The sequence below is a fragment of the Zosterops lateralis genome (assembly GCF_965231275.1).
Source record: "Zosterops lateralis genome assembly, chromosome: 1".
Classification (NCBI taxonomy): domain Eukaryota; kingdom Metazoa; phylum Chordata; class Aves; order Passeriformes; family Zosteropidae; genus Zosterops; species Zosterops lateralis.
The window spans coordinates 46,983,282-47,105,177 of NC_139762.1; the positions used below are offsets into that span (position 1 = coordinate 46,983,282).

The 121,896-nt window shown below is 37.7% G+C and overlaps 1 protein-coding gene across 1 annotated transcript; it reads left to right on the plus strand.

The window, feature by feature from the left end:
• Positions 1 to 38,240: 38,240 nt before the first annotated feature.
• Positions 38,241 to 121,314, plus strand: LARS2 (leucyl-tRNA synthetase 2, mitochondrial). Its single transcript, XM_083871515.1, has 21 exons — positions 38,241 to 38,317; positions 41,134 to 41,384; positions 43,217 to 43,345; positions 52,693 to 52,784; positions 54,602 to 54,662; positions 62,300 to 62,389; positions 66,495 to 66,638; positions 78,255 to 78,362; positions 79,891 to 80,050; positions 83,139 to 83,243; positions 85,903 to 86,018; positions 86,970 to 87,253; positions 90,356 to 90,454; positions 93,278 to 93,415; positions 101,508 to 101,611; positions 102,774 to 102,956; positions 105,544 to 105,713; positions 106,687 to 106,764; positions 108,780 to 108,891; positions 115,449 to 115,576; positions 120,947 to 121,314. The coding sequence occupies exons 2-21, from the start codon at positions 41,151 to 41,153 to the stop codon at positions 121,127 to 121,129; spliced, it is 2,718 nt and encodes a 905-aa protein (XP_083727641.1). The 5' UTR covers positions 38,241 to 38,317; positions 41,134 to 41,150; the 3' UTR covers positions 121,130 to 121,314.
• The last annotated feature ends 582 nt before the right edge of the window (positions 121,315 to 121,896 follow it).

Here is a 121,896-nt window from a genome sequence, read left to right on the forward strand (position 1 = left end):
TGGCCCTCTATATTCTGTCCCCAACATGACCTTGTGAAAGACTGTATCAGAATAGGTCCTGGAGGGAATCCTAATCCTTTGAGCAACCTGTCTGGTAACTGAGAAGAACAGGATGCTTCCTTCTGCCATTTCTTCCTTCATCTTCAACCTATGATGGCAAACATCTGGGAATATGTCCTGCATTTTGCTTTATACAAGCAAGAATAGCTAAGTGCAGAACAGGTAAATTAGAAAGGACCACTGGACCACTTAGTCCAACCCTCTGCTCTAATCTGGGTCATCTAGAGCAGATTGTTCAGGGCCATGTCTGGTCAGGTCTTGAATGTCTCTGAGGATAGAGATTCCACAGCCTCTCTAGGCAACCTGTACCAGTCTTTGACCATCTGTACTTAGATTGAATTTCCTTTATTTCAACATGTGCATATTGCCTCTTGTCCTTTAACTGGGTAGCACTGAGCTACAACTTAGTGGATGTCACTGCAGCACCTAGCACAAGGACAACTAGTTTTGAGGGTGCCTGTGGGTGCCCCTGTAGCCCAAAAAACCTCCACAGAGAAATAGCAGCAACAGTCATGTGGGATTTCTCTCCCCAGCCATTCCCAGAGGGTTCCAGTGCTTTTTGATTAAATTGAATAAATAATTCATTTGACACCATAGACATTGCTCAAGATGAGCTCAGTGCTGATGGAGTGGGAACTAGGGGCATCACCACACAGGAGCAGTGTAACTCTTCTTGGGTGCTGAAGTTCCTTCTGTGCAGCCAGAGGGTAGGCAGAGAGAGAAAGACGAAGTGAGCCTGAGGCACTGGAGTAACAATACATCCCTGTGTGGGGCAGGGATGCTGGACACTTGCACCCCACTTTGGGAGCTGGACGCTCTGCAGAGTGTGGAGGGGCAGGCTTAGTATTCTTTTCTCCCCATCCTTTGCCTGAAGTTTGCCATAAAGGTGAAATGGAGGCTCATTTGTCAGGAAAGAATGAAATGATCCCTTAAGGTTGCCAAAGCACTCAGAGACCCTTTGGGAAGAAAAGTGCTACGTAAATAGAAGCTGATTCCTGCAGGTTATTAATAGATGTATCTGCAAAAGTAATGTGAAAACTACAAAGGAAAGATCATTCTGAATTAAATTACCATAATTTTTTTCATTGCTGTCTCTTTTCAGGAGACCTGGATTATACTGCTGACAATGACAGGTTTGAAAAAGAGACAGGGTTTGTGTGGGCCAGAGGTGGGAACGGAGAAGGAGACTAATTATATCTTTTTTTAACCTTTGTATGCAGCTGGGCAGGATAAAAATGAATTATGCAACCAGCAGCTAAGCCGTTATCCCAGTGGAGGCTGCAAAATGGTTCCCAGGTCATCTGGAAACATGATCTAACCTGTCCCATTTCTTCTGGATCTAACCACTTTACAAATCATTAAATAAAATTGGTATTTTCGGCATGCTTCACCTAAACCTTGTGTAATTATACTATGGACAAACTCAAACAGATTAATCTTACCTGCTTTTACCTCAACAATGCAGAGGGTGAAGACTAAGCACTGATGTGGTCTGAGAGCTAGAAGTAGCACTCCTCAGTGTACCTTTGGAACCTGAATTTAACAGGCTAAAGATGATGGCACTACTTTTACAGTCACTCAGATGTATAATTTGAAGACTTTTGTGTGGCATTTATTGCAGTTTTAATGTATGTTTTGATGTGAAGCTTTGTTCAAAAGTGAGAAATGGAAGGGAAGGTGTAGAGGAGCCTTTAATGCCTGTATTGACTCAGCAAAGTAGCAGGTGTCTGACCAATCTTTCTTTGCAGGCAGAAATTATGGAGAAATTGAGGGATATGTTCCCATGAAATAAGAACTCTTTTCTCGCTGCTCCTTGACTTTTCTGCCCAAAATTTAATTCAAACTACAATTTAACCTAACTGGTCTATTTCTGATATGCTGTAGATATACCACTTTAAAGGGGGTCTGGCATGAATTGGAGTATATCCCAAGCAAAGAATTTGATCCTCCAGTCTTGAATTTTTGCAAACTCTATTCACACCATTTTGAAATATCAAAACACAGAGTCTGTGTCCCACAAGAAATTAAAACTATGTGAAACAAAGGGCTTGTTATGAGAGAGCTTTTTATGTTGCTCTGCAACACTTAAGCCTTATCAGACTTGAACTCTGGAGGCTGAATGAAGTGTCTTTGAGAATCTGAACCCAAATTTTGCTAAATTTTGTATCAATTTTCCTAGTTCTAATTTGGTCCAGTATAGTATTTATTAAGAGTGATCCAGGACACTAAAAGGCTTTAAAACTTGCAGCTTGAGCCATTTACCTAATTCAAGAATTTTGTCTACTTCTTTTTATTTACACTGTTTTTTTCCTCAAGGAAATAGCAACAATTACAGCTGTGTTTTGAAAAGACAGTAAGGAATATGATGCATTTGTTTATTATTGACTTGCAGAAAAGGGCAATATATCACTGGAATAGCTGTGCCTGATGGTGTATAAAAGACTCTGATAGCTTAAATCTTTCTGTGGATAACTTGATACCTCAAAGATGAGTTCATGCCATTTCTTTGTCTTAAGTAGTGTAAAAACCTAAAAATTTAAGTGGAAATAATGTACTGAATAAGTTACAAGAGAAATTCTGTTCCTGGAAGCTCACATTTTACTGAACTGAGATTTTCACCCATTCTTCCCTTATATAGTCTATGGCCTTTTTGGTATTTGCAGTCAAGACTCTGGGACTCTGCAATTATTTAAACTCTTAAATGCTGGGTAACCTACTGCCACCTGAGTGACTGAATGCATCCTCACCAAACTGCAAATAATGACCCAATGAAGCAGTAGCCTGCGCCAGTATCTGTAACAAAGGCCAAGTCAGGTTTTGTACATGATCCTAGTACAGCAGATCTGTTGATAATTTGGATAGTGTCTAACACCAATGCTTGTGTTAAGAATTTCTCAGTCCTAATATCACCATTTCTTCTCCAGAGGTATCTGTCATTGACTTGTCATCCACTTGCTGACATGGCCCTCAGAAGACAGTCTTTTCTGGAGCCCTCATCAGTATACACAAGCATCAATCACAGTGGAGAACAGTCTCCAGCACCCCTGTCTCCTGGATTTGGGCTCTAGCTCACACAGTGTGTGTCTTCCTAGCATGTACAGTGAGATGAATATGAATGGAACTCCTGAGCTTGTGAAGATCCAGCAGGTTAAAGACCTATAGTTTATTCGTCAGGCCAAGCAAGTGAATATAATCCAGTGCTGCACCCTTTTAGGACACTTCATGAGAAGTGAGGTCATCATTTTAGTTCCTGTTTTCTAAACCTTCTATTAGGCTGTTCTTGCTTCAAAATCAACTTTGCAATGTTCTGCTGGATGTGGAACCAGTAAGGCTGAAGGGATGGGAGGGCCTGGTAATGCAACTGCCTCCTCATGACATGAAGGGACTTGCAGGTATGTGTTGCACATCTGTGGCCTCTAATACATTAATTCCCAGGCAAAGAGAGAACCCATGCAATAAACACTTATCACAAACATAATCACCACTGCCCAAAAGGAGCAAACTTTCTGTAAGAGGAAGGAATCCATTTAGGAATCAGCATCACATCTTGAATGCCATGGAAAGTTATCAGCAATCCTGCCCCAGCAGAAAAGACTTGTGATGGTTTGCATTATCTATGAAGAAGCAGATGATAGCAGCAAAGCAGGTTTAGGGCAGAAATCACCGAAAGCATTTTGAGGAACTAAGGAATTGGAATTGCATTTGGCATTCAAGAAAGAAAGAAAGAAAGCAGCTGTTGCCTCACATGAATTTATTTAATTTCTTCAGGGTCTTTTGGGTAAAAGTTTACTGTTGGCTCTATCAAAGCAGCACTCATGGTGCTGTCCATTTGCCATATGCAGGCAGATGCTTATATGTCCCAGAAGTATCATCTCTATTCTAGATGAAAAAAATGATCCTCAAATAGACAAAAATTAGCAAAATGCATGTATTTCACATGATTTCAGCAGGAAGTTACACTGGAAGGAAATCACTGCGTGCTCCTTCCAGCACAGGTGCCATCTCTAAAACCGGCTCATTTATCCCCAAGCCTGGTGTTTTATTTGCCAGCCTGTCTTGAAGGGATGGTTTAGAATGCACATGGTCATGAGGCCTTGACTCCAGCTGCAAATAGCACTATGGAGGAGGGGAAGGCCATGTAGGTAGAGCTGGATGTTCATGTGGGGAAGGGGAGGAATGTCTTTGCAGCCTTGCCAACAGCCACCTGGAGATGTAGGGGCTGCTTGCAGACCAGCGCCACTTCTGCCAGCGCCTGGAATGCTTGTCATGGCTGACAGACAGTGGGTGCTCATTGGTTTGTCAGCAGTGCTTTTTTTTTTTTCCTGAATGGGAGGCACAATCCTGACTTTCTTCTAAAACCAAAAAACCTTTTCTTCTAAAACAAACAAAAAAAAATATAACTCCATTTTGCCATTCCAAATTAAGACAGAGGAAGCCATACATAGTCTACATGCACACATCTACCCTTTGAGGAGACAGACATTTTCCTTTCTGGGCACCAGCAGAGGCTTTGCACTCCAACCATCTTCCATGGCATTTTTAATTAAAGTTGTAACTTATCTCAAGGAAGAATCCAGAAAATATCTGGATCTTTCTTCCTTTTGTCAATCTTCTCCCCTAGGCAAGGAGATAATGAACTAGGCACTTCAAAATAGTGCTCACCGTGAGCTAATTTATTTTGTTATATTATTGAGCTTGAGGGTTGGTACAGACTGCAGATTTCTCCCAGAAATGACAAAATATTTTGAGCTGACTGATTTGAGACCTCAGTGACTTTCTGAGGTCTACCCACTTGAAGCTTTGTTCCTGCTGGAGAAACAAGTACAGTGAGTCACTGGGAAGGGCACTGCAGTAATGGATTGCATTAGGGGCACACACAGAGAGACATGAGGTCTCCCATGGGAGATGTGTTGGTCCATAAGATGACAGGAGTCACAGCACTGCAGCTGGCATGTGTGTTTTAGCAAGGCTCCTAGGGGCAGGAAGCCCCACCAACAAGCACCCTGTGCACATGGAGCAGTGCTGCTGCATTTCTCTCAGCCCAGTGTCAGAGCAGCTGCTGTGCCCAGCTCCAATGAAGCCAACCTGGACATGCAGTACAGGGGATCACAAAGGTAGGTGAAGGCTGTGCAGCTGGGGAGATACCTGAGCCTTCAACAGAGAAGGGGGAACACATGGCATGAGGACTGATACTTCCAGAGCAGTGAATATGAAATAGAGATAATCTCTTGTAAAGTGAAGATTGTGGCCTCATCGGAGATCTGTTTGCTTGAAATTATTCTTACAGATGAGCTAAGTAGAAATCTGTTTTGTTAGGAAACTCATCTAAAGTTTAGCTCCACTCATCTCACTTTTAGCTCCAGATTTACAGACAGCAGGGAACCTTTCTACTAATTGGAGTCTAGCATCAGTTGAGGCTAGCAGAATCTTTATACAAAACCTTCCAAGGGAAGAAAATCTTTTCAAGGAAGGCCTGTGCCATTTTTACCAACCTTTTTTTTGTTTATTACTTGAAAGAATGTGAAAGGCAAAGGGTGAGACTAAACAGCAGGTATCGGATCAATTCACTTCCATTATTTAGACTTAGGCATTTGTGAAGCTGAAACTTCAAGTAAAGCTCATAAGGAGATGGAATCAAAGACATAAAAACACCTGTAGGAATCTCAAGAACAAAGTGGTTTTGTGAAGTGTATTTTTGGTTTTGGAATATGGGAAGAGTTTGTGAAACCTAAGACAGTCTTTACCAAACTACTATTGATGTCCAACCTCCTAATGAATTCATTTCCATTCTCTGGTATTTTTATTTAGACCCTTTCCTAAACTTTACTCCCTTTCTTCAGAGGAGGAAATAAATTCCTATCTGGTGGACACATCTGCTTATATCAGAACCAGACACAAAGAGATAATCTAATTCTTTATTTAAATTTATGTGATCTAATGCCTATATTTGTGCATTTCTTGATGGACTTACCTAGATTTTCCTACATTGTGATTTTCCTGTGGTATATTTATATCAGATTATCTTGTTGTCTATTTATATCACCCTGTAGAGTTTCCATTAACACCACCAAACATTCAACCTTGAGCAGTTACAGTAACTGAACAGGACCTGGAAAGGAAATCTCTCTATTTATAGTTTAGTAAATCAGAAACCTACATGGCAACACTTGTTGTAATTCAACAATGAATTTTTAATAATGCAAACAGAAACCAGACAAATCCAATCTAAAATAACATTGATTTTAGTTGAAGGGAAAATACGTAAAGATGAGGAAATCAATGAAAACCTGTCTGTTCACTGTAGATAGACCTTATCTTTGAGAAAAAAACACCCATATCAAAAATTGTATGACATTCTTTTTCTGAGTGGAGTATCATACTAATTATTGTCTTTTTTATTCAGTAGTGGCGGTGTTAATGCAAGTTCTCTGTCTGTTTTCATAGTTCAGCAGCTTCATTAATAGATCACTACAAATGTTCCAGCTTTGACTCAGAGATGTTTTCCAAACAGAGTCATTACTGTTGGGTTCCAAGGTGCTGTCAGCTGTACAGTGAGCTCCCACTCTTCATCTTGTGCCTGTATCTGCCCATGGCTCTGGGCAGTTGTTGTTTCTTGGTTCCAGCAGTGCTGCCTGAGAATGGCATTGTTTCTGCTCATGGCTGTCTGGAGACTCAGAGCTGCTCAGCACCTGGAAGTACCTGCTTATTTGCCTGTTCCCTACTCTGCTTTGTCAGCTCTCTTTAATCTGCTTCTGGCTGTTGGTCCATATTCATCCTTAAGAGCAAGATGACCCCACCAAATTTTTTTCTGAAGCAGGTGAGGGAGCATTCACAAGGTCCCTTCCTCTGGCAGAGCTGAAGCAGAGGCAACCAATGCAAATGGAGTGACAGGTAGCTGAAATGGTACAGCTGTTTGCAAAGTTAATTTCTGTGTGTATAGATATGCATACCTATATATGTACATTTTATGATCTGATTGTTTCTCCTTCAGAAGAAAAATGGCTCACAGTCTGCAGGGAGCAGGCTCACCTTGGCTATCTACTAAAGGGGCTGTTTCTGCCACATTCAGTGAAAAAACATGTCCCTTTCTTTAAAGAGAAGCTCTTTGAAGCCAGTCCAACATGACTTTGCAGAAGGTTAAGAAGCTTATTCTGTTTCTTTAACCCAAGACAAAGACTTCCCTAAATGAGTCACCCCACACCCCAGTGTTGTTCTTATGTCTGAAGATGTCTGAAGAATAAAAGAGGACTGAGTTTTTATTTTTAACATACCCATCTCCTTTGGCTGTGCTGTGAGTTGAAAAACCTTCATTTGTGATTTCAATGCTGTAGGGTAACTAGTTTCCTAAAATTCTCCAAAGGCAAGAGATTTGCAGTCATACCTTATTACATGTCTATAACTAAACTTGCATGACCCAGAAATGTTTGCCAATATTTAAGGGGATTTGCTGAACATCGAATGGATCTCTCTTGCCATTTAATGATGATTTTTTGCACCCCAGATACTGCTTTTTATCTTGGTTGTTGTAATAAGACATCTCTTCCCAAGTTCACCTGTTCTGTAGTATGTATATGCACTTATTTACTGATTATTATTGATTACTGAATTAATAAATTGCTAAGTTGGATGGATTCAGTAATAACTCATCATTGTACCATCAGATTAAGTCCTGCTTTTCTTTTCGTACTCCATTCTAAGAGTACTTGGTATACTTATTTTTGGCAGTACACTGAAATCTAAGTCAGTGTTACTTAATTTATAGCATATCCTTGATATATGCTGGTCCATTAAACAAAGGAATGTGTTCATAACCTCTTCTCTAGACGAATTATAGCACTATTTGAGTGTCTACATTTGAAACATTCTTTTGCTGTAGCCCACGTAGGACATTCAGTTCCTCTGATCACACTCCCATGTGGGATCTGGGTAGCTCTGCTGCAATGATAAATCCTGTGCTTGCTTTATGGAATAAGATTGATTTTGAACTTTAACAAATGCAAGGTGAAAATTTTCTCCTGTGTTTACAATCCTTATCTTTGGCTTGCAAACCAAGAAATGCTGCAAGCGGGAAAATCTGCTGCATTCCAAAGGTATTACTGTCAAGAACCCATATACGTAAAACACAGACAATTGAGTAACCAAGGACATCTTTTTGTAACTCACATAACTCCAAATTATTTCAAGTGTCTTTATTTTTCTATTATTAGGAGCTTGACTTGTGTAAAATATTGTGAGACGAAAATATTCTTTCTACCGAATAACTATAGAATGTATATAACTACTTTAAAAATCTTATTATTTTTATTAAAATGTATAATAGCCATAACTATATATTGAGACATGTAAGTTCTTATCATATATATAAAGAAACTTAATTTTTGCTAGCAGATGGGGTATTTAATTCTATTTCCATTCCTTTCTCAACAAACAGACATTTTCTCATTCAGTGTAGGCAAGTTGCATTGGTGTGCTTGTCAGACTTTCGCTTTCTCAAAGGTATTTAGGCAATTCTGTCAAAGGGAATTTGTTATCTAAAATATCACAAATGATATAGGCATAAACTCCTCACAAAAAAACCCCAGGATGAAGCATCTTTCAATTCCACTAAATTTGGTGGCATTTCCCCATGTACAAATTGCGTAATTTGCACTAATACCTATTTTCATAGTTGGTCAAGAAAACCTTGGGAGGGAGGAAAAAAGAAAGCAGGGGTGAGGAAAAGCAGAGAATGAGAGCAAAGAGTCCTGTAATTGCATAGAAAAGGGAAGTCAATTCTTTGAGGACTAGAAAAAGCTGAAGAAGGAATAGGAAGGATCCCCAGACGTGGTAAAGAAAAGTTCTTACAAGACTAAAAACGAAATTTCAAATGTTAGCAATTACTTTCAAGGTGTTATCAGCCATCGCTGGTGTGTTGTCATGGGGAGAAAAAGGTATTGCAGCATCAAAGGAAACAAGGAATCTAATGAAGAAAGAAATTAAAGGAGTAATTTGCATCTATTTGTTGGAACAATCTTCAGAGGCACTTTTGTTAATTAGAAGGTTTGAGCTGCACGTATTAGAGTACTGAGAGGCTGGTGGAAGTCTCCAGACATGTTTCAAGGCATCAATTTTTATGGTCATGGAACTTTCTATAGCATCACAATTTATCAGCAAATTGAGTTATTTTTCCTTCATCACTTGAAATTTGACACTCAGAAGGGAAAATGACCAGCTGCTTGCAGGAGCCTGTTTCTCTGAGCAAACATAATACTTAAAAGCTCAATTTTTCTTCCAGAACTTTTGCTACTTCCTCTATCCACTGGGGTGTGACTATGAGTGTCCCTAGTCTTAACTGTGACTGATTGTTCTTCTTGTGTTGTGGGTTTTATTAATTTCTTATTATAGTTTCGTGAGTGTTTAGAGGTCTAGATATCTGTTCTGAAAAAAGTAAATAAATAAAATATGCATAAAGGGAGAAAGAGACTAATTCCCTCCTCCACTAACATTAATGAAGACAGAACAGCAATCAAATTTAGCATACTTTCTGGTAGAGTTCAATGCTTCAGATATTAGTCAAGTGGAATTTTTTTTATCATTAGCATCTAAAATTTCAAATTACCAAAGTTGAGTTCCTAAATCCATATATATTTTATGAATCAAGAAAAAGTCTTGATTTATCTAGACTTCTTTACATATAACAGATTTGAATAAAACAGAATTTGTTATTCTATAGACGTTTTTAACCATAGACATAGAACTTTTCATCCTTTATACAGGAACTCCCTCAGTCCAAATGCTTTTTCCTTCCTTTCTACCTCTCTCTTACTTCCTTCATCTGGGGCTTTCTCTGGGCCCCACATTCTCCATTCCCTGGCTGTGTCAGAATACACCATGTCCCTGCCCCTTTCCTGTGCACCCAGCTCTGTACCTTTGGTGGATAATTGCCTGCAACAATTTCACCCAAAAACAATTGCTTCCCATCCAGTCTTATATCCTTGCTGGAGTCAAATTGATTCAGAGCCTAAAATTATCCCTGAGGTCAAATCCACTGATATAAATACAGGGGACTTAACTCTGTCTTTTCCTTGCAAACACGATTTTTTAAAATTTCAATCTTATATATGTTTTCAAAACATATTATCATTGAAAAGTATGAAAGCAAAAGCTCATTCATTCCCTTTGAGTAATACCTATTCTTTGCATCCAGCAGCTGTTACAAATATAAAAATCTTTTTTTTAAATCAAAACAAACACACTGCTTTCACAGCTTACTTGCTTTTCCCCTCATTACTGATCTTTTGCTGTAACCGTGGATCTATATTTAATGACGTGTTTTGTGTGTACTAAACTTTGTATTGCTGAAAAAGCACTGACCAAACTTGCCTGAAAGCCTCAGATGAAGATTACTTAAAAGAATGTGGCTGAAACAAAGAGGTGTTTCTACCATTCCATAAATAAATCCTCCTAAGTGTAAATTGTGACCGTTCCTCTCTCCATCTGAACAATTCAGATTTTTCAGAAATATGCTTTTATGTAAGATTAGAGAGCTGTCTCCATGACATGATGCTCTGCTTCTCTTCACCATTAGTTGGGCGTTAGTTGTTCTGGCTGTAAATAGACAGGCACAGATGGTACCACGACTCTCCGAGCCTCCACACATCTTGCACTGCAAGGATTTTTGTTATTCTTGCTATGTCTCTAGCAGCTCCTACTCTTTCCTAACAGTTTGTTGAGAAGAAAAATGGAAGGCTAGAGAACAATCAGTTCCTTTCCTCTCTAGGATTGCTGAAGTCTTTAGACAGGACAGCAGCATTCATTTTTACTTTTTGTCTTTGCTAGAGGAACCCAGCCATGGGCTCATCAATGAGGGAAAATTTCTCCCATCTTCTTTAGGTGAAGTCGGTCATTACCAAGACAGCTGAGATGCCTGAGACAGACTAGATGCCCCAAAAGCCTTAAATTGTGAAACTCAAGTGGTACATCCTCCCTCAGTTCCCTACAGCTCTGATCACCACAGTTAAAGCACCATGACAGATAGAAGAGAAGCTGGTATCTTGAAAGACTGCCTCAGTGCACAGGAATAGCATTTGCGGGAAAACAAGCTGGAACAATTAGCAACGCTGAATTGGGAGAGAGCATGGATAAGAAGGATGTGACAGATGCATATTCCCTGCTCCTCGTGTCTGCTAAGGAGAAGGTAAAATGGGTGCTGCTCATTAGCCTTTCACGTAACAGAAGAACAAAATGTTAAGTTAAAGGCAACAAATTTGAAATCTGATAAAAGGAGGTCGGTTTTATTAAAAGTACAGTTAACCTGATACAATGACCATTGAAACCAAGAACTTAGTGAAGCTACAATTAGGATCAGATGTTTCTATATATTAATAAAATATCAATTTAATATTTTCTCTGTCTCATCTCATGTAAGGTTATAATTTTCTCTGTCTCTAGAGAGGACAATTTACTAACAAAAAGGTAAGAAGTAGTCTTCCTTTCTATGAGCAGGTAAATCTATTTGTTTACTACTTGGTTTTTCATCATCTTCTTCTACAGTCTTGGGGAATGGAAGAATCGGTGACACAGTAAGGGGTGGACCGTTCACCTGCTCCTTGACCAGCAGTTCCTGCATTTTCACCTATGAAGCTACTAACAAGAAGAAAACTGATAAAGGTTAGTCAGTGTGTTCATGAATGGCTCATTTCACCCTGGGGCTATTTTTTGTTTAAATCTGTGTAATATTTTTTGGGGGGCTAAGATTTTTCAGATATACTAATGCCACTGGAGTAGGTAGAGGAGTAACAACTTTAGATGGAGAGCAAATCGTTCTTTTTCCACCCTCCTTCCTCCAAAGAAAGACACTGAAATAGCAGCAATGCAGCTGTGAGCTTGGTGTGATGAAATACAGACCCAGTCCACTGGGTTTCATGGCCAGGGGATGGTTTACTCCCTCTTCATCCACCTCTTTGATATGACTGCAAACTCATCCACTCATCCACTCTGCAATGGTACAGCTTATCTTTATCCAGGTACTGTGGCAAGACAAAAAAGCCCTCCTTTCACAGGCAGGCACACCCCTGTACACCAGCTATGGTCTCTGGCTGGTCCCCAGAGACCTATGGGCAGTGTCAGGGCCTGGACCACCACACACAGGGCTCCTCTTACCTGCTGCTCTGCCCTGCTCAGGGGAGTTTATTTACAACTGTATTTATCACCCCATCAAAGCCCTATCTTTATCAAGATGACAATATCCTCCTACAGGGACAGGCTTGCAGGAGAGGAAAGTGTGATGAAAATATTGAGAGAAGGAACATCATGGCTCACCTCTTTTTAATGAAAGGATTTTCTGAGAACAGTCCATCAAAATGGCTAGACACCTAAGTGATAGATGAGTTTCTGAGAATTTCAGTGTTTCAACAAGAAAAAGCAAGAAGCACCTTAATATTGAATAGAAACTGTGACTGTCATATAGAAATAAATCCATGACAATCTGCAGAGGAAGCAGTTGAAGGCATAAAAAGCCTGATGAGATTATAAATATCATCTATTGCGTTACACCATGCTCACAAAATTTGTGTTTCCTCAGCTACTCAGCACAGACTGCTATCAGCTCACCCATTATCTGTTGTAGACTTTTGCAATCTCTTGGCTCCCCCACAAATGAGACAATTTGGATTCTGACATGTAGAAATAGGAGGTGTCTCATAGCGGATGCCAATGTAAGTGGCAAATCTGGGTGAAATCCTGACTGTGTGAATGGCTCAGGATATGCCAGCATGTGATGGAAAAGACAAGTAGAGTTGCAGTTCTTTGAAAATGTGAAGACAAATAAATATATAATTAACTTGATAGAGTCATCAAGTGGAGATGACTTTGGAGTCTGTGGAGCAGTTTTTTCTGTAGTTGGCTTGTTCAGGCTTTTCTGTGTTCTTTATCCTGGAGACCGTGCAGACATTCACAGAGAAGTTTACAGACTTCCAGAATGCAGGATATGGCCAATTCATCCATGCCTGGTGCCTTCCAATGAAAAACATCTCATCTGCCTTCCTATAACATGTGCTCTAACTGAACACATGTGATTAGAATCCATACAGAACTGCAAAGGGAAATTTATGGGCACCAGCATCAAGTGTCACCTAAAATCAACGCTCACAGATCTGTGAGACACTCATGTGCCCTCTTGCTTGGTTGTCTGTCTCACCAGCATGCCTGAGCTTGCTGTTCAGAGTTGGAGAAAAAGCCCGGCATCTGTCATACAGCACGGCAACAGGGTGAGCCCCTAAGGAGGTTTGCTTTGGAGGCTTCTATGGGGGTCATTAATAATATTCCAAATTTTTTTTTCTGATTTCTGTCAACTGAACACCATGTTCTGAAGATGAATAAAGCAGTTAGAGCCAGGTCCACGTCTGCCACTTAAACCCTAATGGTTTGGCACTGAAGAGAGCTGCTTGCAGGAGTTGCTAGGTAACTGTAACCTGCTCACAGTTTATGTGAGCCAGCGAGACACTTCTGATGATGTCATGATTCAGATTTGTATTTCATCTCTTAAAAGAGTTTTCTCTCCGTTTCTACACAAACAGGTGTGTGGTGAAGTTCTTCAGTGAGGCAGAATTTTGCTGGCCTAGCATGTTTATGCAGCTCAATTTCACTCTTGCAAACTCCACAATAAAGCAATATTGACCATGGCTTCTCAAAGTGGGATTTCAAGGGAGAACTTATAGCTGTTCAGACCTCTTTTATCTTCTAGACACTAATTCAGTGGAAATACACATATCTTCATTGGCTACTCTTCAGCCTGCACGTGAACAAAATGATGTCTTATTTTCTGCTATTAGTAACATATAACAGGAGTTTTGTGATTATGCTTTTCAAGAACACAAAAATCCAAATATTATGTGCCAGATATAGACTAAAGCTGGGAGTTATGGTCCTCCTATACTATATGCCTAACTTTAATATTTATTACAAGAAGTCTACTTATGGCAATATGTGACTTTACAAGTGTGTGTAGCACATCACACACAAGGCAGATGGGAAAACCTTCTCCACGAAGGTTTGAACGTGTTGTGGTGAGTATAGGGTTGATGAACAGGAAATCCCAGAACTGTGGGAGATCTAACAAGCCAGGACTTGAGAGACTTCAGCCCTAAACCTGGGCTGAAAAAAGACTGCAAAGTGTGTGTGCTTCCTTGTTCCTAAATCAAGAGAGGATGCTCTCCTACAGCATGGTGGGTCTGAAGGCTTGTTAGTGGCTCTTGGCCCATATGGGAAGTCAGGGTATGAAGACTAATCATGTGTGTGTGTGTTTGATACCCACTGGGGCTCTGCAGACGCATTTCTCCTAGTTTCTTCCATCAGCCTGTCAGTGAGAAACCTCTCAGTTTCTCCCTGAAACACATCCTTCACGTAGAGATCCTCTGGGTTTGGAGAGTGTTCTGTAACCTCTGAACAGGCCAGTTTGCCAGGAGCATCAAACTGAAGCAGTAGCTGGTGCAAAGAGAAATCAAACCCTTTTTTTCCTGTCCTTTGCTTGTAACACTCATGCATCCTCTGTGAGCCACTGCCTTCATGCCTGACACTCCTAACTAGCTATTGGTTTTTCTTTCCCTGTTTGCCTGTCTGATTTGATCTTCTTTCTCTTTATTTCTGTCTCTTGCTGTCATTCTCCTCATGTGTGCTGCTCTTCCCCTTGTGTGCGAATCCCTAATCAGTGCAGAGCTCGGGTCCTAGGCGTGTGCTGTGCCAGGCTGCTGCAGCAATTAGCTAACATTTGGAGAGTGCTATGTCTCCAGCATGCTATTTTAAGATGCACAGTCTTGATCACATATACAGGTCTACCTGGCAGAAAAGGAACTGAGACAGAGCATACAGCTGACATTCCCTTGGCTCTGGATGAGTGCCAGTGTTAAATGTACTGTTTAGCATAGAGAAGACCATTTCTGCAGAGAGAGGTGTAGCAGGCACTCATTAGGACAGGCAGAGTCCAGCAAGAAGGATGATATATCTCACTGTCAGCAAGTGCTTTGGTTATCTTCACCTATCCAGGGTGATCAAACAAGAACCTCCTCTTGCACAGATGAACCACAGGAACCTATTTTTTGTGTCACTTCCACAGAAATAATTTGGATTATTTGCATAAATTTGGATTTTTCTCCCCTGCTTCATAGTGTGATACCTCTCCCAAAATATAATACATTTACTGTCATGGCAAAAGAGCAGAGCAGATCAGATCTGCCAGTCCTCTAGTAATCATCCTGTTCTGCCTGCAATTTTAACTAGATGAAAGCATTAAGTAAATGGGAACGATTAAAATTGTTGATCCCATTGGGAGACTTTTCTTTTCATGTATATTTTACATACTGAGACACTCTGCCAGATCTAATTTACGACCAAGAGTCTATGAAAAACTAAGTGACTGAGACTCCTCATTCTTCACATTTTCATTTTGTTTTCTGCTTGATTCCCTGTGTATTCTGATGTTCAAACCAGAGATCAACACACACTTCACAAAGCTTCCTGGTATTTTATAGAGAGTACCCAAGGTTTTTGTACAGCTGTCCAGCAATGGCAGAGCAGAGGACTCCAGAGTTTAACAGAATGATCAAATATATAACTTGAGCCACGTCAGTTTGCATATCATTAAAACTTGGAACTAAAGATTTGTTGATTTTCAGAAGTGAAGTAAATGAAGACCAGTGTAAGAAGTGAATCAAAATAAGGATTTAAGTATATCCTTCTCTTAATTACCCAACATAATCCTGTCATTAATAAGTGGCTTAAGTGCCAGGTAAAAGGAGGTCAATTACCTAGAAAACTGGCAATTATCTATTGAGTTGTCTAAAAAAACAGCACTTTCCAGTAACACAGTGTAATATTTATGAGTTATGACTAGCAGTGGTACTTTCTCAAGGCAGATGATCAGACTATACATAAAATAAAGCAGACAGCAGCACTTTAAGAAGGTGTCATTAAAGTCCATCTTTAAAATCTCACAACTTTCCTATGCAATCACTTTGGGGAATGAAGTTTTTCATTGCTTCGTTCCTTCCTGAAGATGATTCCTTTTAGATGCTCATAATCATTCATATCTACATATCTACATTTGAAGAACACGTTATATAAGCATACTGTTTGGTATGATTAAGTGGGGTATCTGCTGATGAAAAAGTATGGTGATACAGGATAAGGGGCGGATTTAAGAGGGTAGTTGTAACTCAACAAATGTTGCAGGCCAACAATAAAGGCTTCACTGTATGAGTTGATGATGGCAACCTGAGACACCCATAGGGGGAAAACGTTTTTTGTTGAAGACCATTTTTTAAGCTATTCTGTTTTGCATAATCTGATTTTTCTAAACAAGAGACATGTTAAAAATGTTCATTAAAATACCACAGAAATTATAAGCAGTGTTTGAGCATCTTTTCTTGGGATTAAGGTTTTGAAATATTTCTCCCATGGTTTGTATTCTGTTCTCATCTCATTGTTCAGAGACAGCTTGCAGAAACAGTTATAATTTATTATGCCCTAAATAAAACACCTCACCCAGACGAAGACATATTAACATCAGCTTGGCTTAATAGTTCAGTTTGTGTTGCATTGTGACAGTTAGTTACATATTTGTTTTTTAGGAAAAACCATGGCTTCCCTGGCCCATCAGGCATGATTTTCAGCATTTCTGTGGCAGCTGTCTCCCAGTGCTGAGGACTCGAGAGAGATCCCCTTGGACATGGGGCAGTTCAGCCCTGTTCTGTTCATTTATAATAAGGAGACTGGAAGCATGATAAAAGGTGTTTCTCCCCAGCCTACATGGATACTTTACACTTCCAGAAAAATGATTCTGTGTGATTACAACAAAAGTAGGTGCCCTTTATCCCAGCTCCAAAAGTTGTTCAAGCCTTGTTTATTCAATAGCAAAGCTTTTCCAAGCAAAGCTTTCCCAAAGGGGTAGCTGTCCCCCAGCATAAATCCCTCCAGGGAGCTGAAGTGCAACAACTTGCAGGACAACTTGGAGGTCCCCCTGAAGATGCCAGCAGCCACTGCACAGGGCTAGGGCTTGCACTCCCAAGCACAGTCCACAAAGACAGTGTGGGCATGCCATGCTGCTGCCACTGCTTCTCCAGGCAAGTGCCACGGCTGAAATTGTCTACAGCCTCTGAGAAAAATGATCATGAGCTGCCTTTTATTTTTATACCCTGAACTCCCATATATACACTGATAAGGGAACAGCTGCCTCTAATCTCTCTTCTAAATCCTGAGCTTGGTATGGCAACCTCTTGGGCATCATGGATGCTATCCTTAACTCCCCAATGAGACACAAATACCAGCTATTACCCTTATGGCAACTATGTGTGGCATTAGTGGTAGGTCTTTTTTTTTGCTGCCTGTCTAATGTTCTCAGTAGCAGCTGGGTCACAGGAGTCAGAGAAAAACTCTGCAGTCACTTCTCTTGCTAAAGGCTGAGATTCACTGACCAGCAGCATGCAAGGACTTGTTGGGGGCTGCTTTGACATTAAAGGTTTCATTTCCAGAGATTGTCACACGATGACTCAAACTGCCAGGGAAATTTAAGCAGAGATGATTAATGCATAGTAAGGTAACCTGTGGACTAGCTGAGCTGCTATTCCTCCAGAAAGGCTGCCTTGTAATAAGTCATTTAGATAAGAGCAGCAAGACACTCTGGTCTTGGAAGTGCCATGTTTTGAGTTCACCATGGCCATAAGAAATGTAAAGGGGGGCTTTCTTGGCAGGATAGGCAAAATGCAGCTTTCTCACTATGGATGAGACTCAGCAAAGACTGCAGCAGAGAGGCTGTGAGAAGCTGCTCTGCTCTGTAGATCTGGTTCTGCAGAGAAAATTGTCCCCATACACATCACCCTCTTGGTATCATCTTCCTTTTGGAAAGTAAAGAAGGAACCTGCATCTCAAATGATTGTAAAAATGTAAAAACAGATCTATCATGTTTTTTTCTTCTATCTATTAGAGAAAAGCTAAACACAGGTGAAAGAATCTTCCATCTTCCCAGAGATTGGTAGGTAAGTATCAAAAGGCATTCTCTCTTCTTTTAGCTAACTTTTGTTAAAAGTGATTGCAAGATTCCAAAATCTCGCCCACCGCATCCTTCTGTGTGGGTCAATGGAGGCAATACTGAGTAAACTCAAACTCCTTTGATTGAATCAATGAAGAGAGATGGGGAAATGTATAGAGCAAGTGAGGTACAAGAAACTGGGAAGAGGTAATTTTCTTTTTTGGTCATGAAGAGGAGTTTTATAAAGGGCTGTGCAATTGGTGCTTGTAGCCAGACAAGATTTAATATGTATTCTTTCTGATGGTGATGGTCAGAAGAGATCTTTTTCCATATATGCAATACAGAAGTCTTGGAAGAAATATTTTGGCTAAAATTACTGGAGTAGTACTAAAGCTGCAAGCTGGCAGCATGTCTTCAGAGCTGGTGGTTTGTTGACTTAATATTCCTCTTCAGGAAAGCCTGTGTGCTGAACAAGACCAGGCATTCTTTGTGTTCCTGGCTATGGACTGTGTTTGCTGAGACACGGAGGGGTCATTCTCATGAGTCCCCTTGCCTACCCTTCACCCCACAGAAAATACAGTATGTTAAAACGTGAGATATCTAAGTGATAGGAAACATCAAGAAGAGAGATTCGTGCTTAAAAAATTAACTCCTCTCCTGACTTCAATTCACTGGCCTTTTAGTCTGAGTTTACACCTAGTCTACTGCTGGTGTTCAGCAGTTCATTTGAAGTTGGTTCTTTTATATAAACAAATATGTGCACAGATATATGCAGGGGGACATTTACAAACATTTGCAATTCACTGTAGTGACAGAGGATATAATTCAAATAGCATGAGAGATGTTGAAATTATTTTGCAGAGAAAAACTTCAGCCTCATACAATTCCTACACATGGCCTCAGTTGTTGTTTAGTAACTCACAATATGAACCCTTTTAAGTAGTTACAAAGAAGCTATTTATCTCATTTATCAGACTAGGTAACATAAATTAAAGTAGCTTCCATCCCATGCATAAGCAGGGCACCAGTCCATTCCTGGTAGCATAACCTTGAGATGCCTAGTTTTCCTCAGGGCCATGCTCCAGTGATTCATCCACAGTGTTCAGTCCTCCCTTCTCTCCCAGAGTCATTAGCCATTCTGCTCTATTGTAGGCACAAAGGAACTTTCCACCCACTTACACTAAACCTAAAAAAAGCCAACAGAGCCTTTGGGCCATGTATTTTCCGTGCTCAATATACTGATTTGTATAAACATGTATTAGTTTTATCTCCTCTGCCAGCAGATTGTGCTGCTGAAAGATTTTAATATTTATTGTGCTCGTACTGGGAGTGGTTCTGCTCAACTCTGTTATCCCAAACATGTCTTGCTTTCCAGGATGGGAAAGGATACAGAGGACAGCACCTAAGGAATAAATGTCACAGGCCCCTTCCACTAAATGAAGGCTGGATTAAAAGGGAAAATGCCCAACCTGCTGAAATGGAGACAGGAAAAGAAATGAAGTTTTCCTTCCATCATCCTGTGCTGAGTTCTGTAAGGGAAGGGATCTCAGTGTCTGCTGGCAGAATTCTGGGGCTTCTGTCTCATCTTGACCTTCCCTTTATTATGCAGATTATTTTTCTTTAGATTTAAACAGTGAGCAAAGGTGGGAAGGGTAAATGAAGAGGAAAAAAAGAAGAGAAGCAAAAAAAAAAGTTTTATTATTCTTGCTCCTGGGCTTTGTCTATTGTTCTTGAATCAAATATTTAAGATTAAGTCTTAATCTTGGAATAAAGTCTCTTTAGAGATATGAAGAATATCTTCCTCAGACATAACTTAATAATTTCCCCCTTTCTATTATATTAGTAAATCCCCCCACATACATTCCTCTGAAAAGCAGATCACTCTGAAATACATCACCTGGGCTAATACTTCATTTTCAACTGCACTGGCCATGCTTGGGTACTCTTGGTTTCCACTCTTCACAAGTTTATAGTTATCCAGGTATATTAAAACATAAATGAAAAAGCCTTTTACATTAGCATTGTAGTCCTAATCTTTTAGGACAGTCAAAGTTCGGTTTTATTTACCTCCTTCTCTCTTTTTTCCTCAACTTGTTTACACCATTCTTTTTCTACAATATACTTGCATAGCAAAGACTAATCTAAAAGGGTTCTTCATCAAGCATAGCCTTTCATTATAGGCATGTGTCCAGTTAAAGCTGTGGTGTCCCTCCAGTTAATTGCCCTTCTCTGAAAGCTTGGAGCTACTTTGCTCAGCTTCAACAAGGATAAAGTTGACAGGAGGCCCTTCAAGACCCTGTTCTTCTGCTGGCTTGCAAGGTAGTTCTCAGCTATTATTCTTCTAAGAAGTAAAAGCTTTTATTTTGTCTCATTATTATAGTCATTCGAGAAGGAAAAGAAACCAGAGGGCGTCTGTGCCAGCAAAGAAACATCTCTCTGATTAGTAAGCAAGTTGTTCATTAATTTCCATTTTGAAACAATGTTTTCACTTCCCAATTTTGCTTCTGTCAGCTACAACTAAGTTGAGAAAGATTGAGCTGTTTATATGCAACTTAAGATGGATGCCCAAGACATTGCTTTCTTAAATAATTGCTTTGTATTGCTGACTGATTTTCTACTGAACAGGCACAGTTATTCGAAGCTGCGATAATCACACTTTGTCTTCTGATCAGTTCCAGGAAATTTGTCTCATGAGGATTAGACATGCTGCCATCTGCAATACAGACATTTCTATCAGTGGATATGGCCAGGAAAACCTACTGTTTGTGAGTAATTTCTTTCAAAAATAAGTACTGTCTCTTAAAAGTGAAATGGGAGAGTGACATGTAGCTCTAAAACTAATCTTCTAGTTACTAGCAGAAAATAACCCACATCAGTGACTATCTGTAAGACAAATAGCATGAGCATGAAGAGGGATGCTATTCCACTCCCAGCCCAAATACAACTTTTGAACTTCTCTTCCATTACAGTGCTCAGACCATTGGCTGGGATCATTGGCTGCCGATTCTCAAGTGCCTCCTTGAGGGTCTCCAGCCAAAGGTTCCAGCTCCATTCACCTGTGGTGGAGTGTGAACCTCCCCTTTGTTCACATGGCAGAGAGAACCTGCAATTGCAAGGGGTCAGGAAATGGCAAGGACACTCAATCTACTAAGATGGGAAGGGCAAGCTAGCATGGGTCAGATTAATGGTCAGGATCAGACAGTTTCCTTATCCCACAGGAACAACCTGGGCAGGCACTGAAGCTGTCACACGTGCCCCTGAATGAGCCACAGACCTTCTATGACAAACTGCTAACCAAGGGAGTAAACCAGAGATTATAATCAGTAAAGTAATATATGTCAGCTCTTCTTGTTTCTCTCTTAGTACTAGGGGGTTTTGTGCCACCAAGAGACAAATAAACTGACATCAACTCCTTAATATACTTGCTCTAATGACAGGGCTTTTGTCACTCCTAGCTGCACCCATGCTTTAGCTTCAGACAGGGTTGTTACCTTTGTAAATACTGCTTGGGCAGTAATGCATTAGGCACAAATATAAGTGCCAATTATCATCCTTTCCCACAAACCCACAAAGCAAGAAGAATTTTGTCCCCTCTATCAGAACCAGACCACAAAAAGATCACTGTTTCAGTGCTGGCACAACTGAGAGGACCAGAGCCCTGTGGCCAGGAGGCTAGGGGCAGAACTAGGGCAGAAACCTCTTATAAAGGCAATAAAAAGTTCAACTACTTATAGTTTGTGGAAACGGTAAGCAAATGGTCTGCCACTTAACCCCCTACTTCTACTGTTTTATTAAATAATTAAGTCTTAGTGTGACAAAAGAATGAAAGCCTTTTTTTGCAGAAATGCCCAGAATCTGGCTGGTCTGAGGGAAACAACCAGAGAGGTCTTTTAAGGCTCTTGTTTGATTTTAAGGCAGGGCCAACCTTTTCTCTAAAAATTATGGCTTTCTAATGGGGCACCACTTAACATCCAGCAATTTGTACTTCTAGATCAGAGAAATAATAAGTACTGGCACTGAAAACAGAGAAAATATCTTCCCATGCCCATACATCTCCCTGTCCCATTGGCAAAAGCTCAAGGGCAGTCCATTGTCCACCCTCAGTCAGAGTGACATTTCTGGAGTCTTGTGCTACACCAAGTCCACGGAAGAAAAACGATCCTCTTATTGTCTTAGCTAATGGGAGAACACAATGTAAAGCACTCCCCTGCTTTCTGACAGCAGGACAGGTATGGGCTGACACAATTTCCATTGCCCAGATTGTCATTCTTACACAGACACATCTGCTAGAGCCAGTCTTCACACCAGGACTCAGAGCAAGCTCAGGGGATTCTGCTGAGCAGAGGCCACATTTAAGGGGCACTGTCCTGCAGTGATATGAGATCAACAGGAACTTATCAGGAGAATGTAATCTGGAGGGCACATGATGCAGTACAGGAAAGAGTTGGGAGAAATTTGTGGCAAATTAGCAGAAGAAAACAATGTTTTATTTTCAAAAATAACTTCTTCACAAAGAAATTATCTAATCAAAGAAAGTGGTAAGAAATACTGGCCTCTTGAACCCAGCAATTACTCTGGGAGAGGAGAGAAACACTCTGCATTGGCTGAACCTATTCTTCATCCCCCTAAAACACAGAGCTCTGGGGCAGTGCTTCCATAAATATTTCCCTGTACAGCTTTCTATGCAGCCTGCAGGTTGAGGCCAGTTGTGTGACCATTCCTGTCCCTAATGGCCTGATTCACTACAGGGTATTCACTACAGCCCATGTAAATCAATAAGAAATATTCTCATGGGGAAAATGAGGTCCTGAAAAAGGCTCTGAATACAGCAGATAAATCATCAGTAGTGTTGGCATTGCATAAAGGGCAGGGTGAATAATAATAGCAACAAAGAACTCCCACCATCCTTAAAATGTGGCAGAGGTTAGGCTTTGCCACCAAGACAGTTGTTCAGGAGAAATTTAAATATTTTGAAGGAAAGCTCAGGAGGGCAATCATGCAGGGATCATGCAGGGAGCTACTAAAAGGCTCTGTTTCAGCTGCAGCCCTGGGTGCTGGGCTCCAGTTGAGGATGCTGCCACAGAGCATGGCCTCTTCAGCACTTCACTCATCTCCATGCATACACATCCTGTAGTTCACCACCCTGTTGCATGCGACCCAATCCACACTGGTGGGCTGTGAAAACCGAAGCCTTCTCTTCAGCAGCTTGTAAAAAGGTGTCTCCAGCAATCTGCACTCTGGCCAGCTCTTGCTCCCCTCTCTGGCAGCCACCTTGGCCATTTTCAGCTACAGTGAGTGACTACTTTTCCTATGAAATTTCAAGCCTGGTGCTGGAAGCTCCCACCATCCAACCTCACCCTCCACACTCGTGTTGCAGCATGTTGCCAGAACTTCCTTTGCAGACCCATGTTCCAACTGGCCTCTGTATTCCCAGCAAATTCTCCCTGTATCCCTCTAGGGAAGCCAGACAGGAATATATTACCACAGCCATCTTCACTGTGCAATGGCTTTTTGGAGTCTGGACAGACTGCAATATTCTCAAACGTCCTTGAATTATTTTTTAATTTCTTCAACAATTAATTCTTGGTCTGTATCCTGATTCACTGAGTGCTGTACATCTCTTAAGTCATGCATGCTAATGATCATCTCCTCTGGATTTTATAGCTAGTAGCAGTGAAACATGAAAGCCCAATATTGCCTGTTATACTGAGGCCACAGTCAGATATTAAAAGCAAAAAAACCCCTTCAAGATGACATCTGTTGTAGCCAAAGTTCATGTATTCCTTCATGAAAATTCAACTACATAAAAAAAAAGACTTTGCAATAGATGGAGGATGATTCACGCTTAAATATACAGCTGAAAGCCACTCAAAATTCTCTTTTCTCTACTTCCTGCTGTTTTGTGAGTCCAGTGAAAGAAGAACTATGATCAGTGATAATAAATCTCCATTTTCTCACCTTGCCCTTCAGCATTTCATCAGAGATAACAGTGAAATCTGGTGCTCTTTTGACATCACACAAATAGCATTCCGTGGCTCTCTTCTCTCTCCAGCCTGCTTTATCTTTCACTGCTCAGCAAATCTTCACACAAAACTAATGTTTAGCTGCAAAAAAGAAGAATATGGAGGATATGCATGAACAGAGAAAGTAGCAACACTGCTGCTGAATGGGCCTTTTTGGAGAAATTTGCCCTGTTACAGTGGTTAGTTAACAGCTGCTTCCCAGCTGAGATTTATCAGCTAAAGACAAGGTGATACAACATTTAGCAAAAGCCGTAGAAAGCTGTGAAAACTGGAGGGTTTCTTTCTGGCCGTACATTGGAAGTGCACGAGCTTAGGCATTTACATCCGAGAAAAGGATGCCTGGGTGTGTATGAGCAGCAGACTTGCTCCCTGCAGCTCCCACTGGGAACAATCTCCCTGCAGTGAAGGGATGATGCTAGTGAGTGCCAACTAGTAGAAGAAAGCAAAGCAGAAGGCCTGAGGCAAGTGCCCAGATTGATGTCTAGCACAGTCTCCTGTATCACAGAGCTGCAGAAGTAGGTTAGAAACTTGAGAGAGAAACTGTAGCATTTTTATCGAAAGTAGCAAGTGCTTACTGGGACAGTCGCTGACTTACAGCTGCTGTCTACCCATTTCTCTTCAAATGAAAGAGAACCATGGGACACTTCAGTCACTTCAGTCCCATGGTTACTTTGGCTAACATCCAAAGCCAATCTGTCTCCTGTTCCACCTATGCAATGCCTCAGGCTGAGGTGGAAGCTAAAAAGATATTTAGGTCATAGGAGAGAGGGTTGAGTGCTAGTGAAGTCATTGCTATTTTCCTTTTTGAAGAGTGAGGTGGGACCATCCTTACATGGACTCATGTCTTCATTAGGTGTTTCTTGGAATTTGCTGTAATTCAGATTTAAGTAATTGTAGTTTTGTGGGGGAAGATTAGCCTCCTAAGACACCAACACACCTCCAAAGCAGCCATGACTGGATTCAGTATGAGTTGGTGGCATATGACAGCAGATTGTAGGAATGAGATGGGGAGTTATCACATTCATGCAGTTATCCTGTAGAAACCATGGAAGAAACATATGGGGCTGGGATCCCAGAGACAGGAGAGCCAATGGAGAGAAGAAGGAAGACATAAAAGACATTGCCCAGAATAATCTAGGACTAAGTTCTGTTTTGTGCAACACAAACATCTTGTTTACATTGCAGTTGAAATGGGAGGTTTTGTCCGCTGGATGCAAAGAGGCACTACCAAATACACAGGTTTTTATTCTAATCATTATGCCATTCAGCTTTCATGTGCCCATGAGTTTAACAGCATGGTGTGATCCTCAGGGAGGAGGTGTGATGGGGGTTCCACAAGGCTCCAGCCCAGGAATACGGTGGTGAGGGAAGCCATGCCAAATATACCACACCAAGCATGGGAAGCAGAATGTCAACCAGAAACCATGAAAACTACTTTGAAGTTAAGTCCAGGGGGGGTTTTGTGCCTTTCTTTCGTGTCACAGAATCTTCTGTCTTCTGAGGTTTTTATGACTGCTCTGATAATTGAATGATTCTCAGTGGAAATAAAAATGTTATTTACAATTTTTTTCCCCAAAAAAAGTGACAATTAACTGCCAGATTTTCTTCCACATCATACACTGCAGTCACAACTGCCAGAGCACTGATTAAAACCAAAGGTCACCCCTGCAGATACATGAGGAAAATCACTCCAGGTTTCTCGCAAATTGCAATTTCGCAAGCTGGCAACCCACCAAAGCACCCCAGCTCAGGTCTGGCCAATAAAAGCACAGAAGCAGCTTTTTCATGTGTTTCTCTACTAAAGTTTGGTGTTAATGGAACAGAACATTCCAATAACCTTTTAAAAGGTTGGACTAACTCAATTCTTTGGGTTGGAGAGAGCCAAGCTGCATTAATCTGGTTATTGGGTAATAAGTAATAAATGAAAGGAGTAACATAGAAGTGAGAGACGTGGTGGTTTAAGGTGTTTTCATGTAGCAGTTGGTAAGCAAAGACAGAGGAATGGAAAGATGGGAGGTTTAGCTTGCTGACAGGGGACAGACACACGCAAAGTTGTCCCTCCCTTTCATGACCAGTCCCTGAGCCAGACTGCACCTGCGCAGCTCCAGTACTATCATCCTGGGATGAGAGGGATATGTGGGGATGAATAATTCAGCTGCAAATCAGCTCTCCAACTGCACTGCACTTTTTTTTCCCTGGGTTGCTATTTTTAATTTAGATACTCCCACGTGTGTGTTTGGTGGATTAGAGGCATATGAGAAATAGAAGAAGGTGGCTGACGCAGGCAGGTAGCAGAGCCTGGGGGTGGCAGGGGTTGAACCAACGCTGGCCTATAGCAGGTCCAATGCCTCCTTTCTGCTGAGGGCAGCATGGGCCTTAGCACCTCTGAGCCCTACTTACTGTGGTGAGAGCTGGATCATTGCTTGCTTGGATTTATACCCCTGTGTTGGCAATCACAAAGAAACAATGCAGGTGCCTGTTCAGTTATAGCCAGAGCTGGATGTCAGGGTATCTGGGTTCAGTTCTAAGGTAGGATACTTATCTCCTTTCCTCAAATCTTGTAAATCCTCCCTCTTGTAGTTCCAGACTTGTTAGTGGAGAATTGTTACCACTGTTTCCTTTGGTTTCCCTCACTTTCCTCTAGGAGAGAAACCATCGCTGCTTGTTTATAGCTACAGAAGATAACTCAGGTCGGAGTCTCTCCTGCTATAAGGTGTCATCTTCCTATTGTATTTTTTAATCACAAATATCAAAAGGAGAGTGTCATCAAAATGGTTTAAAAGGAAGTAGAAAAGTTTTACTGCAGCAGCTCAATGAGGAAATGAGAGACTGCAGGATAAAATGGGGTGGAAAAAGCTGCCTATTTGGGCAAAAAACTATTGTTACAAACCCATCTTTGTGAGAATCCAGATTTCTGGAAGAGATTGGCTGGCATTTTGATTCGTTCACTAGTTCCCACAGAGAATAAAAACAAAAATCAATCCATAAAGAAAATCCTGTCATATCTGAGAATCTTTACTTTTCCCCTTTCTGTGCATACAGTATCCAGTCCATTATTAATAATAACTGCTTTTACAAAGTCTAGAGTGCTTTGGCAAATCCTAGCCTGGTAAAGGCATTCATGTCTTCCTGTAGACTCAGGGAAACTGATGTTTAGAGTAGTTCACTCCTTGTTAGGTTATACAGAGTCTCAACTCTTCAGCTGTAAATCACTGGATGTGGGGAACTTCTTAAGAATGAGACAAGAGGGGCATACTTGAAAACCAAAAATTAATTAACTATTGTGAGATCATTCCATAGAATACTGCCAGGGTTGTGGAAAGTGCCCATGCTTTCAAGGCATGAATGCATGGTGCTACCCCTTCTCAGTATCTAAATAAAGGTCTAATTTATAAAATGTCCTTTACTTCTTACTTGATTATTGACCTTTGAGATCAAGAAAATCTGTAATATTGCTTAATTACTCAACTCTTTGTCAGCAAAATCAGATTTTGGGGGCAAACAACAAAACAGAAAGTGTAGCGATGTAGTAGTGATGAAGAAGCCAACATCCTTCACAAGAGAAATTTCATAACTAATGGTTCACAAAGCCTGGTCAGTTTTAACCATGTGATATCCAGGAGAGTGGGACACAAAGAATTCTCAGTTACACTCTGTTCAGAGTAGATAATTAGCCAAACAGCTAAATGTCTAATAAGCTCCATTTATCACACCTTTGGCCTCCTGACTTCTGGGAAAACAAGCACCACCAAGGACACACCACATGGTGGCTTCTCGCACTAACATTTTACAAAGAGTATGTACAATTTTCAAACACTAAACAGCACACCAGACAAAGGTTTCTCTTTCCTTCCTAAAACATGAATTTAATCTTTAAAAACTACACTTGCCTGCAGACTCCAAACAGCAAGTCTATGAGCATTGAAACAGAATCTGGCTTGAGATTTGGAACCCTTGGAGGCCTTAAGGCAGGAATGAATTGCTTTATATCATTAGAAAGTCAAGACTGTCTACTTCTCCAGGGCATATAAAACATTCTGTTTGCAGCTGGTACTTCACAAGACACTGAGCCATAGCACTGCCCCCGTGCCTTTCACATAGGTACTATAGACCATTTTAGTTTTTAATTATTATCAAAAACTTAATTATTATGCAAACAATGGGCTGGTTTTAATCCAGATACAGCAAAACACTCTAATAAAGAACAGGCACTAAATATCCTGGACAGGCCATAAGAAATCTTAACATTATATTCATGTAAAAGCAGTGCTATTGTGGGCTGGCGATCCTAGTTGTCAAGATATCTTTTAATCTTAACTCCTCTAGTGGGCTTTTGCATGTTAAAGAGTAGAAAACAATATTTAAATTAACATAAGGTTAGCAGTGTAAGTATTTGGTTTGCAAAACATATGTAAAAACTGCAAACATTACATGCTCTGCTTAGACTTGGGAATGTTAACAAGAAAAAAATACATTCAAAAAACCTTTAGAAGTAAGAATCAAAAGTAGGAATCTCACTGTATGAGTAATAGACAGAGTACCTGAATGGTCTTTTGGTATTTTGTTCACTTAATGCAAAGAAAAAAACAAACGTCTGTGCTTCTCATGTAGGACACAATGACAGGAAACACAAACAGGTGACCACAGCATCCTTTGGGGTCGGCATAACTAGAAGTGAAATTTTCCTTGCATTCCAGAATAAAACTTGGCATGGCTGAGTTTATTTATGGCAATGGAATCTTTAATGAGCCATATTCTCCAAAGATACACTCTCAACTGTTAAAAGAAAAGTGGCTCTTATTTAAAAAGTCTTATATTGTTGAAATAGAACTACTTAACATTTAAAATATATTTTCTAATTTTAGCTGTATCATACAAATCTCAAAAATCTTCTATTAAGAAGCAATACACTCTCCATTTTCTTATTCAGGTTTTATGACATCTTCTCCTATAATTTCAACTACAAAGAGAAAATGAGTGACAGGTTTCATAACATCAAATCCTGAAAAGGAGGTGTTAATTGGTACTTAAGAATTGCAGTCCAGAGCATTCAAAAGTCCTATTCATTATCTAATAATTTAGAAGCAAGAGGATTTCTATCTAGTACCAATGGATTTGAATAGCATATGGATCACAGCTACCAACCAAGATCATTCTATATAATGGACATAATATCTGTGTAGTTGACATGGCATTAAATATATCTGTTGATAGTCACATAATAAATTAATAAAAATTATTTAAAAATAAAAAAATGAAAAAGTTAAATCATAGTAGATGATCATTAGGAAAGATCAAGATCAGCAGACATCAAACAGCATCCACAATGCTTTACCAATCCTGTTTTGCTTCCTTTCCAAAGGAAATTAAATTAAAAATTCCTTTAACTTGAATCCAAGAAGCAAATAGTGCTAATGAAGAATATAAGATATCTGCAATTGCATGAGACAGCAGGGGACCATAATAACATCCTAACTCTCCCAGGTGTAATACATGCAATATCTTAAAGCAGCAACACTCTGCAGGACTGTGAGCAAGCAGTCCCCATGTGCATCATCCCTGACATAGTGGTTTACTGGGTCCAGTATCTAGTTACTCTTGTGCTGGCTGTGTTTGGGCTCCTCCAGCTCAATAGCCTTCACCATTCCTAGATCAGCAGCCAGGTTGGGACAGAACATTGCACTCAATGTTTCATGAAATTTCTCATGCTCACTTCTAATGTATTGTTGGCTTTTCTGCCTGTCCATGGCAAGGACATGTGCCTGTCCTGTCTTCTGCATCATGAGAAGCACCAGATTGGTAAAGGAACAAAAAATATTAATTTTAAAGTGCCAAGATGTCCTGCAGCTTTCACATCTTCACAACAGTCCATGATGGCCAGAGGGCACAAGTGAGTGAGGTTACCAAAGCTACCTTTGTGGGAGGCCAGCTCCCTTCTTGGTCTCTTTCTGTAGTCAATGGAAAGAGCAGGGTCTGGCTTAGGTACACCGTGTTGCCACTGGATGAACTTATTTCCTTTGTGTAAGGCCTTCCTCAGCTAAAACAGACCCAGGTGAGAACTGTCCCCAGCCTCATGCCCAGAGTGGACTCCACAGAGCCCAAGGTGGATTCTCTCACATGGCTCCTCACTGGCCTGGGACAGAGACACACACACGATTTTGCTACCTTAGGTATAAAAAGGGCATAGTGTCCTAGCACAAGAAAACAGTTTATACCCTGAAGCACTACCTACTTTACCACCCTGACTACAAGGAGATACCATGGTTCGATTGTAAAAAAATGGTAATAAAGAACAGCATTGAGTCACCACCCATAACCATCATTCCCAGGCTTAGCTTATTCTTCAGTAAACAAGTGATTTTCTTTCATCAATAAAGTATGAATCAAGGTATATCCTGTGCTGAAATTGCATGTCCTTTGCTTGAATTTTCTTTTTGGAACAGGAAGGCACGGAACATCCCCTCCTGCCTGTCTCTAGCAAGTCATTTCAATGGGAGTAAGGAACGCTGAGTGAGCTTATCCGGTACATCTGGTATGCCTGCAAGCCATGCTGGCAGTTTTTGCTGAAAAATGTGCAGAAGAACCTTCCCCCTGTTGGAATGTAAATCTTCATTTTTATAAAAGCATAATGAGTTTTGAAGGGATAGAAGAAAGTGATTTACAAAATGCCAAGTTTGCGTTACATATCTATGAGACATTCAGGATTCCCACTGTACTGCAGGATGGATACCATGGCTGTATCTGCCTTACTTTGTGATTACAAGCTAAATCCTAGCAAGCAAGGCTCCTGTTTAAATGTTATTTCCCAATGTAATTTACAATTTTTCCAGGGGCCACCTCCATTACCAAACGTGGACCAGGCCATGGCTTTCCACAGAGATTGTGCTGTTAATGGGCTGAATTTTGTCCTAAAACTTACTAAAGTTATTGGAGGGAGGAAGCTGTTTCCACTCTTCTAGAAGGTTGTTAGATTACCTTTGTCACCCAATAATGAGAACCTGCTCTTACTATCCAGTCTAAATGTGATATGGTTACTTGCAATTTTTTATTCTTTTCCTTAAATAGGAAAAAGAATATCTTCTCTGTTGCTGGTACTAAGCTAACCAATATATTCTTAGAAAGAATTCAGTATCTTACCACAGCCTTTAATATTTAGACTAAGCAGTACTTCATGCCATGTCTCATATGATATGCTTTATGCTACCTCTGCACTTGTTGTAAATTAATCTTTTTCAGAGAAACGTGGCAGCAGTTGTGTTGCAGATGTGCATTCACCCATGCCTTCTACAATGAAGCTTTCACTTTCTGCTGGAAATACCTTGTCTGATGTATGCTATGGCCACAAACACCTTCTTGATGGGCTCATCCCATGGTCGATTCACAGTCACTCTGTGATCATCTCTGACACCCAGAGTTCTCTCCACCTGAGTCATCTCTTGTCTCCCTTAGAGAAATTCCTTGTTAAGCTTGAAGTGCACACCCTGAAATTCTGTTCTAATCAAACATCTCTTCCACTTATCTGTCAGAGTCAGAAAGGTTTTAATAAATGATAAGTCTTACATGTTAGTTATGCCCCTTCATCTTCAGATTTCAAGAGCTCTCTGACTTCATATGCTAAGGTACTTAATGAAAATATTACCAGCACTGGTCCTAAAATTGACCCTTGAGGAACTCACAGTAACTTGTTTCTTGACTCACTTTTCTTTCTCTTCCTTTGCCTTTTCCCGTTGATCAGTTCTTCCCCACCTTTCATGCCATCACATCTCCTTTTGCTTCATTAGTATTTTCCCACATAGGAGTGTTTCAACTACTTTGCTAAGGTACAAATGAGATTTACCACATTTTTTTTATTTTGGAAAATCCATTATCCATTTAAGGGATATCAGGTCATTCTGGCACCATGTCCCCCTTTTTTAACCCAGACTCCTTCCATCTTGTTTGATGCTTAACTAGAAAGAATAATTTAGTCATTCTTTCTTCTTTGGTAATTTTACCATGTGTAGAATTACAGAAGAAGCTTGAGGGAGATCACATCCACTTCCATCTGGGGCATGTTGATAAGCATATAGATAGAAAACACAAGTATACATATGTGTGTGTACATGTGAGTTATCTGTTACATAGACATATGGGCAACAAGTACACATACATGTAAATATTTCCAAGCTGCACAAGGCTTTTTAAGGAAATACTACAATTTTCATTTGCCCATACAATAAGGATTAATTAATACTTATTAATTTTAAGACTTGCAGATATTTTCCTCCTTTTCAGCTTCTCCTTCTGGAGCCAGGTGACAGGCACAGAGACAAGCCCAGTGTGCAGGATGGTTTTACCCAGCACTCAAACTATTTCCTGCTGATATCATTATAAAGTTCAAGTGCAATCTAGTTGTTGGATAATTGCAATGATGAAGTTTGTCCATTAGTGCAAAAAGCTGTTTTAACAATCACAATGAAGAGAAAATGTCCATTTGCCGTCTATTTTAAATATGAGGGCCTGGTTCTTAATGAAAGAAAGGTCAACACATGGCAAGTGCTTAATTAACAAGTGCCTGTCTTGTTATTCCTTCTTGTCTAACATAGAAGCACACACTTTTGTAATACAAAAATTTATTGTGAGAGGAGGTGGAGGAAGAGATGTGCAGCGCTTCTCCATAAGGTGGCTGTCCAGATGGATGGTCTGCTCCCCAACACCTGTAGAGGATATGTACCACAACGACGTGACAGCCTTTGCTAAGGGCTTCAACCAGCTGGAATTACCTTCTTCTTGGCATGCAACTGACTTACCATCTGAAATGACACACTTCAAGAAAGACAGAAAAATGAAAAGCCAGGTTTCCAAAACTTGCATTCCTAGCTGTAATAAGGAGACATAATATTCCCAGATGCCCCTGAGTTGTAGATAGTTTAATGGCAATATGGTGTCATTGTGACCAGAGTTCACCAGCTCGTAAGGATTGAGCTCTTACTTCCTGTAAATGACTGTAAATTTAAAGTTTTAAACAGTCTTACAAAAAAAAAGTATTTTGAGATAAAAAGCAAGAAATGTGTAGCTTTGAATGCTGCAAAGGGGTAGTTTTGCTCGCCACTGTGTATAACTAGTTCCAACCAACAGCAAAATTGTGCTAGTGCATTAGGAGATGGCCAAGGTGAAAATACAGTACCAATTACTTTGTTTGAAAACTGAGCTGTTGATGAAAGGCAAAAAAGTAAAGGTGCATTGATTCTGATAACTTCTCCCCACCCACATGCACACACCTACTCACACACTTTTAGTCTGAATCAGTAAGAAGCTGCTGACTGTCACTGGTCTAACGCCTTCGCGTGGAACGTGGAGGATGTGCGTTTTGGGTTAAATGCACCCTTCTGTAAATAACACAATACAAGCTCTGCATAAACTCCCCTCAGAATAAGGCTCACCTAGGTCTTAAAAATTACTCAGCCCCATGTCCCAGCTCCAGGCTTAGGGTACCAACATCAGCCTGCTAAAACAATGCAAATATGATTCCACTGAGTCTGGATCTTGCATATTTTCAAAATTCTTCCATAACATTCAGTGTTTTAATGAGTGGCACGGGGACAGGCACAGATATTTTCCAACCAGACAGGGCCATCCTGTTCACCAAGCACTGGATGAAGCAGGCAGGTTTTTGATTTCTTATACAGACGATCTCTTCTTCCACTGATGCTTGAGTACTTCTTCATTTTGACAAACCAAGGAATGACAAATCTTGTGTTGGTTTGGATTACAAGAATCTCCTCTGTCATCAAGGCCAGTCCCCAGCTAAAGTGGGCATCAAACAGTAATACCTGTAATACAAATAATATCTGTCATGAGTTACCAAAACTCATAATTTAAAGGCTAAGCTCCACCCCTAGTAATGTGACCAGTTTTGCCCAAATTGATTCCTTTCTATCCCAAAAGTCAAACTCTGCTTCTTCTACCTCTTTCAAGCATTCTTCTTCCACTACCACAATACTTAGTGTTTTTAAAATAAAATCCACTGCAAAAGTGATGCTTCTACTGATCTTTTTGGTCTCACTCAGAATTATTTCTTTTGAGATCTGGGCTCAGATAGTTGATAGGGTTTGAAAGGATTTTTCCTAAATTTAGTCTATGAATTAACTTGCTTTTTTATATTCTCAAGTGCTATTCTTCACATCCCTGCAATCCAATCACCTGCATTTTTTATCTGACCTTGTGTTTTAAAGGAAAACCACTAAATATGTGGATATGTAAACAACAGCAAAATGAAACTCAGTAGCAGAAGCCACATTCAAGGAGTTGGATAGAAGAAAAAATACCCAAACAAATTCTTTAATTACATGAAATGGGGCTGGGACATGAAGTTGGTGATAAAAAATATTTTGTATTCCAAATGCTGAGGTTTATTCTTCTTTTTGTAGGATGCTGAAAAAAAAAATACTAGTCATGTTGTTGATGTAGGAGCAAAAAAAACAATGCCAGGAAGGACTAACATCAATTCTGGTAACTATCGGCCAAAGCAAAATTATACTTGTACGGAAATCTGGGAACCATATCTATTTAAGTGACAGACAACTGGAGCACTTCTGCACATTTCCCATACAGGAACTAATGAATTACCTAATTACCCAATCAACTCCAGGCTTTATGTGGACAAACAAAAATGCCAACAAACACATTAGTGCAAAGTCCAAAATAAGAAATCAAGGGACTATCAGCCTGATAGAAAATAGTTTATTAAAGCAAATACAGATATTTCTATATCATTAATTTCCCATAATGAAATGATTCTGAGAAAACAGACCAGGTTAGGAAGCAAAACTCCAGGTGGGCAAAGTGGGGATCACAGGAGAGTGGGTTAGGTACCCTGTTTGGAAAAGTCTGAGCCATTTTAGGGCTTGTGTCCCAGCTTGCTCTCCGCACTCTACGTGAGTTCCAGCTCAATAAGGTGAGTAGATGGTGTCTCCAACCTTTGCCTGGGCTATCAAGGTATTGTTGGGTTTCATTTTCATTCATATGGTGTGCTGTGTAGCTCACAGCTCCAATTCATGATTGCTACAGGATTCTGCTCAGGAACCAGAGAGGTTCCCACTTTCAAAGGGAAGGGACATGATGTGGAGCAGCTGGCCGTCCTTGCTTGCAAATGAAAACCTCTTCACTTCATGTGTCTAGTGTTCTTCACCTCAACTGGGGAAAACACCATAGAGCTCAGAGTGAGAAAAAGTAGCAAAATAACAAGAGGATTATTTTATGTTGTCTTGAAAACATTTTGAAAGTCCAAATACTGCCTCAAATTTAGAATTACATTTTTTAAAATACATTTAAATCTCTGGACTGTTGAAGTATCTAACATTAAACATATTGACCTATATTTCTCATGCTTTGCCATCAAGATTATAGCTGATTGAGTAGTTAGACCTTTGTCTTATCTTTTTAATCTGTTCATTTCACTAAAACATTGCTTTCTAATCCTGACAATCTACCTATGTATTTGATCTGCTAGAAGCTGAGGATAATCTGTTTAGATTAATACTAAATTAATCACAATCTTAAATGCTTCCTAGAAAGTTAGATGTATACTATAACAAAAATAGACCTCCCACACCTATGGAGCATTCACTTAGGTTTGGGCCCATGTGGAGCCTCTAGCTCTTCTTTGTTTACCATATTAACCAACAACCCAAAATGGATTTGGTTGAATTCAAATCTATCCTGGGATTGTGATGAAATGGCAAGTGTTGTACCAAGTCTTGGGTACAGGCGCCATTTTGCAGATGCTATTTAGAAAAATAAACTGAAGAAAAATAAAACCCGAAATCATATAATACTCTTATTTTCTTCTGGAAGGACTTTACTGATATGACTTTTATTAGCTGCTAACAAAAACAAGTCAAGCAGGTTTGACACAAGTTTGAATTGTGTGTTACTTAGAACGTGTAAAAAGTGATTTCTGTCAAGATAGTACTGGAAATTTCATCTATGAATATACTGAAATTTTGTATCACTTTCTGTTGATTTTATTGAAGCTTATTGTGAAATCTGGATTCTACTAGGCAGGAAGGCAGCCAATATCAAATTAAGCTAGACAAGATAATTTCATTTTCTGTTTACAGAAAATCTTTTAAGTGAGAAAAACCAAGACCAACCAGAAACATTCTGAGAAGGAAAGAAGACCAAAGGTATTCTGCATAGTATGATAATCCATGAAGGCAAAAACCAATCCAGACATACACTGATATTTGGGCTTATTTATGGTAGGAGTTACTTATCTATTAAGCACTGACTGTTTGGCAGCACCATTTCAAAAACACTGCCAAGACCCCATGTCAACAGTACCTAGAAATGGCAATGAATAATTGTCCCAGGGTGTTAAGAGGACAGTCAAAAGCACACCAAAGCTCCAAAATCTTATACTGGCTTTTTTTCTGTGGTCTCACCCAGTCTGCTAACCTCTCTGAGATAATTTTCATCTGTTCACTCAGACACGAATCAGGAGAGTGCAGGGGTTAAGTGTGAGGAGAAATCATCCTGTAAGTTGAAAACATGTCCCAGCTAGTCATCAGCTCTCATTTATCCTGGGGAAAGGACTCAGCCAGGGACTGCACTACCTGTCCCCATGGACAACAAAATGCTTCATCCTCCCTCAGTCCAGGAACTCACATAAGGAGAAATTTGGGATGGAAGGCCGGTGAAAGCCAAATCACCATCACTTGCTGACAGGGGGATCAACTGGGAAACAGAATAAAATTATGCACAGAGTCGTTGGGAACTCCACTAGTTTATCAGCAGGGTAACCATCAGAGCTGCTCTCTGTTCATTTTCATGGTGAAAAGGTTATAATTTAAGCACACTTGACAGGTACACACAACCAAGTGGAAAGCTTTTATTCAGTAAATACTTATTTTTAGTCACATAAGAAGGTTGACTTTACTGTAGGCATTGCACTGCATAAACAGAACGTGTCTGTTTAAACTGTGTTGGAGACACAGCAAAAGGTCTAAAAATGAAAAGAACCAACAGTTGTCAGCAGCAAAATGGCACAAACACAGGGTTAAAAAAAAATAAAATAAAAATTTTGTTCCTTGGAGGGTACTACAAGTTACTTGCAGTAATTAAAACCAACTCTGAACTCCACAGTCTTGACAAGAGGGTGAGATGTTGCTTTCTCGGTGGAGGTATAATTAATTATGCTGTGTTAAATTGCCTTTATTGATTTGTGCCATGTTGTCTGGGATGACCCCATTGGAGCAGGGAGGTTAGACCAGATGACAGCCAGGTGCACTAGAGCTGAGCTCATTCCAACACATGGAATTTCAGGACAAGAAAGAGAACTGCGGTGCCTTTCCTGCTGCCATTTTGTGATCCTGTGATTCCATGACTTTAGCTTTTTACTCTGACTAGTCAAAAAGACATCACAAAAAAAAAAAAAAATCCCCAAACTATTGCCTTTGTTTCAGAATCTAATGAAAAAACCCAAATAAACAAAACAAAAACACAAAAAAAAAAAAAACCAAAAAACAAACAACAAAAAAAAAACACAGAAGGCAGGAAAAATTATTGAAATTACTAAAATCTAGCTCTGACCTATACAGTCACTTTACGGGGCATCTGTATATGCTGTGGAGGGGAGCAAAACTAATCATACAGAAAATGTCAGCTTGGAGGGGACCACAGTTGGTCATCTGGTCCAACCTCCTCACTCAAGGAGGATCATCCCAGAGCACACGGCACAGGATTGTGTCCAGACGGTTCCGAATATCTCATATTCTCAAATAAGGGACACTCCACAGCCTCTCTGGGCAATCTGTGCCAGTGCACGGTCACTGCACAGCAAAGTTGTTCTTCCTCATGGCCAGCTGGAACTCTCTGTGCATCGGTTTCTGCCTGCATCAGTTGTCTTATGTCCTACTGCTTGGCACCACCGAGAAGAGGCTGGAAATATCCTCTCGGCATTCCTGCTTTAGATATTCATAAACATTAATGAGGGCCCCTCTCTCGGTCTCTTCTCGCGGCCGAACATGCCCTGTGCAACTTACACAGAGTTCAGCCGCGGTTAATCAATTTTTTTATTCTTATTAATTTATTGTTTTTACTGTATAACCTTTCCCCGTTACACTGGGGAGAGGCGGAAGCTGTTCCCGCTCCCGCCCCGCCGGGCGGTGCCAGGGGCGGGGGCTCCGACACCGACAGGCCAAGATGGCGGCGCCCGCGGCGCGGCGGGGCAGCTGAGGGAGGGAGCGCGCAGGTAACGGCCCCCCCGCCCCGCCCCACGCCCCCCGCCCGCCGGGGCCGCCGCTGCTCCCGCCGCCCGCGGCTCCCCATCGCCCGCTCCTCTGCGCTCCTTCCCCGAGCCCAGCCGGCTTTCCCGGCGGCCCTGTGCCCCCAGAGTGCCCCCCTCCTCCAGCCTCCCTCCGTGACCGCTCGCTCTGTCCCGCCTGCTCTCCGTGCCGGCTTCTCCAGCGGCGGGACACGCCCCCGCGGCTGAGTGAAATGTGCTGGGCCTCATCAAGCAGTTTCCTTAATTCAGTCTGCCACGTGCTTACTGCGTCTTTCCAAATGCTTTCTGTGTCAGGGGAGGTTTAGATTGGATACTAGGAAAAGGTTCTTTCCCCAGAGGGTGGCTGGGCACTGAACAGGCTCCCCGGGGAAGTGATGGCGGCACCAAACCTGACAGAGCTCAGCAAGTGCTTGGACAATGCTCCTGGCACATGGTGTGACTCTTGGGGTGTCCTGTGCAGGGCCACGAGTTGGACTTAGCGATCATTTCGGGTGCCTTGTAGCTGAGGAGGACATTCTGTTATTTATTTCTCTATCAGACCAGCCTCTTCCTCCTTTTTTGGCACACCTGCCTGAGTAAGACAGTTTTAGGCTCATCACCTGCTCCTTGAGAGACCCACACAGCACTGGGCTGGAGTGCCCTTAACTGGGGCGGGCAGGGGCAGTTCAGTGCCACGCACACAAGCCTGGGAGGGAAAAACACCTTAGTGCCGTGTCTTTTGGGTTTGATTATCCTCTGTGCCGTGCATCCTGGCTTGGCCCAACACATGGCTGGCTGACCATTGCCTCTTGTGCATGACAGTGCCTGGGAGCAGGAAGGACACTGTAGTTCTCTTTCTCATCCTGAAATTCCTTGTGTTTGAATGAGTTTAGCACTAGTGCTGTGTGCCTGGGGCTGTGGCTGTTTTCTCACTCCCACCCACTGCTCTGACCCCTGCTTGAGTGACCTGTAGGGCCTGAGGTGACCCAAATGTGCCCTCTCAGGCATGGCATTGGCTGATAGGCTTCCCTTGAGCTGTGCACAGGTCTGTGTTCTTTCTGTCTCAGAACTACAGAATCAATTAGGTTGGAAACGACCTCTGAGGTCAAGTCCAGCCTATGGGTGAACACCACCACCCTGTCAACCAGACCACGGCACTAAGAGTTGTGTCCAGTCATTCTGTAAACACCTCCAGGGATGGGGACTCCACCACCTCCCTGGGCAGCCCATTCCAATATCTAACCACCCCTTCTGGAAAGAAATTCTTCCTAATGCCCAACATAAACTTCCCCATGTGCATCTTGAGACTGTGTCCATTCTCTTCAGTGAAGCATTAAATGCACACCTGGCTCCTGGGCTTTAAAATATTTGCTTTGTAAATCAACAGTGCTCAAATTGGCTTGCATAAGGAAACACTCTGTCCTGTTGTAAAATAAATCAATAGAAATAAGACACAAGTAATAAGGAATTAAGTAAAAGTAAGCAAAAAACTTCGAAGTACTGAAATGCTAATTTTGAGATGAGTGTGATGTTATGGAGAGGGGGAAGTTGGAGTCTCCTGAATGACTCATGTGCACCTGCACTGGGAATCCTGAGTACAGTCCTGGATTTGTTTTTAATACAAATGAGACAGATTATGGAGGGTAGCAACAAGAAATTCAAAGCACTGGTGTGACATAAGTGAAAAAATGTTTATAAGACCCTACTTGATAAGTAAGAGAGAAAAGGAGCAATTCTATAGATAGGTAATGAGACAGGCAGCGAGAGTTTATGCATATATGGTGAATGTTAAAGGAAGCATAACTCCCACTAACTTGCTGGGGATCTAATTTAGGTGCTATAGCAATTATTTCTACTGATAATGTTTCTATCTTATGGGAAATGCATAAGTAAAATCTTTTCTTATACAGAATTTCTCTACACTGAGATTTTATTGATGTAACTCTGCAAGGAAAATTTTGAACTGACTGAAATAGTTTGGTACAAGTGTATTGGGAAGGCAAACAAACCCCAAAAATCACCACCAAAATCAACCATAGAGAAACACTGATGTAAAAATGTCATTAAAAAGAAAAAAAAAAAAAAAAGTCAAGATGAGATGGAAATCTCAGAGTAGAGGTTCTTTTAAAACCATGTTTCCTACTGTAGGAAGTAAAATCAGCAAATATCTTGTTGAGACTGATCCCAAATATGGGAACTGTTTGATCTTTCTCCCATCTGAGTAGCTTTAGAAGACTCTCCCTAAAGCATTTGAGGAGTTAACTGGATTTTTAGTTGAAAAAGAAAGCCTTAGCGAAATAGTTGGTTTAGAATATCTGGCTGAAATCTACTAATTATAGTCATCCTCCCCCATCTCTTTTCAGTGATGACAAATCCAGAACTTTTACAGTATAATTTCATCCAACTTCCTCTTCTCTCTGTTTCATTCTGAATTTTTACTAACACCCTGTTAGCCGTCTTCTATTCAGGGGATGGAGCTTCTGGAACCTTCAATTGACTGATTATGCCTTTATGGGAGACTGAATGCAAGAATTTTATTTTATTAGATAAGACATCTAACACAATAGTTTTGTTCTTTTGTGCAAAGGCCACAGTTCTCCTGCCTAAAAAATACTATGTAATTCTTTATAATACTATATTAAAAATACTTACATAATTCAGACACGGAAATAAAATGCAGGTTCCATGGAAAGCAGCTGAGTAGCTAAAATAGTTTCATAGCTACCAATTTTCAGTATAATCATAATAATGATCGAGTTCTTGTTATATATTGAGGCATGAAATACATGTTTTTGTCTTTTCAGATACCATAACCTTAAGAATGCAGTCAATTTATCGAAGAGTTGGCCCTTGTTCCTCATGTTTGAAGAGACAACTAAATGGCTTCCTGGGATTAATTAAATGGCAGAGAAGACTGGTTCCTGCTTGTGTGAGAACTATTTACAGTGAGACGGGGAAATGGGAAAAAAACTATGGGTTGGAGACACGAAAACGAGTTGAAAATTGGTGGTTCCCAAGAATAAAGGATGAGTTCTGCAGAATTTCAGAAACCGATGTAAGCATTATGAGAAATTTGGAGATTACATGTTTATATTTTTGTTTTCTTAGAATGAAATTAATTGAAACTTACTTAGTACAGATGGCTTATAATGATTAGATGTGCATTACATTTCAGGGGAAAATACTTTCATGTAGATTATTAAAAACCATTCATGAAATAAGTAAACAAAAATAATAAAAAAATCCTGAGGAAAAATACAGTGATATGCAAAGGATAAACTTGTAAATTTAGGAAGTGTTTAAGTAACCAATTCTTTCTTTACATATTACACAATATTTGGTAATTAATTATTTAAAGTATTAAAAGAAACATCTATTTGTAACTTTTGTAAACAGTTTTCTCGAGGTTCTGTCCCCAGTGTTATGACAGATCTATTACACTACACCCTGTGACTCACTAAAATCTGTGTTAAGGGAAAATAATTTTTCAATATTTTCTGGTTTACAGTCTCATAGGAATAGTAAGTGACTTGAAGAAAAGAAAGTTTTCCTATGCAATAAAAGATCTTGAAAACAACAGTATCTCAGTCTCTGACTCTTTTTGCCTTCACAATTATTCTGTCACAATGGATAAAAAACACTTGTGGCCCTTTATGTTTTTTGTTCATCTCCCTTAAAATGTTCCTTTTCTCTGACAAAAAAATAACACTATCAAAATGTTGAAGAGAGAAAAGAGCTTGCTTTTTCTGGGGAAGAAAACTGAGATGAAATGGTGTGCATGCATACCTGTATCAGGGAAAGCATTAATTTAGATTTGTGTCTTTTGTAAAAATATATACATAAGAATCATATATAGCATACATATGCTAAGTTCTAAATTGTATTTTAATTATATTTTTGTTTTATCCTTACAGTTGAAGTAGATTTAATAACATCTAATATTGAGGCAAATAGTGTGTAGTGCAATGAAGTACTAAGATTATTTCTGATTTTGCTGTCATTAAACAAAAATGATACAGAAATATTATTTGACAGATACTAAGAGAGTTTTATTCAGTAAAAGGTGAAAGCTGCCTGTAATTTTTTTATTATTAACATAAGAAAAATAATATAAGAACTTAGCAAGTATCAGTGATACTTGATATTGTCAAATATCAGTAATGAATTCAGTGGTTGTCAAGATGTATTAGAAATAATTGATGTGAGAGAGGATTTGTGATTTCTTCGTCACTTTTGTCATTTTAATTAAACCTAAGTAAATGAAATTTTTAGTTTCTTTTCATTATGCAAAATATTGCTTGTAAGATGTGTTTGGATCTGAGCATACACAGTGAAACTGAACAGTTTCCTTTTAGCAGATGTTCATGCAATTGAAAATGATGTAGTCACTCTGGGAGTTACTGCAGTTCAGCTGACAAAAAGCAACTGGCCAGGAGTGAGCTCTGTGTTTGTTGTAGATACAAAGTAAGACATGAATTATTTAAACTGTTATGAGAGTAATTTAATCTGCTATGTTTTCATGTTTTTGTTGGGGCAGACTAAGAACACATAGATAATCAGTTGCAGATGCTGCAGTGGTAATAGTACTTTGTTAAGCTTCAGTTCTGTCAATTTAGCTTTTTTTGAGTAAAAATGACTTAATTTTCATAATATTCATAGAAGTGTCACTATAAATTGATGAGATGGCAGCAAAGTCTGGTAAAACATCTCCATTTACAGCCCCAAAGAATTTGATCCAGTGAACTTTGTCAGTGCTCACTTGGCTCACTTCCAGCAGAAACATGTTTCTCTTCATGGTGTCATGTAGTAGTTTATAATGTGCACGTGTATTTATTCAACTGAAATGCTAACTCATGTAGTTACTAGTTTCTAAAAATTTCTTTCTAGAAATCGAGACCAAAATTTTACGTGCTTTCTATGTTCCCATATCCTTCTGGGAAGCTTCACATGGGCCATGTTCGTGTCTACACCATCAGTGATGCGGTAGCTCGGTTCCAGAAAATGAGAGGGATGCAGGTAAGAATAGATCAGTGGTAGGACTGGGTGTGTTTTTTTTAATATTTTAATATCATACTTGATCAAGAAATTCGTATTTTCCAAAATCCATGAGAATGGAATATGTGCTACAGATGTGTAGATAATGACCCATGAAGCTTCGAATATTGAAATTTGAGACTTTCATTAAAGCCAGTGGTGTTCAGAGCTCACTGTTGGTAAGAGATGGTTAGAAGCTACCTCAGATGATAACAGCTGATGCTGTATGAGGTGCCTGAATCTACTGATGTGTGGCACAGTGTCACTGAGACCTGTGGGCCACACAGTTTCTGTGAGAGGAGACTTGACAACCCTCCTGCCATCTGGGTGGGACCAGAGGGAAGGAAAAGACATACCTGGCAAGAGAGAATAGACACCACTCAAATCATCTGCTTTTGCCTCTTCTACTCCTGAGAACCAGTTCATGTCATTTGTCAGACATGGAGGGACAGCCTCTGTGCCAGCTGGGAGAGAAACCTCCTTTTTTTTGTGACTGCTGCAAGTCAGATGAACAGGATCATGCCATGTGTGTAGCCAAAAGTTTCTGTTCTGTAGCATCTGACCCCTTGGCTTGCCCATTTCAGCCTTGCTCATATATCTGAAATATCTTCTGAAGGTGCAAGCTTACAAGGTAGGCTAAGCCTATCTCTCTTGGTACATCTGCAAGGAGAAATCCTACTTTCCCTTCCACATTTCTCTGCTTCTCAGTCTTCCGCATGCCTGCCATAATTTCTCCCTTGCTCCCTTCTGTCTCTCCATTAGGTTGAAGGGGTAGCTGAGAGCCTTGTCCCTGCAATCTGCAGTGGGATCCTGGCTGGCATTCTGCAGTAAACGCTGGCAAGGTAAAATTTGAAGGATGTAAGGAAGGTGTGGGAGAACTGTGGCCTGAGTGACAGCCATATTACAGAGGAAAGACATTTGGTAGAGGGAAAATGTGAAGAATCTGGGAAAACAGTAGGAAGGGGGAATATGGAAAGAGAATGGAACAAATAGAGAAAAATAGCATAGGCAAGGATCTAGGATGACAGGAAGGAGTCTCTCTAATGTGCAAGACCAAAGGAGCAGCTCAAGAATATAGGTATCAACCTCAAAAGACTACCAAGAAGATGAAATGGAGAAAGAATTGTTAGTTGCTGGTTGTGGTACTAAGTGCAATTTCCTTGCTACAAGTGCTGGAAGTGTAGCATTTCCTGGGTTTATCACCATCCGTGAGACTCTGAAGGTATCGTCACTGCATTATTCAGTGTGCTGCCTTTCCAAATACTATGTGTTTTATGCCAGTGATGAACATGCCATGTACTGAATACTTGCTGCTGCTTTAAAGATATGCATTATTAGGCTTTCAAAATTACAGGAAAAAGAAATAACTGCCTTAGACTTCAAAGGAGAAAAAAAACCCAATGTCTGTCATAACGCTTACCTTTCCTGACTCCTCTGAGTGACCAGAACTTGGATCTCCCTAAAAAAATTGAGCTAACAAGGCATTTGAAGGGATGCTTGATTCTTGCTTGATGTTAAGACCATTGATGAAATGTCATTTCAGGATGTAGCCATCTCTTATCAATAGCAGAGAAGGTAACCAGTAGATTGCTGTTCAGAAAGATGAAAACTTACTTCTTCTTGTACTTGCAAAAGTAAAGTGAAAGTAATTATCTACATCCAGTAGCATGCTCTAGTTGTAAATTTTTGAATACAAGGTAAGTAAGCACCTTTAATAGAAACAGTTGGAGAAAAGTAAAGCGATAATATAATTCCAATGAAATGCAAAAGCCACCATGCAAACAAGTTTTTATTTCCGCATTTGCCTATTTCTTTTCCAGAAAAATTTTTCCAGACTTCTCAAGTTTTTACATCTTGTATTTCAGCATATTTTTATATTTCATGTAAAAAATACTTTGAAGAAGTGCCTGTAGAACATGCTGGATTTCTAAAAATACTTGTATCTTCTGTTATGTTAACCAGTTTGAACATCTATTTTTGACTAAAGGTGGGCAGCCAAAGAACTTAACTTCCATTTACGATTAAGAGACATTAAAAATCTCTCAGATGGTTTTCTGAGAATGTCAGATTAAGAGATAGTGTTATTGGTGTGTATTAACTTGCTGGAACTTATATTTACCTTAAAAAACTTTTCCTTTATTACACATGATAATTCCGCCATCACTTAGAATTAGAGTCTGTATAATTGATTTTTTCTTTGCAATTAATTTATCAACCTCTAAAAGTACTCTCTGCCATTTTTCATGGTTGTACAATCTGTCAAAAGTTATTATGATGTTTAAGATATTGTGATGATTGTAGACTAAGGCATAACTTATGCCTTATATAATAAAACTGATATATTCCTTTGAAAAATAAATTTTACCCTCTATTCAAGGAATTACTGGAATTCTTCAGTATATAAAAAGTATGCTTTAGAAACAAAACGTTAGTATCCAAAATTTTGAAGTTATTCCATTGATTTTCTATTTCTTTCTCAAAATTCATCTTTAATATTGCATGTTTGAAAGCCTGGGGACTGCTAATTTTTCTCCAATGAAAAATCTGAGTAGAAGTGAATCCATTTCAAGCATTCAGTGCAAAGTTAGGGTAAGATTTTTGAGCGGCAATGTTGTTTAAACTTTGCATCCATCATTTTCAAATTAAAAGAAATGTGTAAGGCAATGAGGAATGATGGGCTGTTTCCATGAAAATTACAGACAAAAGCATTCAGATTTACAGTCCCCAGGGAAAGCTTCAGACTACGATGTATATTTGTTATTGAATAAACAGTGAAGGGAAACGTCTGTGGTGTGTATGTAGTTGACAAGAATATATGATTGTGTAAGAGAACAATTTATGTTAAATAAGGTGGAGGTATTTTTCAGAAAGAATGCCTTAATGAGAAAACAATAAATTAGTTACATATTGATTTAATCTGAACAGGCAAGAATTGGCCCATATTTTGTAGTATTTTAGTGAGGATAGGCTAGAATACATTTACAAAGGGATTAGAGGTCCTTTAGACCTTCTTTGGAATGCAGTTGTATAATTTTTTTCATGTTGAAGGTATTTTAAAATTTTAACTGGGAAAGTTTTTTAATCATTTGGATTCTGTTGTGGTTTTGGATTTTCTAAAATGTAACATTAGTATTCAACTTTTTTTCAACTCCCTAAGGTCTGATTTTGTTTCAATTAAAATATTCTAGAGAGGTAATGCACACTGAACTCTACAGGTATTTTCCAGAAACCTGTACTGCACCAGCACTTTGAGTATGAAAATAAATATCTATTGCTCTTTTCCCCACCTTGTTTCTGAAAGAAATACTGCTTCAATATAAAACTGTAGATGAAAGCCTTGTGAAGCCTTGTCTTGTTCCAGCACTCTCTCCTCAAGGACTTGTAGGCAGAGCATGGCAAACAAGCTGTCATGCACTTGGATTGGGTTGCTGGATAAATTATTTGTAGAGTGCATCTGTTTTAAGATAACTTGTTTATGTTTTGATTACTGAAGATGAAGTCTGCATGGGAAATGTAAGCCATATAGATTATTTAGCATAACTGCTCTGAGCTGGTCTTTCCAGAATGTGGTAAGGGTGACTTGTTTCTTGAAGTGCAATTAAAGCAGTTTTTATATATGGAGAGTTCTACATCTTATTACAATCATATTTATTATAAAATGCAATGAAAAAGTAATTTATATATTTTAAATTACAAATTTGTAGCTATTAATAAATCAATACAGAACTATGATCTGTAGTTTCTGGTTGTGTTTACTCTGTGAATTTACATGCATGTTGTGAATTCAAATGTTTTATAAGAGGGAGTTTTATAAGAAGTGATTTCCTATTCATTATTTGAGAGTGCTGTGTAGAAATGATAGAGATATTCATGGTGATTTCCACTATGGCAGATTTCCAGTGTGCTCTGGGAAAAAGTATTTACCATTACTTTATCATGCTATCATTAACATGTCTTTGATAAACTCCAGAGTGGATAATTTATGCCTCTCAAAGGACTGAGAATAATTCCCTTAGTGATCAGTAAACAGAGAGTGATTCAGTTCAATAGTTCTTGTGATATCTTCTTAATGAAACTGGTACCAAAGCAAGCAAGTCACATGTGGGAGTTGTACAGAACTGAGAATAGTCCTTCCTGCATGCTAGAATCACATTATACTAATTACTTCTTAATTTATACTTAAACTGGGATGGATGAGATTAGAATATAGTCGGTGATATTTCTGCAATACCCCTAAATTACTTAAAGAGCATTTTCTTTTTTATCCATAACATGTCTTCTTTTAAATTGGATGTATTTTCATTAATTGTTTCCCTTTCAGCAGTGAATCTTAATACTCTTGAAATTGCAAAAGTGAATGGTATTGAAGCCAGACAGGCAAGTTTAATTAAAACTCTATAATTAATCATCAGTAGGATGAATTATTTCAATACAGATCCGTTTTCTGATCATCACTAGCTGCTCTTCTCCGCCTTTTTTTGCGCGAGGCTGTTGTGTCCTTTTGTCAGGTTATTTCATGTGGTATAAATCAAGTAGCAAATATTACAGGTATTGTGTGTGAATTGAATCTTACTTAATTTCAGTTTTCCCATAGCCTGTACTGAAGGTGTTAATGAGCTCACTCTGTTCCATTTTGAAAGAAAAAGAGAAAATTAGATACAATTTTAAATGTAATTATGTTAGACAAGAATGTGTGAGATTAAGGAGGCAAAAGATAACTTTGTTCTCAAATGTGTGTGGTACTCTGTGGATGTTGAATAGTTCCTTATATTTTATGTTTTATGAGAATAAAAATAAATGGGCATTTTATGTTTTGATAGAAATCTGTATGGGTTGGTTATTTTGAAAATGCCTTCTCTAATACACGGTGCTATGTTGCAGAGAAGCATTGAAATAATCCTTTTTAGAATGTACACACTGGTCAAAATTTACTTAGTTTAATCTATTTCCAGACACGCCTTATCTGCTTGGGAGAGTTGTTTGTAATTTTAACCTGTTGTGTAATGGTGTCTGTTACCTGTAATGGTTAAAAGAGAATCTAGGCTTCACTCAGGTGGAGATCTTGTATTTAAAGTGCGCTGTAATACATCAGTTTACATCAGATTTTCAACAAGTTAGGCAGCCAATGGAAGGAGCAGCCATCCTTTCCTTTGCCCTCTCCAACTGCAACTCCTCACTGTCTCATGTGTCTGTGATTGCACAATTGAGAGATCCACAATGGAACTAGGGGTGTTTTCTGGCAGCTGAATTTGTTATCACGGATCACCTGTTTTGTCAGCCTTTTTTGGTTAGTTCATGTCCAGTGTGTCATGGGGCTATAAGTAGGGATAGGAATGTAGACTTCGCTGTATCAATTCAAACCACTATTTTGTCAGCAAGCCTCTTAGTTTTGATTTCTGGTCATCTTCTTTTATTACATATTCTCTGCATTAAATATATTTATTTGCAGGTCTTTCTGACACTGATTCTGCTGTCTTTCTTAAAATTTAGAGTGCGTTGATCTGAGTGTAAGAACAGTATGTCAGCTCCCTGCTGATAGTTCTGAGACATACTGAGCACATCAGGAGAGCAAACATGTTCTTTATGTCCTTACAAAGACTGAGGAGAATTCACTGAATCACCAGTCCTGGTTATGTTGATGGAGGCTTAGAACTGAGTGTTATGAGATCATTGTCAGCTCTGTGTTATATAGTACACTGATCTCACCTACTGATGTCAGTGTGATGAGCTGATTGTTACAGCAGTGAAGAGATGAAAATGCTCTGAGAGGGAGAGCTGAGATCTCAGCATTGAATCAATGGAGTTTCTGTGTCTTTCTCCCTTTGGTCCCACAGTAACATGAAGAGCTCTAGCCATTGCTAACAACAGATGTTTGACCATGCTGTGAAATGATTCTTAAAAATGCTTCAAGCCAGAGTCTTTGGGATCTAAAATGTTTCAAGATGCAACTATTTCAGTTTTTTATAATCTGTTCCCAAAAAGACTCAGTGTGGTGGTTCCTGAGCGCTTTGTTCCCCAGGCACTATTTAACCACTTCCTTGTAATGTTTTATGCTCCCATGCAAACCTTTGTAAGTGGTAGAAAATGCCAGTCTTTCATGGTTGATCCTGAACTTCTGGGGATCTGGAGTTACACCATGTATGTTCAAGACTAATCTGGGTGTTTTCAGCACGAGGAGTTCACCTGTCCACTTCATTGAGAGGATAAACACAGAGCTGCCTTTGGTGATAGCACTGCCTTCTGCCATTGTAAAATGGCTGAAACTACAGATTGCCTTCTTTTACCTGGTGTAGGCACCCTTAGGCCTTTACAGCATCCTGTTTAACAAGATACAGCCATTATTTGTTTTTCTTTCTCCTTGAAGCTTAGAGAAAATATTGTCTACCTAGAGAAGTGATACTTGGAAGAACGGTCATGCAGTGAGCAGAATGGATCCTTCACTTGCATAAGGTTTAGGGATTGCTGTTGAAAGCAATCAAGTCAGTATTCAAGAAAGTGGGTGACTTATTTTTTTTTTGCTCATCTGTGCTGCTGGAGAGAGCAGCCATGTTTTCTGCTAATTAGAGCCAGTGACCAACCCATCAAAGAGCTACAAGGAATAACCCTTTGGTCTTCAAAACTGCTTTCTATTTTATTTTTTCTTCCTATTTTAAATTTGTTTTGAACTGTCGAACTGTTCTTTTTTCCTTTGTGCCAACTTTTGACATGTTAGCTGCCTATTTACTTCTCTTCCATCTCTCTTCAGGTTTTTATATTGAATAAGTAGAGTTAAGATGTAATGTCAAATGGAGCCTGTGGCATTTTTCCTGCAGATTACAGCCAGAAGGAGCTGACCTGTTCTTAGACAAAAACATTTTACGAATCTTTCTAATCCATTCATGTTAGAGAAGTAAAAGAGACAATAAACTTGAAATCATTTTCTAAACCACTGTGCATGTTACATTCATCTCTATAGCAACTACATAAATAGATCTATCCTGGAGGCTAATTTGAGGATATTTTTAATGTCTCTTTAAATTCAGTTTTCTGATTGAAATTTGAATTAGCATATTTCTTCAGACCTTTAACTTGAGGAATGTTACTGGTTGTTAAATTGAACTTTTGAATGTGAGGACTGAATTTAATATTTTTGAAAAATGCTAAAATTTGGAAGATCTGTGTGCACAGGTTTCTCCTTCCAGTGCTGATGGTACAATGATAAAATGTCTGCACATGAATTGTCTGGAGCATCTGTCAGCCTTTTTGGGGAGTCTGTAGCTGGTAGTGAAGTTGTTTTTCCGACATCCTTTAGCTCAGGAGTTTGAGAAATGAGATTGTGCCTTGAGTTTGACTGCCTGTCTGTATCCAGGAGGTGATCAGAAGCCAAATTTTATAAAAATTAACCAAGAGGGATTTTTTCTAATCACAATTAATGTGCATCAACTTGTAAGAAGAGAAGGCATTTGTAGGAATGTAAAGGCAGGGCATTAGTCCACAGCATTTAAATAGAGAAAATATGTATTATACATTGGGAAAAAAAAATCTGGTTTTTTAATCACATCTGTCCAGAGATAGGTTGTCAGCAATACTCGTGGTCAAAAAGAACTGAGCTGTATAAATTAATATTTAAGCGTGTCCACAAAAAATTCCATTGATATTTATAGCTTATGTAAAGTATAACTGGGTTTTTTTTTCTTTTATCCCAATAGTTTTGACTGGTGGGTGGATGATCAGGGAGGGGAAGGGCTGGGCAGAGGTGTGCTTCAGTGGGGTGTTGGGAAGTGGTTTAGGCTCCAACTGACATTTTCCATGCAAACTCCCCTCTCTATATATGAGGAAATAGGCAGTTAAGACTCATAATTTCTGATACTATGGTGTGAGGAACAATAGTTTGTGATAGTTAGGGAAAGTTTGTAACATGGAATAGCATTGCAATTTCTGTTAGATTTAGACATCAAAAATGTGCTGTGCATGGGCCCTTACTGGGCTGGCTTGGATCATGGATGATCACAGGTTAATACCTTTGGTTTTGTTGCTGCATCAGTAGAGTAATGATAGACAGCAGGTTTAGTTTTAGATCAGTGCTGAAAATGAGAATTCTGGAGTCACATCTATTAAATCCTGTTGCTTTTATACTGTGTTGGTGCCCAGGGCATCTTTATAAACACTATAAAATATGTTTATGAAATTTATTTATCTAATATTTATCTATAAAATATCGCATTAAGTCAGAAGATTGGAAAGTAGTGGAAAAGAATAGAAATAATTCAAAGCAGTGACAAAAGTAGCTTTTATGCTTCCAAAATGAGCAGATTTTTCACATGGAGATATGAGATTAGTATGGCTGGGATTGCTTTTTTATGGCTTGATTGCTTACATGCCACTAAGAAACAAGTTTTTTATGTAAATACACATTTTAAAGGGTAAAAATTTTGATTTCTTACAACTTGTAAAATGTTAATTATGTTTTGCTATTGTTAAACTTGTGTAATTTTAATCATGATTATTGAATTTATAGCACATTTGTAGGTTAAGAAATAGAATTGGCTTTATCAGATATCCAATATATATGTGTTTAATGACAGCACCTTAAGTACTGAGCTTTCTTTCCTTAGTTATTAAACATACTTTTGAATACTTACCATATTCCTAGATTATTTTTCTAAATAATGTGCATGTTAACAGGAAAAATGCATTTCTGTTTCAAAAGAAATTGTTTATTATATTTTGTAGTAAACTTCTTTTCCCACCTTTATTTATTTGTGGTCATGAAATAACAGTTTGTCAATCTGTAGTTTATATTTGCAAAAGATATTCCAGTAAAATTTGACTAAAACTGTTTTCCTCATCTTCTTAATTTTATCTGGTGAATTTAAAGTTATCGTAGGGTATTTTTATTTTATTTTGTTTTTTCAACACAAAGTAAAAGAACAGTAGGCTACACATCAGTTACAGTTACAAAACTGTTGGTTCAATTATTTTTACTTAACATCTGTTTTGGAATGAATATTTGGTTCTGTCCAGTGGTAGCATCAACTGCTGACTTTTACCACCACACAAACTTACTAAGAGTTGGTTTTTGTCATTATCAACCTGATATTGAAATAGTCACAAGAGTTTATTGCGTAACACTTTCAACTCCCTCTAACATCTCATTGTAGGTAAAAAGTGCCCTTAATAGTCATCTTTTAAAGCAAAGCTGGCCATAGTTGGCAGGTTTGGAAGAACTTCAGTTCAGACAAAGGAAATGCTGGAATGCCAAGCACTGTTCATTATTTGGAGGCCTCTGCGTGTTGCTGATGCCGTTCCAGAAAGTTGCATAACATTGTGGTTTTTCTTTTTGTTGACAGGTGATAAATCCAATGGGATGGGATGCATTTGGTTTACCAGCAGAAAATGCTGCAGTTGAACATGGCCTTCACCCTGCAAGCTGGACACAAAGGTGAAATTAACTGAAATATGGCATTTTCTCTGTGAATACCTGTTCTGTGGCCCCCATGAATCAACAAAACAGAGCAAAACTAGCATAGAAGAAAGATGGTACAGGAAAGAATGGGGTTATCTGGGACCAAGGTTATTTGAAAACATTTTATGGGACTGTGCGGATGACTCTGTTTTGAAAGATAAATATATTGGGATGATTTTCAAGGTTTTAATCTCAATGACTTTCAAATTGTAAAATGCTAGAATATCAAAAGAGAAGCATTTCCCAAACACCCAAACCAGTGGGTATAAATAAATCAGAATTTCATTATAGTGAGGTAAATCTTAGTAGAGAATACACAGTGGAAAATTATGAGTCATGTGGTTAGATTTACTAGCAGTTTTTTCTACCATGTGAGAGAGGAAGGAGATAGTTGGGGTTTTTTGAGACTGGCTCTTGGAAAGTGCTAAGCAGCCATTATCGCTGCTGATTTCTGTGAACATTTTTGGCTTTAGAACACAGAATGGGGTGTTGTGTTCTCCTAATATTCTTTAAAACTATTAAAAATTATATAAGTAAACTGTTTCTAAAACTTTATTCGAAACCAGTCTTTCTAAGTGAAGTTGTTTGTTGTATTCTGCACATCTATCTGTGCGATCTTTATAGACCTTGATCCATTTCCTTATTTGATAATTCTGTTTCTTTGGATTTTGTTCATGGTTCTGGTCCCATCTTAAGATTCTTGATACTTTTCCAACTAAAATATTATAACATTAAATACTTGCAGTACTCAGTTATTCGCACTGCAGGTTTTTTCTGGATCAGAAATAAATGCTTGGTTTCATGACTGTCAACTTAGCCACTCTGGGAGGATAGATACTTTATCTGACAGAATGTATTTTTGTAGAAAGGTAAAAGTCTCTAAGAAATTTTAATTCATTTTACAGTATGTGAATGAATTCTCACCAGGTCACTAATTAATATTGTGTAATTGTGGGTATTTTGGTAAAGTATTCAGTATAGTTTCAAACTAGAGCTTCACTGTATATCCTGTTATATCTTACTTTACATTTGTAATTAAATCCATTCGGGGTAGTATCTAACCTGACAGTGTCATAGTTGATTAATGCTTATCTATGGTGATGCTGCCACCAGAAGTTTTGTAGTTCCTTGTCACCTCCTAGGATACATGCTCCCACCACCTCCTTTGCACTGGCTCAGCTGGTTTTGCGGGCCACAGTTTTGGTTTGATTAGGTGTTGATTAGAGGAAAGAAAGAAAACTGGTAGGGGTTATTTGAGAATTTTTTTAGGGCATATCCTCAGCTGAATAGGTAAGCTGATTCAGGTTGTTCTACAGCCACACAATCACCAGAGCCACAGCAAAATACAGCCAGGATAACATTGCCAGAATAGAGCAGGATTAAGCTGATAATGGAAGTGTCTCCTACGGCACTGAGATTTAAGAGGGCCCTTTGACTCAACTGCAGAAAAGATAATTAAAAATAGTAGGAAGTGTTGCTTGAGTAATTCTTCCTTCAAACTACAGTGTTGTATTTACTTTTAAGTTGCATTCAAATCTAGAGAAAAAAATGTATTGCCTCATATACACAGCCACGGAAATGGGACCATGGAATACATTAGGGACTTTTAAAATTATTATTTGAGTATTCTGACAGAGATTCTGAGTTTTAGTGCTAGTGAGATCATAATGTTTAGAGGTTAACTAGTGCTTTTGATTTCTCAGAACTCTAGAAGCACCAGATTTTTATATAATCATACGTTAGAAATATCTTAAACTAATAATTTTTAATTTGTTGTTACTATTATTTTGCAGTAATATTCAACACATGAGGAAACAGTTTGATGCACTAGGTTTGTCTTTTACATGGGAAAGGGTAAGTTTTTTTTAATGGATACTGCTTTATTTTATTGTATGATAGAGCATTGAGACCCATGGAATTTCACTATTTTATTTATGACAATACAAACATCTTTGGCAGTGACCTGTTTAAGTGGTTAAACTGTAAAATTAAGCTTTTTATCATATTTCCCTATTTTTTGACATGCTGATATCATCTGATAATATCAATGTGTAGGAGAATCTTTAAAGTAATTTCAATTTTCTATTTGCTTTTTCATCTCTTTGAAGTGTCAATTTTCTGTATTAGAAATAAGGCAATAAACAGATATTTATGAAACAGCAATGCCTTTGTGCTAAGGTATGTGTTTTTGAGGAGTGCTGTTTTCAATGCATATGTCCAGGGTTTAAAGATAGTAAATTGAAATGATGGCTCAGTTATGTTATTCCAAATTTTGAAGTATAATTTGCATTTTCATAGATGTTCATATCAGGATCATATTGGAAACCAGAAATTTTATTTAAAACATTAATTCTTGACAATCAGGTGTTCACCTTTAAAAACTTACCAAACATGATCAGACATAAGCTAATGTCATTTTCCAGATAAAAAAAGAAATTAGCGTTTTAAGCAAACATGAGGCTATTGCATTTCCCAGTGAATCATAGTCAGTCACTACCTTTGTATTGTCAGCAATAGCTGTTGCTTATCACCTTAATGTGATTTTGAATAGAGTGATGGAGATGCTAATCTTGGATTTTTAGAGCAATATTGTAGATCTGCAAAGGAAAAGCATTAGTTTTCTGACAGTCTGAGACATGCCATCTGTTTTCTTTAATCATGAAGGTGAAGTTGTTTATTTGTATGTCTCGCATCTAAAAAACCATTTCATCATGTCTCTTATATGGAAGGATTTTTCAGTGTAAGGCTTTTAAATAAGATTTAAGTTTTCTTGGTAGCCAGAAAGTTGCTCTGAAAATAAAAGATTTGTTATGGAAGCTTCACTGCACACGTTCTTGACATCTAATGTTTAAAAGCTGTTGGTATCTTAAGGATTGTCTGCATGTGTGGTGCAGCAATACTTGAAAACAATGGAATCCTGTGTGTAGGCTGTGTTATGGAACACACACACACCAGTTCAGTCATGCAGGTTGCATTTCAAGAAAGTCGAGACAATTAATCTCTTGTGTCTAAACTTCTGTTTGGCCCTTCTGTCCTGAAGAACAGATGGAAAACTGGCAATATTGAAAACCATGGCAAGAAGTATAAGTTCTCAGGGAAAAATCATTTGTCGTCTCTGTGCCCATTCTTTGAGAGTTACCTTCACTTTACTAGTAAACTGTGTTTTGGTTAGTGAACTTTCAGGAGTCTCTGAATACTTGATAAAAGGGCTTTGATATTACTAAACTATTCCTAACTCCATTTGAGCTGCTGTGTAATTTAAATGCTTTAAAATGCTCTAGGGACACATAGTTGGTGTTTTTGAAAAGTAAGATTTTAAAACAGCTGAAAACTGTTTCTTGAAACACAATACATTTTATTTAGAGTTTTCACTCCTTAGCTTATGAGTTAAGTTTTGTTTTATGTGGAAACCCTGCTGTACTAATTGGAGTAAGAGTAACCTGAATAGTAGCAGAAACAGATGTATTTTTTAATTGCAAAAAATTCATGATGCCCAAAATACTATGTGACCTCCAAATGCACAGATATTTCAGCTGGCTCTGAAAGAAAAACCTGTGGAAGTGGAAGGGCTAAGCTGTAGCAGGGTGTTTTACAGGCTGATAAAGCCTGCTTCTCTGCAGGGCTCATTAGGCTAGGCAGAGCATCTTACTGCCTCAGCTGTACTGCTCCTGGGCTAACTCAGGCATCTTTGCACAGGAAAGCATTGTGCTGTGCAAGTGCTTATCTTAAAAGTGAGCTATTTGAGGTAAGGAGTATTTTTTTAATAGTATTCTATACTCGTATGGCTCTAAATCAGTGGCTTACAAAATACTGTGACACTGCAAAAAACCCACTAGTATTAGTGACTCCTATAAACAATCCAAGAAAAACAGATTTTATATGGGTTGGTCTAATTAACCAAGACCATTACACAAAACAGGGGCCTGTTTTAAATTTAGTTTCATCGGTGTTGCCTAAATCTGCTCCTTTATTATTCTACTGCATAGTGCTTACCAAATAATGCTGGAGGGAATCCATTCCTCTAACTTAGATCCTTATTTTGGTGTGTGGTGAATTGCCTTTTTAAAGTGTGAACCTTTTATATTAACCATCTCTATTCTCTGTGGCCAGCTTAGAGTATATGCTTAGATGATGGGAAGGAAACTTACGTGAACTTTACCTTTCACATATGGTAAGGGAAAAGAGAAGTGGAAAAAAGAAAAAATACCAAACATTTTGAGTATCTAGTGTGTGTAGCTGTCCTAAAGAATCTGCCTGCTTATTAACCACCTGTCTGGTGGTTAATAAATTTGTGTCCAGGAATATGAAGACTAGTTAAATCTCATTGCTTGATAAAAGTATTATGAACAAATCCCAGTGCATCTGCAATACAAGAAATGTCCTTTTATTTTTCTGTGGGTTTTTTTTATTTGTTCTCTCTGTCTTACAAATCAAAATGTGCAAGTATTTCTGTGTTGTAGCTGTTAATGAACTCACTTATCTAGTAAGATATCATAAATAAGACATTCTTAAAAGCTAATTTGATTATTTCAGTCAGGTTACAAAGACACTTTAAAATTGCTCTCCTAAACACGAAATCTAAGCAAATGAAAAATGAAATTAAATGCATAAAATAACTCTGTAAGTACTTTGCCTTAGAGTAGTTTTAAATATTAATGATTATCTGATTTTTTTTACCTGAAACACATTTAAGTGCCTCAAGTTAGAAGTATATATTTGTAAATCAGTTAGAAAATGGTGTGATTTTGAGGAGAGATTTTTTAAAGAATCAGTAAGTGAGAGAACATTTCTATTCTGAACATTTATGTTTTTCAGATGGAAGGTTGAAAAGCCGAAGTTTGAGCATGGAGGAAATGTCTCTAAGAGACATTAAAAACACATGGAAAATAAAGAAATACCCAAAATTATGCTTTGGTCTTAAGATAGCTATAATCTGAGCATTCCTTATGATCAGATTTTTTGAAAATACCACCCCAGACAGCATAACAAAGTGCCTGTCACTTCTTTTAAACATGATTTTCAGGGGAATTAGGCAATACAGTTTTCAATGATTCATATAATCAGCAACAAAAGATGAGGAGCATATAATGTTTTTCCTTTATTTTGTTCTGGAGTGTCATCAGATCCAGTTCATGTTCCCAGTAAGCCATCAGTTCACCACTGTTATTATCAATCTGTAACTTTCTCCTAGAAAGTAGCTCGTTCTGTGAAGGTTTTTTAGTAATTTCAATTTCTACATTCCAAGTGACATATTTTTTGCACGAGACTAATGTTCCCCGTCTGCTCTGTACATTAAAAAAATTGAATCTTTGGTAGATTTTCTTTGTGCAGATGATTTTCTGTTTAGTTTTGAAGTTGTCATTTGTGTGTACTGCCTGAGCATGCATAAAACCAACAGCAGACAGAATATTACCAATGAAATTTTCTTCTTATCCACATACCATTGATAATCAGGGATCCTACTTCTAATTAATTTTTTTTAAAAAAGAAACTGTTGATACAAGGCTTTTTTTCCCAGCAAATATATTCATGCTCCAAAATGTAGGCACTGTATGACATTTCTATTTGTAGCTAATAAAGCATAAAACTAAGGGCCTTTGAAATACAAATATTCAAATTAATTTAGAAATGTAGGTTGGTGTAGTTCTAAACCACTGAAAATCAAATAATTATACTTCTAGATGAGGTGGTGCATGCCCTTGAAAACCAAAATAGGCAGATAATTGATTAAAAAATGTTTTATCTTCCCAAAGAGATTTTGAAAGAAATCCATCCAGACTTTTTCTTTTCTCCCCTTAAACAGGTGCAACATGCCTGTCTTCAGGACAGCATAAGACTAAAAATAAATGTATTTTTAATAAACTAGGAAATTGCTTATCTCTTGAATGTGTTATTCATAAAGCCTGGTGGATCTTAGGAAAAAAAATAAATCTTTTCATGCAGTCTATAAATATAACTTTTATTTTTTAAAAATAACCATAGAAGTAGCTTGATGTTGTAACCTTCTTCTTAAAAATACAAGTAAAAATGAGTTATAAGGTCAGATTCTCATAATAGAAAATTGTAAGAAAGGAGCAGGTTTAGAATAAATAATGAATTTTAAAACAAGGCGTTTGAAAATTAGTTTTTCTTTTATTAAACATCAAAATCTTTCATACAGATCGAGTTGTTCTTTTTTGTGGGTTTTTTTATTCAGGATTCTTTACTATTGGTTACCCTTATTTTTGGTAGTTGAAAGAGACTCTTTAAATCAGATTTTATAGTAGTGATTGGCTTTTCAACCTTTACATAGACCCATTGCTTCCCAGATTGCAGTGGTATCAAATCCAGATTGTAATACTACCATTAAGTCTGCAACTGAGAATTTATTTGCAAAAAATAAACGAATTACCAATCTCTCTGGTATATTTGTGAGGAACAAATTATTGCACTGCAATAAATGGATTAAGCAAGGTAGTTTTTGATAAGGATAGGAGTCTTTCCTATGCCTTGCCAGTATCTGCTCTTTTAAAAGCAAAACACCTGTACAGGTGATTTATTTTAATTATTGTAATGAATTTTTTTAATGAGTGTCATTCCTGTAGGAATAAGGAACAGTAACAGTAACCGATGACAAAGATGCATTTTGGTGAGAGTATCTGTTTAAAGCTAACAAAAGTAAAAGGGAAAATGGATGGGGGGAAGAGGGAGATGCTTTCCCTCCCATTTCATTTTACCTTCTGAAATGCAGAGGTGGTGGGTTATCACTTAATCTCTCACAGAGCACTGAAGAGCACATGCAATGGACAGTTCAGCAGCATCATAAAATATTTTTAGAAGAGTTCCAATTTTTAGTAGGTATTTTATTTTTGTGGAAAATATGGTAATGTCCTGTTATATATATTCACTGTACTACTTTATGCTATGGAGTTCTATATGTATGTTGTTATGCCAGTGCTCAGATTGAAAATGAGAAGCAGAAATGTACAGTTTTTGGCAGGGTGGAATGGCTCCAGCATGCTATTTTTCAAACCCTTTTATAAACTCCTTTGTGTGTTTCTGAGTTATGATAGTTCTGTTCATGTTCTGCAGATCCTTGTCGTGCTTATAGAGTATAAATAGAGATGTTAACATTCACCTTAATTTAAGCATGATGGCAGCCTAATGGAAACTTTTTACCAGACATCATTCATTTAATCAAAGTCAGTAACTGAAATACACAGAAAATTATTTATAACAGTAAATCTTACTGTGCTAAATGATATGGGAAAAAACACCAAAACACATTTCAAGATTGGCAAGAGTTTACTGGCTTGTCTTCAGCAGCTTATTTCTCTTGGTAGTGATGTAATTTCTCTTTCTCCATTAACTTGAAATGTTGCTCAAACCTTCACAGTTATAAAGTTAAATTCTGAGCTTGATGATCTTTTTGCATCTCAGTGACCATGCAGCAGATTTTTTTTCAGTGATACAGTCTGCTGCATCTCTTTCAAAGAAATGTCTATTTACTCCGTGCAAGAGAGCATGTACTGGGATTCTGTTCCCAGGAGTTTGCTTGTATCTTGTAACTCAAGCTTGTGTGACTTGTAACATGCTTGTTTAGATTAGGAAATGTAATCTTTTTCTTTCAGTTGACACACATCTGCCCTTCAGGGCCAAAAGGACAGATTTTGATTCACTTTTCTATTTTTATTTGACAGCTCACTTTTGTTGTCCTGCCTATTTGCCTATTGCTCACATAATCTTATATTGTACTGAAAGGGATTGTGTCTTTTCTTTTGTGTGTCTGATACTCCAGTGATGAAACTCTGTTGCCTGTAGTGGCATCACGCTGGCACAAGAACTGTTGTCACTGTGAGAAGAAGCTGGGGGGGAACTATTAAATGTGCTTAGTTGAAGAGATGGAAATCAGATTTTTATCAAGTGGGGTTTTTTTCAGTGCAGAGCAAAGGGTTTTAATCAAGCAACTGTTTTTCATTACTAGGTCTTCACATGCTGAGCTGAAAACTTGCCATTAAATGTCTTTTTTTGATCTTGAAAGTCTCTTATACACACTTTTGAAGCACATTTATTCAAAGGTCATATTAATTGTTGAAAGCAATGTTTCAGCACTGGAATATAAAGTTCAAAGCAACTAGAATATAAAGTTGCAGAAAAACAATGAAAATTTTCTGCTAGAGCATTTCAGAAGTCATTTGAGTAGCAGATGATACTGCGGGAGTTGTGTATAGTGGGAAGCTAGGATGATGGGAAAGCCCACGTGAAAGACATTTCACATTTGCAGCTATTTCTGATGCTTGGTAACTACTCCAAATGGAATAAATTTTATCAGTGGCTTACTTTTTATCAGTAACTTTAAAATCAAGACATGCGAATATTAATTTGAAGTTCGGTGTAGAAGCCATATTCCACTTCAAGCAGGTATGTGGGTTTCCATTGCACCTGTGAAACCTGTGTTTGTGAAGACAGGAAGTCTGTAATGATGGGATGTTAGTTGTCATTGCATATTAAGATACTTATTTTAAGTTAGGTTTTTAAAGAACAAATATTTAAAATATACAAGGTTTCGTAAGCAGTTGATAAGCACCTTGTTTTTTAATTATCACAGTTCACTAAAAACTTAGCCAATGTATTTGAGTTTTAAAAAAACTATCCATTATATCGTTGCTTGCTGTTCTCTTAACTCTCATTCCTCCTTCTTATGTTGTCTTTTATTTTTATCAGTCTTTATTTCCTTCATAACCATCCTCCTCATTTGTGACTTTTATGACTCATTTTTTCCATGCTTTAACCTAGAGCATCCTCCTAACTTGAGCTCCCTTGCCTTTTGGAATAGTTGCTTATTTGACCTTTGAATGTGAGATCTCCTTACTGAGTCTTTCATCTTGAAGTTCAGAATCTTACCCTGTATTCCATCCTGTCTGCCCCGCATGGTCTGTGTGCCAACAGCCTGAGTTCCTCAGCGCTGTTCCGCTGTCCTCCTGCACCCACAGTTTCAGCTGCAGGCTCCTCGCTCTGCCTGCTTCACATCAGCCAGCTCCCTGCTGCCTCTGAGCATCGACAGCCTCTGCTCCTGCTTCTCATTGCTGAGCAACACTGGAAAAGGCAGCCTGGCTAGGAGGCTTCTTTGAGAGAAGTCTACCTTTTATTCTCATTTTGCTGTTTCCTTGATCTGGAAGCTGTGATCACTTCCATTCATCTTCTGTTCTTGTATCTATCAGCTTTAATCTTACAGAGGTTTATAGCCCATGTTAACAGTGAAACTTTTTCTTCTGCATTAAACCTGCACAAAGCCCATGTTCTCTGGTTTTGTGTATACAGGTGAATATCACTCATTTGTAAGCATTATACAAATAAAAGGGTTTGTACATGAATAAATGCATAAGTGTTACTCTGTGGAATATATTATACACTCCTGGGTTAATTATTTAAGTTAAAACAGTGTAGGAAAATTCTAAGAAAAAAATTCTGGGAATAGTTTCAGACATTTTTATTTTATTTCATTTCTACAGGAGGTAACCACTTGCTTACCAGAGTACTACAAATGGACACAATATCTCTTTCTTAAGCTTTTTGAAGCTGGGATAGTGTATCAAAAAGAGGTAGGTACAAACCTTGACCTTCAATATTTTGCTACTACACTAATTTAGATCACTCATGTCAGTGGCACATTTCTGGATTGTACATTCACAGTCATAAAGTCATTGTGTTGTTAGTTTTATAGCACTCTAAAATAGATTTTTTTAAAATAGATTTTTTTAATATATAACAGAATTTTCTATGTAACAGTTTATAGCTAACTAACTAACGTGAATGGCCATTGTAGCAAGTCAAGTCAGACGTGTTTATTGTCAGAGATTTACACTGAAGTGCAGGATCAGAATGTAGCTTTCATTTTTTTATTTCCTGGCATTAATATTGAATTTTCTAAGTTTTATCATCCCTTGTAGAAATACATGACATAGTGGTCATTAGGAGTCTCTTCAGCAGTGAGATTATTTACCTGTATAACATTACTGTAATACTGCCTTAGAACTTATGGTTTTGTATAGGATAACTAGAGATGAAGTGCAAAACCATCCTATGCCTGAACCCTATTTGTGATCTCCAAAATATTAAAAAAGTATTAGATGTCATAAGACTATCACAGCTGTTCATCAGTTACCACTACATTAAGAAATTATAATATTTTGTAAATAACATGTATCTGAAAAGAGAAGGTTTCAGTTATTTCTTAAACAGAAGATGAAACAAAGATGTTGAATGAGCAGTCCAGAGGATTCTCTGTATAGTTAAGGCAATGCAGTTCCAAAATGCCTGAACAGCTGCACTTTAACAAAGCAGCAATTTAGTAAATGTTTCTAACTTAAAGTGGAAACTAAGATTTCCTAAATATGCTTTGATATTTCATTTGTATTCTGTAGAAACCAGGAAACCCCATAGGATATAATTAAGGACGTACTTCAATTATTCTCTGAACCTGGAAAAAGAGATTGATGGTGAAAGGTAGCATTTAGGATGGCAGGGTGTTACTGAGCTATTTCTCCTATTTGCATTTGTATTCAGAGATCTTAAATGACAACCAGCAAAACCCCTCAATGTTTGATATATACTAGCATACTGGATTGGAATTTAGGGTTTTGGCTTTTTTTTCTTCTGTAATAATTTTTTTCTTGTAATAAAAAAATTTAACCCCCTAGCTTTGTTATAACAAACCTATTTTTATCTGTGAATTTGTTTGTTTGACAAGTGAACCCTGGTGAATCTGAAAAGTACAAGCTTGCTGCTTCATTAAAAGCAGGGATGATATACAAAATAAATTTTGCTTTCTGACTCCAAGTACAGCGGGATCCTGGACATGTTTGGATACCAGTGATTGAATCTACTTCCAACTTCCATCTGCTTTCAAGTCAAGGATCAATTTGAGGACTTAAATCAGCATCTGTCAACCTGTAGGGGATGTAATCTCTGGTGGATACGAACCAGTTGCTTTTTGGCAGGAAACAGATGGCAGAGAGAGCCTATAACCCTGGGTCTCTTTGAACAATCATATATACTTAAAGCATATATTTGTCTCATGTTGTCAGTGTATCTGCAATATGTATTAAGAACAGCTTGAAGTCTTCTGTATTACAGTTTCATTTTGGGTACAAGAGATAATTCATAGTCTTAGAGTGACAACAAGAATAAGGCAAGTAGAGTGTTAGCCTAGTTAATGCTGTGTTCCAGGGGTGTCTGTGTCTGACCAGAAATTACCCTGGCAGGGAGACACAGGCTCAGTATGTCCAGGAGCTGCAATTATGGAGGATTAACAATGTCTGTCTGAGTGCTGGAGCATCCATAGAGGGCACCTTTATTCATTGTAGCAAAATCCTCCCTTTTTCCTGCAGTACTCGTGTAGTCAGTAAACTCTAGAGGTTATTGACCTGGCCAGATGTGAGTGTCTCACTGAGGTTAATACCTGCCCTGACTCTGTTACTTTGATCAGATACCTGTACTCCATAGTGGACCCGGAGACAGCAAGCCTGGAGATAGATACTTACACTTTTGAGACCTGAAGTTAGGCAAGATGAATCCTGTCTTAAAAGCATATGGTCTACATTGGCACAGTGAGGAGAGCGAGATAATTGGTGTGCTCTGAGCACTCCTGCACTGTGCTGTCTTTGTGTAGATGGCTTTTAGCAGCTTCCTGGGGTCATCATTTCAGAGGCTGTCATTGTCAAGAAGTTGCCTTTGTGAGGTACAAGCAGGAAGTAAAGATTTCATTTATTAGCCAGGTTCTAAATATTGTCAAAAGTCTGTGTGAGACAGAAGGAATGTAACTTTAAAAATTCAAAGACTAGACCTTTCAGCTAATGATTTTTAAATGCATATTTGCTTTATGTTTTGCAGGATTTACTTAGATATAGCCTCATGAATTGTTGCAGGAAGATTTGTTATGCTAAATTATTATGTAATCATTTCAGTTACATTCCAGAAGTTTTACCATAAATTTGATATGATATCATCAAAATAGAAACAGTAATTTTTCTCAACTTTGAATCACAACCAGTTGAATACAAACTTGTGCTAATACTGCTTTATGCAACTGGCATTTTATTACTTCTCAGTATTGTCTGATTTATCTCTCTTTGTGTGTAACTTTAGCTTCATGTGGCCTTTTTTCAGAACTTTATAAATTAAAAGATCATTACTTTAGAGCCACATTCATAATGTGTTATATTATTACTGAAGAAGCTGTGTTTTCTGGAATTCTGGAAAATAGGTTTCTAATAGTGGAATATGTTCATTTCTTTTAATTTCCCAATGAATTTTTATATCCCTTTTAATAAAACCTGGTGTGGTATTATTGGTTGGTAACAGATAAAAAGTAGGCAAAAAGTTAAAAGTTTAAATTCAAGTCTAAATTAACAGAAGCTTCATTTGAAGACAAGTTTCAATTTATTAATGAATAACTTTCATTCATTTAATGGTAATAAATTTTATATAAATCAGTGTAGCCAGACTTAGCTCACAAAGTTGTGAGCAGTATTTCTGAGCAAGAGGATCCCTGCATCTTTCTTTTAGCTCTCCTCATTATAAAGATTTGTAAAGTGGTTGTGGTATTTACTATTTGTAAGAATATGTAGTATATTAAAATGAAGCAATATTAGCTGTTTAGAAACTGGTAGGAAAGTGCTCAGTGATAGATAAAATATAAAGTACAATGTAATTACAGTTACTAATTTTTGATTGAGATGCAAGTCCTCCCCATACCCAAAGAAATCCTTTGAAATTTTTAAAAAAATGCTTCATGTATTAAATCTCTACGGAACTGTAGCTACTGTTTTTCAGTCAGTTTTTCAGTGATTTACCTTAAATACTAAATAATATTCAATATAATAAATTATTCTATTGCTTTGATTATGTTTTTTTTTTCTTTCTGTTTATTTTTTCAAGTCAATATATAGCATTTAATGCCACTTTTGGGTAGGATTTTTTTGTGATCTTAGATCCTTTTTGATAAGTGACTTGTTAAATGGTTCAACACTGGGGGCGGATGAGTTTGATTTTTGCTCCTTTCCCAGTGTGTTATGTCTGGTATTTCAGTTGACTCAAATGCTCAAAGTACAAGGTTTGTGGAGTTGCAGGCCAACATTAATTTCACTTTACAGACTTTCACTTAATGCATATGTATTGATAAGGAAAGAGGATTCCAAAAGTAATTCATACAGTTGACAGGATTTACATACAGATAATATCAACTCTTTCACTTAAAATATGGTTGACCACTGTAATACTTCTTTGTGATTCTGTCCTCTTGAGTTGGACATCCTTGTTTACTCATCCCCCTCAGTCTGACTCAACACTTTTGGATTAGTGGTGAAGAACTTTTAAGCATCAGACTGTGTTATTTGCAGTACAGTCAGTTGGAACACTTCCCTATATATTACAGCCAAGTAGTCAAGTGTCAGCCTGCTAGCATGATCAGTCTAGACAAACCTTGCCAACTGCATTTTTGGGTCTTTTGAGTTCTGAGAAGATGAACATTCAAAACTTTTCCAGCTGAGTCTATGTTGCTGATTCAAATGGACATTTTAAAAATATAGAAAATTGAGATAAACTTTCAAGGTATGCTTCTGGATAATTCATTTGTCATCTGTTAAGTAAAACTCTGTTTTTTAACCAGCCACTGAAATATTTCTTCTTCTTGCAACTTTTTTTTAGGCCTTGGTTAACTGGGATCCAGTGGATCAGACTGTTCTAGCTAATGAACAGGTGGATGACAATGGATGCTCATGGCGTTCAGGAGCAAAAGTGGAACAGAAATACCTCAAACAGTGGTTTATCAAGACAACTGCTTATGCAAAGGTATGAGAATACAGGTTTTGAAATTATGGTAGCACTTCAAGGAGGAGACTTTTTGTTGAGAAATATTAAGCTGAATGTGGCCCTCTATAGATACATGTTTGAATAATATATAATTGCATAATAATATGTGTGATTTATCCCTGTGTATGTGTATATATTAAAACTATTGCCCATGAAGTCCTTCTGTTCACCTCTTTCAGAATTGTAGGTAACTGGTATGGGATTAAGTTTTGAAGAAATCAAAAGGCATAAATTAGAGGTGAATGAATGAATTCTGCATTTGCACATTAGCATCCTATATTCACCATCAAATGCTTTTCTGCATATTTTGAGTGTAGAGCTGTGCAAACTCGTTTGCCAAATCAACCTATTGGACTTGTGGGCATTTTATAAGTAATGGAGCACAACCTGTCACCTAGCTTTCAGTTCCAACTGTGTCTGCACCATAGTTCTTTATGTTTAACTGCTTTTTATTGAAGATTCATCTGGACCTTCTATTTCATACTCTATTTGATTATCTATTATTTTAAAAATGTTTTCAAGTAATTTAAACATCCTTTTTTCCTATGAGCTCAAATTTTGGTTGTGCTGGGACAATGTAGTTTCCACACTTAGGAATTCAGAACAAAAGTTTTGGCTTTATGCTCTCTGAGATGAAAATATCAGCTTCCTGTCATGTCTAGGTGAAGCATTTGTTCCCTCTGAGTGTTCTGTGTATTGAGACTTCAAGTACAGATTAAGAAAGTTGTTCCCAAGAAAATATTAAAAATTCATCTTTGATCCTTTTCCCAAGTCTCGGATTCAAGAAACCAAATTTCCACTGTCATCCAGGGAGAAGAAGTCTGTGTCTCTCTCTAGGTCTATTCATAACAAAGAGAAAAACTTTCGATATCCTGCCTGATGCTTTGAATCTTCATACACAGAGAGGTACTTGAGATATATGATTTTTGATTGTGCTGCCTGTTCTGGCAGTAAAGAGGGAACATTTGCAATAGCTGAAGGAAAAATGGAGCATGTCTGCACCATCACAAAATAAACACAATGTTCTGAGCTTTTTTTTTTTTCCCAGTTCCTTTGTCACCAGATTTCATTATGACCTTTATGATATTTTAGGGTCTGCCCCAACTCACTGTTTCCTTCAATTTGAGGGTGGAGCTCCATTAGAGTTTCTATCTTTACTGATATGTCTTTTGTCCATTATCTCTATACAGGTTGTAGGAAGCAATGGCGTTTCTGGTCTGTATCCATGCTGGTACACAGTTACTTACTTCCCTTTAAAAGGGATGAATCAGATGTAAATTTTTACTCATCAAGACCGAAAGACATGACTGAGGAGTTTTTCAGTAACCTTGAAAATGCCTTTGGTTTATGGGATTATTAGCTCTTCCTCCTTATCCACCCTCCACTAAGAAGGATTTATCTTTTGTATTTAGTCTCTTACCTGAGAAATGCTGTTACAGGAAAAGCACAATCTCTTGGGTAGGTCACATCTCCATCATGTCATTCCCCAGTAAGCAGGGTTATCTTATGATAAGAAGGAACTTTTGCCTCCACAACACCCCATCATCTTCCCCCCCAAAGATGTCACCTCATGACACTGCCATATTCCCTGCCTACATCCCTACCAAGTGTGCAAGTGACCTTTTGCTCTTGAACATCTTAGTGACATGAATAAAAACTGCTGTGGCTTTTCATTTCGGGAAGAACATTTGTATCAACTCCTACAAAATCTTAAAGCGTTGCTGCAAAGGACAGTTGAATACTCTACAGATTTCTGTGAAGATTTCCCAAAATTTTGTTCTGTTTGTGATTGATAATTCTGTAGGGTCTGTGCTAGCTGATACAACCAGATCGATGAATGATGCCATACTGCTTCCAGCTCAAGTGCTTTGGCAAGCATTACCTTCATGTTCTCCCACTTCTTGTACAGTGACAGATGCTACCAAGAATCAGCAGGTGGTTTGGATTTTCCTTTTTACTCACCCTCCACTCACTCCTATTTTTGTTGCTGTGGTTCTTTTTAAACAGTCTCACTCTGCTTCTTTTGGCAAGGCATTTAAACATTTGGTTGTAGAGGGGGAAAAATAACTTTCTCCCCCTTCTTCCCCCCACCCTTGAAATAAGAATAGCAAGTTACCAGGCTCTGCTCTATGAAGTCCAATGTCTGATAGTAGATGGATTTCATGCTTGGAAGACTAGGACAATTAAAGTCCCTATTTTGGTAATTTTTTTCTTGCAAGTTGCAAGAGGCTAGAAAACATAGCATGTTGTGGTTTACTTTCTGAAGAAGACTGTTTTGGCCATACAGCTCTGAATGGCCCATGAACTGCAAGCCACAACTGAAGACAGTTCACTGGAGGGAGACTGGATCTGGGGTAATAGTGGCCAAGTATTTCAGTCTCTTAGAAACTCTGTGAGCACACTGGCATAATCAGGAAGCTTCACATTAGCATTTTGGCAGGAGCCAAATTACAGATCTGAAATGCTACAACTTTGGCTTCTCTTTCTGAATAATTTGACTAATTATCCTCAAAACATCCTTGCACACATTTCTTCATTCCTTATGGTAGTCATTCCAGTAGTAGTACTTCTCCAGGAGTGGTAAGAGCTATGAATCCTTCCTCCTAAGTCTGTTTCTTTTGTCCCCTTTTTCTTTGGATTCAGGCTGTTCACAGTTCATCTGAATCCATATTGTCCTGCATTGTTGAGTACCCTGGTTACAGCAATCACTGTTGCTAGCTATTCCTATTCCTTCTTCCCTACCTCTTTTCAAAAGCTCTTGCTAGGAGAATGGGCTTTGTTGAGAGGGAGACCTTCATTTATCTTTACCATTTACAGAGTCTTTCCTCTTAGAGTAGAGGATCCAGATTTCCTGGAGCTAGTCCTAATAGGTATGGAGGATAGAAACATCTCTTTAAGAAGCTAATTAATTGCTTTAATCTTTAATTGCTAATACAATTTCAGGATGATAACATTGGTGGTGATGATACCTTCACTTCAGCAGGGAGGATTATTTCATGTCTCCTAATTTTGAACACACTTATTTCCATAAAGAGGTTTTCCTGACTTACATAATGGACCAGAACCACTACCAGTACAGCTTTGTTTTCCTGAAATTCTCTGCAGTTCAGAGACTTCAGATATTTGTGCCTCTAATGAAAAATTAGTACAGAAATTTGGTTCTTTATGGATTTCACTTCCCTTTTTTGTTAGTTGTTTGATAATTCCTATGCCAGACTACTGTAAAAGGGAAATCTGATGGGAGATTATAAAAGTCTGTAATGGGCCTGGGGATTTCAAATTCATGGTCAATTTGTTTTGCATTAGACACTAACAGAAACAGAAACTTGCCCTTCCAGAACTTGTCTGGTCCTGAGTCCTTTATTCCCCATTTCTGAGTCAATTGCCTGTTGAACATCTTTTGTCCAATTCTCTTTTTTTTTTTAAATATGTCCAGAACATTAAGACAAGATGATGTCAGGTTAGCATGGTCAAAATCATTGGGATCCAAAGAGCTACATTTTCTGTCAGTATAGGGCAGCATTCAGGTCCTTGAGCTGTACTGCCAGAATTTGTATCAGAACACGCATGGCCCTTTTGTCTCCTCAAAGTTTGGACGAGTTCACAGGCACAGACCAGATTTAATCCTTCCTTGTGTGAAATGTTTTTCCTGGGTTTGGAAAAAAGTAGAGCTAAGTGGATCGGGCTTTCAGTGAGCTGTATGACTAGATTTCTGCTATCCACTGAAGTTCCACTCTTTATTTTGATATTAAAAAATTGGAAGGCACAAAGAGACTATCTGAGAGTAATTTAGTCCTTGCACCTTTTGGAGAAGACTTGTATTTTTTGGCTACTTTCAGACTCAGAAGATTAGAATTCTATGAGTGTCTCACTCATCTTTCTACAGTCAGGCCTTTATCTGGTTTTGGTATATTGTGGGGAAAGCCATTTGATTCTGGTCACCTTTTTCTTGTGCCTTCAGTGGTGACTAATATTTCTTCTGAAAAGTTTACTGAAATTCAAGATCAAATGTTAGAAGTACCACGGCTTCCTTGCCCTTTTTTCTGAAAAATGGCTCTCTGCAAATATCTTTTCTATTCCTTCCTCAAAGTTATACCTGAGTTTTCTGTAAATTGACTTAGTCAGAAAGTATTTGGAAAAAAAAAAAAGCTTTATTTCTGTTGACTTGCTCCATTCCTATACAGCTTAGAGGAAAATACAAGGGTTTCCATATCTTTGTTTCATAGAAGAAGTTCCACTTAAAATACATTTAATTCATCTTCTGTCCCTTAGTTCTTCATGCAAATTACCAGCTAGCAATAAGGGCTCAATATGTATGTGTACAACCTATTTTCTGCTTGTAGCATCCACAAATTATTTTGTTGTAACTTTTCAGCCTATTTACAGTGTATACTGATGATCTGTTCTAGTCATCCATATTCCTCTCTTTTGCCCATTTATCATTTTATGTTTTCCCTAGTATCTCACAGCCTTAAAGAAAATAAAAACTAATCACAGTAATCTTTATCTGCAGTGCCTACCTTACTGGTCAAATAGCAGCCAGGAGTTACATGATTAGTAGTGGTCTGTGAAGCTGGGTGTTACAGCAGTCACTTTTCATTCCTACACACACTGTTTTTCAGATTTCTGTTGTGTCCAGAGGAGTCATCTCCTGTGGATTTGCTTTGATGTTTTTGTTGTTACTGCATCAGTTCATATTCTTTTCTTGCAATAAAAATTGCAAACAAAGCAGTGTTGGCTCACATGGCAATTTACCATTGGTATTTATTCAAAGGGCAAAAATACTGACCATGCTTTTAATGCTTAGAAGAAAGAATTTTGCTTATGTAAAGTAATAAAGTAATCATGACCCATTTTTTAAGCTGTAAAGTACATGTGCAATGGTCTAGCAGCTTTTATGGATTTTTAGAGAACATTTTAATTGTCATTTTACTTTTGACACATTTCTTTGATAGAAGTATAATGCCTTAACTGATGGCATTATTATTCAAATTGTTGTCTGTGCATTTAAGATGTTTAAGCTAAAACATTTAGTTGCTATGGTTACCCTGCTGAATTGGTAGGCAGATTCATTGGAAAAATCTATCTGTAAATGTTAGTATTTTCTCTATATACCTGTAAGTTGCTTTTATGGAGGTTTTTATGCATGGTCAACTGTGTCCTCAAAACAGAATTGTCAAGGTTAGTCTTTTTATAGACCCTGTTCTTCCTAAATTACTTTATACAATTCTTTTTCTATTTTACTGTACCAAAAATCATTTAAATAGCTGGAAAATAACATTTTCTTGAATAAAATAAAATAAAAGCAACTTTAAAACTTCAAGTTTTGCCTTAAATCATCTCCCTTTTTTTGCACAGCAATAGGGCACTCTGTTTAATTCAAGTACTGGGGAACATAACCAACAGAATTCCACTGTTATAATTTACAGTGGCCATACAGATAAGTAGCACCCTTTCTTAGTTAAGTTTTTTTGTAAAGACATTTTAGAGATAAACCCTTCTTATTTTCTGTGGGTTGCAGGAACACAGATGTTGGCCATGGTGCTGACTTTGTAGAGGGAAAACAGCAAATTAACTACAGTTCTTCTCCAGCTTTTCTCTGGCTTTGCACTGCATCTGACAGCCCTTTTGTCTCATCTGAACAGATCTGGAATTATTTCATGTAGTTGTGTTTTGCTCGATTTTTTATTTTGGATTTTATTTCTGAGATCTTAAGCAGAATGGTAATGAAATGTAATGAAACTGAAGTACTGCATTTCAGGACATTAAGAGTCTTGGCAGCACTTTGGATTTCATAGCAGGAGGTAATGCCTCATCACCGAAGAGAACTGAAATGCTGGCTCTTTTTCATTCTTTATGTGTGATTTTTTTTTTGATTCCCACACTTGGAGTCTAGCTCATGGTTGTCTTCTCCCAACAGAACAGGCCTGATAAACCTCGCTTTGAAACTCTTCCTCTTGAGCCAGGCAGAGAGCTGTCTCCTGGACAGGGACCAAGAGCAGTGCTCCCTCAGCTTGTTTAGCACTGCATTAATAAGAAATGGCACTTGTTTTGTCTGTTTGGCAAGACAGAAAATTGTTTGTGGGTATCCAAACCAGGCTGGTTGTTCCACCTTAGTTTGTTTACACAGTATCTCATTTGATGGTACAGGAATGTTCCTGTTGGTTTAAGGTTAATCAAAACAGTGAATACTCAATACTATTAAAAATTATAACAAATGTTTTGAAGAGCTTTTGTATTTACAAAATCAGTTACTCATCACAAAGATACACTTCATTATTTTCAGAAAGGGAGTATCTTCCCTTTGGAAATTTAAGCAAGGAACAGCTCTGAAGAGCAAATCTGGAGAATAATTCTGGATTTACTTTTTGCTTTTAAGGAATCATTTGTTTTCCTCAGTTCTGTGTAATCACACCAGAGATGTTTGTTGACCATAAATTGTGGGTAAAGAAATGGGAAAACTGCTGACAGTTCAGGCATTTATGAGAAAGACTTTTAAGTATACATGGCATCTGTGTTATTGCTTCTCTTTAATGTATGTTTTCAGTATTCTTCACACATGGGAAATAAAAGTCAAGAGTGACCTACAATAGTACAGACAGAAACTACTGAAGGAGAAAAAGAAATAGTAAAACAAGAAGATATTAAATGCCAGCAGAAGCTGTACCATATAATCACAGTTGGAATAATGCAATAGAGTGCAAAATAAAACAGTGGGCAGCCTAGCTTTAATTTCTTGTACTTTAATATATGTTAATATATTAAGTTGTATTAAATGATTTCATGTAATCTTTAGTTCATGCTTCGTTGCTCTTTTGGGAGTTCAGTCAGATAAAGTGAAGAATTTCATTTTAATCCAAACAGAGCTTCTCAGAAGCAAAGCTTTTAAATTTTATTGCATTTAGTAGAATGCAATTTTTTTGCTGATTAATTTAGTTCTTCTGAAATGCAACCTTTTGCTGAATTTTTTATTCCAATCTTGTTGTTACCTTGCAGATCTGTCAAGCTTCATTGAAGTGTCTTCATTAAAAAAAAAAAGTATACATTTCACTGTATAGCTTATATTTGGATTTTTCACTTTATTTCATTTCTATAATCGAGGAGTTAAATTACTCTCATGGAGTATGAAATTAGTAGCAGGTATTGATCTGCTGAAAATTTTATTTTATTAAGTCAGAGACTGAATTTTTTAGGGGCTCAGCAGAATCCTTCTTTGAACTATAAGCAGGGAGACTTTTGGAGTTGAGATGCTCTTGGGAAATTGTAAAGCACTCATGTTCTTGGATTTTCTGGATCTTTTTTTGCCTGAAAATTGCTTAACTGAAGTTCTCTTTCTGTCATAATCCTCAGCAGACTAAACAGCTAGAAATGTGAGATCAGTTTTTCACATATAGTGTGTTACTTCTAGTTTCAGGCCTGGTCATCATTGTCTTTGATTTGAATTTTCAGCAAACTCATCTTGATTTAGTTACTCTCTGATCATCTGAGGTAGTTGACTTTCATCTTCCAGCTATGCCAAAATTTTCTACATGTTCTGAAAGAGTAAAGTCCATGAAACATAAGTTTGTCCTCTATCTCCAACTTCTTCAGGTGTAAGAACCTTTAAATCATTCTCATCCCTGGACACAACTATGGTTTCTTTAGATTTTCCTGAGTCTATCTTTAGATCTGAAAGACTGCCAAATTTTATATATTTAATTTAATAGCTATTTATGCTATTCCTTGAGTTGTGTTTAATTAAGATGGGAGTAATTTCTCCTGTAATTAGATGTTTACATTTGAAGTTTTCTTGTCTCTTCCCGAGCAATAAAAAATGAAAGCAGAAAGACCCCACTACCTAATGTTTCCAAATTTCTCACTATTAAGTTATTATCAGAAGTTTGAAAATTGAGTTTATTTGATAATCTTACACTCTCTGCTTACTGGATTGAAATACTGCTGTTGTTGTTTGTCCCCTGCTGGCTCCAACATGGTTTTATTTTTGTTTATTTGCCTGTGTGCTGGGAGTCTTCTTGCTGATTATCTTCTCTGTGTTAACAAATCTATTTAACAAATTTGTGGCAGAAATAACTTGAAGTTATATATGCATTTTTCAGGAATTTTTTATAATGGAAATTATCAGTAATTATAGAATCACAGAATGTTAAGGTGTTGGAATGAACCTTAAAGATCATCTAGTCCCAATCCCCCTTGCCATGGATCAGGTTGCTCAAGGCCCCATCCAACCTGGCCTTGAATACTGCAAGGTTTGGCAAATTGCAAAATAAAAATTGGAGCAGAAGTCATGGGATTACTCTAATGATTCAGGAAATGTTCTGAACATGGCAGTGAATTTTAAAAAATAACATGGAAGCAAAATCCATTGGAGTTAATATTTAGCTTCCCAAATAGTAGCTTAAAATATTCAGGATTTTCTATGCAAACATTGGTCAAGAGTTTGTATACCCAAATAGTCTACATGTAATTTTTTTTATATTAATAATAGTTTTAACATATATTTGTGGGCATGTATTTTGTAGGGTGTAGTGCAATTTGATTTGAAAATGAAAAAGCTTTTTTAAAAGGTTTTTAAAGTGTTTTCCTTAAGCTATCCTTTAAGAGTTCCTAGTTTGCACAGATGAATTTTGAATATACAAGTGCATTCATGTGTGTAAGAATTAATGTTTCTCTACTTTCCTGCTAGTGAGTATCCTAGGTTAATTTACCATTCAGAAACACTTACTAACATGCTAGCAGTGTTTATACTATATATTATTTGCCTTTGTAACATCAGGTAAATTGTTTGTGGTTTGCGTGTTCATTTTCTGCTTCACCTGCTGTTTGTAGTTTTCTTTGACAAGAAAACTAAGGAGTGTGTGAGTACAAAGAACTAAGAATCGTAATTCCATTTTCAACATTTTTGAAGTTTCTTTGTTTGCTTGGGTTTTTTTTGTTTTGTATCAGACTAAACTATTTATGTATAAATTGAGTTATAAAGGATTTATGTTTGCAAACCCTGCTAGGCTGCATTATCATGCAGATTAAGCTTAGTTATCTTCATTCAGATGAAGTAAAGTTGGCTCTTCCTGTATTTAGTTGCATGAAGTAATTGCATTATCAAGAGAAGAACTGGGTTAAGTCGAACTGTAGCCTGCAGCTTCTAATAAGACCAATGGATTAGGGTAAAATCATTATCACACTCGTATTGACAATCTTGGAGTATGAAGACTGCAATGAAAAAAAACATCTAGGAAGCTTTGCTGGCGAGCAGTTACGGACTGTACAGTTTCAGTAGAACACATGCACAGTTAGCTGCTTCTGCCAGCAAAATGTGATGTAGATTAGAATGGATACCTAATGTGAACAGCCAGTTCTGCCTGTACTGACACAATTTCATTCTTTCTAAAATGCATAAAGTTCTAACAAAGAATATATCTAGGTATTGCATGTATGTATCTCTCTATATATATCCCAAATTATTCATTATTCTTTCATAGTTATATAAGTACATGGATTGATCATGGTAGATAAAGCTTAGTTGTCTCTTGGAACAGTGCAATTAGTGAGAATACTCAGAACTTTGAATTCTCTGGGGTACAGAATGCTTGCAATTGTGAGTTAAAACAGATTAAAGATGTAGTGTGATAAAAACCCCTCCAAAAGCCTAACATTCTTTTATTTATAAATAATAAATAAATTGATTTGATTCTTAAAGATGTAGAAAGCAATAAAAACCCCAAGCGGTGTCATATTATGATTTACAAAGAACATGCCTTTTGTTATATTTTAAATGACAGATATACAACAGAGCAGTAACTAAAAAATTAATTCTTACAGTAACTTTTATGCATCTCACTTTGAAATTATTTAAGAATGCCATTAAAACAGAACTTGAAACACATTCTTGGAGAAGAATTAAGTGTGCATTCACTAATTATCCACCTACCTACTGTTTAGTTTGAGCAGCACATACTAGCTCCTGTCCATCCTTTCAGATTGTTAGTAATTACTGAGATAATAAAGAGCTTGCACATTTGATGTTGGGAGTCACAGCTGAAGGAGAAATTATTCAACATGTTGCCTTATTCTTAGATTTTAACTGTAATTGTTCAGCATATTCACCATCTGTCCAAGTGACTCATGCCTCTGGCTGTACTTCTGCCAAAGTAAAAATTTTGGACAGTCACAGTATTCATAACAAAAATGTGAAGTGTTACAAAGTGAAAAATGAGATAAAGTTATCTGTCTGTCTTCTCTTTTACATTGTTATAGATGCCATTTATTAAAATCATACTGTTCAAAATTTTTAGACAAATACTAGTTGACTTGGAATGAACTTTAATGCTTCCATTCCACACATCAGAAAGGTCATAAATATATAGATTTATCTCTTGTTGAGTGGAAGTCACAAGAAGTTCTATACATAGAAGTTACAAGTTGGCTGTTGGACATTATGGCTAATAAAGGAGACAACACTTAATTTCTTCATTGCTGCATGATATAGAACCATTTAGGTTGGAAAAAACTTTTGAGATCCTCAAGTCCAACCATTAAGGCAGCACTGCCAAGTCCATCAGTAAACCCTGTCCCTAAGCACCACATCTGTGGGTCTTCTAAATACCTCCAGAGATGATGGCTCAGTCACTTCCTGAGCAGCCTGTTCCAATGTTTGACAACCCTTTCTGTGGTCAATTTTTTTCTAGTATCCTCTCCTGGTGCAACATGAGACCATTTCCTCTGGTCCCATCATTTGTTACCTGAGAGAAGAGACTGACCCCCACTTCACTGTAGCCTCCTTTTGGGCAGTTGTGGAGAGTGATAAGGTCCCCCCCGAGCCTCCTTTTCTTCAGCCTAAACATCCCCAGGTCCATCAGCCACTCCTAAGACTTGCTCTAGACCTGTGACCCCTCTAGACTCAGCTTTATTGCTGGTTGCTTGTAAGAATTATATTATTATAATATTATATAAGTTTTTTTGTTTTTTGGGTTTTTTTAGTATGAACCTCTGTTATTATGATTAGTGTTGTTTTTGCAGGATGATAAAACCTAAAGATCCCAATCAATTTTATAGCCTGTTGTGCTTGGTAAAATATCAATACCAAATATGAAAAAATAGATAGCTAGAAACTTTCATTCTATTTTAAGTCAGAGCCTGAAAATTTTAGGACATGTTAACACCTTTTGTCTGACTGCCATCTCTGGGCTATTGTCCTAAACAAAATGTAGGCTTCATCTCTGCAAGCACATCTCTTAAGTCTTGTTCAGATCAGTAGGTCGCCTCTACTTCCCAGAAGTTATATCCCCTGGGAATATTTTCTGTGTTTGTTTTCATCTAAGTTTTTTGTTCCTGTCTCTTAAGGTCTAGTCCATTCAAAAGAAAGATCACTTTTAATAACAACAGGGTCTCTGATGGCAGTGACATACCTCTGGCTTGTATGGTGTTAGTTCTATTCTCAGAGAGATTAATTTGAGGTAGCAGCAGTATAAAACCACTTCTTCCAATGTTTTTACCAGAACCTTACCATTTTGCTAGTTTGTTAGTTATAGTTAAACCCATAGTATTAATTTGTATGCTTACAAAAGCTGAATGTCCTAATTCTTTCTTTTGTTGCTTAAGGCCATGTTTGATGCTTTATCTGATCTCCCTGAGTGGTATGGTATTAAAGAAATGCAAGCAAATTGGATAGGTGACTGCATTGGGTGCTCTCTTGACTTCTTGCTGAAGGTAAGTCAGAAATTTCAATTGCTGCTCTCTTGGTTAGGCTAACTGCAGCCCCTGAAATGTGTGATGGGAATGGATTTTCAGATCTGAAAAGGCTTGAAGCCTCCTAAAAAAGATTATTATTATATTTATGCACAGACTAGCACAGATTCCTGAAGAACACCACTTGAGGGTTGAAGAGATACTCCCTGCTATCCTCCTTAGGAAAGGGTTTGTGTGTTCAAGTGGATGCAAATTGGCTGTGTATATTTATGCCAAAAGACATGCCAGCTAATAAGATTCCCTGAAAGCCAGAACATTTGTGCCAAGTGCACTATCAAGTAGCACTGCACATCAGCTAGGATCTAGTTAGGCTTTTGCTTTTCTCTGCATGGCACCTTCTCTGTCAGACCCTGGCTGACCTCAGGCAAGCTGCTTTGCTTACATTTGTCCATTATTTCATGTACTATATACCATAATTAAAATAATGGAAACCACACTATTAAGTAATGATGGAGCTACAGAGAGTCTAGATAGAAAGAAAGGAGAGGAAGGAAAAGGAAACCTGAAAAAAAATTATCATCTATGGAAAGACTTCAGATTTTCCTTTTTTTGTCAAGAGGTGAACAAGACTCCATGAATATGGTAGTGACAGAAGAGATTTTTGGAGACACTGATCAAATTTCAGCTCTTGCACTTCAAAACTTTATTGTGATTATTTACTCTGGTCTAACATTCTAAAAGTGACTTCTTATTTTAAAGTACTGAATTTTTCACAACTTTAAATTGAGACAAATTAAACCTTTTAAATACCTCTGATTTGCACCCTGCTAAAAGATGCAGTATTTGTATTTGTATAAATAACTTTGTATTAAAGTTGTTTTTATCAATTGTTTCTGAAAATTTCCACCAATACTTGTTACAGAAAAATCTCCTTCCAAGACCCTCACATACTCCACAGTTAGTTGATCTAAGATACAAACCTTGTTGATAGTTCCAGGTGGTAATTCTTAAAAAGTCTTTGAAGTTTACTATTTACATTTTATGTCCAACTGTTTGTTGTGCCACCTTTTATTATTTCATTTCTGTACATAAGTTGCAAAGTTCACTTCATCAGAGAAGTATGGTCTAAAGTCATGTTTTAGCTGAGAAAATCCTAAATTCTCTTTTGATTTCAGAAGTAACATCTCCTTCCAATTTCTTGGAAACAAGACATGCATATTAAAAGTGAATAGAAAAATTCCAGGTGGCTTAGCCAGGGATTGAGTCTGTCTCAGTAGCGCAGTGCAATATTACATATGGGATTAGAATTATATTTTATAGATAGATTTGGATAAACTAAGGCAAGACTGTAAAGGAACTTTATCAAGGCCTTAAAGTAAGTTTTGTTAAGGTTTGATTCTGGAAAATTTCTATAGTTGGAATGTGTCTGGCTTTGGTATTTGGATCTGTATATTTCTGTAGGGTGATGTAGGCTCATTAGCTGTATGAAAAGGAAGAGAAATCTATAACTGCTGCATTTCCAGTGGGAATTTTTTCTGCTCTTTTTCAGGTTAATGGCAAAGTAACAGAAGAGAAGCTAGCAGCTTACACCTATACACCTGAAGCCGTTTATGGAGCTTCCCATTTATATATCTTACCAACTCACAGACTGCTGCATGGGAATAGCAGTGTCAAAGAAGTCATCCAGAGAGAGTTCATCCCAGGGAAAGGTGGTATTTTTCTCATAGTGCATTTTGTTGTAGAAGAGCAACAATTATAGAGAATGATCTTTAAAGAGTATGTATCAAGCTGGGCAGGAGCTGTTCCTGTTGAGAGCAAGCAGGCCTTTCATTCTTGCTATATGTCACACAGTGTCACATCAGCTGTCCTGGCTTCAGATGTGGCAGGAGCAGCTATGCTAGAATCCTTTTTATAATAGTTTAACACTTCATAGTATATAAAGCAATAAAACAGATTCTTTTTTCCTCATCTACCAGAAATGAATAGTCCAAATTTGAGTGTGTCAGCCCAGTGGAACATTTCATGTCTATGTGTTAATTTGTCATTAGCAGAAAGACAGCAGAACTAATTCCTGCACCAGCCATGATTTTTTCCTGTCATAAGGAATCTAAAGAGGTGAATAGATCACTAATACATAGCAAAGTGAGTCACTGATACATAATAAAATAATACTCTACTGTGCAGTTCCTTAGTTAATACAAGACTCTAATGGAGTAAATTCAGAGTATCCCTATGGCAGTTCATGACTTGCACAGTCATCTGATAATGCTTTAATTGTTTTAACTGCTTTCCTGAAGTCTTCTACCACCAATTCTGTCTGTATTTAGGTCTAGTATTTTTTTGTTTGGAAAACCTGGAAATGACAAGAGTAAATATAATATTTTTTCTTTCTACTTCAGGCTGGTGTTCAGTATTTTCTTTTTCCCTTACTGGTAAAGATGAGGCTTCATTGTCTGTATAAGACCTGATTTCAACAGCATCTTGTGGGAAATTGTGTTGGTTGTACAGAATCTGCTTTTTTAAGTACTTCATTTCCACCTTAAAAATGTTTGCTTGCTAGTGGAAAAAAACATGGACCTGACTGTGTTGAGTACATAAAGCCCTTGTCTAAGAAGTGAGCAAAGCTTGGAGAATTTTGGAGAACAAATTTGCAGTCCTTGCAGTTGAACCAAATCAAAGCACTAACTGCATAAACACACATCCATGCATGTGCCTGTACATTTGTTGGGTCTTGTGCTTTAAGCCAAACCACAAAAGTGCAAAATTTGCTTTTAATAAGGACAATGGTATATTTTTATATTTGTTTTTAAGTGGAAATACTTGCAAAAGCATTTTGTGGTCCGTTAACAATAAGCTTAAAGCTTTTTTTTTGGTTGAGTTAAATTAAGAAACTCTCAGTTGAAAAATGACAGTCAAAAGTCCTCAAAAAACAGGCACAATTCCACATTAACTCTGCCGTTTTATACTCCTGCTACTTGTGAATATACTTACAGACATTCTTCAATTGAAAGTAGTTGAGATTGGCATTTTACATATGAAAGGACAACAACGGCATTTAAATCAAACAAAATTTTGGGTGGCCTATATAGACCCTATTTTCATATTAACCCAGACTTCTAAAAAATTCCTCAATAACACTGACATTTTAATTTAATTAAGTGTAATTGTTTTCTTTTCAATGGGCATAGTCTTATAATTCTATTTCTTCACTGTGTTCTCATTTAAATAATTAGGAGGGTATGTGTTTTTATGTTTTCTAGGAGAGAAAAAAAAAGCTATTGTATAGCAGAGTAACTGAAAGTTCTAAAACCTTTAGTCTTGAAGTACATGTCTGTATTTCAGGCTACTATTATTTAAATAGATGGAACAACCAGTTGTCAAACATTCTTTTTAATTTTTTGCCTAGAAAAATGTATGTTAATTTAGAATCTGGTAAGTCTAATAGTTTTGACAGCAGGAGGTGCCTGAGATAAAAATTTGACCATTGCATTGTTCATTATCTCATTATAATGCTCTGCATACATCGTCTTACATTTGTACCTCTACCATTCTCTCTTTTCGGTTATGATGATAATGATGTGAGCAAATGAGCACAGGAAAGAGCACCTTCATCAACTGCAGTTATTATTTTGGGTTCCAGCATAAAATGAAAATTATTGCAGGGTGGAAGAGAGAAGTTATTTTTAAAAGCAGTGTCCTGCCCACTCAGCTTCCTGCTCATGATGCTTTTTGGTTAGTTGCTTTTGAAAAGCGAAATTGTCCCTTTTGTACTTTTTTTAAACAGAGGAAAGCTGTATGCAGTGGTTTGAATGTAGAAATTTTCTTTATAATATGAATACCTCAGACCCCTAAAATTTGGACAAGTTATAATCAGAAATAAATAAATGTATCCTTTGTGTTAGGAAGTGTGATGAGATATAACAGGCCTCTTCTCAAAATTGCTGTTACTTCAAGCAGATTTTGTGCATTGCAATACAAGCCTTCATAGCCTCAGGTTAGCTATGAAGAAAGGTGAAAGGAAGCTCTTAGCTGCCCATATTTTAATGATTGTAATTATCATCAACATAAAGGCACTGAAAAAAGTTAGAAATAGACCCAAATTGAGATCTGGGGTTTAAATCCTCAAAATTTGGAGTACTCAGATTTGGTTTTCTTCTTGCTGAGCCACCCAATCTGCACGTTGTAAATCAATTTCAGTTTATTATTTCTCACCCTTAATTCTCTTCTCTCCTATCTCCCCTTGCTTGTGGACATTGGGTTCCTCATCTGTAATATGAATATCCTGTTTGGAAATCAATAGGTTACTTAGGTGGCTTTTTAATACAGGTTAAAAAAAAGATTTCACATGCTTTGTAGTTCTTCTGTAAGAAATTAAATCATAAGGATATATGCTCCCCTGCAGTTTTATCTGATTTTTGGTGGGATTTTGTAGCACCGTATGCTAGTACATAAATCAGGGCTTAATAAAACAAATTTGTACAATTTTTCAGCAACCTATATTTTGATCAAAGGCTCAAATTTTTTGTTATAATCCAAATCTTACTCTGTTTTTATGTATATTCTTGTTAAAAGTATGTTTTCTAATAATGAAAATTTATCAATCTGACTTACTGAGCATTTTAATACATCTGAGCTTTTTTGAAATGTGAATAGGTTTGTCATTTTCTTTCCTTTTTAAAGAAAACTGTTATTTAAAATTCATATAAGTGTAAGATAAACTGCACTGTAATGGTAAGTGATGTTCTTTGTATATCTCCTGTTATATTTTACTTACCATATCATTACATTTGTTTTCAGACTCACTTACTTCAGTGACAGCTGTGAATTTGCTTACCAATCAGGAAATTCCTGTAGTCATCTCAGCAAAAAACAGTTTTGATAATTTTCTTGATACTAAAATAGGTATGTGACATTAGATATGTAAGTGAATAGTATGGTTTTCAGTTGCTGTGTTGGAGCACAAGGTACTGCTGTGGTAAATACTGAACACGGAGGCTCTCTCTTCTGGATTTTGGATTTCTGTTCTTCATTTGGGAAGAAGGAAGGGAAAAGGAGCTATGTGGAATCTATGTGGGTGAAGAGATTTACGGATAATTTTAAATGGAAATATTATAAAATTAGTGCATTTAATGTGCTAAGTTTGAGGATCTGTATCTTAAGAAAATTGGTTACCTACAACATATGTGTTTGGCTGCCTCTTATCAACCTTAATCAAAACAGAACTGTACCATTTTTTGACTAACAAACCCTAACTTTTGGCCCTTTTTTGTGTCTTAAGTTTACATAAAGTATATACATCCTTATAGAGAAATGCTTCAGATGGTAAATGTACAAAACTTCCAACTTTGACTTTTATCCAGTAATATTTGTTTTGAGGCCAGTAAAATAGTTCAGGATAGGTAATAATTGTTTTCAGATAGTCTTGGACAGTTATCTTAGATCCTTTATCTCTCAAGGTAGCATTCCCATTATTTAAGGCACCTGATTTGGAGTTGAGGATCCATAGGTGGAGGGAGAGGGTGTTGCTAGAAGATGCTGAATTGTCTGCAGTGAGCTTCTGTTCTCAAAGTTGTCCCATGAAGCTGCTTGTCTTACTCCTTTCCTGGATAAGGAGCCTGGTCCCCAAACTGGGCAGCTAAGTACATACTCTTAGATAATCTGATTGTCCTAATAAGTCAAAATATAAATTATACTGTTTTAAAAACCATATCTGTTCTAATCTGCATCCACCAAGCTCTTTGTTTACTCTTGTAAATGGTTTTGCCGTGGTCTCAGCTGCATTGGGAAGGCAATGTTCTGTGCCAGTCCTAATGGGAAATAGTTATGTCTTCTTCCCTTTTCCCTTATCTCCTGTTGTTGCCTTCCTGTTGCTGATACTCCTTTCCTGTCCTGGGGCTGCTGCTTTCACTTCTGCCAGTATTGGCTATTTTTGCACAACTGGACTGAATGAAAACAGCTGAATGTGCAAAAATGTCTTGGATGACCCTCACAGGGCTGATGGAAATTATCCATGTGGGCTGTATATCTTGCTTATAACATGCCCGCATCTTATGCTTTAGATTTGAATCTCTTTTTGAGAAACAAAGGTTTTCTTCGTAAAGGAGAAGCGAAATAATTGTGATACCTAATCTTATTTTTTCTTAAAATCTTCCAGCTTGCTGGCACATCCTTTGGCCTTATGTCTGTTGGAAGCAGCCCAGCTCTTCATGGGAAGCTGTGGGTGCCAGCTGTTGAACTTTACTAGTGTACATTAATAGCATCATCTTTTCAAAAGGAAGCAGACCAAAATGTGGGAGCTGCTTTTTTCCATTTATACAGCGCATTGCAAAATCACCTGTTGTAGGCTGCAGGGTGACAAATTAATCTCTGACAAATTAAGATACAAACGTTGTTCTTGAAATGGCAAGAGTGTACATCTGCTGGAAAGATAAAATAGCAATTTTGTGGTATTCTCGTTAAGGAGTTACTTGTCACAGGGGAGTTTTGTTTGATTTTCTTTAGTCATCTGCTTCCAAACTTCCACATATTGGCAGAGTTAAAGTATAGCAGGCATTTCACTGCCTGAACTAAGACGATTGTTAAGCTGGTTTAGTTAATAATTCCAGTGTGCTCAGCAAATATTTTGAGAACTTCTGTGTGTAGTTTTCACCAACTTAATGCTGGCATTGTCTTGTTGAAATAAGTTACTTTGCCTTTTAAAGATGACAGTAATAGTGCAAGATGGTTCGAATTATTAATTAAATTATCATTGAAAAGGAAAAATATGCAAAAAGATGTATCTTTGTGTAAATAATAAATCTGTTAGTATCTTAATGTTATTTCAGAATACATGTGATAATAAAGCAAGCTAAGAAATTTCTTAATTCACTGTGAAAGGTAACCCTCCAGAGCAGAATTAAAATGCATGACTGTCCCAAATAATAAAACACAGAGGAGAAGAGAGCATTGGGAGCTTTAAATAGTGTGATTTGAGAAACTCATCTGAATAGCTGTAGGAAGTGTTCTCACTAGTTGTAATCTGAATTGCAATTGGATGTTATTTGAATCATTTCCCTGAGTTTATAAACAAGTCATGTCTTTCATAGTAAGTTAAAGGGAGAGTAATGTTTGACACTGCTGCATTATGGTAAATTTTAATAAATTATGAAGTTTGAAGGAGATAAATTAGTATTGAAACAGGAAGACTGCTCTTTGTTTAGTCTTTAGTTATCATATTAGCAAATAGAATTAAAATTTGTATTTTTAAATATATTATGTTTAGCTAATATGGCTATATTGAAAGTTCCATAATTCTATCCAAATTTTATAGCTTTATTTTTAGTTTTCTCAGAACAATCAAATTTTCAAACTTCCCTTAAAGAAGGACAGGACATTGATGAACATTTGAATTACAGAGGAACCGAGAAATGTATTTGCAATTATTGTTGTTTGAATTTCACTGCTTGAAGAATACAAAAACATTCTTACTCTTCATAAATCATTTTCTTTAACTCCTTTGTGAAAACATAAGTCATTATAAAGAGAGTGCCATAGAAATGAAATGGTTTTTCATCCCTTCTAGGAATTCCTAGTACTAGCGCAGAAGATGCTGCAGTAGCTAAGAATCTGGGCATTTCTTTCACTGAAGTCATTGAGACATTGCCAAATGGTTTGGAGAAGGTCATTAATTCTGCAGAGGTGGGTATATGAGTATGGATTTCTTTCCAACTTCCAGTAACAATGCAAACCAAATCTGTTTTCTCAAGAGTGCCAAATACTTTGTATGATTAATGGATTTTATTTTTTTTTAAATCAAGCCAAGCTTATGCTACCAAATTTCTGGGAATAATTTAATCATGAAATATGTTGGCTCTGCTGTAGCAATAAAATAAGTTTTTTCTTTTTGTACATGAGAGGAAGGTTGAACTTTCCTCTGTATTGGTCTCAGTTTTATAATGGAAACTGAATAATTTATCCTATGTTAAAAGTTGATTTTTATTTCATAATCTCAATAGATTTTTAATGTGAAACATACACTAGTCCTTCTTCCACAAATTCATTGAAATGTGGCTTCAGCCTTTGGGGTATCATGAATGCTTCAAGAGACATAGGAATCTTATCTTTAGATATAGCTCTTGAAAATATGTGTTTTAATGGTAGACACATGACATCCCAGGTAAGGTTTAAGTGGTTAAAACAGCTTTCCTTCTCCTGTGCTCATTTCAGGTTTTTCTATTCTTGCTTTCACATGTGAAAGAAGGAAAGCTGTTTTAACATTTGCATTTCCTCAGTCTTTACCTTATGTTTGTGGTATAAGTCTGGAAGTTTTGGTGCACAGCAACTGACAAAGATATCAACAGTAAATGCGAATATCTGCCAATAATGGCTGAAGGGGTCTACAAGATTTTCTCAGCCTTCTTCTATTCACACCATCAAGAACATGATCCTTTAAGCAAGAAGGTTGGTGTATGAATAGTCTCTTGGATAGCAGGATGTTAACCAGTGGCAAGAGGGAAATTATTATTTTATTTGACTCTCAGAAAACTGACTGGTTTTATTTGTTCTTGCACTTTCACTGACAGCAGCTATAAATTTTTCTTTCTTTTTCCACGTCTCTCTCCTTTTTTTTTTTTTTTTTCCCCCAATCAGATCACTGGCATGACTCGGCAGGAGGCTTTAAAAATTGTTACTCAGCAGGCCAAAAATAAAAGAATAGGCGGAGACCTGACGAGTGACAAATTGAGGGACTGGTTAATATCTCGCCAGCGCTACTGGGGAACGCCCATTCCGATCATTCACTGCCAGGCGTGCGGCACCGTTCCCGTGCCTTATGAAGACTTGCCTGTGGTGTTGCCCAACGTGACCAAGTTCACAGGAAAGGGAGCCTCACCTTTGGAAAGCGCCTCAGAATGGGTGAACTGTTCCTGTCCCAGGTAAGGCAGGGCTGTGTTTGCTGCAGCCTGGGAGAGATCACTTGGCACCTGCCTGTTTATTGTGCGCTTTCCCAAAGTGTTGGCCAGTGACTGCTCTGAGACTCCACAATGATGTTTAGTTTGACCCAGCACAGGGATTTTTTTCTTATATACACTGTAAAACTCCTTGTTTTTTGCAACACTCAATGCCCACTGCTATTTTTTCATAACAAGCTGAAACAAAACTCACTGGTCTTAAGTTAGAGGAAAGAAACAAAGGAAAAACAGAATAGTTTTCTCTGTTTCCCATTTCTTAACTGTATGTCTCACTTCATTTACCACAGTTATTTTAATTATCTTTCATCAGTGTTCATATAAAGCTTATAGTGATAACTAAATTAGTCCTTTTGTTAGGGAAACTAACATTGTGTTCATTTTCTTGCAATAATCAACAATAAAGTGTTCCCTCAGCTACATAAATCTTTATCATGAAGCTGTATCTTACAGATAGCATGTAATTCAGATCTGAAAGTAAATGCATCTTGTCATCACTGTAATCCTTATTGTTTGTAGTCCATCTGTTCAAGAAATAAAAAGTCTAAATTATGTAGTGAGAGATGTGTTGTAAAAATCAATTGTGTGATCTTGAGGATTGCTTAGATACTCTGCACACTGAAGTTTGCTTATAGGTGCTGTAGGAGAAACTGGTAGAACATGAGGTATCCCAGAGAAGATTTCATTAGCAGTGCAATGCATTGCTGTTCCTAGCTGACTCACCAAATGGGAAGTATGTTATCAGGCTGCCAGGCAGGGAAATCAGACATGTAAATGGCAACAGGGCTCTCACTGATAAGTCAGCAGATTCATAACATCTAAATTTATTTTAATATTAGCAGTTCCATGGTTCTCTGGAAACATGTATTTTGAACTTTGTTGATAACATGTAATTTTTTGTAAAACAGACCTTTACTCCCATGTTTCTGCAAAGAAAATTCCTTCTCAGATGTGCCTATTGAAATTGCACATAGTAATGTATTTTAAAGTGTGACCTTTGCAGTGAAGCCTTACTGAATAAGATCCACGGGTTTAGTAAAACCCCCAGAAATGCCTTGGTCTACAATTCCTAATTTCAATTGAAAAATTTTCCTGTTGTGACTGAAAGTCACTGTGTGCACTCTTGGCTTTCTGCACAACCTTAGTTAATTTTTTTTGTTTGTTTACCAGGCAATAACATACTTTGATGTATAGCAAATCCTTATGGTTTCTGGATAGTTATTGTGGCTGCACTGTATAGAAGTTAATCAAAGGCATTTGTTTAGTCAGAAATAAAGTCACGCAGGATTAGTTTCTTAGCTGAAAATGTAGTAGTGTGCTGAAATTAACTTTTTCTAAATTCTGATCTCTGTCTTCCTAATTCTCACCTATTTGACAGCTATCATCAGTATTGCTCATCCATGGCTGCTACAGTTTCAAATCATTTGAGCTATTACTTTTGTGTGCAGTCATCCTTGCTTTTCCTTGCTCCAAGAAGTTACATCATTCCTTCCTTTAGTTCTTCTCTCCAGTAATAGGGTTTTTTATTAGTTTCATTTAATAGCTAGAATTAATAAGGAAAGCCGGATGGAAAGATACAAGTCTAAGTATTTGAGTGACAATAATGTTAACCATCATAAATGGGAGGAGATGCCCAAGTTATTCTTCGTTGCACAAGTCCAGGTAATTGTGTTAGTCATCTGAAGATTGTCTAATGAGATTACAGTATTGTGCCTGTAATCACAATATTGATATAAATTGTATAAACTCTGAAAGATGCCCATGCTGTCTCTGTGTTAGTGAGCCATGTCCATTTAGAGCACAGAGGCATGAAGCAGATGTAATTATGGTTCAATGACAGTAAAGTATTCTTACTTTTGACAGAAAAACTATTCTTTTACATTGACCAAGTCTTCACTTATATGTACAATTTAATAAAACTATTATTCTACACTAAAAAGCAGTTAGAAGTAAAACTCCTTTATTACATTACTCTCATTGGAAGAAAAACTTGCATGTAGAAGAGGACCGGGTCCAGAGACAGAATCAAGGAAAATGTTAAGTGGTGATGCTCTTGTAGACTTGCCTTGGCAAGCCAAGCTGAAGTATCAGGCAGACAAGCAGACATACATGTTGCAGCTCACTCGTCAAGACTGATCAGAGACTAAATATGCAGTTATTAAATATGAAATAGCCAGTCCCCATTTATTATGTATCCTTACTACACATATACATACATCTAATCTTAAACACGATTATAAACTGTATACAATTCTTACATATAATCCATGGCATTTATGTTCAAGAGTGTCACAGATTGCAAAGTTTTATTGCCATTAGAATAATCCCATTGTTTTAACAGTAAGAGTTTTAAGAGGGATCATTTACAACAAATGAAGTTTATTAAATGTGATTATTGGCTCCTACAAGCAATGAATATTCAAAGAGAAGTTAACAGAAAGTAACCTGAGCTTCTAAAATCTATTTTGAAACTGTTCCTAAGGGCTGCCAATATAATTACAAGCAAAAATCAATTTGCTGTAATCACAAATTAAAATTGTGCTACAAGGTCTAGAAGAGATTTGATCTCAGTGAAAGCTGAAATTAAACTAAGTTAATTTTTTCTAGAGATAATAAATGGAATCTGCAAAGACCATTTTGTACAGACAATCAATGAGAGGCAACCACTGACCTTTCTGCTAAATCTGCTGGTACCTAACGAGTGTCATCTATATTCAGTACCCATTAACTTTATGGCAAAGTATTCTTGTCTGCGCTTCGTATCTTTTAAAATGGCAATTCCAAAAAATTCCAAGATTGAGAGGGCTGTCCAGTGCAGTGCCATCTTCTGCTATTGCTGGATGTGATGGCTGCTCAGCCTTTTTTATTGCTTGCTTTTGCTGTGTTTTGGGAGGGAGATGGAAAAAGTCTGTCTTGTTACTGCTGTTGGACTTTTTCTGACCATGTCACTCTTCAGACTGTTCAGTTTTCAATCTAAATGTCTTTGTGGGCACTCTCTCCATGTTTGTTTGGGTTTTTTTTCCAAGACTGTCACTTACCTAAATAAAGCTTTTCTCCTCTCTTGCTCAGGTGCAAGGCAGCAGCACGGCGAGAAGTCGATACCATGGACACATTTGTAGATTCCGCCTGGTACTTCCTGAGGTACACTGACCCTCACAACACAGACAGGTGAGGGCTGCAGTGCAGGGTCACTGGGGACTAGCCTGCTACACAGAAGAGAAGGGAACAAAGAGACCACACACTCAGGTGCTTCCAGCTTCTAGCTGCAGTCTACTGACAGTGTAGATCCCTGCACTGCCCCCATTAGGTGCCTGCCCTCTGGGCCTGAGCGCAGCACAGGGTGGGTGGTGGGGTTTAACCCCAGCTGGCATTTAAGTACCACACAGCTGCTTGCTCACTGCCCACACACACCCTGTGGGCTGGGGAGGACAATCAGGAGTAGGAGGAGAAAGTAAAAATCATGGCTTGGATAAGAACAGTTTAATAACAAAACAAAGTAAAATACTGTGGTGATAATAATAATTATAATAAAAAGGAGAGAGAGAGAGAGAGAGAAAACCCAGGAAAAATAAGTGATGCAGTATGTAATTGCTCACCATCTGCTGACTACTGCCCAGCCCATTCCTTAGCAGAAATTGGCACCTCCCAGCCAACTCCCCCAGTTTGTACACTGGGCATGACAGTCTATGGTATGGAATATCCCTTTGGCCAGTCTGGGTCAGCCTTCCTGGCTGTGCTTCCTCCCAGCTTCTTTGTGCATGTGCTCTCTGGCAGAGCATGAGAGACCAAGAAGTCCTTGGTTTATGGTAAGGACTGTTCAGCAACAGCCAGAACATCTGTGTGTCATCAGCATTTTTCTCATACTGAATTCAAAGCACAGCACTGTACCAGTTATTCAGAAGAAAAAGAACTTTATCACAGCCAAAAACAGGACAATATATGGAGCTGGTCTAAAAATTCAGTATTTGATAGTTCCTATAGCAGGAGATCTAGAAGAACAGGATGTATAAACACAACTATGTAAGCACAGGAACTACAAGGCAAGGAGCAGAAATTTGCATGAATGAGAATTATGGGGCAGAGCACAGAGAAAATCTTCAGCTGAGGCGTTGAAGTCCCTAGTGGAGGGTCCCATCAGGAATGACAGCCTGCTATGACTCTGAAACTGAGTAAATTGCATGGAGTCTCTCTTCACTGGCAATGCACTGAGCAGTTCAGTGTATGGACAGACAGTGATGTTCCACTGGTAAGAAGAGGAATAGTCCAGTGTAACATCCAGCTGCCAAGCCTGGCACCTTTACTTCTTTCCTTTTCAATTCTGGTGACTCTTGCCATTTCCTTGTGCACAGACCTTAAGTGGAGAGGCATCACAGCAATCTCCTGCTCTGTCAGCATTTCCACTACATGCATAATTAATGAAAGGAGATTTTTCATGTGCTATGGACTAGTGTCTGCAGCATGGAGAGTGTGGGAAGATAGATGTAGTTATTTAGCTGTTTTTCTACTCCATAGTCTGCCTGTAGCAGTGCTGCTTGATAACACTGTTTTTTTTCCAAAGAGAAATTAGTGCAACATCCCTACTATGTAGACTGAGGAAGACAGGAAGAATTGCATTTTAAAACATTGATACCACATGATGGGCTGTTTGGGCATGTATTTGTTTATTTATTGTGCAGAGCAGTGTCAGGGAAGATACTACATATACTCAGTGACTTAATATAGCTGGGCTGATTTTTTTTTTTTATTGTCAGCACTAGTTTGGTTAAACTAGAGAAAAATCTTCTGTGAACACTTTTATTTTGTGCCAATTTTAATTATTTTCTAGTGTTAGCATGGATATATTATTACTATTGGGTTAGGCAGATTGCTTCCTCTCCATGACATATTGAGGTATTTTTTGTGTGTGGGCAAGAGGGACTTGTCCAGAAGTTAAAGAAGAAATAGTCAAATGTAACATCCAACTGTCAAACTAACAGCTTAGTTTAGTCTAATCTGTTTTACACTGAAATGAGGAGATTTATATGGACTTCTGCACTAAATTGCTGCCCACATCTGATTTATTTAGTTAGTTCTTCTAACTAAGCTAAAATGTAAACCCTTCATTTCCATAAACCATATTTCACTGGTCTACAGTTCAGGAGAATTACTGTGTTGATTCTGGAGCCATATGATAAGTTTGATTTGTTCCACCAAAGACATGAATCCCAGATCCATGATTTGCTTCTAGGCTCATCTGTGACGAAGAAAGTGTCACTGTAACAAAAATTACAGATGGAATAATCAGACAGACTGGCAAAACAAGTAGATTTATTAGAGCAGGGGTTTGAAGCCTACAATAGAGAACTTCTGTACAAATGGTATTTTGAAGGCCCACCACAGGAGACATGGAAATATGTAATGAAGCAGTAAGCAATGCTGGGAAACCATTCAGGTGACCTCCAACGACATAGTAAATATGCTGTAAATGACAAATTTACTGTCATTTCATCAAGCATCCTTCAGTTGGAGTGCTGTGACCCATCGCTACAGAGGGTTCTGCAGCCTTAAACTGCATCATTGCCCCCTAATGGCAACAGTGCAAACAATCTATTTTAAAAATCAACTGGTTTTAAGTGGTCATGTCTTTTCTTTTTCATTCTAATATATTTGTATATAAAGCTTGATAAATACTAAAAATTTTAAAGCTGGCCGGCAGGGTATTTACAAAAAATTCATTTAAAGAACAGTCAAGCATTTTCATTTCTTTCTCAGGTAACTGCTTGCCTGAAATACAGGAAAATAATCTTTTTGTGGATCTATATCCCAGTGGAAATTAAATTTTTGTCTATAATAAGCATTTCACTTCTTAAAAAAAAAAAGATCTGATAGCAAAATGAAAGTTTTATTATACATGTATTGCTCTCAGTAAACAGTGTCGTCCCATCAAGGATGATAGTAGCGCTGATCTTTCTTTTCAACATTGGATTTTTTTCTATAATTGTGTGTTTTCAGGCCCTTTAATAGTGACTTAGCAGACTACTGGATGCCTGTGGATTTGTACATTGGAGGAAAGGAGCATGCAGTTATGCACTTATTCTATGCAAGGTTCTTCAATCATTTTTGCCATGATCTAAAGATGACAAAACACAAGTAAGCTTTATATATTTCTATTAAAATCTTTCATATTCCATGTGACTTGCAAGAGTATTAGTGGACTTTATTGTGACAGTAGAACATTACACTGAATAATCCTGAATTTTCCTGCTTTGTCAGTACTTGGTTTCTCACAGTGAGTTGCACTTCCTGTATGTATTGATACAAACATTTTTATTGCACGAGTATTAACTGACTCAGAGCAAGTGATAAAATGCTGCTGCAGAATTCCAGCCTGCAAAAGCATGCACAAACTAGTAACTTCAGGCATTCTGTGTAGTGCTATTATTTCAAATTAGGTAACTTCCTACCAGTAATAGAATTAATTTCAGTGGAACCATGTATATGTAAAAAATAAAGCACTCTTATAAATCACTGTATTATTGGAGCTGAGCAGTACAAAACACTTCTTGAAAAGCAAAAGCAATATATTTATCTCATGTCAATTTATTTTTTATTTAATGAATTTTATATAATTACTTTTAATTACTCTTGTTGATGGTGCTGCTATAGCCTAATTCACTGTTCTCTGTTTTGGTTAGAGGTAAAGTTTGATGGAAGAAGGTGAGTCATCTGTTGTTCTGTTCTTTGTCCTCTCAGATAGGTTCTGTACTTAACATCCCCATTTCCACTGAAATTCAGATCTTTTGTACCCTAAAATGCCATCCTCAGCTTGAAGAGTACTAGTAGCAGAACAATGAAACTCTGGCCCATGCTCTGTTCTGTTCTCCCATCAGCAGGGATGACTGAATAGATTGTGTCAAAATAAATGGCCCCATGAGAAGAACTGTTCAGTCATTTCTCAGCCACAACTCACATAAATTCATGTTTTACAAGTGTCCCCTCTAAAAACTTGATGTAAAAGAGGAGCATAAATATATATGTCACTGAACTCACTCAAATGCTGTAGTTTTGCTACAAAACTAGAATTTAGGTAGTTGTGAGCCAGAAAAAGATGGACAGGTTACTGCAGACTGCTTCCCCAAGGTATTTCCTAATTTTGATGAAAATAGGCAATGTGTTTGATTTCATAACTCATTCTTGGCTGTGCAATAGTTTGTAGTGAAAGCCGTGTTTGAAATATAGGATGTAAATGATTTGCGTACCTGTGTTTCACTCTGTTGTCTGCAGCTTGTGTAGCTGAAGCAGGAAGGCTGTTTCTTCTCTCCCTGAGTGGGCCTTTCAAAACAGTCCCCTCCTCTCAGAGGTGCTATGCTTCCAAGCAGAGAATTTTAAAGCTTTCTCTTGCAGGCAATTTTAGGCTTATTAATTCCACAAAAGATTTTACAATCCTAATCAATCCATCAGCCATCTAGTGGAGCTGTAACACACAGCAGCAAAATGTTCTTTTGCTAGTCAAATTCTTCAATCTTCCAAAATGACATTAACCACATTAGTGGCTGAAGTATTGTCAATATAAAGTGAGATCACAGGGCAGGGGAGATTTTCTTGCAAAGTAAGTGGTTTGCTTTGGTGTGCAAGACAAAAAGGCATGGAAAGAGGCCAGCTGGACTGAAAAGGAACCTCCTGTGTGACCTTAAGAAGACCAAAATAAGTACAAGGAAAGTGGAAGTAAGGATGGGACTACCTCTGGAGGAATGTAGAAGCATCTACTGGATACGTAATATGGATTATGGAAAGGTCATAGCTCTTCAGTGAAGAATGTGAAGGTAGTAAGAAGAGATTCTGGACATACATTGAAAAGAACACCAAGGAAGAGATTGGCCTGAAACAAAATCCAACAAAGAGCCTAGGTAGAAAGGAAAGTCTTTGCCTTGGCTGTTGCTGTCAAGGCCTGTGCTTAGTAGGAAAGTTTGAAGGCAAGAGATACTGCCCATTGTAGAGTAGAATTGAGTTAGGGTTCACTTAAGTAAACCAGACATGTCCAAGTTCCAGGCATGAAAGACAAGGTGACTGGAGCAGCCACCATGGATTTACCAAGAGGAAATTATGCCCAACTTAATCTGCCTTCCTTCTATGGTGAGGTGATTCCACCTGTGGATGAGGAGAGAGCTGTGCATATCTTTTACCATGACTTCAATAGAACAGCTGGGGCTGGGCCGTGTGTGTGTGGAGGATTACAACAGAGAAGGGCTTAGGGGTCCTGATGAACACCAAGTTAGAGGTGGGGCAGCAGCTGGCATGACACTATACTCTGCTAGCAAAACCTGTCCAGCTTTGGTTATCTCTGCTCAGCATTCAGGGAGAACTGGAATACTGTGTCTAGTTTTGAGGTCCTCACCCCAGTGTGAGGTACACTGTTAAACTGAAGAGGGTCTAGTGAAAGAGCACTATGATAGTCAGGGGTTGGAGTATATGACATACAAGAAGAGGCTAAGGGAGTTGAGTGTGTTTCCCATGGAGAAGAGAAGGCTAAGGAGGGAATGTGATTGCTATCTAGTGCTCACTAAAGGAGGTTTATAGAGAAGAGAGAACCAGACTCTTTGCAGAGATGTATGGAGAAAGGAAAGGAGTCACAGACTGCAGCAAGGTTCAGCTGGAGGGTTTTGGCATCCCCAGTTTTGGCAGGGAAGGGGATGAGACTGGAACCATTTGACTTGAGACATTGCGGCATTTCCGTCATCGCGTATTTTCAAAACACAGCTGGACAGGGCCCTGAACAACCTGAAGTTAGGTCTGATATGACAAAAAAGCTGCTCCAAATGACTTCCAAAGATCCCTTCCAACCTGCATTATTCTAAGGACCCTGTGATTCTGTAGCTGCATTACTTTGGAATGTATTTTGTTCACACTCTGGTGTGACAGAGCAGTAGCACAAAAGCTGTGTAGTGTAGCCTGATCTAAATATAGTAAGTGGCAAAAGAAAACTCTACCTTCAGTGAAAAAAAATCTTTAAGAAGCACTGACTATGCTAGTGACAATTGCAGAAGAAAATCAAAATTGCTTTCTGTAGAACCAGTTTGCAAGACTCTGGAGAACTCCTTTGGCACCAAATACAATCTCAAGAGCTGTTGCACTTGTGATCTGTTACAGCATTGCCCCAAGGGCTGGGTGTATGAACTGCTTAGATGTGTGCTCAGACTGCAAGATGACTGTAACAAATCCATCATCAGGCACAAAATTGTTCACTTGCTTTAGCTCTATGCACGGTAAAGCATTAGCTGCTTTGAAGCCATGAAGTCAAATTAGGATTTTGGTTTAATATGGAAATCATAACTTCTTTATAAATATTACTGTGCATTTAAAATGTTTTAGTGGGTTTTTTGTTTTTCGTTTTTTTTTTTTTTTTGCTCTGTCTTCTGTTTGAACTGCTCAAGGGCTGGTCTGAAAGATCTGAAAAGTGTACTTAGAAACAACACGCTTATTGTTAGGAAGCTTGAAGTCATGATGTCAAAGCCCACGGTTCTGAGGGAAAACGCTAAAATGTTAAAAAACACTGCCCTCTTGTGCATTTTCAGTCTTTCTCTAATAGTGTAGGTCTTTTAGTCTTTAGTCTTTAGTCTGTGATTAAATAAATAAAATTGTTGTATCTCAGTTAATGAGAGCTGCCACTGTTTAAAGTGTAATCTAGCATCCTTAAAAATTTTTATGATTCCCCTACATAGATGTAGTAGTTTTTCATTTTGATATGTTTTCTTTATGGAAATTTTCATTGTTTAGCTCCTATCCTCTGAGTTTCAAATCCATTGAAGTATTTCTGGGCAGTCTTTAATTATGTACAAATGGCTATTAACATAGTAATGTGGTTGAAAACAGAAATTAGAATTCCTGTAGTTTGGATTTTCAAAGCAATCTTTCCAAATACGGTGTAATGATTATTACAGAAATGTTATAGGCAACATGTATGAAATAGGCATTACACACATACCCTCATTGGAAATGCAGTGTTTGTTGGCATTTAAAATTGTAAAGGTGTCTATATAGCTTAAATATCCCCTTAAGATGAGGCATGATCTTTTATTTTTTAATGCATTGGACTGGAGACAGTGGGAAAGAAATGCTGCTCAATTTCTCAGTAATGACAAGGCAGAATAAGTGATACCCTCTGGGTATTCATACATGTGATATCAGATTAAGCCCAAATTGATGTCAATTTGTTCTAGCAGTCTGATCTGTAAAATGCATTGGTTCTATAAAAAATTCACAAGGCAGCAAGCCCTCCCAGCTGTGACCACTGCTGGGAGAGGGGCCAGGTAGGCAGCTGGGCCAGAAAACTCCTCCTCTGTTCCAGCTGAATCCACCATGGCAGGCGTGTGCTGACACTCTCAGTTACACCTGCTCAGCTGTGCAAGTACAAGTTACACAGAATTTGGTTCAGCCCTAGACTTCAGTAATCAGTTCTGTCTGATGAATAACTGGAAATGGAATCTAGCACATTCTCCCTGAAGGATTATAAAGTAATAAAAAAGTTTATTGTTGCCATTAAGTCAGCAGATTTGACTCTGATAGGGGGAAAATCTGCTGAGTAAGAAGGCACTATTTTTCACATAGCTGAGTTACAGAATAAAAGAGGATATGTGTGTTACAGAAATAGCTTATTCTGTGAAGGAATGATGCTGCAGCTTTTCTGCATTCATTTAGGACCTTATCACTAGTGCTGATTGTAAGCAAAAACACTCCGTTGTTAACTGTGTGGAATCTTGAACATTCAATATTGGGGTTTTGGGGTTGGTTTTTTTTTGGTTTTTTCCTAAAATTACCAGCTTCCACATCCTTCAGTCACCTCCACAATGTTGCACAGCTGTATCTAACATCAGGTTTCACAGCCCCCTGGACTCAGCTGATAGTGACTGACCTAGTCTTGTCTTCACTCCAGGGCACAGCACTCAGGCTCTCTCAGTTTTTCTAAAGGTGCAGGGTGCAAATACATGCAGTGAGCTCCCTTGCTAGGGTTATCCCTTCTTCTGAATTCACTATTTTATCACTGTGGCAGGCTCCACAGAGTTCTTCCAGCCAGGTCATTTGTACCTAGGATTGAAATTCCTGCTGCTCACCCTCCACAGAGCAAAGCAAAGAGCATGAGAATATGGCACTGAGCAGGAATTCTTGATCTATCATGCTTGGTCCTACCATCCATCGCATGGTCCTGCATAGATAGATCAGTCTCTCATAGAAATGAACCTGTATATGAACATTAGAGAAATGAAAAGATGGATTGCAGACTTCATTGCTAGCACAACTGATCGTTCTCAGAGATGCAGGCACAGTTTGCAGGTGGGACGTACAACACGATCAAAAGCTGTAATACAGGCAAGGTCTCAGTGCCAATACCCAGCACGAGCACAAACTTCCCAGGCAAGTGAAGGCCTATCCCATTCCATTATACCTACAGTCTGAAACATGACCAAGCATTCAAGGGAACTCTAGACACCTTTTCTATGCCAGAAGTGTCAGTGTGTCTGAAAATGGCTTCATTTCATTATGCTTGGTGTTTTGGCTCAGGAAGTATTTATGATGCCATGACCAGTGCTGCAGTATTTAGGTCAGACTCGCATCATCCCTGCTGTGCTGCAGACCCTGGCAGTTCCTTTACACAACCAACAAGTGCCATCCCTGCCTTTGAAGTGGAATGTTTGAGGTGTGCAGTTTTGTTAACATGAATTCAAGTGTAACTCTGCATGTGAACATGAGATGGAGCCACCACAACACTGCCAAAATGACTGTGCATTCAGTGCAGGGCTTAGTTTGGTTTAGAGCCCTGTGTTTAGCAGATGGGCTCTGGCTTTCTCATTTTGGGCATGTCTCCATACTCCTGCGGTCTCCCACTAGAAACACATGGTTGGGTTTTTTTCCCCATACTTGGTAATGTATTTTGTATTGCATTTTTGTAGCCTCTGTCAGCATAAACAAAAATAAGAAATGCTTGTTCCTGCATTCAGTTTTTAGTAACTTGGCATATGATCTGAACTAACTCTTTGTCATTAAAAATAAGTGTTCCTTGAAAAGTCACTTCCAGTGGAGAGCCCTATCTGATTTGGATGATCTGGCTACCTCATTAGCTTTACTTTAGATAGCAGGAAGTGTAGCTATTTTAATAGCTGTTTGAGATCTTAAACAGACTGAAGTACTGAATGATAGGGAGGGAAATTATTCTTTTTTCTGTAGTATAATGTCTCTAGTTTGTAGAGACAGAAGAACTGTTAGATCCTGAGGCATTTTCCCACCATTGTTGTTGATAGGGTTACAAAGTTTTTGTTCCAAATTTTTACCTTCTAATTCACTTGGATAATTTATAACTTTTTATTGAATTTTAGATTATTTTTGCCTCCTATTTTTAATTTTTTTTCTTGGTTTTACTGTCAAAATTTGGTAAGTTCCTTTACTTCTAAACAACAAGATTTTTCAGTCAACCTCTGAAGTATTGTCTACAAAATATTTATAAAGATGCTTGAGTTCCTGCTCATACGTTACATTGTTGATAAAACCAGGTGGCGTGGCAGAGACTCATACTTCTTTGTGACTGAGTGTTACATCAATATGTGCCAGTACTTGCACAATATTTAGAAGTATACAAAATATGAAAGGAAGGAAACTCATGTTCAAACTTGGACATGTTGAAGATAAAATATGATGCCTGTCACTTTCTCTCTGAGTTTATAGTTTTGTTTTCAAGTATTTTCTTACTTCAGAGTCATTTAAAGGACTAGCACTAGGAAGATACCTGCTTTAATATGCTAGAAACATGCCTAAATGTTATATAATTTAATAATACTTTATTGTATTATTAATAAATAATACTTTATTGTATTATTAAATTACTGTATTTTAAATAGTAAGATAAATTGTCATGTAATTTATATTTCTTAATAATGTAAAATACAATATTAACTCTGTAACAGTGAGTCATGTTTTGGATTATGACGTTTTTGTACATGTGAAATAAAATGTGGAAGTCTGGTTTTACGACTTTTTTAGATGAGTATACTCTGGCTTTAAAAAAAAAAAGTTAATAGGAATAATGCATCCTTTTTACACTGGTTGTTCTGTACACATTTGATGTTTCATTAGGTAAAAGCGTAGAAAATTCAGATTGTTTGATGTTGCACACACATGTCAGCATTAGGAGGTGCAAGCCAGTATTAGCCAGTGCTGATGATCATGTCCTCCAAACTGATGGTCACCGATGTTCCTGTGTTGGAGGGTCCCATGAGAAAGCTTCCACACTGTATATGCTTTTTGGGACTAGCTCCATAACTCCTTCCCTGGCCCCTTCTGTTCTTAAAGCTGTGTTAGAGCTGCCTTACTTTCCTGTTCTACTGAGTGGGAACCAAAAGCTTTAGAGAGATTATTTTGTTGCCTTTTTTTTCAGTGAAAACAGTGACAGACATGTGACTCAATGAATTAGAAATGCGAGATCATTAAAGGAGGGGGCCACAACAGTGTGTCAACCAGAGCAGTGTTTACTTAGAGTTTATTTCTTGCTGAGTGCACTACTGTCTTTCAAGGCTCTTTTTAGCCCTGTCATATACTCGTTTCATGGGAGTTTACTCTCCCTGATGTAAATTTTGCTAGAAAAGTAAGATGCTAAAAAATTGATGCAATGAGATACAAACTTGACAGCACTGCCTGTTTTCTAGTGTACCTTTTCATACAGCTAGGCCTTCCTGGCTAGTTCTGCAAAGGGACAAGGCATGTGGGTGCTTATGTTAGAGAAACCGTCTTATCTGTTTATAGAAAGAAATGGTCAACAATTTTGATTTGTTCAAAATCCTGTGCTCCTCAGAGAGAAGATAGAACTAAATATTTGTATGACAATGAGGCCAGGTACTTGAATGCTTTTAGAGAAGAGATTTAGCTTGAAGTTAGGGAAATTGCACTGTTGGCCAAGAAACTTCTGTGTATTATCCATATGCTAATTTGAAAAGTGATGTTAGAATTACTTAGTACTAAATCAGGGCACAAGAATGTGAGCAGAGTGCAAATAAGTACTTAAGATTTGCCAGCCAACCACCGTGAATCAATGCACAAAGTACTCTTTCTAAGGTGACAACTATTTATGTATAGTCAACTTGAACTCTTGTTTCATTAAAAAAATGTGCCTGATTGGCTCAACACCTGAGGCTTATCATAAAGTATGCTTTTGACAGCTGTTTTCAACAGAGAAATTTCTTTTTCCTTCCACCCTTAGGGAGCCTTTCCATAAGCTCTTGGTTCAAGGTCTTATCAAGAATCAGACATTCAGACTAAAAACAACAGGCCAGTGTTTGAAGAGAGAGGAGGTTGATCTCACTGGTAAGAGAAACTACATGGGAAAATCAGCATAGATGTGTCCCTAAAGCCAGGGACTGCTTCAGTGCTGGGAAAATTTGGAAGAGAAAGTCAATCCTTCTAATATTTAAACTGGAGAGCAACTTCCGTGAATTTTGAATTTACACATACTGCTGATTGCACAGAGCTCCTACTAATACAGCAGCTTTTAATTGCATACAAACACAGAAACAGTGCTGTGTTATTATTTTGGCTCCAGTGTAGTCCAAAAGATCAAAAGTCAATTTTGTTAAGACGGTGCTCAGCAGGCTGCTGAATGGAGCCAGTTAGGTGCAGCAAACAGACAACCTACAAAAACGTTACAGCAAAACTAACACAGGTAGAGGTGCATTCAGTAGATATTTGGAATGTAAAACTTCTAGGAAACAGTGCTCAGTCTCAGGTTCTTTGCAGAGCCTTCACTGCATAAGCTGCTGGACCAGTCATTGCTATGGCACCTGTAGCAACAAATATGGTTTGGTCATATTTGCCTCTCTTAAGCATTCCTCTCATACATCCTTGTTTTCACTGGATACAAATCCTGTAAGACAGTTAGAAATCAAACAACAAACCCACCCTCTTGAGTTTTGACACTCTCGCTACCCTATTTTCTTCTAGAAAAGATTGGGCTTTTTTAGCAGAGGGTTTTACTCAGTTGCACCTTTTTCAGTGTAAATGCCGCACTCTGTCTCTAAATTCATGCGAGAGAAAACACATTCTTTTCAGGATAACTTACTGCAATTGGAACCTATAAATCTGGTATTTGCAAAAGCCAAGTACAGGTCAGAATTGTATCAAATCAGCACACCTATCTAGGCATTTTTAAATGTCATGGTTATAAAAAGATTTAAATATCAGGAGCTGTCCAGGCAGCACTTTTGATGCATGCCAGATACAGTTTCCAAATGGTAGGAAACTTTTGTCATGATGTGATGGAAGCTTTAGGATATTACTGGTGTTAAAAACATTAACGCAGGAAAAATTTGAGAGGGAAAAGAGTCTTTGGAATGGGTGGTATTCCTCTTGGAAAAAAAAAAACCAAAACGCTGGCAATAGTTGTTTCTTCTCATGCTTATGGAACAAAGTTAATTGCTGTTACAAGTGAGCAAAATTTTTTTCAGCAGTTTTTGTATGTCTGAATATTTAGGAAGTGAACCGGTTCACCTAAAAACTGGTGAGAAGCTCCAAGTTGCTTGGGAGAAAATGAGCAAATCTAAGCACAATGGAATAGACCCTGAGGAAATAGTGAAAGAATATGGCATTGACACCCTGCGTCTTTACATTCTGTTTGCTGCTCCTCCAGAACAAGACATTTTGTGGGATGCTAAAAGTAAGTCAGATTGCTTCTGTAGTTTGTTTTGTTGTGGGTTTGTTTCTTTTTTTCTCAAGTATTGCATTTTAAACACAAAATTAATACAGTTCTTGATGCCCAAGTTTTGGAAAAAATGAATCAAAAAAGTGTCATAAAGAGGTTTTATTCCTTGTTTCTTTTAAAGGAGAGAAGGTCACAAAGTTGTCACTAAGAGGCAAACTTGAAACATTATTGCAAGCAGCTTACCTCTTATAAGCTAAAAGCACATATGGAAACTACTTATTAAAGTTGTATTTTCTTCTGAAAACTTGGACCTCATTATAGTTTTTTAATTAGCAATGATTGAGTAACTGAAAATTATTTTTCTTTATAATCTGTTTTTTTCTAATCAGATCACAGATACAACTTTACAATAGTTTGTTATTTCCATTCATTAACACACATGCAATGGCTTTTGTAAGCTGGACTATGAAATAGTTCTCAGAAGAATCTCATTAGAAGATAATCAGAGTTCCTAGTAATTAATATTTCTAGATATGACATTTTTATGAGCTTACATCTTGAATAAGTTAAGAATTACCCTCCTGTGCACTTATTTACTCCTATCATGCAATTCCTCATACTGACAGGCCTTAATTTCTTTTATCTACTGTGGTTCATACATTTTAGTGTAGTCTTATACATTCATTTACATTTCACCTTTCTGTCACATCAGGCTTTAATGAAACACTCCATTCCTTGTTTCAAAAAGTGTATTTATTCATTCCTTCACGTGTTAAGTTCTTGCCACGTAGTTCAGCCTGCGCTAAACTTTATTTCAGTTGTGTCTGTCACACTTTATATTCACTTGTGTTTCTTTATATATTATTGCAGTATTGCACGTACTGGAGGAGTGGGCTTTATGAGTTCTCAGCTGGCTTTCTGTCACCACCTAATCACAACAGTAGAGAGCTAGGCATTTGAAAAGGTCTCTTAAAAAAATCAATCACTTAGAATCAACCCTTAACAGCTGCATCCCAAACACTACACAGGTACAAAATTCACTCTGCGGCAGCTAATTTGGTGATGCACAATCTTTTTGCTGTATTTTCTGATCTTGAAAATGAAATAATTAAATTACTGTGAGGACAGTGTGTACTAAATCTTGGTTGTAAAGTATATGAGAGCTTGGTGGTTAAACATTTTGTAAGAAAGCTAAGCACATACAGTTATAATGCTAGCAAAAATGTATTTAGTCATTCAAGCCAATCTGTTTACCACTTGAGAAATACAAAGGAAGATTTTGGCATCATCTCATGTTAAAAGTATTGAAAAATGTAACCAAAAGGAGATTTTAGCAGCATAAAGATATTTCCAGAGGAGAAGAAAATAGAAAGTTAGGTGAAAAGCAATTCTTAAATCTCATTGCACTTTGTTCTGAAATTTTTAATGATAACAAAATTATGAATGCTTAAATTAAAGAAATTAAGCAAGTTGTGTTGGGTTTGACCTTGGGCTGGATGTCAGGTGCCCACCAAGCTGCTTTGTCACTCCTTGCTTTGCAGTTGGACAGGGGGAGAAAAGTACAACAAAAGGCTTGTGGATTGAGGTAAGGGCAAGGAGCTCACTCAGTGTTTGCCATCATGGGCAAAACACATAAGACTGAGAAATTAATTTACTGTATTACCAATTAAAATTAGAGTAATGAGAAGTAAAACCAAGTATTCATCTTCCCCTCATCCCTCCCTTTTTCCTGGGCTCAACTGGCTCTGTCAGACATGGGAGAAGCTCCTAGAAAGCTTCCCAGGGAAGCCATCCTTGTAGCCCTCCCTACTGCAACTTTGCCACGCAAAGCCATTACAGGAATTTTTTTCATTCAGAGAATGTTAAATAATGGTTCTCAGTTGTCATGATCCTTCTCCTCACTGGCTGTGATAGCCTTTGGATGATTGCCCTTCAGACTAGATTCCTTGTCCTTTCAGTGGACCTCAAGGCAGGGCCTCCTGTCATTCTTCTGCGGTGTAAGCAGCCATGGAGTAGGACTGATTATTCAGGTTCAAGGTCAATAGCTTCATAGTCTTCCCATCCCAAACTAAGCTGTGTCAAAAGAGGGTACCAAGGCTCAGAGCCTATACTCATTAGCACAATAGGATCTCTAGCAGCAAAAGTATACGTACTTGTTAAAATCAAACTTGAAAGGAAACTTCTCAATTTGAAAAAACACATGTATGCATACTTGTGTATATATTTGTATTCATGAGTTCAAAAAATGAGAGCACGTACAACTCCTTTGTGGAGTCATTAAAACACAAGATGAGCATTCTAGTGTTGACATACCATTGGGTTATTTTACAGATATTAGTAAATATTCTATGCTGTATTCTTGCTATATATATCTGTTTTAAAATCATTGAAGAAAAATACTTTTATCTTACTGATTTTTTTCCATTAAAGCAACACAGCATTACTTGTAAAGACATTTTAATTGCACTGATATCTTTCATTTAAAATAGAGAGTTTTTTTAAAGAATGTTCAACTACAGTGTTCTGATCCTGGTTTTCTTTATAGGTTTGAATTCTTTACTTTTAACTGACATTTGTTTCTGAAATCTTTCATTAATCTCAGCTGATGCCATGCCCGGCGTTCAGAGATGGCAGACGCGCCTCTGGGCACTTGTAACCAAACTTATTGAAGCGAGGACTTCAGGAACCATGCCCAATCCTGAGCTTCTGAATAAGAAAGAGAAGGCTGAAGCCAGAAAGATCTGGGAGCAGAAGAATCTGGTGATTTCTGAGGTTAATAGAAATACTTACATAGTTTCTAAATGACTAAATAAGTTGTTTCTTATGCTAAAACCATATGTTAGACTTACAGAGCCAAAAGCTTTTTCCCCAGATGAGTAGCTAATTTTTAAGTGAATTATTCTCTTTGTAAATAATTTTATCTACCTACAAATCTTGTGGGACAGAACTTACTTAAAGGATGTATGCCTCATTTAAGGAGTGAAATGTTATGACAATAAAGTTTTATCAATCTGGGATTCAAGTAACTTCATTTCAAGTAACAAAACCTAGCTGAGTTCTGTAAGTTACCCTAACAAAACCTTTGGTCTGTTTGCTTCATACCTCATTATCATACCTCCTGTTTCATATAGAATGAAAAAAAAACACTGGTGAAAATATATTAGCATAGCCTTGAAAAAAATACTGAAGTGGTTGTTCATCTCTTGTTATGTGTTGTCTCCTGCTGTGATTAGTATCAATTTAATTATCCAAGACTCAGAAGGAAGCATAAATACCTGCAAAATTAACTTCAGATATTTTTCTGTGGATAAAAACTTTGGCCATTTTAAACCCTGCTGTGAGGGATATTCCAGATCATTTAACAGATTTTATAATTCTAATCTTGTAATCAAGTTTTCACCAGTATAAATGGATTTACAAGAGAGAAGGCTTCTTGTAGGGGCAAAGGAAAGATATTTTATTAAAGGAAATAAAGGGTGACTAATGCACATTTTTCATAGCATTGACTGAAGCTTGTATAATCCTTAAACAGAAGGGAAGCTAATCGGTTGAATTTTTATATGATACTTATCTTCCTCCCCACACACGATTGCACATATGTGTTTGCATACCAAAGTGATTTTCATATAAGAGGTAAGATGCACATATTTCACAAATTGAAATTGATTATCAGTAATTGTTTTTCATTTAAAAACCCAGTATTCCAAGTTTGAGGATTATAATTATAATTTTCTTATAATACCAGGTAACCGAGTACTTCACAAAGGACCATTTGTTCAATGCAGCTATTTCCCGATTGATGGGCCTTACAAATGTACTCTATGTAAGTATGTGATATTAATGAAGGTATTTTTTTTCTCAGACACTGCTTCTGTCAGTCTTTCTGCAAAGCAGGAGCTGCCTGAACTATAGATCCAGCTTTCTGTAAGTCATCAACTTCATAAACAGTATTACTAAGTCAAGAACCTTGTTGAGTTACTCAGTACAAAAGCAGCATGTTCAAGTATCACTGTAACCCTGAAATATAAACAGTTTTGCAGGAGGAGCTTGATGATATTAGATCTACCAGATTCTGATGTTTATGTCTGCATCCTGTAATTTGAAGAGGATACATTTTGTTTAGTTCTGTTCTTTGTTCTCCTGATTTTAGCCAAGTTGCATAGGTAGCTAGGTATAGCAGGACATTATAGAATTACCGAACATTCTGATCTTAAAAAGGTTATTCTTTGCAAGGAAAATCACACATAGTCAGTCCACAAAGACAGCTCACACTACTGAACTAAAGTTTTAAGATTTTTAATTTAGATTATGCTGTTTGTCAGCCAGTGGCGATAGATGAAATATAATAAAATACTATCATTATTTTCGTTACTACTTTTAGATCTGGTTGAGCAATCCTTCAGGCATATAATGGTAACCTGATATAGACCAGAAATTAAATATAATTGTGAAAGTTTAAACTTCTTTATTGAAATACCATTTTTTACATTATGGATTCCAAGGTGCTTATTGGCAAAATCAAGGAACTTAACAAAAAATTAAGTGGGTTGTGCACAGGTGCTGTACTGAGACAACTTAAGTCTGGCATTTTGTATGGTGTTGGGAAAGTTAACACACAGTTCTTTATCTCCAACTCAATGACTCATAGGCATTTGGGGTTAGAGGATGGTAGAATGAATGTTAAAAAAATAAAACTCAGTGTCCTACAGACAGCCTGATACTTGAACACTGATGTATTTCTTGAGCAAAGAAGACAGTGCAGTATCTTTGAAGAATACGTTTCTGCATAGCGTGCTGACACTTCCTCTTTGGCTCCCAGTTAAAAGGAGGAAGTGGAGAAATGAGCAAGGATTAAACATTGCAAGTGGGCAGTAATTACTAAAACTTACTCAAATATAGGTTGCACTATAAGTGATAAGATGCCCTCTGATAATATTTGCGGTCAAGCAAATCACTGGTTTTGGACAATTTTCTAGTGGATGAGAATGGGTGTTCATCACATCAAATAATTCTCATAAGCTGACATGTATTGATAATTTTTTTGGCTGTGTCATTAGAGAGATAGATTACAAAATAAATGCAGCAGCTGAATTTGCCATGGGGTGTAATCTCTTACACAGGTAAAGAAAGAAAACATTCATCTGATTACTTTTAGTGTTATATCTTTTCTTTTAAGTTTTCTCAAAGTTAAATGGGGAAATGAAGTTCAAACTTTGTCAGTTAAGTTACCTTTTGCTAGAAATTGAATGTTTTATATACTAAAGAAGCCAGACACTTTAGTAAAATGAGAACATAAAACTGTAAAATACTTTGGTGTACTTTTCATTCCCAAAGCTTCCTTCAGCTCTAAAACCTCACTTTGTCACTAATTTCAGCTTTACTGAAGCCACTCTGATCCTGTACAATTAAACCTTGTCCCAACAAAATCTATGTTGCATTCAGCACAGTTTGACTGTCATAGACAAGTGCTTCAGCTCTTCTCAGATAGCTCTGGTTTTGCCTAAGATTGCACTTCTACAAAAGGCAGCACTCAAAATGATTTTGAGGACTGCTCTTGTCCACATGAATGTGTGTTCAGAGTTCTATGCTAGAGCAGATCCCCAAGGGTCGTCATCAGCCACTTCAGGATTAGCTTCTAAGTATTAGAGAGCACTCTATGACCAAGAGTTGTGATTTTAATTCTCCATTTTCATAAGTTGCCAATTTATTGTGAAATTACACTCTCCTTAGCATAGACATTGATTTTAAGTTTTATTACTGCATTTTCTTGTTAATTAAACTACCCCCCCCACCTCAGGATGTTAATAGTTTGTTTCTTTTCCTCGCTTTTTTGCTCAGCAAGCTCCTCGGCCTCTTGTTCTCCACAGCACAGAATTTGAAGATGCTTTGGCTTCACTCTGCATTATGGTCGCACCAATGGCTCCCCACATTGCATCAGAGATGTGGAAAGGTATTTATAAACTTCATATAGGTGTTCTAGGAAAAAGGACAGGAAATTTGCAGAAATGTCTGTAACTCAGTACATCTGTCACTTACCTCTGAATTCTTTATCTACCTGGTCACCTTCTGTCATAAATGTTAAACAAATTTGAACCTTGTGTCATTCCCACATCTCTCTTTTTTGCCTTTGGTTTCTTTTTCCTTGCACACAGAGGTGGATTTCTTGAAACTAGGCAGGGAAATGGAGATAGCATAAAAATTCAAGACAGGACTTGCATGAGGAATTTGTATGTCAACTGCTAACTGCTCCTGAATATGGATGGCATTATTAAGAGCTGAACACCAGGACAGAAGCAGCCCTTTTTTAAATAACTGAGTTAGAACCTTTGGACTACAAACACGTTCTTTCAGGAATACAAGCAAAGCCAACTATATCAGAGGGCTGGATACCAAAAAGACTAAAAAAGTGTCCAATAAAAATCCTACTCTTTTAGGATGCTTCAGAGACTGAGGGGCACTATGCTCTAAATTAACCTGCCATGGAGAATGGGAATGGTAGACAGGGTATCTTTTCTGAGACCTGTCACAGTTGTAGACAGGTCTGAATACCGAATGGGCTACATTGTGTGGTGCTGATACAGTTAAAGCCTGTGAAATAAGGGATGTGCATGCCAGAGTTTAGCAACTGAGTTTAAGGTTTATTGGGAAAATTCCCAAGGTGTATGTGGGAAGGTAGGAATATATTCTGCATTGTGGCAGGCCACAAACTGCTGTGTGGTTTTGGACCTAATGTTAGCTTTTGGATGCTGCTTTAATGGTGTTATTTTCAACGGTCATCCCAAAAAACATCAAGTGTTTGCAGAGCCGTGCTACTAAACTGATTATATTTCAGTGTTGTGCATGGCCCTGTAATGTTAATTGCCAAGGAAACACCTCTCTTGTTCAAAGCAGTAACAAAGAAGCAGAGCTTATGGAAACAAGCAGATATGGCAGGGAGAGTGGGTTGAGTTTTTTGCATGTGTTTTCATTTCCAGTGATTTTAAAATGTCTTAAGAGAAGTTTAACTGTCTAGAATAAAAAGTGGCATCAGACATGATCCATCTGGTCTTATACTATGACATGCTGTCTAATTAAAATAATACAGAATAAAAGCAATTAGCATGACTGTTTTCCACATTGGCTGAGATGGAGGCAGGAGAAATCCAGGATAATTATACATACAGTGCCTTCTGAATTTGGAATTCTAAAATACATGTTAGGAAATACAGAATTATCAGCTATGGTTGATAAAATGACAAAGAGCACTAGGGTCTCTTAGTTAATAACTTGTCAAACATGAAGCTTAATTCTGTAGCATTTTGAATGTCAGATAAAGAAGTCTTTTTTTGCTACTAAAATCACTGGAGAATAAAAATGATAAACATTTTCTGGATCTCACTCTGATGTAAGAATGAAAAGGAAGCATATAAAAATTGGAAGTGTATTGTCCTCAGCCTCTGTCTGCATTTAAAGATAAAATTTTACTTGTGTGGTCCACAGACGTGCACTGTAATTCAGTGCAGCAATCACAAAAAACATTGTGTATTGATTTTTGCCCAAAGAATTTTATTTCTAAATTTGAAAATGACAGTGTCTTTTAGCATGGTAATCATTGCATTATACTGAAGTTATTAAACAATTTTATCAGGAGAATGTGTGTACATTTAACTGCTGCATTGTGGTAAGAATACTGTATTATTTTGAAACAGCCAACATCTATCAGTTGTTTCCTGGGATTGAGATTTCATATTAAAGATTCCCCAAGTTATGAATTGCACTCTGGTTCCACCAAGTGCTGTTGCTCTTCTGATGTAACCAATTTCTCAAACTTTGTTGTATGTAAGAGATGATGCTTTACTATTTTAAATAATTTCAGTATGAAAACTAAGGTTCCTAGTACTCTCTTTAGTTTTCTCTGTGCTTTAGTTCTCCATACTCAGAGAGAATAAGTCTCTCCTTTTGTACCTTGGCTTTGCATCTTAATGTCAGGATAATGCTGCTTCCTCTTTCGTAAATTGGTCAGGAAAAGGAGTTTGTATATTGTTAGTTCTATAAATTGCACCTATAGCAGTGGACCCCCACTCTTTGATGGAAGCTGTTTGAATGCTGTTCTGTGAGTGCCTCACCTTTCAGCAGCTGAACAATAGCAACCCATGATACTTTGTGTGTGAAGAAGCTTTTCTCCTGCCTTAGAGGATGGACAGCTTTTAGTATTGTGGTGTGTCAGCCTGATGGTGTTAATTGTGCAGTGAATGCGCTGGTTTATCGCTCAATAACATAAAAAGCAACCGTAGCCCCTCAGTGTGGGAAGAGTTCATCCGGCTGATATCTTGGCAGTTTATGAACACTAACAGGATGAGGAAATCAGTTTCCTTCCTGAAGCCTTGTATCTAAGGAATATACAGACACCATTTGAGACTTTTTTTTTTAGTTTGTTTGTAGTAGTACAATGTTTTGCTGTTCAGACGAGGATATGAAACTGCTTATTGTGAGTTGCTAAATTTTTATTAGAGATGGCACATGAAAGATATGTACACCTTTGATAAACATGTCTTAGGAAATACTGAAAATAAACATAATTTTTTGAATTTTTAATGGTATTGTCTTAGCAATATTTTAACTGTCACTACAATAGCTCTGTTGCAAGAATTTGTCTGAATTCAGCTCTTGGTCAAGAAGGCTTCTGGAAAGAATGGAGTTGAGTAAAAGCTAATCAATGTTGCAGGTTTTAATTGAAAATCTGAATGTGGAAATCCCTCTTCACAAATCCCATAAAAAGCATGATTTGGAGTTTTAAAAATACTTCTTTTTCTCCAAGAGTAATAACATAAAAGGAAGGAGAGCAAGTCTTTCAAATGGAGGAAGACAGATTATTTTAAGGTTAAAAGGATTTGTGTGGAGTTTGCTGGATTGCAAGCACAACCTAGAGCTAACTTACCCAGGCTTTTCACATCTTAGTTCTGTACTAGCATACCAGTAGTATAATACAGATTTTCTCAGAGCTGACTGAAAACAGCTGTTACCATTTCTTTGAGACTGCAGATTGTTTCACACATGATTGACAAACATATTTTTTGTGAGCTGCAGAAAGGTATTTTGGATATGCAATCCCGTTTGCCCAAAACTGTCAAATAGGGAGATTCATTAAATAGTAAAAGGCATATCAAGAACAAAGTAACATGGTAAAAATACCAGAAAGAGGCTGCATGGGTGAGTAGATACCCAAAGTGTCTCTCCACTTGCCCTTATACACTCCTGATCTGAGCTTTTTATAAATTTTTCCTGCTTTGTCTGCTAGTGTGGTGGATTATACTTAACACACATTTCTATTGTTTCAATTTCACTAAATCAAAAAATTAGCAGTATTTGGATATTCACCCTCACAGTCATCTTACACTTCCCCCTCTGATCTTCTTACATTTTCTGAAAATCTCTTGTCCTAAACTCTGGTACTGCCATTGTTTCAGACACTTTCATTAGCTTCCTTTTGTCACCCATTAAAACTTCCATCTTCATTTCCTTCTCTGCTTTAACCTCTCTGTTCCAGGGCTTGTCACAAGCCAGTTCTTTATCAATTTACTTCATAATCACAACTTTTCTTCCAGCGTACATAATTTTGTGTCTAAGTAGCTGTACAATTACTGGAATTTTACAGATCATTTTTTCCAGTGCTATTTTTTCTGTAAGACTAGAGTTACCTTGCTGTCCTAACACCTTGCTGATATACAGTTGCTCCCACATCTTCCTTCTTAAATCTCTTTAAAATGAGAATCTGCTCTGCCCTGTCAAATAGCACCTTAGGGGAAGTATTATGCTTATGAAATACTCCTGTAATGCTAGTAAAACATTGCCCTGAGCTGAAAAGTTGTTAGACTGGTCCTGTCCCCACTTTCTCTCAACTCACTAATTTACAGTACTATAGTACTTGTTTAACTCAGTGTTTTAAAATGGGTTCCAATGCTGGGAGTTACTGTTTAGGGAAACTTTGCTGTAATATTACCTTGCTAGTCAGTAGAAGTCCATTGGAGCAGATCCAGTAGCAAGATCAGGGCTTCAGACTGAGCACAATTATTGTCTTTGATCTGTCTGTAGAGGTGGGTACCTGTAAGTAAAAAGCTCACAGTAAGTAAATATATACTCAGTTAGCTTTCTGTCCTGCATCTGCAAGAGAATCCATAGCCATAAAAAAAAAAAAAAAAAAAAATCAAAAAATATGATGCAAAATGATCCACACCACTTCATAAAATGCACTTCACTAGGCTTCCAGTACACTTCACTGCACTTCCAGTACAGTGAGACAATAAAATGGGTTTTTCATGTTTTCGCAATCAAAGTTTCAGAAATGGTCCATTTTTAATGTATCAAACAGTGCTTTTTTTCTAGTGTCTCAGAATTGAGTGGGAAGGCTGGAGAAGGGTTCTCTCTAGGTCCTCACAAGTGGACCATCACCATTCTGGATCAGGGTGATGAAGTTTCTGGTTTACTGTGTTGAATTTAGAAAATAGAAACCAAATCATTATGTTTTCTTTGTTCAGCAGCTTACAGAATGTGAATTAAGGCAGGAAGCCAAATAGGCAGCATCACTAAAACCTTCATTTTGGTTTCCTGTCAAACTGTTTTCTCAAACTAGTTCTGTTGACTTTTCTACTCTTCTTTTTCTATGGATGAGCTCATAGCTCATTTTGTAGCAAGAAAATGAACCAAAAGATTGACACTGGGCTTACTCACACTTTGCTTCAGATTACCTTTTAATTATTTTTTATTAGTAGGTTTATTAGCACTGACAACTTCCACAGGAATTAAAAGTGACCCTGGTTTTGCCTTTGTAGATAGAAACTCTTATATCAGAAAGTGGGTTTTAAATAGTTTGAAGAATTCTCTTCAGCAGTAAAATAAGGAGTGGCCAGCCTGCATGCTTCTGCCACAAGGCATGTGATCAGTTGGAAAGAAATGAGGTCATCTGGATGTTCAAGAGCCAAAAAGGAAAAAATCTAACAGCTGTTTTCTTTACACTCAATGTGATAATGAATCATCAATATGAAGACTTTTTTTCTGCTTGAGTTCCTATCTTTTGCTATCTCAGTTTCTGAGCTACTGCTGCAAAAGAAAAATATACACAAAATCAGAGCCACTGAACTGTTTTAATAAGTTATTTACTTAATAAATAGTTGTTGTCATTAGGAAATGTGCATGTTCTTGCTTGCCATTAGAAATAGCTCCCATCAGTCCTCCCCACTGACCCTCTCTGAGTCATTCAGCAAATAGCACAGCTGTGTGTCATTTTACTGAAGCACTTTGTCTGAAAAAGCACTTACAAAAATGTGGTGGATTTTTCTGGAGGAAGGTGCATGCTCTCTATGTCCCTGTTTGCTGTTACCGTATTAGTCTAAACAGTCCAGTGAGCTAAACTGATGTATGTATGCACTGTGCATGGGTTGGGTGTGTGCCTGTGGTTGCTCTCGTGCTGTTTTGAACAGCTTTGCTGCCTCAGTCTCACCAGTGAGTCTTGTGTTGCTGGGTTTTCTTTATGCTTTTGCTGGAGTTTCCCTAAACCAGATGAGATTCCACGTACATTTTGCAGTTCTGAATGAGGCGTGTGCTTATAAAAAGTTTTAGTCTGTGTTCTTATTCATAGCAGAGAATGCTTTTAATTTAAAAATCCACTGGCTCTATGAAAATTGCAAGAGCAATCATCATCAATGTTGATCATATTTGACAGCTTCTTGTTAATTGAAATCTTTGTATTTTGTCATACAGCTGCAGTAAACAGCAACATAAATCCCACTCAGGAGCTTCTATTCAGTTACAGAATGCAGCTTCAGAATGTCTTGCATCCTATTCTTCTATTACTTAAACAAATCGGGAATTAATTATCTTGGGAAGACCATAGCCGGCTTAATAAAAGATCACTTATAGCCATTATAGAAATTCTTAAAAATAAAATCAAATTATAAAACTCGTAAGAAGGAGAGTAAGCTGTTCAAGGCATTCCTTTGTATCACCTTTAATTTGTGAGAAAATATACTTCACAAAATAGAGAAAATCTTGCAAGTAGCTTAACTTGCAAATTTAGAAACTACCCAGCATATTACAGGTGATAAAATAAGCCATAATCATTTATCATTTTCAGTTGTTAGTAAAATTCTAATCAAACTGGTCACATTACTGAAAATAAATGCAGTATTGTGGTTGACTTTTAGAAGCAGAGGTCAGCTTGTGTTGCAGTATTACGATTTAAAATAATAAGCAATGGTCTTCTGTGCACTTGGCAAAGTTATAGAGTGTTAATTTAAATCGAAAGTGTGCTCACATTGTTAATATCCTTACTCATAGTATAAAACAAATGCTTCAAAGATGTATATCTTTCTGTTTATAATGTGTTGTATGCTAATCTAAACAATGTTATTTCCTCCTATGGCACTTGCTTTTAAAGTCAACTTTATCCTGATCTAATTTGTCAAACAAATTCCAGAGACCAAATGTTCTGGTTACCATACAGATGAATGTTTTAATGTTTTCATTTTCCAGGTTTGGCACATATGCAGAATAAACTTTGTACTCATCATCACTGGGATGTTGATGTTCTGCATCAGTCCTGGCCCAAAGTAGACCCAGAGTACCTTCAGCCATCAGATGTTGTGGAGATGTCTGTACTGGTAAGAGCATTTTGATTTATTTTCAGTAGTGGCCAAGTAATGTGTTACTTGGCCCAGAGGATGATGGAATTTCTTCTCTTGTGGAAGTCAGTTCCCATAGTAGATGGCTCAGTGAAAGTTCAAAATAGAAGCTGCTATTACGGTTGTGCTGAGTAATTAAAATAGTCTCCTAAACAAAAAAATATAGTGAGTCTGGAAGATAGATGCCCTAAATAAAAACCTTTCAGAGTGACTGCATATTAGTACCTGTGGAGACTTGATCAAAGAACAGCCATGGGCAAGGATGATACAGTCAAAACTAGGATCAAAATACAGGCCTAGATTTTTTGCCTGACAGTGCATTTATTAATTCAGCCCTGTACAAAAATGTATAATTAGATGATATATCTTGTGGTACAAATAGTGCTATGGCTCCCTAACAGAACCAGTCATAAGTTGGGTTAAGTTGTGATTTTTGCCAAATTATGATTTTTGCCATCTGCCTTGGGCTGAATTTCTGGCACATATCAGAAGAGTGCATTTGCAGTAATGGGGTTGAGAAAACCTACTATCATTGGAGATGTTAAAACTTCCAGTTTCTTTGTGAGCTCTAACACCTTTGTGGCCCAGGGAAAGAGCTGGCTGTTCAGTGGAAGAATGGACATGTAACTACCTTTAGTTAACCTCCAGTTTTCCAACATGTGCTCACTGTAATTTACTGTCTTCTCTCCTGTGGCTCTAGTCAACTAGCATGTGTTCAGGATGCTCCCAGACATCACAAAAAGCTTGGTCATTAGACAGGGCACAGAGGGAATGAATGCCTGGAGCCAAAGGCATGGGATCCCTGAGCAGTGTCTCAGCTCTTCCACTGACTGACTCCTGCTCCACCTCCTTCAAGCTCCTCATGCTCAGGCATTGTGATAGTTCGTAATTAACATAGTTGCATACTACTAGATCTGCAGGAGTCCTGCCTTTTTCACTCAAGGAAAGTTCTCCAAAGGATAATCTTTAATGCAAACATTCTAAACTTTAATGTTCTAAATTAAATTAAACACTTCAACTTAAACACTTCCTGTGTTTCTGGACATTGAATGAAATGGAGCCTATAGAAGAAATGTCGTTTGGTCATGTAAAACTGTTCTGTGTGTGTAAAAGAAACAGAAACAATGCATTTTAGTTGTATTTTTTTTTTCTGTTTACCCCTTTGAGGGAGAGAGCAAAGCAGCTGGGTTGTTTTTGTTGAGCTGAGTTTTTGAGGAGGGAAGAGATTGGTTGAATTTAGGGGAAGCCATCTTGCTGTAGATTTCCTTAATCAAAGTATCTTGGCAAATAGTTTCATATCTTGCCAGATCGCTCCGTCAGTTTATTTGAACGGAATGAGAAATACTGTTAAAACACTAGTTTTTCCACCATTAAACATACAGACTTAACAAAGACCAAGGAGTAGGTCTTTCTGAAGGAAATTGTCTATGGTCATCTCTCCAAACCAAGAAGAAGGACTCAATTGGCAGGTGGGGTTAATAGAAGACTTAGCCTAATACTCAGTGTGGGTGAATTGCTTTTTTCCTCTTTCTTGCCCTCTCTTTCTTTCTTTAAGTGATAAGCATATAATTCTAACAGTAAAAATCTTCACTGAGGTAAGATTACTTCTCTCAAGCTCAAAGTAAGCTTTCACATCCAAGCACAGCTAGCAAACATCTTGAATTCCAGTGTTCAGTTTATAAGGAAGTCATGAATGAGAAATTGTGTAATTATAGAAATGTCTTTGCAGTTGTGGTTAAAGCAAGCATGTTATTAAATATATCTTTGAAATAACAACTTCAGCAGCACAGTGAGAGTTCTGGACACGATGTTTTTAAGACTGCACAACCAAACATGAAAATGCCTAAACATTTCACTGATGTTTTTCTGCTTACACGAAATTTCCTTCTTATAAAAAGGAACAAGAAAAAAAAATTAATTTTGTCTTCTATAGCCATTATGAAAATTATTCTTGTTTCTTTTCCTGGTTGACTTTGTCAAAGCCAAAGCCCTGTGTAACAGTCTTGTCGTAATAAGAGAAAAAACAACCCCTGGGTTCTCAGTCATGTATTTATGGAATTATATGATGCATGTAAACACCTTTCTTCTGAGAAAGCAAGGCCACAGAGACAAGTTGCTTTTCTGAACAGGGAATAATTCTTAGCAATAGTGCCTACAATGCCTGGCTTTCTACTGTAAGAGTAAGGCAAAAGAGAAATATGGAGGAGCAGGGAATGTGAACATGCACGGAATGTGGGAAGACTTGTGACACTGAAGGTTTTTGTATGGTTGCAAAAATAAATTGTCCTCTTTAAACCAAGAAACACTTGCCATATAGAGGAATTGGTTAGTTGCAAAGAGTCAGTGTCACTGCACAAGGCTGTACAGTCAAACCAAGTCTTTGGGCCACAACCCTATTCTTCTCAAGCCATCAAACTGCCTCAGGCTGCCAGGGATTTGTCTGCTGAGACATTCTGGGTTTATTTCTCTTCACACAAAATACTTCATTATTTCCTGTCTGTGCTGGAATTATGTCTTTCCATATTTAACCCAAAGCAACAAAAGCAACCAACTCACTGTATCCTTGGCTGAAACAATAAAAATTGCCTACGAGAAAGACATTTAAATTCGCTGGGTATGCACAGTATCTGTTACTCTAAATATTATTGCAAAGTTGGGTATTTTTAATAATACTGTATATTATTAATGCTCTGAAAAATCTGACCTGAGTGTAGAGTGCATTTCATCCTATAAACACATTTCTGACTAGAATTCCTCACATTTTCTAGACAGTGCAGAACTGTTAGCAGATGTGGTCTTATAACTGATGTTTTTATAAATAAAAAAGAAGTTGGTGTCATTTTCCTTGCTTTGGCATATGAGGGAAGCCTAACAGTGCATAGATATTTATTTTCTTTCTAACTTCTCAGAAGGATTATGCATCAATGGTAAAAAAATATTTGAGTTGAATTAAAAATTCCTCTCTGCAGCCTCAAGGTGCTTATTTTTCAGTCTTTTGTGATTTCATTTCAACTTTTATAACTTCTGTAGTTACCACTAGCTCCCTGTAGATCTGGAATAGTGTAGAATGTCAAATGTTAAAAAGAATAAGAAAGAAATGAGGGAAAAGAAGAGGAAAAAAGCAACAGCCTCCTTCCTCAGGGGAAGAAAGGACCCAAGACTCATGTATTTCTCGTCTTGCAGTTTGCCATGGTTTTTCAGAGAAACAAGGCTGCCAGCACCCAATTTTCTTGTGCTGGCACTTTTACCTGGAAATACCAAGGGTTATGCTGGTTCTAGTGAGATACAGAGAGAGATGGAGGAATAGCATTTCTCCTGCTGAGAACCTAAGCCCTGGACTAAAAGGATATGTGCATAGGATGCTTGTTACATCACATGGGGAAATCTGCAGCTGCCTGTTTTAAGAACAGTGTTAAAATACTTCATGATACCTATGATATATAATGAAACCCATGCTCAAACACGTGGAGAAATCATAACCAATCTGTTTGATAAGAGCTTTGGTCCCAGCTCAGAGCATAGTGTGGGAAGATCAGGAGACATGCTGTGGGAAGGTGGAGATGTGCTGTGGGAGGTGGAGATGTGCTGTGGGAAGGTACACAGTGCCAGGTCGCCCAGACTTCTCGACCTTTCTAGGAAAACACAACCACTAGCAGTCATTTATTTACCAAGTTGATTTAGACAGCTTGGCTTTTCTGTTGAGAACAGCACCAAATAGGCTAGTTGTGGAAAATTTTCCCCCTGCCAACATCCATCCACTGGGACATATTAATTTGCATGATGGAAGACAGTGAATGACATTTTAACTAGGCAGGCATAGCTTTGAACTGCAGGCTGCGTGTCCTAGCAGCAAGCTGAGAAGCTTGCTTTATATTCCCACTAAAACTGTATCTGTTTGAATTTTACTGTTTTCTTTTTCCTGTGGAATGCATTTCTTCTCTGAAGTGAATTCTCAAAAAGAACTGCTTGTATTTATTTTTCACAAAAGCTTTAAAAAATTAGCTCCTATGGGTTTTTCAAGGATTTTACTTTACACCAGGTGCTAAAGGCAAAGTTTAACACAGCCAGCCTTTTATGATGACACATTATGGATGCATATAGGAGTAGGTAAAAGCCTACTGACATTATCACTGCAATTTATAGTCAAGACTAGTCAAAAACCAGAAGTGGCTCATCCTTGCTGCATTTAAGACTTCATCTTGTTCCTTAAAAATCTGTCCCAACTTCCTCTCACAGAGAATTACACAAATTATTTTATTTTTAATAAAATAAAATACAAGCAAATACAAACTAAGTAAGTGAACCAGTACTTTTTCATTTGTCTTATGTTGCATACAGATATCCTGGATAAAATCCAGGTGAAAACCAAGTCGTGTTCATTTTTTTGTCCAAACTGCATGAAGCAACATGTGGTTTTTTTAGAAGATTGAAATCTCCTTGAAATGATGCCTAGGGGTCAGAGATCTGCAGTACCTACACAGATTAATATGCAAGTAATGTGATTACTTGCATTTAAAAAATCGAATTATTTCATTTTCTAAAATGTGTGATTGATATTCCTCTCATTAAGCCACTGAAAATAGTCCATATAAATCTGAAAGCTTTTGTAATAATTAATTTTATGTCAACTCCAGAAAGGTACTCAGTCAGGCTCTGTAGTCTGTCTCCATTATCTACTCTTACTGGATGACAGAAAGGATTTATAAAACCATTTTATAAATTACAGTGTTTCCCACTAAAGGACTTAGTTTCACTTACATGCCCCAGTGAAGCAAAACCAGCATGGAAGCTACTCTGAAAACCAGCCACACAGAGGAAAATGTTACTTAGAGAGCAGCTGACGTCTTTGTGGTCAGTGTTGGATTAATGAGCCATGGGTTGAGTGCAACATATAACAATGAGTGCAGCACACTAAGTAAAAGCCTGTTTTTCTAAAAATAATATATCTTCCATCTGAATCTCTGCAAGACATTGCTTAGCTATAAATTGCTGCCCAGAAGTATGTACAAACCAAGACTCCCACCAGACATTTTATGCAGCTTATGTGACTGTCACGTTTTTAAAATTAAAAGATCACTGCATTGCACAGTCACATGTTGCTTGCAGTCTTCAAAACTGAGACTTCCTGTGGCCACTTCTCCAATTTTTTTTTGAGTATCATGAGTCAGAGTTTTATCTTATGGTGGACAAGAGATAGGAAGAATCTTATCCTCTGCTTAGAAAGTGTGGGTTTTGAGAAAAGAGAGTTTGTTCCACTTTCTCCCTTTCCTTTTGTAAAAAGATGGATTGGATACAGGAAACAGTCTAATTAAACCTCTGTTTTTTCTTGTTTTCATGTCTCTTTTTCAGATCAATAACAAAGCTTGCGGCAAAGTTTTTGTGCCTCAGCAAGCAGCCCGCAATATTGAAGAAGTCCACGAGCTTGTTCTTCAAAGTGAACTTGGAGTCAAGCATCTCCAGGGACGAGCCATTAAAAAGGCCTTTCTGTCTCCCAGAACTGCCCTTATCAACTTCTTAGTGCAAGAACAGTAAAGGCTCTGCTGGGCTGTAAAAGAGAACTGGAATCTTTCAAGGTGGAAACCAATGCAAAAACAGTTATTTCACTTCATATAAAGGTGGGAAAGAAATCTTAATAAAATCAGGTCACTGCTGAATCTTCCTTTTGATGTGGAGAAATGTGCAGAATTAAAGTTTCTTATTGAGTCACACTAAGACGCTGCTTGTCCGTATTCTTTGGGAGAAAGAGAAGGCGGCACAGAAGAACTAAACAATTGTAACAGAATGTAACTGAAGAAAGCACATTCCTTAGTGTCAGCCTCAGGAATACATCCTGTTGGAAAGTTGGGTTGGCTAATTGCAGATGCATAAGTGTGATTCCAGGACAAAATGGCTGTCCTGAGTATGTGCTACCCCAAATGTTAGGTGTGCTTGGCTCCCTGTATCTCATGTTTGGATACCCTACCGTTAACTAGCATTTAAAGTTTGAAGGAAACACTACAAAACACAACAGAGTGTTAATTTAAAAAATAATTTCTTTGTGCTGACCAATGGCCTTGGGCACAGCAGGTAGCCAGAATGGGGTGGTTTGATACATTTCACATAAATTCCAGAGCCAAGCCAAGAAAAAGGTCAGATTATTTGGCCAAGCCCTGCTTAGCCAGGATTCTCCTTCCTAGCTGATGTATTTGTGTTGGCACATGCATGAGAGGTGCAACTTTAGCAAAGGACTGAGGGTTGTTTATGTGTGGAACAGGATGGAAGTTACTTCCTACACATGAGCCATCTCAGAGACTTTCAGG

What these genes read in the sequence shown, in the direction of transcription:
- LARS2 (XM_083871515.1), top strand. Translation starts at nt 41,151, where the DNA reads ATGCAGTCAATTTATCGAAGAGTTGGCCCTTGTTCCTCATGTTTGAAG. An exon ending in TTTTCTTGATACTAAAATAG is followed by an intron (nt 83,244 to 85,902) that starts GTATGTGACATT and finishes CATCCCTTCTAG; the next exon opens with GAATTCCTAGTACTAGCGCA. An exon ending in GACCCTCACAACACAGACAG is followed by an intron (nt 90,455 to 93,277) that starts GTGAGGGCTGCA and finishes GTGTGTTTTCAG; the next exon opens with GCCCTTTAATAGTGACTTAG.